Here is a 126,213-nt window from a genome sequence, read left to right on the forward strand (position 1 = left end):
CGATTGTGTCAGCCCCTCGCTATAGAAGAAGGTGAGACGTGCCACGCTTGTTATCCATCAAGACATTGATTGTTCACATGGAATGAAAAGTATGAGAAGAAACAAGGGAAGCTCAGAGCACAGTGGCCAAAAAGCACGATGAGTAAAAGAAGCCAACAGAATCTGGATCCAATCTGAGCGGCTATCACTATCGGTTTTTATGAGTTTTTACAGTATACTTATTGTAGCTGCTGTCGGCCACGGCTCACACCCACACGCTCACGCGCAGGCTTGCCAACGTCACCCCAACAGGCCCCGCCTCTTAAAGGCACGCGGCGGGAGACGGACACTCCAATATGTATCGTACAGTATTTTCTATACATTTTTCTGTTTGCAATTTGTTTTGGATATAAAAAATAGGCTAACAATGTGCCAAAAAAGCTATACTTAATAAATAAAGTAAAACTTTATTATTATTTAAGTTTTTTGCTTTTTTTTAATGTGCACACTTGTGCAACCACAGTTCAGTTGTTTATTTTACTTCCCTTCACAAAATGTTTTTTTTTTTGTGTGTGTAAATTTATTGAGTTGTACAGGTTATAGGTCATCAATCCCCGGCCCCGCCTGTGTGGAGTTTGCATGTTCTCCCCGTGCCTGCATGGGTTTTCTCCGGGCACTCCGGTTTCCTCCCACATGCCAAAAACATGCATGGTAGGTTAATTGAAGTCTCTAAATTGCCCCGACGTGTGAATGTGAGTGTGTATGGTTGTTTGTTTGTATGTGCCCTGCGATTGGCTGGCAACCAGTTCAGGGAGTACCCCGCCACCTGCCCGATGATAGCTGGAATAGGCTCCAGCACTCCCGTGGCCTTTGTGAGGAGAAGCGGCTCAGAAAATGGATGGATGGATGAAGGTTATAGGTCACATTAATGGTGGGAAAAGTTTTGAAGTGAGTTGTCTTGTTGTCTTTATTGATGTATTTTTTTAATATCACAAGAACCTGACGTTTGAATTAGGGTGTGTCGACTTTTTAATAGATGAGATTTTGTGCTGCGCTGTGCTTGGCCAGGCTACGTTGGGAGCCGGGGGGGCAAAGTTTTCAAAGAGTCTTCCGGAAGGATCTTTCTTGTCCTCCTGTGTTCTCCTTTAGTTTGTCATCTCCTTCCGCAGCAGCGCTGATTACCAAAACACGAAGAGGTGTGCCCCAAGTTCAAGCCTCTCTATTGATTATCAACCACACTGCAGGCCCTCTCATTGTCAATCCACTCACCACTTTTCCTCTCTTCCTCTCTTCTTCCTCTCTGTTCTACGTTAACTGTGGTCATCACACTGCCGTTTAAGCGTGTGTCTGTGTGTGTGTGTTCAAATTCCCGTCAAGTGTGAAGACTCGCACCAGGCCCAATTAGAGCCCTCACGGCTTCAATGGGAGCCTTCTAATGGCGCATAATGCAAAACGTCAACATTCGTCCGCCATAAAGGCAACATTGATTAATGAAGAGCACTTTGCGATAGCGTGTAAAAAGATGATGTATTAATCCTCTGCCCTTACAGATGGCTCAACCCTCCTGACGGCCGCTATTCTGTCGAGACACTGTTAGCTCGCATAATTATGCTAATTAAGACCTAATTAAGCGCTAATTCTTTGGAGAGCCGCTTTCTTTGGCTGGAATTTAGCGCGACTCAGCATTTAGGACTTCTTAAGGAATCTCACCCCCGCCGCGATTCATTTGTAGTCCTCCTTTTGGTTTGTTATATGGTGTGGATACAGTACAGTCACGGTGGTCAAACAATGATGTAAAAAAAAAAAAAAAAAAAAACAGACCACAGTTGAGGGAGAATGGGCCTGGAGCCAAATATTAAAAAAAAGAAGAAAAGAAAAACATGAGAGCTGGAACTGCAGTGCATTAGCATGGATGACGAGGTAAAGGAAATAAAGGATGAATTGAATGAATGAAATAAATGAAAAATGCTTCATTGTGAATATTTTGGACGGGTTAACTGTTGCATCACTGACTCATTTCTATAAATTCGGGACAATATGTGACTGAATATGTGACTGATCCATGACTTTAAGTAAAAGTAAAGGAAAATTAATAATTAACGGGCAACATCTGTAAGCCTTTGGTTTTTAAAGTAATGTAAGAGGGGTTTGAAATGATATTCAAGTGTTTTGTGATCATAGTTTGTAGTATATTTACAGTTCCATTTGTTCTGTAACCATTCTTGTTACTCAAAACACTTAAATCATCTTTCCCCACCGAAATGAATGTAAATGCAATTAATCCGTTCCGGCCTCCCCCCAAGATAATTGTAATATGTTTTTTTTTTAATAAGAAAATAAAATAGCATTTTATAATTATTGTACTCTATAAAAAACATACATTAATGACATAATTAAATAAAATATAAGGAATTAAAAAGTTTCTGCCACATTTTTTTCACTTCAATTCAATGGATACTGTGCTGGTCCTTCGAGTGTGTGTGCTTTGGAACGTGGGCGTAGAATAATACTGACCTATAGTGTAGATGAAGCCGGTCAAAACTCCTCAGGAAGTTCTTTGCAGAGGCTAAAGAAAATATGCCTGTGAGTATTATTCGTGTCCATTGCTTAAAGAGTTATAACACTGCAAAGCCGATGTTATTCGTTAGAGTCTTTATGGTGTTTTGTATTTTTTGTTAGCATTAACCTCACAGACTTTCCAAAGGTAAATGTGTCTGTTTTAAAAATTCGCCATTCTCTTTGTTCGATGTTTTCTTTGACAGTAAACATCAAATGTGAGTGGAAATAAACAGCTTGAAGTCTTTTTTTTTTTAAGGATCTGCTGCACTGCTGCTTGTTGTGACGTGAGTTGAGTTGCGTTCACTGCCTATAGTGCTTATATCTGAAATTTTTGCTCGTGTCAAAAATTCAATCATTTCATGTTCGGCGACCTTCGGGGTATTCCAGGAAGCAGGTTAAACATACTCTTAACTTAAATCTGAGTTCTGAATTGACTTCCCCAGAACAGCATGAACGCAAATCCTGTGTGTGTGATTCAAGAAATATGGCCAGAGAATGTAATGGTGATGCATGACTAAGCATGTAAAGCAATACTTTTTGATAAGAAATTATTCTGGAAATGTCAGCATATCATTTAAGAGTCAGTTGTGCCTCAATATCGATGAGAAATGCTTCAGGTGGGAGTAGACCGGTAAAAAGTCAGGATTTAGCATACAAACCCTGCTAGGGAGCAGCTTAGGTTCACGGAGCCTGTTACCACGGTGAGTCGGAATTTCTCTTTGAAACGGATAGTCAGGCTTTCCCTCGTCACAGGATCAACATCCTCCGAGTTTTCACATAACCTGTTCGCTGGAACACCCCTCTGACGCGCCCTGGCGCCTGTTGCTGACAAACGTTACGACAAGGATTCAAATGAAAGCTGAACGCCAACACTGCAATAAAAAAAAAAAACCTAATAAAAAAAAACAGCAAGCGTATTAAGATGATGATGTGGTCGCTGTAGAAGGTAACTGGTGGGAGTTCAGCTATCACAACATATGAGGACGCAGTGAGGGGGGTGAATGACAGACAGGTTTGCGTGTTGCGTCACAGACAAGAGACACTGATCCGGTCTGTGTGTGTGTGTGTGTGTGTGTGTGTGTGTGTGTGTGTGTGTGTGTGTGTGTGTGTGTGTGTGTGTGTGTGTGTGACTCACGGCTCATTAAAAGACAGCCATTACAAACTTGACATGACATCTGTCACCAGGGCCATCATCACAGGTCAGGACTCTTGACCCTTCCCCCCCACCCCGCCCCTCATGGGGGCGTGTAGCCATCAGAGCAAATGCTGCTGGATGGTCGCACGCAGCCACCAGCACAAACCTGTTTCTTAACGTCCTCACATGTAAAGTGTGGACCTTATTTCAAAATGCACCACTTGATTAAAACAATATACGTGTCCAACCCATAAAAAAAAAAAAAAAAACATGTCTTGTTTAAAACCATAATCTATACCCATATTTAAAACCTTAACTCAGGTTTGAAATCTTAATTTGAAACCCTAACTGAGGCTTGAAACCCTGACTGGGGTTTGAAACCCAAACCATGACTTAAAACCCTACTTTGAAACCATAACCCATGGCTCAAACCCCAAATCCTGGCTCAAAACCCTGATTTGAATTCCCAACCAAGGCTTGAAATGGTATTCTAAAACCCTAACAAGTGTTTAAATACCTTACACAAACTTGAAACAATAATTTGAAACTCTACCCCATGTTTAAAATCATAACCCTGGCTTGAAACCTTAGTTTGATTTGTTTTGCTATGACACACTTTACATCATATTTAGTCATTATTATATTTATATTTTTTGACATCATTTTAGGCGGCACGGTGGACGACTGATTAGCACATCTGCCTCACAGTTCTGAGGACCGGGGTTCAAATCCCGGTCTTGCCTGTATGGAGTTTGCATGTTCTCCCTGTGCCTGTGTGGGTTTTCTCCAGGTACTCCGGTTTCCTCCCACATCCCAAAAACATGCGTGGTAGCTTAATTGACAACTCTAAATTGCCCGTAGGTGTGAATGTGAGTGCGAATGGTTGTTTGTTTCTATGTGCCTTGCGATTGGCTGGCGGCCGGTTCAGGGTGTACCCCGCCGCTCGCCCGAAGATAGCTGGGATAGGCTCCAGCACCCCGCGACCCCACTGATGATAAGCGGATCAGAAAATGGATGGATGGATGTACTGCTTTAATCCTTCTGTCAGGTTTCCGTCCTTTTATTGGGCAAAATGCGCTTTCATTGTTGTGTTTAAGTGCATAAAATTAATTCTGAATGAAAAACTATGTGCAGTATTTAAAATGGGAAAATATTTGGGTAAAAAAAAAATAATATACTCTACAGCTCTGGAAAAAAATGGGAGACCAACATTTTTTTAATATATATTTTGACAATTTTTCATTTTGTGCAAATAAATGTTCCAAATGACAATATTTGGATTTGTAAATATTTGTAACATCAGAGTATTATTATTTTCACAATTAAAAAGTCCCCGCTCAGATCCCATCCTTAATTTGAACCTGAAGCCGAAACCCAAGATTTCAACGCTTCGGCTTGCTGATAGCAAAAAAAATAAAAATAAAAATACTGCAGCAGAGCAAACAGATGCAATTTTGTTGAGCTCGTGTATATATACGGCGCAGCAGTTTGTTTTGGGGCGCATAATGAAGTGCGAGGAAAGTGTACGGCGGGTTCCTGCCAACGCTGAATTAGAGATTCATCCGCTCTTATATATCACGCTTAGTGTGTGTCAACAAGCTGCCATGCATCAGCTGCTGCCACAAACAGCTTTATGGTGCAAACGCAGCGTGTGTGTGCGTGTGTGTGGAAATTAAAGACCAATAATTAATGGGAGGTGGGGAAGTTTAGCACCTCTTTCAGTCTTTGTTAATAATGGCATCTCCCGGTGTGTGCGTGTGGGTGACATCAAGATACACAAAACAAGCGCAAATGTGGCCCTCACTCACTCGGATGTAATAAAGGACATAAATAGTGTACGGTCAACAAGTTAGGGAGCGCTGCATTCACTCACCAAGAGTAAACAGACCTCATTTAAAACCTTAACCCCCGCTTGAAACCTTACTTTGAAACCTTGTTAAGGTTAAGTTAGCAGACTGACTGTCGTTTAAAGAAATAACCTAGAATTAAAAGTGTTGGTTTAAACTGCACTTTGAACAGTGTTGGGGAGTAATATTACATGTAACGAGATTATGATTTTATGACAAAATTTATGTCATTTTAATCCATTATATTACTGGGAGAAAATGTGTAATTAAATGACAGTTGCTTTTGGAAAATTCCATTATTACAATTTTAGTTACATTTGAAAAATAGCCACACAAAAAAAAAAATCATTTATTTTTTCTTCTTTATTATCACTCCCTCCTTCTTAAGCCGACGCTTGTGATTAGCTCTCTCTGGTCATGTGTCAATTTGCTGTCGTCTCAAACATGACATACTTGCAATGTATTAGTTTGTCTGAGATTTTGAAAAGGTTCGACTCATAGTTCGACTTTTGAACACATAAAATAATTTTTGAAGTTATCATCATGTTTTGTTAACAGTTTATTGTTTGTGTAAATTATTGCCTACGAATGAATGTGGTTGGATCTTTCATGGTGGTGGTCAGAGGGGTCGTAGCCACAGAATGGCAGCCACACTCACCTGGGGAGCTGTCGGCCTACTATTGAGTCATCAAATTTCAGAGAACACAGATAAAATGACAGATAATTGTGAACACAAACCGTACTTTCCTTCTTTCTACTACTGCCAAGGAGGACTTGATGTCAGATTGTTTTTGCAGCCTTCACGAGTAGCCGATACCTTGAAAGCAAGGCTGGTGTCGGCCCGATATCAATACCTGGTATCGGTACTCGCGTCCATCTCTACTTTTTGTACGCAATGCCACTTAAAAATACACTTTAAAACATTGCTTCCTTGGAAGTTTTCTACTGTGCCGCAGCAGTCTCAAATGCAGCATTAAAGCTCACGACTGATTTGGTCGAGTGTAGCAGAAGCTCCTGATAGGAGAACCTGCTGGAAACTTATGAAAGCAGACAGGCATCAAGTGAAGGAATGTGTTAAATGTGAAGTAGTCTGCATTGTCTGTAAAGTGCTGTCGTGCGCAACAAGAGCCCGCGTCTGATTCCAAAGTCAACTTGACCAAAAAAAGCGCATTGTTTCCCCCCCCCCCTTAAAAACGTCACAATGCATGTCACTCATCGAGGATCTCTGCTCAGCATTTACGCTGACTTTTTCTGTCGGCCTTGCAAAAACAAAACATCTTCTAATGTCTGTCGGAGCAAGCATGACCGCCACACCCCCCACCATCCACACGATCCCTCCCCCTTTCCGTCCCTGTCACAGTTGCTCATCCGCAGCTGGCGTCAGAAGGGATGAGCAGGGATGCGCGTCTCTCCGAGAGGAAGGCCCGAGCACCCGAGGGCAGCGTGGTAACGTGGGACGAGACTGGCGGAGGGGGTTGGCGGGGGTGCGGGAGTGAGTGGGCGCTCATGTTCCATCATCTAAAGTGTGTTTTCCACTCATCTGCCTTCACTTGCCATTCTCTTCCTTCCACATTGGGCCTGCCTGGTCTGGCCAATGCGTGCTGACAGGCGCGAGCTGCGTGCATGCGTACATGCTGACTGACTGACTGCTCTTTTTGACTTTGGGAAAGTGTGTGTGTGTGTGTGTGTGTGTGTGTAATAATCATACATAATCATAGAGAATATAATGAAATACAGTCATCCCTCGCTATATTGCAATTCAATTGCGGGTTCAGTGCACCATGGATTTTTATTATTTTTTAAGGGTTACACATATTCACAGTCATAATTACCATGATGAAGAATGAGTAGACAATGACCCCAAGTGGCGAAAAATAATACTAGCACCTCACATGCATGTACTGTATTGTCTATTGGTTGATGACGAATATACATGAAACTTTAAAAGCTCGGTAAATAATCAAATAAACACCCGATCGCTACTTCGCAGATTTCGTCTATTGCGGGGGTGGCCTGGACTGTAACCCCCGCGATAAACAAAGGATTACAGTCAACTGGTTTCATAACGTGCAATTGCTGTACATACTTTAGTATTTGCATGTTGGATGTATGCCTTTAAGGAGCGTGACCTAGTTTATGATGTTAGTAGCTGGAGTCGGGTTCGCTGTTTATAGTGGTGCGAGCGTCTGGGTGTGAGTTGTGGCCTACAGCAGCACCTTGCAAGTGTTTTCAGTTCAAATTTTGACTCGCAAAAATCAAAAAGTCAAGCAAGCGACGGCTCGTAACTTGAAACATTTTGAAGTTGGGCCACTTGTAAGTCAAGGCATCACTCTTTTAAACATAGTATTTTAAGCAATGACTACCATCTGCTTTTTCAAGTTAGCCATAAAATGATAAATTTATACTCATTAGCATTACATTTCATAGAAAATGCCATTAAATTCTTAGAATGCTTGTTTAAACATTCTCTTTTAAACAATGACAAATATGTACGCAAATGTTCTACAAAATGAAGTTGGTTCATTCGGTAAAACGTAAATAAAAACACAATACAATGATTTGCAACCAACATATTCGATTGAATACATCTACAAAGACAAGATACTTCATGTTCAAACTGATGAAGGTTATAGGTTTTTCTTTTCCAGATATTCTCTCATTTTGAATTTGATGCCTGCAACACATTCCAAAAATGCTGGGGAAAAAAAACTATTTGGAAAATTCAGTATTCTATCATCTAGGGTCCATATTATCATCAAAAGATTCAGAGACTCTCGAGAAATCTCTACATGTAAGCGGCAAAGACGAAAAAAAAAAGTATTAAATGCCTGTGACCTTCGATCCTTCAGTCGGCACTGCATTAAAAACTGGCATCATTGTGTAAAGGATATTGCCATGTGGGCTCAGGAACACTTCAGAAAACCATTGTCAGTTAACACATTTTGGTGCTACAGCTAGAAATGAAAGTTAAAACTCTACTCTGCAAAGCCAAAGCCATATATCAACAACACCCAGAAACGCCGCGTAGGCTTCTCTGGCCCCGAGCTCATCTGACATGGACTGACGCAAAACGGAAAAGTGTGCTGTGGTCTGACAAGTCCACATTACAAATTGTTTTTGGAAATCATGGATGTCGTGTCCTACAGAACAAAGAAGAAAAGGAACATATGCTGCCATCCAAGTAACATCTTTTTCAGAGACGTCAACAAGACAATTCCAAGCCACATTCTGCACGTGTTACAACGGCATGGCTTTGTATTAAAAGAGTGCGAGTATTAGACTGGCCTGCCAGCAGTCTAGACCCGTCTCCCATTGAAAATGTGTGCAGGCATATTATAAAACGCAAATACAATTAGTATGACTTTTTTTTTTTTTTTTTTTTTTACATAATGCAACAAAATGTTCTGTCTCTCCCCTAACATCTGCCTTCACTTGCCATTCTCTTCCTTCCACATTGGGCCTTCCTGGTCCGGCCGATGCGTGCTGACAAGCCCGAGCTGCGTGCATACCCCGCTGACTGACTGACTGGTCTTTTTGACTTTGGGAATGTGTTTGTGTGTGCGTGTGTCCTATGCGGCCGGGCTTTGAGAGGGCTCTGATTTTTGTGGCAGGCCTGTCAGATCTCTCCTCCCTCCACGCCAGATCAATGCCAGCGCCGGGCAAGTGGCGGCGCGTGATGAGAGCCACCCGCCCCCTCTGACGGGTGCCCGCCAACGACAGGGAATATGTTCTTTCCGAGGAGCAAGCTGGTAGCGGCTGAGTGACGGACACACACACAAACACACACACACACACACACACACACACTTTAGTGACAAACTAGAAACAGGAAGTACTTCACTCACTCGATACAAATCCTTCATACAGTAAGTACGTACACTCATTGGCCACAAGTTTACACTCAGTATAAGTTCTCTAATTACATTAATAATTAGGGCGTGCAATTAACGATTATTTTAATCATTGATTAATCAGTGTTTCCAGTAATAAATTAATCGTATTATAAAACAATATTTTAATCCATCCATCCATTTTCTGAGCCGCTTCTCCTCACTAGGGTTGCGGGCGTGCTGGATCCTATCCCAGCTATCATCGGGCAGGAGGCGGGGTACACCCTGAACTGGTTGCCAGCCAATCGCAGACAATATTTTAATTTCCATCCTTTTATTCAAAAACAGGAAATTATTTCCAATTGACAGTGAAGAAAATGCAGAAGCCTAAATCGATTACAATCCAGTTACTGGTTTGGTCTGTAACATGTCAGAAAATCAGCAAAGATGTTGATCGTTGTTTTCCAAAGTAAAACCAGATGTTTGCGAATGTCTTATTTTAATTGAAAACACAGATAATCCATCTGCTTTCATGGAGAACTAAAGAAATCTCACAAAAGCTTAACTTTTGAGAGGCTGAAGTCAGAAGATTTGGACAATTTAAAGTTAAATGATGTCTCCAAATGATTAATCGATTATGAAAATACTGTAGTTGTCAATTAATTTGATGATTGATTAGCTGTCGATTAATCAATTTATTTTTGTACCTCTATTAATAAAGCACAGTGCTGCCTCGAGATATCAGTTTAATTCATTGTGTGACCATGCTCGTAACTCAAATCACTCTTATCCCAAATCAGTTTTCCCCCTTTGATTGGAATGGCAATTGGATTAATCTGTTCCATCCCCGGCACGGTGGCCGACTGGTTAGAGCGTCAGCCTCACAGTTCTGAGGACCCGGGTTCAATCCCCGGCCCTGCCTGTGTGGAGTTTGCATGTTCTCCCCGTGCCTGCGTGGGTTTTCTCCGGGCACTCCGGTTTCCTCCCACATTCCAAAAACATGCATTAATTGGAGACTCTAAATTACCCGTAGGTGTGAATGTGAGTGCAAATGGTTGTTTGTTTCTGTGTGCCCTGCGATTGGCTGGCAACCAGTTCAGGGTGTACCCCGCCTCCTGCCCGATGACAGCTGGGATTGGCTCCAGCATACCTGCGACCCTAGTGAGGAGAAGCGGCTCAGAAAATGGATGGATGGATGGATGTTCCATCCCCCAAAAAGCACTGACATTTTTTTCAGTCATCTCCTCTGTACTTTCCTTGTAAACTGATGGTGGCCGGATTTTGTCAAATTCGCAGCTACTGTCCAGCAGCTCGCTCATAAGTCAAAATATTGCTTGCGGCACAAAGGGGGAAAAAATTACCGTAAATCAAAAAACTCTCTAGTTGGGGCACTCATAAATTAAGATCAAAAAGTTAATGAGCATTACTTTTTTGGAGGAAATCTTACTAGATTTTTAGAATGCTTTTTGATAAAACTCTTTTGGAATTGCATTAGAATCATTAATGGGGGGGGGGGGGGGGGGGGAAACATTTAGTTAAGACAAAAATGTCCGTTTTCTATGAATTAGCATTACTGTTTGCACAAAATGACTTACCTTTTCAAGCAAAAAAATAAAAAATAAAAAAGTTGTATTAATAATTGATTTGATTGATTGATTACTTACAGACAAAAGTATTTTTATACATTACTATACATAATCACATTCCATTTTTACATCGCTTCACCTTTCTGGTACCCATATTACACTATTCAGTAGGTAAATGCCAAACATGCACACAAGCCAGCACTTTCTCCTTCTCACATGAGTACCCTTTTTCTTTTCCGCCGCAACAGAATATACTTGCGCTGTCAGAATGCTGCTTTAAATAAATAAAAAAAACAGCACTTTCTGCATGATAGTAGCTCATGCTGATGGAATGAAAGCCACGCAATAAATTCCTTGGTGACACATTTTTCACAGGGTGGGGAAACCAGATGCAGGCAGGACGGCAACAGGGCGACGCAGTTAATGCATGGCACCAAAAAGCCATAACACTAAGTAGACGCTGCCCACTTAAATCTTTACATACTTCATTCACTTTAGCTCACCAAACACGACAGTCCCTGTAGGCAAGTAATGAATAATCATTAACGAAAGGTCCACAAATTATTGATGTAAAATAAGCAATGATTCTTTTTTTTTTTTTTTTTTTTTTTTTTTTTGGGTGGCGCAATTTATAGCCATTAACAAGTAACTTGCAATCCAATAAATGTCAGCACAGCTTTCAGTTAATTAAAGGGAAAGATATTATACAGTAATGCAGGGTGGCGTTTATATCTCGATTTCCACAGACTGCAATTTACTGCCCGGGCCTTTATTTGAAGGGAGCCACAAATAATGGCCATTAAGCCGTCACAAGACGGACGGGGGGAATCACATTAATGAAATTAGATAAGGTGGGACAGCGATACGCCACTGGAGGCTCTCTGGAGACATGAACACGTGTGAGTGCTGCTTTTGTGTATGGGCTGACCTGCTCGACTTGTGTGTTCACCTTCTCTTGCACTTTGTCCAAACACCGGCAGGAGTCCACTTAGGTGTGCAACATGAAGGTCTGCTACCTCATCAGTCCAACTGGGCAGCAATACAGTCGGTGGGCCCGTCAACACACACACACACACACGGGCAGAGTGGCATGTCTCCCCCGCGAGCAGGGAGGTGTCACTCGGGGAGGCAGCTGCAGTCGCTGGAGTGACGGCTCGCCTCAAATCAGGGACCCTCGTCCCTGTCAACGGCAACTTGGCCCCCAGGCTACCGGTGACACACAGCTTCCCCTTATGATGACCCCGCCCCCTCCCCCCCACAACACGATACACACTCACTCTTGAGGAGGAGAAGGAGGTGGCTTGTTTTAATCTGGAGGGCTGATTTGGACGTGGTATGGTTATTAAAAAAAAAAAGATGATTTGAAGTCTACACATCCCTGTCCAAATCCCTTTTTGTTTTTAATGAGACAAAGATAAATCATTTCAAAACATTCTCCACCATTAATGTGACCTATAAACTGTACAATTCAGTTAAAAAAAAAAATAGATCAATCTTTTCGAGAGGGAACTAGAAATAAACAACTGCGATATTGTGATTGCACAAGTGCGCACACTCTAATAACTGGGAATGTGGCTGTGTTCGAAATGAACCAATCACATTCAAGCTCTCATTAAATAGGAGTCGGCACACGCCTGTCGCCATTTAAAGTGCCTCTGATAAAAACGCCAAATAAAGTTCAGATGTTCTACTAGGCTTTCTTTTTTTTTTGCTTTCAAGAAGCTTGAAGGTTTTGCGCTAATTAGCTACTGCTAATTGGAACTGTTCATAAAATCTTCCAGCCCCAAAGCATGACGCTGCCACCAGTATGCTTCAGTGTAGGTCTGGTTTTATTTTGGTGATGAACAGTGTTATTTGCACCAAACCTTGTTCAATTATGAACAAAAAGTTCAAACTTGGTGTCGTCAGATCATAGCAAAATCTCCCAAACACACAACACATACAATGTTGAGTGTACATGTTAGAGGTCACAATAGCAGATCACAAAAACCTGGCATTTGAACAGGGGTGTGTAAACCTTTAATATCCACTGTATATACTCTCGTGTAATATTATATATATTTTTTAAAGATACAGGTGCTATAAAGTTTGTGTACCGAGGCTGTTCCAGTTAAAATTTTATCCATGTCTACAATAATGGGTTTTAGATTTACCAGCATGTTAAACTTAAGGAAAATGGTGGGAATCTTGAAATTGTACATGTCATAAATGTGTATATATATTTTTAGGCAACAGTGGTAATAGAGGTCAATAGGGAGATTGAAACAGTCCCTTGAACTGTTTATGTTCTCACCACATTCTCACCACTGCTGTAACATGCACACGTTAGTCTTTGAAGCGTCACCGGGCAATCTCAAAACATTGAAAGAGTAAAACAGCATATTAAACAAAAGGAAAATAAGTCAAAGAGGTCGGAGGTCAACTGCACCTGAAAAAAACAAGCGCCTGTAATTTAGCACAATAAAAATAAACAAAATATTAATTGATAGTCGATGTTTTTAAATCCTAAAAACTACACTTGCCCTTTTCACTGAAACATTGATTCAGATTAATCATCCATTTATTAATGTCAGATAGGCTTTGAATACATTTTGAAAAGATCTGTACTTTTGTTCGTAATTTCATATAGACAATTATTATGAGGATATTTTTGGCCAGAGTCAAAATTGAAGATGAGCTGCATGTAAAGGTTAAAATGAATGACATTCATGATATCATTCATCGCTTTCTTTGTATGTTTACGGCCTGCTTCCGCAGGCAGCAAAGACGAGGAGCCCCTTGGCGCGCATCGGACAAGGTGCTGCTATCCAAGTCATGTGACTGTGACTTCCTGTCTGCGTGCCAGACGGCGAGTGACGGCCCGCACGCCGTGCCGGCGTCCTCCGCTCTCGTCTCCTCAACCTCAAACGAGCAGAGGAAGGGCGAGAACAACATCTTCATTCACGGTGCCCGCTTTGTTCATAATAAGTTGAGTGTTAAGGGCCAAGATTAGAATGACATACATCTTATTGACTAATTCATAGTCTATTTTTTCCTGTCTTTTTATATTTTGGATTTGCTTTTTGGAGCCTTTGTTGGGTCACGATATTTCTGCCACCTCACTTTTCCAAGCCAATTAGCAAAAAAATATATATATATTTCTAATGTAATAGTAAAAAAAAAAAGTACCCTTATAAATAAATCTAAAATTAATTACAAAGGGCCATTGTGAGTAGGTTTTGGCTCTGTATTGGACAAGTTGAAACTACTACCCCATTGTCTAATTTTGTTCAGTTTCTGATCCTGCTGCAGAAATAATAATAATCAGATCCAACCATTTATAATAAAGGGGCAAAGTGGAAGGCTCACTATTTGGCAATGTCAAGTCTTAACAAAACGTGTTTAACACCCCTGGCATAAACTAGTTATAATTTTAAAAACGGAATTCTTATTCTTAAAATAATTCCAAAATATTTTTTTCAGATACTTTTACTGCATTCCAATATTGTCATTTTTTTCTTTGTATGTATTTTGTAATGTCTGTGCTCGATAAAGTTTTTAGTCGATTGTTTGAGTGGGTTAAGAATGAGGAAGCTTTTTATAGGCAAACACTGCCCTCCTGTGGAAGGATGAAACATGTACTAGGCACTCGTCTTTACTGCAAGGAACGCCCAGTCCAAGAAATGTTCAACTTCCTTTTTAGAGTCGCAAACTAATGCCTTATTTGAGTCTCTTTTGCCAAATAAGTGCAAAGAATTTAAATCTCACCAGGCATTCCGTCCACTTAACATTTGCCATTGATCTCAGCCCGCGGTCCCCTTTGGCCAGTCTAATTTATTTACAACTTGTCACACAACATTGATTAAGTTGTCCTTCACCTCCCTTCCTCCACTGCCGTTAACTATATGCAAGATAAAAGATATTGTCATTATTGCGTCTAATCCAATGACAGGCCTTGTAGTAGTTCAGAGGTGAGCACCGTTGACCCAGGAGGGTCAAGCTGGCCCGTGAATCAGGAGGCCTTTTTAATTTACTGTGACAAATAGTTTTGAATGGGTACACTTTCTATTTGTCTGTTAAATTGACGTTAAAGGTGCAACAGGGAAACAACAACCATTTGGTGGCCCGTCCCAGCCTTGTGCAGATCTAGAATCTTGTCCCTGACAAGATTGGACAGTAAGAAATTGATTCCTAGAACAGGTAAGCTTAATACACTTGACCCGTATTGATATTTGGTTGATCGTGCACATCCTTGTGCCACAAAAGAAAACGTAACTTTTTTTTCATGCTGGAACTATAGTGTGTGCATTTACATTGACACAGCAGCAGAATTGCTCCCTTTGTTTTAAATGTATATGTATCAATAAATATATACGAACTAGATGCTGGTTGATTATGATGCTGCCAGGGTCAATATTCATCTGTGATTTAACTGTGATGTATGTTCAGCCTATTGCAAGAGCTACATGTCATTTAGTCACTGTGTACTAGTCATAAGCACCACTAGAGAGCAGCAATGTATTGTCATATGGAAAGTACTGAACATAGTGGGGGACACAAAAAGAGACTTTGGAGGTTAAAAAACATTTTAAACCCTCAATTGGTTATGACACTAATTAAATTCAGATTAAAATTGTTCGATATGTCGTAGTTATGTAGTCAAATGATTGAGATTTTTGATTCATTAAAAATACAAACCGATACAAGGATTTCATTTAATTCACTACATATTAAAACATTGTCATTACATTAATATGACATCACCTTTATTGGCACAGGATTATTTACATAAAAATCAGTCTTACCTTAAAGCATACTTATTTTTTTAATCAAAATACCCAGAGAATCAAGAATGACAGAACGTTTCACCCTTTTTTGAGCCTCGTTGAAAATCAGCCAATTTTGAGAGGGCGGTCCTGTCTCTCCTCGCCCCCTCAATTGCGGGGTGTGTTGATGCAAAAGTTGTTGGGTGACTGAAACTCGCCCACCCCCATCGTGTTTTTGGAGCAAATTTTCATTTCGTTTCTAAAGACCCACAAGTCATTTTTACATAAGACAATGGAAACAGTCCAAAACACAAAAATATCCTATTCGAGCAAAGACATCAGAAAATCATTACAGTGCGGTTTTAAGTGAGTTGCTGTTGATATCTACTCATTGGTATCGGCGTTACCTTCTCTCTGTGACCGCTAGGAGGACATAGTGTGCACTGTCCATGCGAGCATCCCGTTGTCAGGCATACATGGACTCAGTCAGGCCCGTATGCTTGAAGGCGCGGGCCACTTGTCTGGAGTGCTGCATCTTGGCCGTGAGGGCCTCCAGGACGTCATGCTGATCCACGGCCGTGGCCGTGCGGTAGATGAATGTGCCCAAGGACTCCAGGCCTCGCAGGCCCAGATTCACCCCGCAACCTGGAGGACACAACACAGAGATGATAATGCTCAAGTTGGAGAGCTATACCTAATCACTATACAGTGGAACCTCGATTTAACGGACTAATAGGTGGGAGGGGTCATCCGTTCAATAATTATGTCTGTTAAATTGATGCACTTTTTTTTATGGCTTAAAAACACCAATACAGTCCCAAAAACACCTTGTAGTGTACATAATTATTGTAAATAAATATAAAAAAGCTTTAAAATGTTTGAAAAGTTTTACATTTTAGCCAAACTTACCTCACTGGTGCATGAAAGGGGTGGTTTTGAGTTCCAACTGGACACTAGTTTCTGTCCGTTAAATCCGAAGTCCGTTAAATCGGAGTCTGTTGAATCAAGGTTCCACTACATAGGGATTTATGTTATTTTTTTATATAGTGGTCTATACTATTACGGCGGCCGACTGGTTAGAGCGTCAGCCTCACAGCCTCTGAGGACCGGGGTTCAATCCCCGGCCCCGCCTGTGTGGAGTTTCCATGTTCTCCCCGTGCCTGCGTGGGTTTTCTCCGGGCACTCCGGTTTCCTCCCACATCCCAAAAACATCCATGGTAGGTTAATTGAAAACTCCAAATTGCCCGTAGGTGTGAATGTGAGTGCGAATGGTTGTTTGTTTGTATGTGCCCTGCGATTGGCTGGCAACCAGTTTAGGGTGTAACCTGCCTCCTGCCCGATGATAACTGGGAAAGGCTCCAGCACGCCCGCGACCCTATTGAGGAGAAGCGGCTCAGAAAATGGATGGATGGACTATACTATTACTAATAGTTTTGGAACAATACTCAGGCACACCGTTAATTACATCGTTGGTGTCACATTATTACAATGTATCTGATTGTCAGCTGGTGGACCTAAATACTGAAGAAAATAATAAAATTAAAATAACATTAGTTTTAAGATAAATGCATTTTTAAAATAATACAAAGAAAGCACTATATCCATCTTTCCAATTGTGTGTAGTCTATAGCATACAGTGACTTAAATTAAATTAAATGAAATCAAAATCCCTCTGGCCACTGGACTTAAAGTGTCATCAGCAGGTTAAAACAGATATACAGAGACACTGGAAGAGTCACAAAAAGGCATAGAGTTGGGCGTAGTTGGAAATTTCATGGATCAAACCGCTGTTGTGAATTTTGCCTTTCAGCTTTTTGTTAGAGAACAGCAAATTGAACAAAACGTAGTGAATTATTGAACAGTTGGCTGCACATGGCGCACATGCCAGACTTGTGCATTCAAAGGTTTACAGAAGGTCTAATAAAGTTCAACTGTAAAGATTCTTGTGCATTTTCAATTCATCCTGAAATCTCACCAGAAAGCCAACATTTTTATCAGTAGGAAATTACTTTTAAGGGCACAATGGCGTGGAGTTACCCGTGTCAAAGTTAAGAACGCGGGCCGCCTCTCCCTCCACGGTGACAGCGACGTTGTCCCCCTCGATGTAGGCGGCACTGACGCGTCTGTGCGATAGCTGGATCTCGAAGAGCCGGCGGCTGCACTGCATGTGGTAGAGCGTCACGTCGTTCAGCCGCGGCTCAATATCCGTTTTGTACGCGTTGAAGGACTGATGGAAGATGTTCTTCATAATCTGAATGGCATTAGTGTAAAATATTCATTCATTTTCCAGTTTGTTTGCACTGGTTGTACAATTATAACAACCCTATATATTCAAACCCTTTGCTCAGTTTTTAGTAGAAGCACTTTTGAACTAATACAGCCATGAGTCTTTTTGGGAATGATGCAACAAGTTTTTCACACCTGGATTTGTGGATCCTCTGCCATTGCAGATCCTCCCCAGTTCTGTCAGATTGGATGGTGAACGTTGGTGGACAGCCATTTTCAGGTCTCTCCAGAGATGCTCAATTGTGTTTAAGTCAGGGCTCTGGCTGGGCCATTCAAGAACAGTCACGGAGTTGTTCTGAAGCCACTCCTTTGTTATTTTAGCTGTGTGCTTAGGGTCATTGTCTTGTTGGAAGGTGAACCTTTGGCCCAGTCTGAGGTCCTGAGCACTCTGGAGAAGGTTTTCGTCCAGGATATCCCTGTACTTGGCCGCATTCATCTTTCCTTCGATTGCAACCAGTTGTCCTATCCCTGCAGCTGAAAAACACCCCGACAACATGATGCTGCCACCACCATGCTTCACTGTTGGGACTGTATTGGACAGGTGATGAGCAGTGCCTGTGTTTTCTCCACACATACCACTTACAATTAAGGCCAAAAAGCTCTATCTTGGTCTCATCAGACCAGAGAATCTTATTTCTCACCATCTTGGAGTCCTTGAGGTGTTTTTTTTTAGCAAATTCCATGCGGGCTTTCATGTGTCTTGCACTGAGGAGAGGCTTCCGTCTGCCATAAAGCCCCGACTGGTGGAGGGCTGCAGTGATGGTTGACTTTTTAGAATGTTCTCCACTCTCCCGACTGCATCTCTGGAGCTCAGCCACAGTGATCTTTGGGTTCTTCTTTATCTCTCTCACAAAGGCTCTTCTCCCCCGATTGCTCAGTTTGGCCGGACGGGCAGCTCTAGGAAGGGTTCTGGTCTTCCCAAACATCTTCCATTTAAGGATTATGGAGGTCACTGTGCTCTTAGGAACATTGAGTGCAGCAGAATATTTTTGTAACCTTGGCCAGATCTGTGCCTTGCCACAATTCTATCTCTGAGCTCTTCAGGCATTTCCTTTGACCTCATGATTCTCATTTGCTCTGACATGCACTGTGAGCTCTAAGGTCTTATATAGACAGGTGTGTGGCTTCCATAATCAAGTCAGTATAATCAAACACATCTGGACTCCAATGAATGTGTATAACCATTTTAAGGATGATCAGAAGAAATGGACAGCACCCGAGTTAAATATATGAGTGTTACAGCAAAGGGTCTGAATACTTATGGCTGTGTGATATTTTCTTTTTTAATAAATCTGCAAAAAATTCAACAATTCCCTCTTTTTCTGTCAATATGAGGTGCTGTGTGTACATTAATGAGGGGAAAAAAATAACTTAAATTATTTTAGCAAATGGCTGCAATATAACAATGAGTGAAATATTTAAGGGGGTCTGAATACTTTCCGTACCCACTGTGTATATATATATATATATATATATATATATATATATTTAATGTATTTATATATATCAGTACCACCTGTTTTCTTATATTGCTAATTGTAGTCTTGGAAGAGCCAGCAGAGGGTATCCCCACTTCTTAAAACCGGCAATCTGTCATACATTTACTCCGTTGGAGCGCAGTAAGTCATTAAATGCTTCTTTCGTAAGTTAAGAATATTATATGAAATTGGTACATGGTCCAAAGGTTAATATATGATGTGCAACATGAACATAATGAACAATAATTTTCATGCGTTGAGTGTCGAACAAAACCCATTTTACAACTAGATCCATCAAACAACAAGCAATTCAAAATCTTAGTTTTCATGTTTTAGTTGGCCAATAGTGGCCAGAAAACAGCCAAAATGTACAATTTCTATATTATTGATCTATTTAAAACTGCCAGTCCTCCCGGTCAATATGGATATTTGACTTCAAAAGCCGTCAATGCCAGTGAATGAGTTCAAGAGCTGAAGTTGGAAATGGGGAAAAAAAAAAAAAAAATTGACAAAACTCCACCTGGGAAGTTTCATTACATTTGCACTAACAAAGCTAAAATAGTTCAAAAAGGGAAGGGGAGGTAGACACGCATAGAGCCCAGTGGATTAATTATGATTTCATTAGATTGACTTTTTTTAATGACTCGGAATCAGTGGGGAGTCGTTCAGGTCGGCAAAGCTCTGAAGAGGAGCGGGTTTTCCATTCAAGAGGAATGGCAGTGCCAACTGAGCCTCACTCTGTCTCCTCCTGTTCAGTGACGCTTGTCATCTTTAGACTCATCCTGGCGCAGGCGTCTGTTACCAAGTAACACTCAACGCCAATGTGAATGGACGCCCACGTAGCAACAAGGACGGCCTTGCCACATATTCGAGTGCGCGTGTTCTAGGGCCACAAAAAGAAGTAGTTGTTAACACACACACACGCCATTCTTCTTGTCAGACGCACTCGAGTGCATCCACAGACTTGAACATGCACACACACACACACACACACACACACACAAAGTTGCACATGCAAACACACACACACTAATGGCCTCTGACATTAGCATGGTCCATCTGCTGAGTGCGAGGTGGTGAATACCGAGAGCATGTACTTTAAACAGCTCGCAGATTGGCTGGATGCATTTGAAAAGTGTGAATTTGACAAATTTCTACTATTTCCTGAGCTAGACAGTCTTAGGGCGCCACAGGCAAATGTCCTGTGTTGGCTTAATAGGAAGTCCACCTCTGTGCAGTACACCACTAGTTGACATCTGTGCACAGTCAGTACTACTAGTGACACACTATTAACTTGGAGAATTTTATAATGTCACTGTTAGCATGCAGTTGTCAACCAGGGCAAGGTTTTGCCTCACTTGTAACATGTAGTTGTCCTACTAGCATGTCAAAAATGTCCCAGTCGTGAGGACAGAGTCCCCAGGGGAAGACAGTAGTGGAAAAAAAACATTACTAGTATACTTTGTCCTCATTATTAAGACAACTAGTATGCCAAAGTTGACCTACTAGTGTGGCTATAGAGCGTACAAGTACTTTCTATAAAGCCGTTTGAGCATTTATTCGATCTCCTTGATATCAAACAGAAGGTCCATACTAAGACGTTTTTTTGTCCTCACTTGTAAAACAATTCAACACACTAGTAAAAGGACTAGGGTGAACTAGTTGTACAACTGTGTCTTACTGGTAATATTCTTCTCCACTATTAGTGCCTAGTGGAAGGTAGTAGTGGTGAAAAAAGATTACTAGTTAACTCTTTGTCCTAATTTGTAAGACAATTCAACACACTAGTAGAATTGCACTGAATTTTCTTCCTAGTAAGGACACACGGCGAATTAGTAACACACCGAGGAATTGGCGGTGTGTCTGAGGAAGCGGACCATCTTGGCGTCGGAGGCGGGACAGGCGAGGGCCATGTAGCGGTTCCGGAAGGTGCCGTAGATCTTCACGTGGAATCCCGGCTTGGCCGAGGGGTTGCGGTGCTCCCTCAGGGCTTCCACCCCATACGCTGACAGGTCGAAGTAGAGACAGTGGGCGCGGATCTCCGGGGTGGGCACCTGATGGGAAGACGGTGACACCATAAAGGCACGTCGCACAAAATTCCAACGCTGGAATTGAAATCTTTGTAAGTTTTGTGCTGTGAACAGTGGGGCTAATTTACATAATTCCGCCCCTGCACTGAATTTCCTTGCCCATGACTTGATGAGCTAGGCAGGGCGAAGATCCAGAGTCATTTTCACTTGTGATGCCCCTGCCATCACGTTGAGCCAAAGGGTAAGCTGAGCTGCATCGAGTTTTGTTGGATGATTAGCATTAGCGTCTGATAAGCAGCACATCCGTATTTTAATGCTCGGTAAAGTTGATGACTCGGTGAAGTTAGTGGGTGCTATTTACAGTTACAAGTGCGGTCACCGAATGACTAGAGCACACATGATACAAGCTTCACAATCTGTGCTCATGACAGATGCCTCTCAGTCCTCACTCGAGCCGGAATTGATTCATCTCCCTTGTAGTGACATAAAGCAGCCGAGTGGGATCAAACAGCATTTACCGGCTGGCGAGAGGGAGATGATGGAGACGGGGAAGGGGAAGGACGGCGAGCGAGGCTGAGCGGGTCGTATCCTGAGAGGCAAATTCAATCAGAACAGGAAACAAGGCAGGTTGGTGTGGGTGGTCAAAACAAGAACAGACACACGACTTCTGTGTGTGGAGGACGTGACGGGAATAGTTACGATGACATCAAATAGCAGGAGAGACTGTGGATCAACATGTACAGTGGATATAAAAAGTCTACACACACCCCTATTCAAACGAGGTTTTTTTTGCGATATAAAATAATGACACCAAGACAAATAATTGTAAAACCTTTTCCACCATTAATGGGAACTATAAGCTGTAGAACTCAACTGAAAACGTATCTTTATGAAATGGGAGGTAACTGGGTATGTAGCTATAAAGTTCAACCTTGGATTGATTGGCTTATAACACGTTTGAGATATATTTTTTTTGGTCCGGTGAAAAGAAGGTTGAACTTTTTGGCCATAATTCCAAAAGGTATGATTGGTGCAAACACAACACTGGTGTGTGGACTTTTCATATCCACTGTATAATAATTTCCATGAAGATACTGTAGTGTAGAACCCACACAGCGATACAAAATAATTACACCAAGACTGCATGGACGTGTGAATGTGGTGATGTTCTTCAGCCCAAATAATGTAAGTTGAAAATCAATATATTGGCATCTGTATGTGAATTCCATATTACAGTTCATTGACTGGGAACTACTGTACATGATGACAATTGCAAATAAAAAGCATCATCTGCCTCCATCAGAACAGCTCTTGTCAAAAAGTCTAATCTTTCTGGCGACATGCCGACAGGACTGTTAACACATTCACTGCCATTGACGGCTTTAGAAGTCAAATATCCATGTTAACTGGGAAGGTTGGCAGTGTTAATATTCGTCACCTCTTTTGTTGGAGCCTATTTGCTCAATTTGTGGTCTCTTTAATGTCCTGCAATAACCTGTTTCTGCGCCTATCGCTCTGTACACTTCAGCGTGTTTGCGTGTGTGCGCGTTTATTGCACCTGTCTTTGGTCCAGCCTCTCGATGCAGGCGTTGGCTCCGTAGGCGTGGCACGACTCTATGGCGTAGTCGGAGCTGAGGCCCAGCACGGAGCAGGAGTCGCCACACGAGCCGTCGGCCACCACGATCACTCGTGGCCACTCGCCAGCCGGGATGCGCCGCAGGTAATCCTCTGTGAACTGCAGAAGAAATTCCACATTGGTATAAACACAGTGCAACCTCCCAAGTCAAAATCATGACAACGGTTTACTTCCAAAAAATCCACCTCTTAATATCACCGCTATCATGTTGCAATTATTTAAACTATAAATTCTATACAAAAACGCAAAATAATAACGATACAAATGAGCCACGTACATCATCTAGAGTAGCACAGAATTAATATTTATATAACAACATGAAACATTTACATCAGACCAGAAATGCTGATGATTAAAATACATTTACATGTGAAGAGCTCTACAGTTTTGCTCGTCGAATTCAGCTTTAACATGTTTTGCTCTGACCAACCAATCAGAGGATGGAAAAATGCTGTCATGAAGCGCAAGAACATTCACACGCAGCCACGACTCTCTCAATCCCTTTCTAATGATTAAGAGCTAATTGACATTCCTAACCTCTCACTTCAATGTTTATAGGCAAAATCCTTTAAGACCTGAGAATGTCTACACAAGTAGGTGCAAATTCTGCATAAAAGCGCTAATGATTTGCGTGTCACGATACCCCCCACCTCCAAGAAATGCCACCCTGTGAGGCACCACATATTGTGCATGCCAAAAACTGGCACTGGATTAAAGAAACAGCCCAATTTCTCATATTGTTTAAGTTATATGAGCCGGGGGTACTGATTCTTCAGGCCCAGGGTAGATTACATTGGCATGGCAACACATAGACGCTGAAGTATGATTGGACAAAAATAATCTAACATATACATACACGTACTAGAAGCAGTGCAGCCAATAGAAACACAACAAAATGAAAAGAATATACTGTGGGAAATGGGTTAGAGTTAGTGCCATCACTAGTACCTTTCTGGGGCAGCACAAAAAAACAAACACTTTAGTTACTCAGTGAGATGAAACTTCACAATATTTAGCGGCCAGAGAAGAAATTGTTTGACTTTTGATTAAAATCCAAATTTGACTGGATGGCTCGCCTTCAGCAGTTAAGTAAAGCTAGTCATGCTAACCATGATGCTCCACACGGCAAAGGAGAGACGTTTCATCACGGCCGCATATGCAACAGTGGCCTTGGGTAAAATAGCAAGCAGGTGCTCGTGTAGGGAAGGAGAAAGCGAGGGACAAAAGGAGTGTGAGGCTGAGAGGGAGAAAGAAAGACAACCGGCAGAGCTACAGTGTGTTAAAAGCATTCAAGCCATTAAGAGGGGGGGATGCTTTAAAAGGCACACTGACAGGCCAAGAGTAAAATAAATAATCATCAGTTACGTAACTTAATCAGTAAATGGAATACAGTGTTACCCAGCTATATTGCGGTTCATCATTCTTGCCCTTGCTATATAACTTTTTTTAAACAAGAGTTTTTTGTTTTTTTTACAGTAATGCAGAATATGGACTGAGCCCTGATTGACCATAGATGCCACAGAAGTACTTTGAAGTGCTTCAACTCACTTCAGCAGTTCACAGGTGTCAAACTCAAAGCCCACTTATTCTTAAAGGCGCACGCATGTAACAATATGTCCAGTATCTTCTAAACGTTGTGTGTGTTCAATTATGAATAACGTGTTTTAAAAAGTGTATTCGATAAGTTTAAATTAATAAAACTATTTTAAAAAATAAGATTTTAGATTGTCTCTCAACAGTATATCACGCATTTTCATGTATTGCAGGTGGGTCTGCCTGCGCTTAACTCTAGGGGTAATGAAACCTAACTATTTTTTCTTTTTTTTAGTGAAAGTCTCTTTGTCAACCTTGCAAAGTCATCATCGGCGCCAAGGTGGAATGTGGACGTGTGGACGTTCAACAAGGTCACGTGCGGGTTTAGATTGCAAGCATCGCTGTTTAATGAGGCGGAGAGGAGAACAAAAACAAATCATCTCTGGTGCGCAGCCATGACACAAATATTCAGTGAGCATTCAGTCACTCTTTGCACACGGTGTGCTTACATACACGCCTCCTCTTCCCACATTTCTTATTTCTTTGGCCATGCAGGACAAGCTGCGGCTGGGGGGAAAGGGACGAGGTGTCCCCATGATGTCATTCTCACAATAGTGTGTGTGTGTGTGTGTGTGTGTGTGTGTGTGTGTGTGTGTGTGTATCCTGCTTGGTGTCAGGAAAATCCAGTATGAAATACTGCAAAAAGTTGAGCACAATATTAGGTTCAATCAACAGTTTAGTATGAAAGCTAAGCACTATGTCCAATTTGCAATTTTAGTAGAAAAATGCACAAAAAAGGTAAATTACGTACACACTGGGCAAACATTCACAAGAATCTAGTTGGAAATGTTATGAAAAGTAATTTATATTAAGTACGACATACGGTATCTATGAGTAGAATAACATGAAAAGTTTAGTAGTATGTCCAACCAGTTTTGAGATTTTAGTACAAACACGTACTAAAACGGAAACACTTAGCACATACATCCGCAGGAATTTGGTAGAAAATACAATTCATATTCAAGCATGATGTTTTAAAGATTTTAGTAGGAATTAGTACAAAAAAGTGTATTACATTAGGTTCCAGCATAACATATCCATGAGTAGAATAGCATACGAATAGTTAAGCACTGCCTTATTTGAGCAAAAACCTGTACAAAGTTTAATTATGTACACACTCAGCACACATAAGGATTTTGTATGAAAAGTAATTTGTTAATTACGACATATTTTCTTAATAGAACAGCATAAGAACTTTTAAACCAGTGGGGGGGAAAAAATTCAAAAGGGGAAGTAAAAATTAAAACAACTGAAATTATGTTATTGCACAAGTGTGCACACCCTCTTATTACTGGGATGCATCCGTGTTTACTGGACATTTTCCCACATGCATATAGATTTTGATATGCTCCGATGAAACCCCGGTGGAACTTCTGAGCCATAATTTCCAGTTGTTTGGCGAAAACAAAACAGTGCTCTTGACCAAAAGAACAACAGACCAATAGTGAAGCATGTTTGTTTTTCTTCAGATGGAACGGGGTCCTTCGAGAATGTGGAGGGAACTGTGAATAGCAATCAATGTTAGTACAAAACCTTCAGGCTTCTGCTAGAAAGAAAATAATTGTCAGGAAAAGCCTACTAGAACATCTGAAATGTATTTGTGGTTAATAAGAGGCACTTTAAATGTGGCAGGTGTGTGCTGACTCCCATTTAACATGAGTTTGAATGTGATGTGGTTAATTCTGAACACAGCCAGACACTAGTTATGAGGGCGTGCATACCACAACATTATCCAAGTTGTTTTATGTTCACCTCGCCTCTTGAACAGGTTAGATGTCACCTTTGGGCAGTCTTGCAATCTTCGCTGTACAACTATTAACAACATCCACTCAATTTATCCTCCTCACCCACAGGGTTCTGCATGATTGATTTTTTTTTTTTTTTTTTTTACCGTGGTTCCTTTTTTTCTTTAAACTATCACTATTAAAAGCCATAGGTATATTTAAAAAAAATTACTTGCAAAAGTGCGTGTGGTTCAAATACCTTGGTACCGAGCTCCACCCTGACGTCCACCTCCTGCTTCTTCTGCTCCAGGATGCTGAGCAGGTACTCCTGGAACACGCCCATCCTGGTGAAGAAGTGTTCGTCGTTCCAGCATCCCTCCATGTTGTCAAAGTCCACGCCGAGTCCAAGCAGAAAGTCCACGCTGCGTGGGTCCAGGGCGATCTGCTGCGGCCGGCAGAGCAGCGCGCTCCGGTTGCGCTCGTCCAGCACGGTCAGCTTCAGCACCTTACCCGAGCGGACAGCGACCAGGGCGGCCGTCAGCCCCACGGGACCCGAGCCCACCACGAGCACCGCGATGCGGGCGCGCCACCGCCGGACGCCGTCCAGGCCGGCTTTGAGCGCCACGTACACGGCTACGGCCACCAGCGTGCTCAACGCCGTGTCGTAGGCGAGGGCGCGGAACGTGTCGTCAGCCTCCTCCACGCCGACGTCCTGCGACGCCACGCCGTCCATGACCCGTGGAGGAGGAGGTGGATGCGTCTGTCTGGAGGAGAGCTGGCTCCCTTTGCTTTCGTCCGCCGGTGGGAGGGAGAAGGCTGTCCCACGGGCTCAACGCTGGCCGGCTGCGTCCTCACTCTTCCCTCCCCTCATCTCTCTCTCTTTCGGAGTAACACGACCGAATACCAAAAGTACTCACAAACTCTACTTAACCCTTACATACTCTTTTTACTCAGATTTGACCCGTTTTGACATTTGATAGCAATACAAACAACAACAACAAAAACACCTAAATGTTATACAGTTCTCCTAAAGTGACACAAAATACACACCTTAAATTATTCTATATAAAAAACGTTTGTATACCAAGGCTATTCCGGGCTAAATTTGACCCGTTTTTAATTTGCCAGTGTGTTACATCAAGGAAAACGATGGGAATCTTGAAACTCTACATGCCATAAATGTGCAGATTTTTTTTTTTACTTTTACACACACACACACACACACACACTGCTGGGTCAATTCTGTAATTCAACTGTTGGGTCAGATTTACCAAACATTGGATTAAATTATTTTTAGGAAAGGGTTTAATTAATCCAACAAATACTACTTTGTCCACCACCTATGCTAACTGCAAGGCATGGCGGTTGACCTCTGATCAGCAAAACTGTTTTTAAATCTTTCTCCAAATAAGTGGCAAAGTGTCAAATAGATGGCTTGAAGCAAACCTATGTGTCACTCTCAGTTGAAGTTTATTGTCAAACTGACACATAAAATAAAAGAGCATGAAACATTGTATATTCAAACACAAAAATGTCCGCTAGCTTAATGCAAAATGCCATAGAGGGGCTAATGTTAGCATATTTGTTAAGTATCAACCTTCAAACACTTGCTACAGTACTTTAACAGACACACGGAGCAGCAACATGTACAAACAGAATACTCTTATACTTACTGAGAGTAAGTATAAGAGTATTCTGCCAGACAGCACTGAGGTTAACTGGAAGATGTGCAGCGTCATTAACAGCAAGAACAAGACAGAAGGTCCCCAACTAGGCTTCAGTAATCGTTGGTTTTGCCACAGGGCAGAGAGAGTATCGTACAAAACTGAGAGTCTCTGGCATGTTTGTGTAACTCTAAATTTGGACTTGCCTGAATAATGTAAAAACAATAGCTTCAACATCTGCGATGTACCGGGCCACACTGTCAACCGAATGTCTGGCTTGTAATTGAAAGAATTCACAAGCACGCTGTTACCTGCGTCAGCAAGCAGACGCAATTAAGCAGCAGCAGGTCACGGAGATCGTGGTTCTACGAAAGATTTGAATACGTAAACGGCACCCTGCTTTCTTCTTCTCTTCATACAATCATCCACCCCAAACAAAAGGAGCACAGAAAGCAGCTTTTTAATCAGCTTGCCCACATCCCCATCAGAGGAAAAATACCAGTAGGGCTTCACTGTTGCCATGGTGTATGACATTAAAGTAGTGAATGCGATACAAAGTAGGATGCGTTGGTTGCTCGGATTAAGAAAACAGACCAAGATACTGTCACTGGAGCCAAACTACAAATCTATCCCATCGGCGGTGGTGGGAAGAAGAAACAAAAGTACAAATACTTGCTTACTGTATGTCTGTGTACATTCTCAGTCATCCAGCTCATGGTAATTTGCTTCTGTACTTCAGATTTTTCAAGCATCTGTACTTTACTTGAGTATTTATATTTCTGACAACTTTTTTTTTTTTTACTTTTACTCCCTGCATTTGAAAACAGCAACCTGTACTTTCTACTTCGTTGTCAAAATAAAGGTTAACTTGGTAAGTCAACAAAAGACGAAAATATTTTGTTTGCAGTTGTTTTCTTTCGTTGCAACGTGTTATCAAAACGGGTATTTGAGGTATGTGGGTCTTGACTTGCAAGTTTTTTGAGATACGAGCCGTCGCTTCGCTGATTTTTATGTCTGGAGATGAGAGCAGAATTTTGAGACGAGTGCACTTCAGACCTGCTAGACGGCGGCAGCAAACTTCCCAACATCCTGCTACCATCGAGTCACATTGGTTTCCGTGCAATGGAAGGACAATACCACTTGGTGGCGCTAATGCATCATTAAGCTGGTTTGTCCACCATTGAAGCCCACAGAACACGGAAGGACAAAATATTAGATACAGTCGTGTCTCGTGCTCACATTTTCACGTAGTTGCGGGTTATGTAGAGAGCAAATATTTTTACAGTGTGTTTTTATACAGTAAAATATTGTTGAGCGGCACGGTGGCCGACTGGTTAGAGCGTCAGCCTCACAGTTCTGAGGACCCCGGGTTCAATCCCCGGCCTCGACTGTGTGGAGTTTGCATGTTCTCCCCGTGCCTGCGTGGATTTTCTCCGGGCACTCCGGTTTCCTCCCACATCCCAAAAACATGCATAAATTGGAGACTCTAAATTGCCCGTAGGTGTGACTGTGAGTGCGAATGGTTGTCTGTTTGTATGTGCCCTGCGATTGGCCGGCAACCAGTTCAAGGTGTACCCCGCCTCCTGCCCGATGACAGCTGGGATAAGCTCCAGCACGCCCGCGACCCTAGTGAGGAGAAGCGGCTCACAAAATGGATGGATGGATGGAAAATATTGTTGAGTGCAACTTTGCTTTTGAAAAAAAATATGTTTACAAACATTTTTTGTGGGGCTGGAAGTCAATTCATTTGAATGAGGAAATATGATTTGGGATATGAGTGTTTGGAGATACGATTGTGGTCATGGAACAAATTAAACGAGTTAAATCAGTACTTCTACCAAAGTCTTTTTTTCACAAGTATCTGTACTTTTACTTAAGTACAGAGTATAAATACATTTGCCACCTCTTCACACAGGACATCTCCAGTTGTATATGATACAGAGCAGCATTCAAATCTCAACACCCTAAAGGGGTGCCAATTTACTATATTTTTATTATGTTTCTCATATCAGTGATTCCCAGTGTAATCTGCTGCATGAAATCATCCAAGTTCACTTAATTGTTTTGAAAAATCTTTTACAAGAAATAATGTCTGTGTTCTACAATTCCCGCGACTGACAGGCAGAAGAGTTAACTGCTCTTCCGATAATTAACCCATGCATCAACTTTTTATGAGATTTCTTTTTAATATGCGCCTGGCCACAAATGTTAGGAAATTGTGTTTCACATACAATACTTTTTTTTTTTTTTTTAATTAAAAAACAGTAACAAAAAATGTGATGTCTTAAGTGGCTGGAACGGCTTACCAGCATTTCAATTCATTTCAATGGGGAAATTGGATTTCAAACACCTTACGTGTAAATTAACATGGAACAATTAAAAACCCGTAAATCAAGCTAGCACTGTAGAACGTCTGGACTGCACAATGAATGTCTTTGGTATGCTTTTGGCAGTTTGAAGTAAGATAACACAGGCAATTGTGTGTGCCATGGCCGTTCCAGTTCAGGGTTCTTTTGCACACGTCACGCAGCCTCACTGGAGCACAGCCAAAATATTTCGCTTACTTAACTCAAGGCCGGATAAATTCCACCATGGCTGAACAAACACAATGATCTCACTCCCTGTGCGCAAACATTGCAGCATCCCGCTGTTAGAATAAATCGTCTTTGGACGTCAGCGGAGGAAAATCCGACACCGGCAATTTGCCCGTCAACCTACCCCTGCTCAGCCTGGCAAGTAATGACGTGCGGAACAGACGAGGTCGGAGCTGCGATGACGTGCGCACGCACTGCCGACCAGACGAGTTGGAACATCAGGAGCACTGAATTGCCATGGTTACATACACCGTGTAATAAGGTCAGAGAGTGAGAGACGTCGGATGCTACCATCTCGACAAAGACCTGAAGCGTGTCCATCTGTGATCGGCAATAACACATCGCTGCATGGGATTAGCATGACAACATACTCTTTTAAAACACGTAATGGAATAATATTTTTGTACATTTGTGGAATTCTTTTCTGCTGGTGGCTCAAGATGATAGCAAGTCTCAAAAAGTACATTTGTTTTTGTAAGAAAAAAAAGGTACAATAGAAAAGTAAGATAAAAGACGCTAATCTCGTCAGCGTTTAGGATGAGTTTGTACAAAAAAAACACACACATATTACATTGTTTCCTAGAAAGTGTTCATTTGTTTTGAAAAAAAAAATTATCATGAAAATGAGAAATCTGATGTGAAACAAACCTCAAAATAATTTATATAACAATGAATGACATAATTTGGAAATAGAGACAAGAGCCTAAGGCCGTGAGAATTTAGTACTACTATTTACAACAACAAAAAAACACTAATTAATAGAATACATGGCAATTTTGTGTTTCTTCAAGTTGTTTTTAATTACAGTAGTAGAATAGATGACATAATTTGGAATTTCCTATTGAAAAAAGGTAAGAGCCTCATGCCGTGAGAATCCAATTTGATTTTGTATATAAAAATCCACAATACTGTGATAATTCCATGATTTTGTACAAAAAAAAACCTGCTTCAATTAGTAGAATACTGCGGACCCCCTCATATTCAGGTTTCAGGACCCGCGGCCTCGCCTATTTGCTGATTCCCCCCCCCCCCCCTTTTTTTTTTTTTTTCTTTTTTTGGGGGGAACCAACCCCAAAAATGGTTATTGGGAGTTTATCCCTGCTTATTCAAGAGTTTGGTGGTTTTAAAATTTTTATATAAAAAAACTATTAATGCAAAATAAGACATGATTTGGAGTTACCGAGAAAGTGTTGGTTTAAAAAAATTTCAGGAGAAAAGATTTTGAAAACATCTCAGCTGGATAGGATTAGCATCTGGCAGAGTGCATGACAACAACTGAAAACACTTTGATGGAATAACTGTTTTGTACAGATCGTTTTGCTGGTGGCTAAGGACAGCAGGAAAAGTCTCAACCAGTACACATTTATTTAGTAAGAACAATATGATGTAACAGAGAAATCAGACAAAAGAGCCAAATCTCTGAGAATTTAGCAGGATTGTGTACAAAGACACACATTAATTAGCATAATTTATTACAAATATCTGGATTTCTTTAATGTTTTGAGAATAAAATTCATAAGGGGGAAAAATGCCAGCAATCTGATAAGAGCCCAATATCATTATTTAGTAGGATTTTGGACCAAAAAATGCATTAATTAGCAGAATATATCAGATACTTTCTTAAAAAAAAAAACAAAAAAAAACATTGCTTTGAAAATGAAATTTGTCAGAAAAAAAATGTCACAGAGAAACCAGATAAGAGCCCAAGCTCATGAGCATTCAGTAGAATTTTGTATGAAAAATGTACTAATTAGTGTATGTAATTCAGTGTGACATACATGGCGCACAAATTAAAAAAAAACAGCTTGTAAATTACAAAAAATAGTAATTAGTATAGTATTTTAACAAAAAAAAAAACTGACTTTAGAGTACGTTACATTAAGTTTACAATTTTATATGACTTCCTACTAAATTCTCCTGACCTTATTGGCTTGAAACACCAAACTCAACAAAAGATACACACACCTGATTCTGCAGTGGTTGGTGGGTGTAATAAAACTTACACTACAGGATCTTCCACTTTACACAGCATCGTGGCTCACGGTAAATGCATAATAGTAAATGTTTCCTGAAAGAAGAAAGAAATCTGCAGAGGATTCATCATTATACATGCATACTCTCAAAAGACCAACTCGCTGTTTTTTACTATTGAAAATGAGATGTTGCGCAAACCCATGAGCGTCGTGACGAGTCTGAAGATAAACGTGCACAAAAGGCTTCGTGTAATCTCCGTCAGAGTCAATTCTGCAACAAGCTGTTGTCTTGACATGATCCAGCTGCTTGGAAATTCCCAATGTTTACTTGCAGCATGACATTAAAGAGCGTTGTACTCCACACACTTCGATGGATCCGTCGTAAAGTGTTTTTGGCAGATGGTCATCAGCCTCTTTAGTCCCTGCGGGGGAGGAAGGAAATCGTGTCATTTGGCAAGTGGTGAATGAAACAAAATGTATGCAGCCACAATGAAGGCTAAAACCTCTTCATTAGGGCGAAACCAAAAGAAGCAATGTTTCAATCAGATTCTTTAAGGGCACGTTATGGAAAATAAATGTTTTAATTATTTGTTTGTGGAATGTCTGCCCACCCATTAAGTGTGCAATTAGACAAGCAAGTAAATCTTTTGCGAGCTGCCTATTTCTGAAAATGTGATTGAGCCGTTCTGGATTCAGCCGGATTGTGACATAACAGCTGAGCGAACTTGTGTGATAAAGTAGCTGTTGTTTGAAGGTTAAAAATTAACATCTATGCGAATTTTACATTAGATCCATCTATGGCATTTCGCATTATATACTAGATATTACATATCATTTTGTCAGACGTAAATCTGTTATTTTAGGACTTACCATATACGGTTTGGTGGGGAGGGGGCACACGCACGCACGCACACGCACACACAGACAGGTTAGCACATCTGCCTCACAGTTTCTCTGGACCGGGGTTCAAATCCCGGTCCCGCCTGTGTGGAGTTTGCTTGTTCTTCCCGTGCCTGGGTGAGTTTTCTCTGGGCACTCCGGTTTCCTCCCACATCCCAAAAACATGCGTGGTAGGTTGATTGAAGACTCTAATCTGGCCGTAGGTGTGAATGGTTGTTTGTTTCTATGTGCCCTGAGATTGGCTGGTGACCAGTTCAGGGTGTATACCCTGCCTCCCGACTGAAGATAGCTGGGATAGGCTCCAGCAGCCTGCGACCCGAGTGAGGATAAGCGGTAAAGAAGATTGATGTGTGTGTGTGTGTGTGTGTGTATTTATTTATATATATATATATATATATATATATATATATATATATATAAATATATATTTTTATATATATATTTATATATATGACACACATACATATATCGATATATATTTATACATACATATATATATACATACATATATCGATATAGATATATAGTTGAATGTGTTTTATGCGTAAGTTTTACCGTAAACTGTCAACTGAAGTGACCAACGAATTGAGGCAAGCATGCATTGCCTCTTATGTGGAGAACTGTGAGAGCAAAAGTGACAATAAGCTAAGAAATACTTTTAAAAGTTTGTTATAATAGGTTAATGTGTGTTAGAATAAGTTTCAAGCATGTAGGAGGGGAAAAACTATTTTTTCAAAGTCTGGTATGGCCTCTATTTCGTGGATGGGTCTGGAATCTATCCTCTTGCAATAATCAAGGATTTACTGTAATATGTGCTGATGAAGTAGCACAGTGAACTAGTGGTTAGCACATCTGCCTCCCACTTCTAAAGTCTCATGATTTGAATCTTGGCTCCGACTTTCCTGTGTGGAGTTTGCATGTTCTCCCTTGTTTGTGCAGGTTTTCTTAAGGTACTCCGACTTCCTCACACTTTCCAAGAACATGCATGTAAGATTAATTGAAGACTAAATTGTCCATTAGCGTCAATGTGAGTGTGACCGTTTGTCTCTATGTGCTCTGGGATTGGCTGGCGACTAGGCCAGGCTGTACCCTGCCTCTCCAAATCACCCACGACCGACATGAGGACAAGCGTGATAGAAAATGGAAGGACTGATGCCTTAATGAATGTTATGAGTACGAACTCCAAAATAATTTATTTATTTTGGCTGTTTGTAAACCCGAGCTGTACGATAACTTGTATCTGTCCTTAGTCTTGCCAGCCCTTGTCTCACCTGAATATACTTCCTCTGGGTTTCATCGTTGAGGACGTGGGCCACGTGCTTGGAGAAGATCTTCTCTCGGCCCGTACGGGCGTGGATACCCACCATGGTCACGCCGATGGGCCAGGGTGCGTTTCCGATGGCCATCTGGAGATACGCATCATTTGCCTTTATGTAGAAGAAACGCAAAAATGTGTTATGAGGTGTAATGCTGCATGATCACACATCAAGAAACTAACATAAGAAAAGCAAACCTTAACATATTCCCTCTCCAGCATGAATTTGATGATGTCAGTGATGGATTCTTTGATATCAGCCGGCAAATTCTGAAATAAAACACCAAGAAAGGTTCAACTGAATGTGAATGCTGTGACTACGATGTAGGCTAATAGCGTCGCAAAATTCAGGAATTTCCAAAGTGTATTCAATACACTAGGATTTTACTGAATTGAAGGTTGGCTATTAATAGGGATCTTAAACATAGGTGTGGAATATACTGTATACCACACAAGGCAATATTAGATGTTGATGGTTTATTGTCAGCATACACACGACCAAAAAGCCACAACTGCAACACCAACCTTCTTCCTGAGCTTCCTGAAGAGAGGTTTGAGGTACGACTCGGTCTGCGAGTGGGTGGCACTGGCCAGCTTCCCCTGAACGCTGCGTTTCACATGATCCTCGCGACTGTTCAGATCTTTGGCCCACACGCCGAGAAGGAACTGGAAAGGGAACACAAATGACAATGAAGTCCACAGAGCGGGAGCTTGGCGGCAATACCTGAGCTGCAATTGGCTTCATTAGTCTTACACTCAGGAACTTGTCGATAACATCCTGGTCTCTGTCGTCGTCTCCTTTGCCCAGAGTTTTGCCAAGAGCCTGGATTGGCAGCAAAATATGCATCAGACAACATGAAGTATGGAGCTCTGAGTACAAGTAAAGGGCATATTTCTACATTATCCCTTGTGAATTAATCAAGTATTCAACCAGCTATCAATCTATATACTGTACTGTTTTTACAGAATACATTAAAATGCTAAGTTACTGGAAAATGTTAAGACCTTGTAAGAAATTAATAAGGTCACTTGAATCGCATTCAGGAACGCTTGTTCATTAATGTGGGCTCAATATTGTAAATTCATTCATTATGTTCCTTGAAGGAAAATTCAATAATACAGTGAATCAGAGTTATCAATACATTCCAGAACCACCCACAATAGGTGAAAATCAACAATCAAGACATAGACAATGTTTTTTTACATAGTTTTACATTAGTACATCCCTGTGCTATACCAAACCACTACGATACTTAGGACCCTTCTAGTTACGAATATTTGGACATACGAACAGAATTCCGGGTTAGGAAAAATTTGTTTCCAATATTTCTACAAGTCCTAGTCTGGTAACGTGTTCGCTTGTATGCTAGCTGCTCGTAAAGTTTATGTTTTGTGTTTTTTTTGTGCTAAAATACCAAGCCCTGGTCAAGTGAGTGGAGGTGGGCGTATTCCAGGGGTACGGGGCCAACGAAAGCACGACTCTTCCAGCAAAATACCCTAACAATAGCATGTTGGGACGTAAATAATTTGAAAATAGGGTATCGCCTGTACAATAAATATTTAAAATGACAGAAGACTAACAAATCTATTCTTTACAACGTTGTCAAAGAAAATATAGCAATTTTGTTTATCGTGTTCATGTTTAAGACCTTTGAACGACCGTCATTTTTTAAAAGTATTACTAATGCTTTAATTTAAGACTTTTTAAGGCTACCCTGGTATAAGGTCCATAACGGTTGTTGAGTAGAACTATCAGGTTTGAATAATAATGAAAACCGTTAACTGACGTTTGAAAGACATTGAATCCATTGAGGCAAAAAATGTCGTCAAAAGGAGATAGCCAGACAGCATGACTCGAGTCTATCCAACCATGTGATGAGACTCATGGAACTAATGAGCAGCCTTGATTTGAGGGTCACCTCTTTTTCAGCTCCAAAGAGACTGCCTCCATTTGGTGTCAAATGTTCTCGGATGTGACAATTTACCTCCAGTTCTTCTATAGTGGTGTTTTCTTCGTGCACTTTGAGGTCAAGCTGCGTGTCGAGTTCTCCCGGCTCTGTCACGCCGACTATTTCATTCAGGTATTGCTGGTCAATCTTGTCCATGGCCGCCTTCAGGTCATTCCTCAAACCCTACACCACATGGGTTGTGGACAATATAAGCATGATGTCATAAACACAGCTTCTAAAAGAGAATCTCTGTCCAGTACAAGAGCTATACAGTATGCATCACTCAAGTGTTTCAAGGACTTTGTCAGACCAACACTAATTTACACATAGGTTGGAATTTCTTAATTTGTCATACTGCTCTCGTGTTGCATCTATGCTGTGAGTGTGAAGTGTACCGTAAAGTTCACAATGTGGTTGTTTTCTTTTCTTTTTTTTTTCTTTTAAAGTAATCTGAAATACAGAGGTACCTTGGCTTACGTTTGATTTGTTCTGTGAAACAAGTTCATTTTCCCCACTAAAATGAACTGAAATGCCGTTAATCCGTCCCAATCTCCCCCAAAAACAAAATTTGTATTGTTTTATTCAACCGTTCAATAATCTTTCTCTTCAAATTAGACAAATAATACCTGATCAATCTAACACACACTTGGTATAAATCCAAACATGATACATATATGTATAACTATACAAACATACACATGTATACAAATATGCACTACCTAAACACACATGCATTTGTACCCGCATACGTACACACACACACATCTGAACCCAAAATCATTAATATATACAGGTTAGACTTTAGGCCGATCTTAATATAAAGTAATGTAATTACATTAAATTAGCACCCATTATTTCTGTCATGTAATGTTGATTTGACCTAAACTTGTCAGTGGTCAAGCCTTGAATGCCCCCGAGAGGTCATTGGTATTTTAACTTGTGTCTGAAAATGCTATAGAATAATTTTAGCTGGGACGGACGGCTACAGCACGCCACAGAAAATTGATGGATGGATAACGTATACAAGTATATACAATAAATGAACAAGTCATTTAAATAGACACATTGCTCCATCTTGTGATCGGATCGGTGATAATCTTTTAATCGGCCCCCAAAATCCTGATCGTGTAAAGCCTAATACAGGTACATACATTACTTATGTCCTATTGAAAACAGCAACACAAAATCTATTAATATAATAATATTAATAGATTTATATTTTAGACCTTAAAAAAAATCATTTTCGTATTTACTTTTTAAATGGACAATACTTTTACTGTCTTTAATGTCCAATGATAGATTATGCCACAGCTACATCGTTAGCATCATATATCATGTGATTTAGCCATTTCTGCCTGGTCATCCTGGTGGGGGGATCCCTCTACTGTGATCCCTTTCCAAAATTTCTACCTTTTTTTCCCCCAAATGGGTTTTCTCTGAGTATTGAACTAAAGGGCTTGTGAAGTTGTTTGAGGCTCTTTTGTTATTGAGGGCTTTATAAATGGGCTTGACTTGAGTAGCAGCCTATCTAACTTTGGCTTGCAACACAAAGCAAAAAACAAAAATGAGGCCAAGCGACGGCCTGCAACTAGAACTAGGTATCACTGTATTCTATTAAATTCCACCACAAAGGGCATAACGCCATACCTTGTTTACTTCTGGAGTCAGAATCTCAATCTTGCGGAGTCTCTGGAAGGCGTCGTAGTCGGACTCTCCGAACAGACGGATTGGCTCGCCTCGTTCCCTCAGCCGCCGGATGACCTACTCACGCAGACCAATATGAAAGACAAATTCAGTGATCAATGAGTGTCTCACTGAGATTTTGTTTGTGATTCTACTCTTAACTTCTACTTCACTTGATTATGAAGACATGCTGCATGCACCTCCCAGGTTTCTTTCAGTCTCTCAAAATAGCTCAATGAAGTTTACACCCTGACTGGCATTACTAAGGCAACATGCTCTTATTACTCATTCTCCTGTGACGTGTGAATAAAAGTGAAATGGACTCTGGTGAACTCGCCTCCTGCCGCGACAGCGTCATGGGTAGCTTTTCTTCGGTTAGTTCCAGCTCCAACACTGGATTAGCTGAGGTGGGAACTTCATCTTCTTTTTTGTCAATCTTCAGGCGAGGGGGAAGAAAAAAAAAAAAGAATACACACACAGGTTCGTTTGACAATCAAAAAGCTGTTTAAATCTTACATGCAATGCAGATTCAATTAAGGTAATTTGCGGTGGCAAGGACATTTGGATCTCAGGATTCAAGAGGATGACAGCACAGACTTCCATGCATATGTTACCTGCAATTCCTAAAAAAATAAAACGTAATGTAGCCTCAAATTGACTGCAAGTGGTTGCTATGTTTCATCTTCTTAAAAGATAAAATACTGGACTTCATCATGCTTTTATAGGCACATGCATCACTGCTCTTTAAGATGGTCGTTATCAGGTTTAACCAACACAATCTGGTGGGGAAAGACAAGCCTTCCAAACAATAGCCCCTTTCACACTGACCCTCAGAGCCGGCTTTTTGACAGTTTGCGTAAGGAAGGGGCGTTATAGTCAACCCGCAGAATTTGACAGCTTTGGACTTAGTACCAGAGGCGTAACAGAAGCAGAATGCAGCATGTGAAGCCCCTTACACATTGGTCACCTAAGCAGACTCATTGTCCTGTGTATAAGGCACCAAACGGGATGGGGGTGTTGAAGTCAAACCACAAATTTGCAGTCTTCCATGGTAATATCAGAGGCGTAACAGAATGTTCCGAGTGCATAAGGGACTGGAGTGTGACATTAGCAAGTTGTTTCTCGCCCTGACTCACTCCCCACCCCACCTACTTACCCAGAGGGAAATTGGTGCATTGCAATGCTTCATTTTATTAAACGGATTATCATGCTGTTTAAACTAACATTCTTTACCGCTTATCCTCACTAGGGTCGCGGGCTGCTGGAGCCAATCCCAGCCATCTTTGACCGGGAGGCGGGGTCCACCCTGAAATGGTCACCAGCCAATCGCAGATGTCATTTAATATTGCCCATTTATTCTCCATCGGATCATACCAACAGTCAAACATGGTGGTGGTGGTGTGATGGTCTGGGGCTGATTTTCTACTTCAGGACCTGGACAACTTGTTGTGATTGATGGAGCCATGCTCTTTAACAGAAAATCCTAAAGGAGAATGTTCGGCAATCTGTGACCTCAAGTTGAAGCACACTTGGGTTCTGCAGCAGGACAACAATCCAAAATACACCACCAAGTCAACTTCTGAATGACTTAAAAAAACAAAATGAAGGTTTGGGATTGACTTAGTCAAAGTCTGGACTTGAACCCGATTGCAATGCTGTGGCATGACCTAAAAAAGGCTGTTCATGCTTGAAAACCCTTCATTTTTGCTAAATTAAAACAATTCTGCAAGGAACAGTGGGCCAAAATATCTCCACAGAGATGTGAAAAACTCATTGCCAGTTATAGAAAATGCTTGATTTCAGTTGTTGCTGCTGTGGGTGGCCCAACCAGCCATTACTTTTCCACACAGGGCTGGTAGCTTTGACTACTTTTTTTTGTCCTTAATAAATTAAAATGACCATTTAAAAACAGCATTTTATTTTTGTGTGATATTCACATTTGTTCGATGATCTTATATATTAAAGTGGGGAAGATATGCAAAAAAACAAACAAAAGAAATTTGGGGGGGGGGGCAATATTATTTCATGGCACTGGATGAGAATAAATCAACTTCACTTGACTTGATGTTTAACACCAGAGATGCACAGTCCATGCCCATTTGTGTTGAAAGCAACATTTGTGCTGACATCATCAGGCATCTACTTCTCTTAATATGTCAATCTCCCGCAAATCCGGTGTGAAAGGGGCTATGACCATTTAGCTAAATCAGTGAGAGCACAAATTAAAAAAGGAAAGCAACAAAAAAAAGATGTTGCCAATAATAGAGTTACAGTCAAAGTATAAAACCCAAAAAGTCAGTTTGTAACATAAATGTGTCCAATTTCAAATCAGCACCCATGCGGAAAAGCACAATGATGAGCTGCTCTGATTTGACGCTGTCGCTTCTGTTCCTTGTTAACTTTTAAGAATTCCACTAAACAAGTCCAGGAAGTACTAGGAGCAGACCAAATTATTGTAATCACAAAACCCTGTGGAGAACTATATCAGTCATTGGAGATGAAAAAAGGTACCAAGGAAGTAGAAGCAGCAGGACACACTGTGTGTGTTTAACAAAAGAAAAATCACACTCTTAATCATGCATCCTGTCGGCTACTTCCGCTGTCCAGACCCATACCTGACTGTCAGGAGTTTCTCTCTGAACCTACAGATGCAGGTGGCAAGTTGAGGAGAAACAGCACAGTGAAGACAAATACAAACACTAAATGCACACCTGAACGTGTCACTTTCCTGGTGTGTGTGTGTGTGTGTGTGTGTGTGTGTGTGTGTGTGTGTGTGTGTGTGTGTGTGTGTGTGTGTGTGTGTGCGCATGCGTGAACGCAAAGCGACTGAATCCAAACACTAAACAGATGTGAAATATATTCGTATGTTAAAATACAGTCAACAATCCACCTTATAGCCACATCTGCGGAAGTAGTCCTCCTGCTCCTTGCGTGTGAGATCTGCCCTTTTGAAGAACTTCTTGGAGTCCTGGGAACAAGAAAAAAGAGAGTCTAGTGACTTATTTTTGCTGCCGAGGCAACGTAGATATGAGACACTTCATTAGGTAGACATGAACACACTTCCTAAGTGATTTTAAAAAAGAGGTTACATAGAAACAGCGAGTCTGAAGTATGGGGTACTGTACACACAGACCAAGAATGGGCCCGAATTTGAGGATTTTTTCCTCTTCATATCAAAGTTGGTAAAGGCAAGAAAGCCTCATTATCAGATGTCTCCCCCACACACGATGTACAATTTACATGTACATACATATTTATATGCTTAAGACAAAAAAATGGATGGATGGAACTATTAATTGTGCATATATAAAAAAACTACAGGACAAACACTACAAATACTTTATCTCTTCAAAAGGTATTTACCGTTAAAAATGACAATTTTAGCTACGAGACAGATATACGTGATACACGAAAACAGGAAGAGCTGACCGTAAAAAAAAAAGAATCAAATAAAACAAACATAACAGTGAGCATTAGCAAAGGAGCTAACTAGCTAACAAGTGCCCAGTCTGCACACTCACGTCAACAAGTTGTTTCTCCTCGATGAGTTTCCTCTTCCTCTCGATCTCAGCTTTAAGTATATCCATCCTGGCTATATAAAAACAATCACAATTTATTTTATTCCCCCCAAAAAGGCATTCTAGTCGAACCAATCAAACGCCAACAGTCGCAGACTAGCAGTGGTTCTTTCCCGGAAGTAAAACTGAAGAGTTCGTGGGATTGCAGTGTAAGAGTTATCATTCGGATAGTCACGTGAATATTTCAAAATAAAAGTGTAAACAATTGAAGGTACAGTCAATGTTTGTTACACTTTATTTCCCCATAAATTTTGCTACATTCTAATAAGAATTAGCATATCCTGCTGAGACCCAGCCTATTCATTTGTGTCCACTGTAGTAGACATTTGCTTTTGGTCTATAACTTTTGACAAATTTGAACTACCCTACTAAGTCCTGGTGTGCGTAGTAGAGAACATCCTGGCCTTTCCAATGATATATCATGTGTTTGGGTGGGTTCTAAGTAATTGTGCTTTCTTCCTGAGACAAAATGGAGAATGCAGCAAAACACAAATGCCAGGAAAAGAGAAAAGTTAGATATAGTTAGACTAGTTAAATAATTTTTTTTTTTCACCAAAAGCAATCATATATCTTTTGTTTATGAACATGTTATGAGTCATAATTTGGAGTCAGAGTTTAGTTGAACTTTTTGTTTGGAAAAATAATAGCCCTTTTATAAATGTCTACTGTAATGGACATGAGGATGATTTGATAGTGTTAGCTAATAGCTAAATAGCTTTCAAGTTCTTTGTTTACCTTCCATTTTCTGCCCCAAAATACATTTCTTTGTGGGGTAATAGACATGCTGAATGTATTCTCTGAAAAAAAATAATGATAGATAGATAGATAGATAGATAGATACATAGATAGATAGATAGATAGATAGATAGATAGATAGATAGATAGATAGATAGATAGATAGATAGATAGATAGATAGATAAGGTTATAATTATATATTTCAACCTCTTTAATCGTGACACTATTGTAGGAGGCAGAAGTAAGGCAAATTTTGTACTAAATAATTTAAGAAAATTCAGTTCTGGAATTGTCAGATGAAGAAAATGCAAACAATGAGCTTGCTTATGCTGGAGAAGAGAGAGAATGCTCAGAGGAAGAGGCAGGAGACTCATCAGATGATCTGGCAGACACACAAACCGTCGTCCTCTGTGGGCCAAGACCAGCACATATAATAACTCAATAGATGGATATTTAAGATAAGTAATAGTAAGTAATAAGATAAGTAATAATAAGCCAAAAAATGACAAGGAACAGGTTCTTTAAGTTGAGAAACTCACTGAAGATTGTCAATGACCGGATGTAACAGAGGAAACAAAGAAGACATTCTTTGGAGAGTCAGGCCTTTTCTGGACAGAGTAAGGCAATGCAGCCTTAGCCTCCTGAAACCAGGAAAAGTCTACATCGATGACCAAATGATCTTTTTTACAGGCCGCTGTCCCCTCAGGCAATTTGCTCCATGTAAGTCATACCCTACAGGCTTAAAGGTATTTGTCCTTGCTTCTCCTGATGGTATGATGTTGGACTTTGAAGTACCGTATATTAAGGGAAGAATACGTTTGCTGGTCAAACGTTGAAACTGTTCCCACAGGAAGTCCGCTGTACTTCGACCGCTAGTTCATGTCAATTAACCTCATGGATGAATTGCTGGCCAAGGGCCTTCCAGCAACTGGGACCTTAACAAAAAAAATTGTCCCAAAGCCATGTCAGTTGCCTGATGACAAAACAAAATTGAAAAGAGGAGGGAGGGGATCGTCAGTGATGATAGTCAGGAGAAGTCCAGAGTTGGCAATCACAAAATGGTTTGACAACAAACCAGTTTTGATGGCTTATATGCACACAGGAAAAATCATGAAGATTTCTACATCAGATGGTCGAATAAAGACAAAGTCCACATCCAGGTCCAAGTGAGAAGACCCGCAGTCATTAGGGAGTACAATGACAACATGGGTGGTGGACCTCTGTGACCGAATGTTGAGCTTTTACCGCATGGCAAGCAGAACCAAGAAATGGACCATGCGTGTGATTACGCATTTCTTTGATGTTGCCACCACAAATTCCTGGATCCAGTAAAAGTCTGACAGCAAAGTGCTTAACCGAGAAGCAAAAAACTCTGAACAGTTTCTGGACTTCAAACTGCATCAGCCAAATGACCTGCTGAACTACCTAGATCCTGACGACACTGACAAGAGGGTAGAGGAGAGTGAGGTAAGTGAAGAAGAGTAAGAGCCACCCATCAAAAAGAGAATACCACAACCAGAAGCATCGTTAAGAAAATATGGGGCCAGGCACATGCCAGAAATGACGGATTGCAACCATGCAGAGATGTGCCAAAACCAAGGTCGCAAGGGAAAAACATACATGATGCATCAGTTGCAAGATGTTCCTCTGCCTTACAAAGAAGAGACACTGCTTCCTGGAGTGCCACAGCTAAGAATTGTTTAATGAAGAAAAGAGGAAGCTGAGGAGAAGCTAACACATTGAAAACCTGTGCTACCTCGGCCTCCTGACTTGAGAGGACAAACATGTTAAAGCTCAAGTCTGTACTACATAATAGCCTTTTTGTTTAGCAGTTTAACAGAAACACAGGCCAAATGTTCTGTTTTATTTAAAAAAAAATGATATTTTAGTTTTCATGTCAGCCTGTTATAATTTTTTTGTGTTATGGTAAAATCGTTCTGCGGTCAACTACAGTAGATATGCTGTAAAATCAAAATTAAAACTATGTTTTAAAAACTCTAAATTGTGAGTTGTTGTTTTAGCTCCAAGGAGGCAGGTAATCACAGAAATAAATAAATTGAAAGACACTTTTTTTCCTTGGTTCCCAGGAGGATATGATAGGTCTAAATCTATCTAGACTTAGATGATTAATTACTCCCTCAGCAATACAAGTAATAAGAAAACATTTTCAAGCTTGAAAATATTTTCTTCTTTTCTCTACTCCCCATATTGATCATTCCTTACTTAATAATGTATTACTTTCTAATTAGTTCAATGATAAATTAATTATTATCCAGCTGTCTATCTCTCATAGTTTTCTCTTTTGCCAAGTCCTCTACTGTGGGACAAATAAAGGTTATCTTACCTAATCTATCTACGCATCTATCTACTTGTAGTGGCTATTTTCAGCCTGGGCCGTATGTCATGGTGTGAGGGCCATACTGTACTGTAGGTAATATTACTGTACACTGTTGCCTCTATATTTGGTTGTTTGCACACACACAGACACGTATATATATATATATATACACAAATCAGATGTCATTGACAATTGTGGCAAGCAAATATTTAAGTATAAAACTATTGTTCAATTCATGTTAAGAAGCGATTTGGTAAGGGGAATACGTTGTCATAAACATTAAAAGTGAATTAAAAACTACAATTTCAGCATGTATTTTCTGTAGCGATAAACAGAACAAATCCACTTCACACACACAAAACAAACAAACATGAAGTGGGCCAAATATGTGGTGGGCCAGATCTGGCCCCGGACCTTGAGTTTGACACCCGTGTAATATTAAACAGTGGGGGGGCAGTAAGTACGGCGGTAACTGAGCGTGCATTCTTGTGCCACACGTGAAGAGGCACCGTTCGTAACCTCGCAGCGTCGTAAACCAAGCACCACCTGCAAAATATAGGAAGTCTAAATCCATTCCAGCGTCACGTGATGATAATAATGATTAGTGGTGATGATGATGGCGCAGCCCCGACGAATAAAGCGGCGGCACACAAGCTGAATCTTTGCAGTACACACTTGCTACTCTACGGATTCCTGCCGCACACCCACCGAAGATCAAGATGGACATTGGGGAGAGGAGGAAGAGGAGGAGGAAGTCACAGAGCTTCAAACTCGTCACGGATGAAGGTGAGCCTGCCAGCCTTGTGTGTGTCTGCGTGACAATCAACAAGATAATATTAACCCAATTCGTGCATTGAAACGCATGTGTCATTATTTCCTTACAAATCATTTTACCAAATGCATATATACAGGGAAGTGCCTCAGCAATCATATATCTATATATATTTTTTTAAACAGCATAATTGGTCGTTTTTTGGTGACACAATAAGATCTACGTCACCTTTTGTGTCTGTCTGCACCATGTAGTTCATGCATCAATCACCCACAGGTGGTGGTTAGTGGGTTGTTCGTGGCGAGGGAGGGAGGAGGGGGTGCTAATTGCATTTTTCTTTTTTACAAAATGAATTCAGAACCATATCTTTGCACATTATTGTACAATTTTTTTAAATTGAATTCCAGAATTTGGACCCTCATATGTGACTCATTCCAGCAGCAAGGACGCTAATGGAGAACAAGATGCGGCTGTTCCAGATGGTATGTGTCATATGGAATTATACTTGAGTCACTTATTTTGTATAATAAATAACAAATATTATAATTATGTTAGGCAGCACGGTGGGCGACTGGTTAGAGCGTCAGCCTCACAGTTCTGAGGACTGGGGTTCAATCCCCGGCCCCGCCTATGTGGAGTTTGTATGTTCTCCCCGTGTCTGTGTGGGTTTTCTCCGGGCACTCCGGTTTCCTCCCACATCCCAAAAACATGCATTAATTGGAGACTCTAAATTGCCCATAGGTGTGACTGTGAGTGCGAATGCTTGTTTGTTTGTATGTGCCCTGCGATTGGCTGGCAACCAGTTCAGGGTGTACCCCACCTCCTGCCCGCGACCCGAGTGAGAAGCGGATCAGAAAATGGATGGATAATTACGTTTTTAACCTCGCCCTGGAGAAATAGTCTTTTTAATGTAAATCATTATTTCATAAAATAACATTAACAATGTTTCAAAATTCAACAATACCCTTGTTAAAAAATCATTTCTAAATATACTATTTTTATTTATTTCATTGACTATATAAATGTGTAGTACTTATTTTCTTGTTAATTCATTCAACGGTAAACAGCCTTGTTAATACAGTTCTCTTAAAAAAAAAATACCCTTTCTAAAAACAATGTAACCTTTTGATATATTATTTTTAATTTTTTGAAATGGTTACTATACAATATACAACCCAAATTCCAATGAAGTTGGGATGTTGTGTTAAACATAAATAAAAACAGAATACAATGATTTGCAAATCATGTTCAACCTATATTTAATTTAATACACTACAAAGACAAGATATTTAATGTTCAAACTGATAAACTTGATTGTTTTGAGCAAGTAATCATTAAATTAGAATTTTATTGATGTAACATGTTCCAAAAAAGCTGGGAGAGGGTCATGTTTACCACTGTGTTACATCAAATCAGCATTTCCTTTCTCAAAAGTCCGGGGTCTCCGTTGTTGTATTTTACGCTTCATAATCCGGCACACATTTTCAATGAGAGACAGGTGTGGACTGCACGCAGGCCAGTCTAGTACCCGCACTCTTTTCCTATGAACCCACGCTGTTGTAACACGTGCAGAATGTGGTGAAAAAGACATGGCTTGGATGGCAGCATATGTTTCTCCTTTCAGCATTAATGGTGCCTTCACAGATGTGTAAGTTACCCATACCATTGGCACTGACACACCCCCATACCATCACAGATGCTGGCTTTTGAACTTTGCGTCCATAACAGTCCGGATGGTTCTTTTCCTCTTTGGTCCGGAGGATACGACGTCCAGAATTTCCAAAAACAACTTGAAATGTGGACTCGTCGGACCACAGAACACTTTTCGCATCAGTCCATCTTAGATGAGCTCGGGCCCAGAGAAGCTGGCGGCGTTTCTGGGTGTTGTTGATAAATGGCTTTTGCTTTGCATAGTAGAGTTTCAAGTTGCACTTACGACTGTAGCGCCGAACTGTGTTTACTGACATTGGTTTTCTGAAGTATTCCTGAGCCTATGTAGTGATATCCTTTAAACATTGATGTCGGTTTTTGATGCAGTGCCGCCTGAGGGATCGAAGGTCAAAGGCATTCAATGTTGGTTTTCGGCCTTGCCGCTTACATGCAGTGATTTCTCCAGATTCTCTGAACCTTTTGATGATGATATGGAGCGTTGATGATGAAATCCCTAAATTCCTTCCAATTGTACGTTGAGGAACATTGTCCTTAAACTATTTCCTCATGCACTTGTTCACAAAGAGGTGAACCTCGCCCCATCTTTGCTTGATGGGGCGAGGTTGCTTGTGAATGACTGAGCAATTCAGGGAAGCTCCTTTTATACCCAATCATGGCACCCACCTGTTCCCAAATAGCCTGTTCACCTGTGGGATGTTGCAAACAGGTCTTTTTTTGCCACCTGTCCCAGCTTTTTTGGAACGTGTTGCAGCCATAAAATTCAATGTTAATGATAATTTGCTAAAAACAATCAAGTTTATCAGTTTGAACATTAAATGTCTTGTCTTTGTAGTGTATTCAATTAAATATAGGTTGAACATAATTTGTAAACCATTGTATTCTGTTTTTTTTAAATTTATGTTCAACACAACGTACCAACTTCATTGGAATTGGAAGTTGTAGAACGTGAACACCCCCTGTTAAAATAAAAGGTAAGGTAAAACTATTTCACCTCAGATTTACAGTATAAAAACATAGAAGAATATTGTAGCCTATAATCTGTAAAATTATTTTTGTCCTTTTTCTTTATTTTGTTTGCCAATGTAACTAAAGTTGCTTACTTACATGTGTGTTTAAAGAAGTAAAATAAACTAAAAAAACAGTAAACAAAAAAAATTTTTTTTTTTAAATATATAAGGCTGCACAGTTCCTAGTAACCAATCGGCTACCATGCCACCTTATACCTTTCCATTAAATTATCAAAATTCCCAGTTAATGTCCATAAATTACCAAAGTTCCAAGTAGGAATATTTCCTCAACACAACCTACGTTGTGAGTTGATATTATAACAGAGTTTGTGTCCACTTTCTATATGTACACTGTGTCTCGGCAGTTTGGCTGGGGGATGACAGCATGGAGATCAAGAGGCAGATCACGGGCATGATGTGGCTTCTGGGCGACAGGACGGGCAGGGTGTATCAACGTGCGGAAAAAGAGCGGGACAGCTCATCGACGACGGACAACACGACCCGGCGACAGTCCGCACCTTCCACGCCGCTCCAGAGTGGTCCCACCTGCGGCACGCTCTCCAAAGATCCCAGAACCGTCAACAACACCCAGGATGTGTTCAAAGTGGATGACGCTCCCGGTATGAACGTTTTATGTCCCTGACATCGTCATGGTTGAATTTTTCAAGTTACAAATCACACAGACGCGGTGCCGGAACCAGTCGCGCCAGGGCCCCCCCGCTGCATGTGCAACTGCGAGGGCACTTTGCGGGCCATATTACGGGAGCTGCGTGCCATGCGGCGGCTGATGCAGACTCGGAGAGGTGAGTGAGGGAGTGATACTCTCCTACTGCAAAAGTGAGAGAAAATAAAGGAAAACTCAGTGGCACCCCATAAATTTGCTGCTCCGGGCTTCAGTGATTACCACTGCTGTCACGCCGCAATTGGGGAAACCATCATTATTACACAGAAATGCAAGACAAAAACACACAACTGTGCCACATACCTCTCATCTGGAGCAGTAGCATCTCATTTATTATTATTTATTTACAGTTAAAACCGTCTTTATGACCTGACAGCAGAATACAGTATTATTAAAACGATCTTTTGAAAAAGCATCCCTCTCTGGTCCCATCAAACGCCTCTGATTTAATTTTACTTATTATTTTACAACTGGGCATGGCGGGACAAGAATAGCCAATCAGCGGGTGTATATAGACCGGAGGCGTGACTGAATAGTCTGTCAATCATTTGCTCACACAGGTGGACAAGCAGCCTCACGCAAAAGGAAGGTTAAAGTAGTTTCTTGGCCGGATTATTTAACTCAAACCAAAGTTAAAAAAGAATGAGCTGGACAGCTCTCTACTTCAAATCAAGGGTAAACATATATAACGTTGATGTCCTATACGCGGACAACTGCATATTGCTGGGCTTCGAAAACCACTGGTGTCGACATACGGATAGACTGTGAAGTCACCGTGTCGTCAGGTAAGTTGATCACCTCTCATATTTTAACTGATTGTACATTCCAAAAAATATAACATAAAACCGGCAACATTTTGTGGAACGTTGGCGCCTGCATTGCATTCCCAGTGAGTCAACCGCAGTACAATATTGTACTTTTTTTTTTTTTTTTTTTTAAACTAAAAAATACATTACACAATATTGGAGTGTGTTGAGGGGCTGGTATGGATTTAATGGCATTTGCATTCATTTCAATGCGGAAAGTTTTGAACATGGTCAAAACTTCTGATTGTGTTTAGTTCTAGTTGTGTTTAATTCTAGCGTCACCACAGCAGCCCTGCCAACCTCGCCTGGGGCCCGTCCTCGCTGCTAATCACAGACCCCGGAAGAGGAGATCGGTGTTGAAAGCGGCAAGAAAGGCGGCTCCTTCCCCTGCGGCGACAACGCCACTCACTGGTGAACCCGCAGAAGCTGCAAAAGAGGAAGACTCAGGGAATCCTTTTCTCCTACCCGACGACTCCTCTGAGAGCTCTGTGCGGCAAACTCAGAGTAACGCAGGAAGTGCCAACAGCACAAGGCCAACGAAGGCACTGCAGGCTATTGACATACAGGTAATTTGTGTGATTTTCATATATTGTTGATCAGTGGAGAAAAAAGAGTTTTTGTCACATACTGAATCACAGTTCCGGTTGGATAGGTGGATGTATTTTACAATAAAACTTAACTATACTTAATTTATAATTTTATCTGTACCTGAGGCTAGAAAGCGAAGTGCGGAGTGTCTCTGTAGCTGAAATGCACGATTGCGGTCAGTCATAGATCATTGTCAAGAGCCTCTAAAAATATCCACACGCTCTCCTTTATTCTCGCCCGTTTCCTGTCTTTGTGGCAATCTGCTTCTTCCTTGACAATCGCGTCATGTTTTTGTGGTTCACCATTTAAAAAAAAAAAAAAAAAAAAAAAAAATTACAGTACGTGGAGCCTGAAAAGTCGATACAGGGTCGCAGTTTTTCTGTTACAGTGCGCTGGTAGACGTGCGCTGCTCGATCGCTTGATGTGCAGCGAAGAGTTTTTTCACACCACAACGGTCACCTTTTGTTGCGTTTAAGTACACGCTTTGGTTCACATTGGGTACAGTAAGAAATATGTGAAACAAACTCCTTTTGTTTTGTGTAAACCGGTACAGATTTAATCATCATCATATTAAAAAATAGGTTCTGCATTTAGTCATTGATATTTTTTTGGGCCAGTTTAGAACAGAAATCAAGGTAAAATTGTGGCACGCTACATAAAATTAAGTGGAGGGTTTTAAGTATGATACCTGTGCTTCATCGATTGTCTTTCCAGTCGGAAGTGCGTCTTGCCGAGGATTACGACGTGTTTATCTCCAAGGCTCAGCTAGAGTCCATCCTGGTCAACTATACACGCTCTGGAAGCCTCCTCTTCCGGAAACTGGTGCAATGTTTTTCATGAGTGGCTCTGACACAAGTCATAATGTGAGTGTTTTGTGTTTTAAATATTTTTAACTGTGTTTACCAGGTGTGTGCCTTCTTTGATGATGCTACCCTGGCTAACTCCTTGCCAAATGGGAGAAGGAAGAGAGGAGTTAATGACAACAGGAAAGGCCTGGACCAGAATATCGTTGGTGCCATTAAAGGTAAAGTAAATTGAGGGAAAAATGGTAAAAAGTCAAAGTCAACATGACGTCAACTAGATATAGGTTAGATATACGTTCCATACCGATTGGAAGAAACAATTCTCCATCGACCAATCAACAGACAAAAGCGTGTCGAGATCCACCCCTAAACGGGTATTGGTACAGATGAAGCCATCCTCTCTGCCGGATACTACACGTTTACATTTATGATACTTTATAATATTTAAAATAATTTATATTTGTGTGCAGTTTTTACAGAGAAGTACTGCAGCGAGCACAGAATAGAGAAGCTGCCTGGTCCACGAGACTGGGTTCAGATCCTTCAGGATCAAATCAAACTTGCCAGGCGGAGGCTGAAAAGGGGTACCGTTATACTTTTGCCATATACCTGTATCGTTATGTCTTGTCGGCCAAGTTAGGGGATTTGAAAAGTCACTTACTATGATGTCTAATAGCTGTTTATCCACCTTGGTTCCCCCACAGACGCTGCACAAGAAGCCGTAAACGGACCCTCATCAAGTATGGTTGACTTTAAATGTACAATTTAATATAAAATTGTGTAATGATTTCCAGTTTTTTTTTTTTTTTTTTTTTTTTTTAAGGTGCGACATCAGCATGCCAACAAGAGTGGGAGAGGCACTGATGGACATGACCAGACTGTGACCACTGACTGTTTACATTACTTTTTGTACTTCATTACGAATTCACAGACCAACAAGAGTCAAAGTTGCACTGCTAGATCGTGCCTTTTTTTAATGACCTGTACAAGTGGGCGTGATGTACAGTATAGTATTGCATCCACCTTCATTGTAAATATCATAAAGGGGTGGTGCCAAACTGCACATGCAGGAGGGCAGAGTAGTAATGTCAAAAAGGTAAAATGGTATCAGTGTTGTGGTATCGGTACAGTATTGGCATCCATAGCTATCCAGAAGATGAGCTGCACTGTGTTTGTTAACACACCGGGCTTTTAGCAGTTACACTTCTTCCCCTTACCTAATATGTTCTATAGACTATATCCTAACAATCGCCCTGTCATATTGCACAGTTATGCCAGTCAAGGACAAATTGTGGCAAGCTTTCGCTGGTCCAATAAGACTGATGTGGAGAGCTGGATCTGGCCCCCGAGCCTCAGGTTTGGCACCTGTGATGTAAACGTTAATATAGTTCATGTCTAATATCAGATTTTTCACAGTTTAAAGTGACTCAATTGGTTGAATTTATCCTATTCATGTCAGTATATTGTACTTGCTGACAGCATCACATATCAGTGCTCTTGTCTATAATGAAAACTAATTGTGCATCTTACTGTCCACCTCGAATTATCAATAAAGCTGAATCATTGACACTTTTGGAGTTATATTTTGTAAATTGTATGAGGAATAATGTGGTTAAATTAGCAGATTTAGTCCAGAAAGCATGCTTTTTTACAACATATTAGTAAGAAATTTAATGCAAGTGGTCAGCACATCAGCCTCACAGTCCTGAGGTTTGGTCTTCGAATCTGGGCTCCGGGCTTCCCGTGTTTGCGTTGGTTTTCCTCGGGTGCTCTGGGTTACTCCCACATTCCAAAAATATTCATATTAGGTTCACTGAAGACTCAGAATTCTCATTTGTCTATATGTGCCCTTTGATTGGCTGGTGAGGAAAAGTGCTCTTTTTTATTTATTTTTTAATATAAAAGGACTAGCCATGACATCTGTTTACTAGAAGCTGAGCTGCACTGTGTTTGTTTGCAGACGAGGCACATCGGTAGAGTGCGATATGTTTTGTGCGAAACCCTAATAATCACGTGACATAATTTCCCCTGCGTTTCATTATTATAATTTTATGGGTCTGGCTGACCAGCAGGTCTTTGCATTTTACACTTGTGATCTTAACTTTAATATAGTTCACGTGTCTACTATGAGATTTTTGCCATTTAATGTGACTCAGTTGGTCAAATTTGTCGTCTTTATATCAGCAGATTCAATATTAAACTTTATTTGGGGAATTGCAGCTACTGACAACTTCACACATCGGTGCCGACGGTGTCTATAAAGTTGTACATAATCACCTGCAATTGTCAAAGTTTGACAATTTGGAGTCATTTAAAAAAAATATATAAGTGGTTTACGAAATAACATGGATAAATTAGCATTTTTAGTACAAAATAGTGTTTTGGTTAATAAATAGGATGGACACGGCTTACATTTGGAAGCGTAACGTTGTCGGTTCAATTGGAGGGAAAAACATGAAATTAAAGGTACACTCCATTGTAGAGATTCACTTGCCAGACTCGGCAGCTTGTTAAAGGGGATGTTGAAGCCGCCACAGTGCAGACAAAAGACCCATGGCGATCGCAATTATTTCCTATTTTTATTTTAAGACAAATATTTTCCCAAAGAAAATTAATCACTAAGATATTATTTTTAGTCACAATATATGGCGTTTTATATGTAATTACACACGTATTTCCCCCGAAGAGCCTCTAAAATAAACAAAAGTGTGTCATTTACTATCAGGCTTTATCCGAGGCCGCCTAACTGAAGGCCCGATGCAAGCCGCCGTCGTGCCCGCTCTTGTGTCGGGATCTGGCGCTGACTTGAAGCTGGTAAGGATCAACCGGACGCTTCAATTAAAGGGGAAACATGACGCGAATATAACTCCGCTTCAGCCCTCAAATTGCAAACGTGGGCGTTGTAAGCACCCGTGGCGCACGGCGGCGTTACCGGCGTCGCGCTCGTCGCACGCCGGGCGCCGTTTTAATGCGGGGCGAACTGATGTGGCGCACGTCGCATGGCGTTTGGACAGCAAAGGGTTAATTTTTTCCACCGCCGACATTTTTGTTGGGCGCTCTAATGGCAACTTTTAAACTTTTTTTAAAATTATTATTTCGTGCGCAGCAGGCGTGCTCCTCGCACCTTATACTCGCTTGTACATTCAAAACCACCATTTTCATGGGCATGGCGTTGTACGTTTACGTGTGCTCGTAAAATACAGCCACAGGTTTTAACACACAATGCGCACATCACTTCATGCACTGGTCGTCGGCTAACCAGAGCTAGCACTCAATTACAATCAGTACTGTAACATACGCTAAATTGCTTTCAACACATAACTCATGCAAAATAAGTTATACTTAACTGATTAATAAAGTGAATTATCGCCCAAGAGCTCTTAACCTGGCTGGATGTTTTAGGGTTGAATGAACTTTGGCAGCGTTTTGCTTCTTGAACGCTCCCCGACTCAGATGACATATGGTTTAAAAACTCACCTGGCGAGTGTGTGGTTAATGGCAGAATGTTTTTTTTTTTTTTTTTTTTTTTAGTTTAAAAAAAAATGTATTTATTTGTTATGTGGAGACGTTTTAATACTGCCGTGCTTGTGAGAAAATACCATTGCCACCTCCTGACCTGTAACACTTGGCATAGTGGTGAGAAGTAACGAAGTACAAATACCCCATCACTGTATTTAAGTAGATTATTAGGTATATTTACCATCACTCGACTATTAATTTTTCTGATCACTTTTTACTTAATGGAACCGAAGCTGTACTTTCTGAGTACTTCTGCACTGGACACAATATTAGGGGTGTGTTCAAGGATACCGTACTCCCTTTGCAATCATACAGATTTTTTTCCCTTTCTGTCAATAAGTGACAATAGTATTAGAATTAGAAAACGTTATGTATTTCTGTAGTTCAATACAAAAACTCATAGATTCACTGCAGGGTAACCTATTTTATGATTTATTTTTTATTTATTTTGGGTGATTTTAGCTTACAGCTAATGAAAACTCCCATTTTACCATTTCCAAGAAATTACAATATTACATAAGAAACAGTGAAAAATATTTTACTATGGAAGTTAGGTTGTAATTGGCCTTCTGGAAATAATTTTATTGTGCTTAATGAATGTGTATAATTTTACAAGTTTCGCTGTGGGTATTGTAATGCTGAAATACAATGATTTCTCCGAGACTCATTTATGAAGATACACTTGTCAGCAAATTGTTTTGGGGCAATGTCCAGCTTCACTAAATTGCTAAATACAGTAGTGTCCCCAAAATTGGATTTAGGGAGGAAAATGTATGAGTTTTGAGCTGTCAGATGTTTTATTCTAACAATTAATTAATTTTAAATTTGGATAAAAAACAATACTCTATTTAATTTCCCTCATTGGAAGAATATTTATTTGGGGCTGTTTACATTTGTTCCTATGCACCAAAAACTTGCCATTTAAATTTTGGCATTGACAATAAAAATTGGCATCGTATCATGAGATTTGTCACAGAAAAAGATTGCATTGAAAATGAAATGCACATGGAAAAAAAATACACTTTTAGATTTATTATTATATATTTTTTTTAAATATTGTTTTACAATGTCAGTCTTCAGCTGTCCCCTCCATGTACATCTTTTTCACTTGTCCCCCGCCCCCCAATGTCAGCTTCCTGCTTTTCTCATTCAAGTTTGTTTTGGCCCAGAGTATCTTCAGACATGTCGGTGAGGGAGTCCTTCAATCCCGAAAGCTACGAGCTGGACAAGAACTTCCGGCTCACGCGCTTCGCAGAGCTCAAGGGAACGGGTTGCAAGGTCGGAGCTTTCCTCGACAGTCAACGTTTGAAATAATTGCATCTTCTAGTCCATACGTTATTCCAGCACGGTAGCTCATAAAAATGTTGGTTTGTTTGTCACAGGTGCCCCAAGAGGTTTTACAGAAGCTTTTAGAGAATCTACAAGAGAACCACTATCAAGAAGATGAACAGTTCCTGGGTGCAGTCATGCCTCGATTAGGTCACTCAAACACTCAATACTTTCAAAGGGGGAAAATCAAATGGATACAAGTAGTAATCTGTAGTGATAGTACGACTCGAATAAGCATCTTTTTATTTTCCAGGCATCGGCATGGACACCTGCGTGATCCCGCTACGACATGGAGGCCTTTCACTCGTCCAGACAACAGACTACATCTACCCTATAGTGGACGACCCCTACATGATGGTATGAATCTCATCATGACGAGTACCAAATATTTCATTTCAGAAACACAGCAGAACTAACAGTTGCATACAGAAGCAAAATCATATTATTGAAATGCTCCACGGGAAGTACTCTACTCGGGGGGGGAAAAAATGCTCCGCTGCTAGACACTAGTAGCACGTTACTAGCCTGGAATATAACGTGCCGGCATGTGGAGCAGGAGTCAGCCGTGTGGTGACACTTTAATATACACAAGGTTGACAACTCTTTGTTCGCATAGTGCAAAAAATGTTCTGCAAAATGGATGTTGAGTAAAGAGGTGTGATAACATATTCAGTTTTCCTTTCATTTTTTATTTTATTTTTTTTTACTTCTCAAGTAGCTGTCTCGTGTTTTTTTATATTCACTTTATTTTGTAGTTAACCCTGAAGTAACATGGCATCCATATTCCTACTTGTATGTCCACCAGACTCTATGTTCGTGTCTTTTTAAAAAAAAAAAAAAAAAAAAAAAAAAAAAAAAGTATCTACTGTATGCACTCCTTTTAAATAGTGCCTCCTCGTGTTTGGATGGAGACACCACATAACTTAAATGCCTTGCGTTACTTATGTTTTAAGTGAAATGTGCGACAAAGACAAGCAGTTGGATGGAAGAATGTCAGTAATGACAAGTTGTTGCTCTAAAACATGTTATATTAAAGTGAAACTTGTGCCATGCGCAAGAAACACACTTTGTGCCTTGGAACAATATTGGATTCAAATCTAATACATTTGCAACACAATTGCAAGACATAATGGCATTATCCAGTATCTGTACTCACCATTGGTGAGTGCTCAAATGTCTCTGTCTGAAAAAAAGTGATCAGTGAATACAGCAGAAAAACTGAAATCGGTTTTACCAAACTCAGTCTTTCTCTGGGGAACTTTGAACAGTAAACATTCACCTGAACGTGTCGAGTGGTTATTTTGAGACCTTTTTTTCAAAGCGCTGATGTAGTTTCAAGACTTTATAAATGAAGACGAGCTAGTGCGTTCTCATCGTACAGATAAAGGTTGCCATTCCACTTTCTGATATAATGTGCAGTAATGTGTGGATTGTGGAGTAAGTAGTGAATCTAAGTGCAGAACAATGAAAAACAGAGTGCCATAATTTTAGTGTGGTGACGAATGCATGTCTGTACATAATGTCACCATAATCCAGAACTGATAAAGATGGCTTCTATCAGCCTGTTTCCTGCACTGTATGGGGGAAGTTTATTTTGTTCCGGTATAAATATCCAATTATCTGGTTTAGTTCACTTGAAATTGTAGCTATATGAGTTTTAAATGTATTTATTTGGCACAGATCTATTCTGTGACTTTTTCCAAATATGATGGCCTGAAGAACATAATTTTTACATGCCCTTGTTTTCAGGGTCGCGTCGCATGTGCAAACGTTCTCAGTGACCTGTACGCGATGGGGGTGACGGAATGCGACAATATGTTGATGCTGCTGGGGCGTCAGCAACAAAATGTCGGAGAAGGTGAGCGGCCACGTCCCGAGCAAAAACGTTTGTCGCGGTACACCTTACCTTAATATGGCCTCCGTTTGGTATTACAGGAGAGGGACAAAGTCATGCCACTCATCATGCAGGGCTTCAAAGACGCAGCGGAGGAGGCGGGCACGTCCGTGACGGGAGGACAGACGGTGCTCAACCCTTGGGTGGTCTTGGGCGGTGTTGCTACCACCGTGTGCCAGCCCAATGAATTCATCATGTGAGTTATTTGGCACCAGCTTTGCTAAAACGAGGTACAATGGTAAGGATCAAAGGCCTGCCGCGAAGAGAGAACATCTGAATAATTTGACGAACCGCCCTAAAAGGGGGTTGTAATTGCATATATATATATGCCACAAGATGGGCTGGTATTCCCATTTGGCGTGATTTCCTTACGATGGTATGGAACAGGTATGTAACAATCAGCAGCGTATTAAGGCCATGCATCTAGCATGTACACAATCATGAACCCATGTTACATAAACGACTATTCAGTAGTTAAATTATTCAACACCAACGAGGTTCGTATAAGCTAGCATGCTAGCCTAAAAAAAAATATAATAAAATCACTCTTTATACACACCACGCCACAGAATAATCGTTTAAGATATCTTTCAGAGACTACCGATAACCGAGCTGAAACTGCTCCAGTTCGGTCCGTTTGTCACAATGCTTGTACCCTGCTTAAGGATTTCCCCTTGTAAATATTGAACAGGCCTAACATTTACGATTGTAAGCCCCGACCGTTTTCCTAAGCAGATCGGTGATGAGAAATCGCTCTGTACGCAACACGCGTCACGGATATTTTTTCAACATAATTGGACAATCGGGTCTTTGCTCATGTTGATCGCACGTGTGAGAAAATGTTCAAATCCGGCCCAATTGTTGGTATTTGCAAACTTTGCTGAAGTGTGTTTTGTTGCCTAAGGAACATGTTGTGTGGCGCCCCGCAGGCCAGACAACGCGGTGCCGGGAGACGTGCTGGTGCTAACGAAGCCGCTAGGGACGCAAGTGGCCGTGGCCGTGCACCAGTGGCTGGATATCGTACGTTTGACCAAATGTGCCGACGCACGTCCTTAAGAAGTCGCTAAACTCCGTCACTTGTATTCTTCCATCTCACAGCCAGAGAAGTGGAATAAGATTAAGTTGGTAGTCACGCAGGAAGACGTCGAGCTGGCCTACCACGAAGCAATGATGAACATGGCTCGCCTCAACAGGACAGGTAAGGGATAGATCATCATTTGAGGAACTTCTCCGGAAAGTATCCATCCTTCCATCTACCCATGACTTTTGTTCATGAAATACAACTGAAATGTTGTAAAAACCAACAGTCTCTGTGTATGCTTTTGTTCCCCGCAGCCGCCAGCCTCATGCACACGTTCAACGCACACGCCGCTACCGACATCACGGGCTTCGGCATCCTGGGCCACGCCCAGACGCTGGCCAAGCAACAGCGGAGCGAAGTGTCCTTCGTCATTCACAACCTTCCCGTGCTCGCCAAGATGGCCGCTGTGTCCAAGGCGTGCGGCAACATGTTCGGCCTCATGCACGGCACCTGCCCCGAGACGTCGGGTACGCTAAGTCGCAGCCATGCTAAAATACAAAGATGTCAACAGTCAATAAGCTTTTCAACAAAATCCTATTTCCAGAATTTATATAATTTTTACAAATCTATATTTTTATTTTAGGCTAAAACCTCTGAAGCTGGCTGTATTTTTTCTTTTTTATATATTATATATGTATACAAAAATATAAATTCATATACGTTGAATTAATACAAAAAAATTGAAGGAATTTCTTTTTTAATTCCTTGTTGAAATAAAACAAAATTTATAGCTGATGTCTTTGGCCAAAAGTTAAATACATTTAAAGTATTTCATTTATTTATAAAAATATATCATATATACACAAATGAAGTCTAAACATTGGATATTGTAATCATTGGTGGCTGTGTGATGACATCTTGTGTTAAAAAAAGAGATTGTAGACATTTAAGTTCCTACGGGTGCAATGTCTTGTCCCCCTTCGCCATTCACCCGAGCAAGGAGAAAGTGCTTCAACCTGTTTTGCGGAAGGAAGTAGGTTGCGCATATACCGAATTAAAACGTTCATATAAATAAAACGAAAATTAAAACAAAAGTACAATTCAATTCATGGCATGCTTTTGAGAGAATACTCAAGTTAAACTCTTAAGTACCTTTTTTTTTTTTCATCCACGTCCAGGGGGGCTGCTCATCTGCTTGCCCCGCGAGCAGGCGGCTCGCTTCTGCGCCGAGATCAAGTCGCCCAAGTACGGTGAGGGCCACCAGGCGTGGATCATCGGCATCGTGGAGAAGGGCAACCGCACGGCGCGAATCATCGACAAGCCGCGAATCATTGAGGTGGCACCGCAGGCCGCCGCGCAGAGCGTCAACCCCACACCCGGTGCCACGTCTTAATCCCGCCCACCACCATCATCCCGCATCAGACAGTGATTTCGTTTTCAAACACAAGCAACTCCAGAACCATGTTAAAGTGTCCACTAGTTTAAGCAATGGGCTGGCGTGTACGTGACAAACAGCTCCACCCAGTGGCCCTGGGTGGTATTACGTCAACCCAATGGACTCCACCTATGAAAAAAAACAATTGCTCATTTGTTTGCCTTTTGTATTTTTTCCGTACTCAGAAGATGACAGAAGACAACAGTCTGACACTGCTCGTCATTCTTGTGAGAACTTTGCTGTCATCCAGCAAGCAGGCCCATGTCTCGTTGTTTTGTTTGTCCACTTTTGTACAGTTATAAACTTCTTTGCTGTAACCGATGCCTTGAAAGAAAGTGTTAGCAGTGTGGTTTTTTTTGTTTTGTTTTTTCATTTGACTTTTTGTATTCACCCCATCGGAATGAATAAATACTCAAATACTATGAGCTGCTTTATTTCGGCACCCAGACTTCCCTCCACGCATCATGATTGCATCAGTATATTAATATGCACTCCAGGTGTTGGCCTTAAGTTAGGGCAGAACATTTCCACTTCCATATGAAAAGCAGCAACTTGTTTTTTAAGCCACCTGTTATATACTGAGCTGTACAAATTGATTTATTTTTTGAAGTCAAAAAAAATAAATAATGTTTACCTGTTTCCCCCCCCTTTCTGATATATTACAAATATTTATATTCTTGACTTTGATGATTAAACATGCAGCAAAGGAATTATACAATACACATTAGCTTGCTTTTATATTGTGAGTCAAATTGACCTGTACAAATCTAAATGTATTTTTTTTTTTACAATTTTAGGATAAAATTTATACTGACCTTATTTGTGTCTTTTTGGGTTTTTTAATTTTCATATTGTTGGAAACTCATTTTTCACAGCGTCGCCCCAAGCTCGAAGTTTAAAACACTGTCAAAATAAGATATGCTTGTTCTTTTTATTAGATACTTTATATTTTTTTTCATTTACATGATATACTAGATACTGTATATTTAATGTCAATTATGTCCAATGTTTTGGTGAATAAAAATAAAACTAGAATGATAAAAAAATATGGAAAAAAACATGTAAAGTACTAAAAACTAAATTAAAATTAATAAACTTATTCATTACATTTTGTTGAGGGGGAAAAAAAAACATTTACTCTGCGCTTGAATAGGGATAGACAGCGAAAACTAGCTGGTCCCCCCCAAGATATACAAAATGGATGGAAGGCTACTTTGATGTACAACTGTACCGCGTCATACTGAGAGCTGTTGCTAATATTTTGGCTACCTCGAAACAGTGCATTCGAAGCAGGATCAAATAAGTGTGGGTGATTTATTTACAAAGTTCCTATTCACAAAAGCACAATATACAGAGCAATAACTTACAGGGCCATACATTGTGTGTGTGGAATGAGCAGCTTGTATGATGGCATCAACAGTGAGAACTATGACATCATCACCTGCATGCAAAACATCTTACACACACACCCCCACGTACGCTGGTGTGCTAGACGTGCTTCTTGCCGTTGTTGAGCTCCATCACCGACTCTGCTGTTGTCCTTTTGTCGTTTGTGGCCTGGAAAAGTGTTTGGATGTCCATCATGGCTTTGTCGATGTTCTGGCCGAATCTGCACGAGTCCTGCGCGGATCACACGAGGAGCCAGAGGTGGGAGATTAACAGTGGTGGAAAGCGGAAATGCGACAGACGGCTGACATTGGCCCGTAGCGACGACAAAACAACAGCTCTATTTTGAAGCTGTAAATGTGTCAGAAATTCTCTTCCCCCCCTCCCCCACCCTCCATTGCTGTCCTATATTTAAGTGCAGTGTTAATGTTCAGCTGTCCATAATGTTACAGTAGCTGATGATAACATTAAATATACTTTAGGAATACAATTTGGTCTTGTTTTTGATGAACACTTAGGCCTTCTACGCTATTGTATCTCATGTAGGTCATGATGTACTTGGAGGGATAACTATTTTTTTTTAGGTGGTACTTGGGTGTTTAAAAAAATATATATTAAAATTACAATTAAGAAAAACTGCCGTAAATGCAAGTCATAGAAAGTGTGTGTGTGTGTGTGTTGTGTGGTGGCACATTGCGGACGTTTACCGTGTCCGGGCTGGAGAACTTGCAGGAGATGTGGAATGTGATGAGGTTTTCTCCAACAATTATGTAAGACACGCCGTAACCGTCATCGGCCACCTACAAAATGAGGAGGCAAAAATAATAGAAATTCTTTATTATAATACACACACAAAATACTGTCTTCAGGTAACAGAGCTGCATATATTGTTTGATTTTAGCTGCATATATTGTTTGATTTTATTTTACTTTACATGTATATTAAAATATACATTGCTTTTCATTTATAATATCGGTACTTAAAATATAAATTCTGGGATTTATTTTACTACTATGCTATTTTTTGACAGGTATTTGAGTCTCATGTTTTAAAAAATAATTATAATTTATATAATTTTGTTTAATTGGGTGCTGGAACGGAAAAAATGTCTATGAATAAAAAAAATTAAATTCATATTCAAATATATGCACTGAATTCTTTTTGCAAAAATTGTCATATTGATATTTATGAATGTATGTTTTTTACTTTATAGGAATGTATTAGTATACATTTTTTTGTCCCGAATTTGTGTCTTGGTTTGTGCTATTTTATTTCATGTATTTCGGTGCTTGAAAAATACTAGTTTTATTTATAGTACATTATATCCAATAAACAGTTATAGCACAAAATATCTATCATTTTAAAATATAAAAATCATGTTACTTGATTTTATGTACAATACACGGAAAAGTACTAGTAAATTGTTAAATCTATTTGGGTGCTTGAAAAGAGAGAGAAGTTCTTGATCTTCTATTTTTTTCTATATATAAAACCATATCTACTAAATTATGCTCAAATTATGTCTTCTTTGAGTATATGAATAATATAAAATGTATTTTTTTATTTTAGTATCTGTATGAATGTAAAATACATCAGGATAGGATCATTGAATTAAATATTAAATTACATTAAATTGGTTGCTTTAAAAGAAGCAATTTCTTTGTTTATATTTTTATTATATTATAATTTATAGGTCAAGTTATTTATTTTGTTTTACCTGTATTTTACTGTTATGTATTTTTTGGACAGGCATTAGAGTCTTAAAATAAAAACTATGCCCCTTTGTATTTTGTTAATATGGATTTCTTCTCATTCCACTTGTGGCAAATGTCTTGTCTATTTCTGGAGTTTCACTCACTGGGCCAAATCCCCCTCCAGCCCCGACATATTTGGGGAACTTATTGATATCCACCAAGTTGAGCTGTTGCTGAGGAGTCTGACTGGTGGACAACTTCCACGGTTCCGAAAGAACCTGCAAGCGAGGAACCGGGGAACCGTTAGCCACGTTAGCGTACCACTGGAGCGAGCTTGCGCGTTCTCAGCCTGCTTTAGGAACGGCGAGTCCACGCCCAGGTACTTGGACACGATGTAGAGACAGAAGAGGTGTCGGTCGATGCCGGAACCGGTCATTGCCAGACGGTACATGTTCTGATGCTTGTCGGCCGCTTTGCGAAACAGCGCCAGCCTCTGCATGTTCTGTTACGTACACAAAGAGGAAAAAGGTAGGAAATTAAAAGTGGTGGGAGGTAACAAAGTATAAATACTTAATTACTGTAGGTGAGTAATGTTTTTTATGAAAATTCTACAAATAAATGGGTGTGTGAGTGTCCTCTAATGACAATTTAGTATGATTTTGTACAAAAAATAAACTATTTTAGTAGAAAAACATACATACAGGGTGAGGGGTAAATGGAAAAAGTGTACTTTACGCTACAAATAAATGTCATTACAAATATAACCTCACTACTTTTTTAATTCTAAGTCATTACTTTGGTAATAATTTGTACAAATATACACTACTAAGTCCAGAAAACATATATTTTTGAGCGGGGGTGGTCAGTTAAAATATTTGTTGTACTAATAGATGTCACAAAAATGCTCAAATTACATATACGGAGATTTCCACCTCATCTAATGACAATTTAGTAGGATTCTGTACAAAAATACAATGTAATTGGAAGAAAAGTTCAAATGAAAATATTGTGATTATTTTTTACAAACAAGTACTTTGAATTCAAAGTAATTTTTTGTCGGATTTGTGACATTTGAGAATCGACTCGTGAGAATTCAGTGGTATTTTGAACAAAAATAGACTAATTCATAGAAAACATATTTAACATCTAAACATGATGGTTAATTTTTAAAAAGTACAATTTCAGCCAATAATTTAGTATGATCCTTATACAAAATGGTGAATTTATTACAATAGAATCATAAATATACAAAACAAAAATGGGGGGGGGGTGACCTAAAATTTACCTAATTGAACTCATTTAGCTTTAAAAGCTTTAATAGCGTTAAAAATGATAGCAAAAGCGTGCATGTCAATTTTGTGGCATTTTCCGCGTGTCACATGTACTGCACAGACACAACATGACTTTAAGACTTGACTTTTTGGTCTTGATTTGTCGTTCTTACCGTCGCTTGTCGGTCCTCCATGGATCTGACGAAGGCGACGGCCTCAGAGGTGCACGAACGCACCGTCTCCGTGCGACCGTCCCTGAACATCCGCGTCATGGACGACTCGTACGTCAGACAGAACTCTCTCTGGTCCTGGTGGGCAGACTAAAAATAATCACGAAAGAATGCAATTTGTATATAAATCGCGTGTGTGCGCTGACCAGCTGAAGCGGAGACAAGATTTTTGGTAATGTGGAAAACAGTTCCCAGGATAACCTGAATGTGCTGAATATTGAAGTTGGAATGGTTTGAATCATCCAAGAAATGTGGACGGAGGTATATGTGTAAAATTCCATTGTGGAAAAGTGTAGAATTTTGGGCATGTGGAAAATAATTCCCACTATGTTCTTATGTTCTGAATGAGCTAAATAGTTTGAAGTAGAAATGTGAAAGATAGGAAAACTTTTTTTGTTGAATGTTTCATTCACTTGAATTTAGTTTTTGTGTGTGTGTGTGTGTGTGTGTGGTGAAAATGTGGAATTCTGGGGAAAGTGGGAATTTGGGCAATGTAGAAAACAGTTGCCCAGATGCCCTGAATAAATATGCTGAGGTTGGAATGGTTAGAATTGGCGGAGAAATGTGGAAGGAGTACAGCGGTGGAAATGGGCGAAATAACAATGACAATTTTCAGTGTCAACTTTTACAAATGGTGATAGGAGGCGTACCCTGAACTGGGCCAGCTGCAGGGCCAACTGGATGAAAGCATCCGGGCTGGTCCTACACTTCTTAATCAGGCCTTTTCCAAAGGCGCTAAACAGGTGGCCGTGGAAGTCCACGTCGTCCGCTATCTTTAACGCAGACAGGTAGGATATCTCGATCGCTTTTTGGCACTGGACAAAGAAAGAACACAGACATTGATACATATTATTGTGTTCCCCCACCGTATCGGAGTTCACCGTTCGCCCTGTTTGTATGTGTTGCTGTTCCGTGTGTTAAAGCAGCAGTTGCTTGAAGATTTATAATTACAGTACCATAAAATGTAAGCTAGTTTTCGTTAGCTAGACGATGGCGTTTCACAGTATATGTTAGCATCAAGCTAGGGGACTTCCCCCACCATATCAAGGTTAATCTTTTGCTGTTTGTATGTGTTGCTGTTCCGTGTATCAAAGCAGTTGTTGTTTTGAAGGTTTATAATTACCATAAAAAAAACTAAGCGAATTTTCATAAAATGAACTATGGGATTTCACATTATATGTTAGCATCAAGCTAGCGGAATGTTCACCATTTGCTACAGATGCTATTCGTTAGCCTTAACAATAAGCTAGCAGATTTAAAGTTATGGAGTTATTTTCAATACACAACGTTTAATTCTCTGTTTTATTATTAGTTTGGCAGTAAACTTCAACTGGGAGCATTCACTAGAGTTCCGGGGGCCCTCAAACATCTCATAAAAAACTGAGAAATAAGCTTTCTTCATTTCCAAGCAATTCAAGTATTATTCTTTTAGTCCTAATTCACACGCTAAAAAAACGTCAAAATGCTTAATCTTATCATTATCGTTTTGACTGCCCCCCTCCTTTCTTCTCATGCAATGGACTATTACATCTTTACACTGCCATTTGCAAACTTGTAGCTTTTAATATATTATATCTTAACTAATATATTGTACCTCCTTGGGAATTTGCCACTGGAGTCGAGAGGGATGAGGGAGGCCTTTGTTCACATCCCCTTTGCAGTGGCCCTCTTCCGTGTAGCCCAGATGAAAGCAGTCGGTGGCAAGAACATACTACACACACGTCTCATATTAATAAAGAGTATCAAAATAATCATTACCTGTCACGAAAGGGCGAATTACCTCCCACATGTGTCCCACGATGGGGGCATCAGCCCAGGAATGCTCAGCGTTTATTCCCATTTTGCCATTTGGGTAAGATATGAGGGTGAAAGATTTGTCAAACCACCTAAGAGAATAGAAAATCAATCTTGCCAATTCATTTGGTACATCTGCACAATTTCTGGTGGAATTGCATCTTCTATTTCATTTGGTTCGTTTTTTTTTTTGTTTTTTTACATGTATTTGAATTCATTTGTATATTTTTAAAGTATGTATTTTTAGTACTGTACGTTGTATGTTACAAATTTTCTTCTTTATTTGCTATTTAAATTTTTTTGGTCAATTTAATTATATTTCATTATAATCGAGAGAAATCATAGGATTCAATTGAATTGCTACTTTTTATTAATCATTTAGTTTAGATTCATTTGAATACATTTTAATATTTTTTAACATTTTTTTTATTTTTAGCACGGTTTTACATTACAGAAAATGTAAAATAATTAAAACTATATATAGTTGTATAGGCGGCACGGTGGACGACTGGTTAGAGCGTCAGCCTCACAGTTCTGAGGTGCGGGGTTCAATCCCCGTGCCCGCCTGTGTGGAGTTTGCATGTTCTCCCCGTGCCTGCGTGGGTTTTCTCCGGGCACTCCGGTTTCCTCCCACATCCCAAAAACATGCATTAATTGGAGACTCTAAATTGCCCGTAGGCATGACTGTGAGTGCGAATGGTTGTTTGTTTCTATGTGCCCTGCGATTGGCTGGCAACCAGTTCAGGGTGTACCCCGCCTCCTGCCCGATGACAGCTGGGATAGGCTCCAGCACCCTAGTGAGGAGAAGCGGCTCAGAAAATGGATGGATGGATGGATGGATGGATGGATGGATATAGTTGTATACTGTATATTTCCTACAAACATTTCAATTTAATTGATCAATTAAAAAAATAGTGCTTAGTATTTTAGTAAAATACTCTTTTTTATGTATTGAAATGCATTTTAAACATGTTTTACTACATAACATTTCTGAATATGATAGACCTCTGTATTTAGTTATACTAAATTACAATTTAGACAAATCACAGGATTCAACTGACTCACAATTTCTTACATTCATTTGAATTATCCATCCATCCATTTTCTTTACAGCTTATCCTCACTAGGGTCATGGGCATTCATTTGAATTAAAAAAGGTAAAACATTTTTAGTAGTGTAGTACATTTTTAGATTGTTTTCTATTTTTCAGTTGTCAGTATAATTGTATAAAAATTATATACTGTACCTGTATAATATGTAATTATATTCAATTGTAATTGGGAGGAATCGTAGGATTTAACTGCCTCACTGGGTATTTATATATACCGGTATGTATTTTTTACTTTTATTTGAATTATTTGAAAAAAAGGTGAAATCCTTTTTAGTAGTGTAGTACATTTTCAGATTGTTTTCTATCTTTTGTTCAGTACTGTGAACTTCTTTAAACGATATACTTTACACAAATCATATGTAATTTAATTGTGAGAAATCACAGGATTCAACTGCCTCACAGATTTCCTATTTAATTAAAAAAAAAGTTTTTTTTTTCATTTGACTTTATTACAATTGATTAAATTCTCTGTCACGTTTATAGTACAGTACACTTTTTCTACACTTTCTTTTTCCAAATGTATTTTATATTTTCCACTTTTATAGTCAGACTATTTTCACAAAATGAGAGAAATTATGGGATTCAACTGCCTCACAAATGTTTAAATTAACTTAATTAATTGTAATATTTTTTAAATGTTTTTATTATTTCATGATAATAATTATCATTTCATTTTCTGTTATTTATTGTTATAATTTTATTTTAATTCAAAAGGTTTTATTCCATGTGATCTTATTTTTCAAGCCGGGACAGCGTGCCGGCTTTTACCTGTCATAGCACTTTCCGTGTAGCAGTGATTTTGCGTAGCTGTCCAGAGAGTTGCTCTTGGCCGCGTCGTAACCCTGAGGCTCGTCGTCCAGCGCCAGGAAGAAGGCGGCCGACTCCACCGTGTCCAGGGACACTCTGTTCACTCCTTGGCTGAAGTATTTCATCCGAGCTTGAGCCCACGGAACTCTAATGGGGGTGAATACACAGTCAGTATATACCAGTGCCAGGCCGTGCATTTGGTACCTTACCCGACCGAATACTTGATACAAATGTGAGGGATATGTTTACCTGTTTCCTGCAGTCAGCGCCGCTAATTTGAGCTCACCGGGCTGCGGCTCGGACGTGTCGTTGAGGATCCTGCTAAACTGGGTCTCCAGTTCACTGGGTAAGAGGTGGCGTCCTCCCGTGTACAGCCACACTCGGAAGAAGCGACCCTTGTGGTACACCACCACGTGCTTCCTGTCACTCAGGTGCTGTACGAAATCTGAAAACCACAACAAATTATGCTTTGATATGCGTAGTGGTAATAATGAATGTTATTAAAATATGTCCTTACCCTAACTACTTTTACAGGCCGGATGTGGACTTTCACAGGAATTTAGTAGGAATATGGACAAAAATAAACAAAACACATTTAGCAAGGAAATGTATGTATTTGTGGGTATATATTTTAAAAAATGAGTATTTTCCTTCTAGTAGAAATATGTATTTACTCAGACATCTTAGAATTGGCCTGATGTGGAATTTCCTAAGGATTTGGTTGGAATATGTACAAAAATACACTGTAATTTGTGAGAAAGAAATTCACCAATAGCAACGAAGAAAATCAACCAAATGGACTAGAAAATTCTCACACAGGGATGAGGAAATTCACCCATAGACTAAAAACTGCTCACACACGGACAAGGACAGGGTCCCATAGTGACAAGGAAATATACCCACATGGATGAGGAAATTTACCTAAATGACTAGAAAATTCTCACACAGGGATGAAGAAATTTTCCCATAGTGACGAGAAAATTCACCCACATGGATGAAGAATTTCACCTCCAGCAACGAGGAGATTCACCCAAATGGAATCGAAAATTCTCATACAGGGACAAAGAAATTCACCTATAGCGACGAGGAATTTCACCCAAAATCACACAGACAAAGAACATTTCCTTAAAGTGACGAGAAAATTCATCCACATGGATGACGAAATTCACCCATAGACTAAAAACTGCTCACACATGGACAAGGACGTGCTCCCATAGCAACAATTAAATATACCCAAATGGATGAGGAAATTCTCCCATATCGACATAAAAATTCACCCATGTCACCAAGAAAATTCACCCATAACCTACTGTATATAGCCTATTTAACCCTAACCCATAGCAACAAAGAATTTCACCTCCATGATCAAGCAGATTCACTCATCATAATCAGAATCATCTTTATTTGCCAAGTATGTCCAAAAAACACACGAGGAATTTGTCTCCAGTAATTGGAGCCGCTCTAGTACGACAACAGACAGTCAATTGACAGAGAACACTTTTAAGAAATAAAGACATTGAGAAAAACAGTCACTGAGCAATAAAGGGTTGTTAGTTATCTGGTAATGCCGGTACATTATCTGACTTGACATTGACTTGTGCCGTGAATCGCTAAACTCAGGTTCACTGTACCTGTTTCAATGCCAGGGATGCGGGTGGTGTTGAACATCCTCTCCATCTGAGTAGAGCACATGGGAACTGTCCCCAAGGCCCTCAGCTGGCCAGCCCCCCCCCGCCCCCCCACAAAAAATAGATAAGAAAAGTTACTGTAGATCCAATAAAATGGAGACGAATGGTGTTCCCTAAAAGGTTTTGGAAAGTGTATCCACTAGTATGTGGTCTATTACCGGCGCATGTTCGCCACGTTCCAGTTTGCGTCTGTACTGCAGCATGGTGTGCACCACGTTGCCCGCCCGCGCTGCCTGCCGGTGTGTCGGCGTTATGTAAAGCAGGTCCTTTGCACAACATACAGGTAAATATTATGGGATGTACAGAAAAATAGAAAATGGTGTGCACAAAATTTGGACCAGGAGAAATTTTAACGATGAATTGCATGTGATTTCTGAGATATGAAACAATTAAATTAAATGATTAATTAATTGTTAATAACTTAAATAATAAAAAAGAAAAAAATACTAACAAATTAAAACAAAATAAAATTAGATATTTGGCTGTCGGCAGGTACACACTCACGGCATCTGTGAATTGTTGACACTTAAATAAAATAAATGAAATAACAAAATATATATATTTAAAAAATCTGTTAAATAACATAAAACAGAATATGTTACAATTAAAAATGAAATAAAACATGTAAATACAATTTAAATAATATTACAGCTTTACATAAAATATGACATTGTTAAAATAAATGATCTAAAATAAAATACAATCTAAATAATATAAATAAAACAGAAACTACTAAATATTAAATATATGGTCAAACAAGAATCAAATAAAATACAAAACAAAATAGAATTAAATATAATTTAATTCAATGTTGGACTGTCAGTCGTCACAATTTTTGAGTTGTTAATACAATATAACACTATAAAATACAACAAAATTGAATTACATGAATTGTTTACTAGCTTGTCTGTATAGTGAGCAAAACAAACAAACAAAAGTCTGAAACTGTGTTCTTCCCACATACCATAATGTAGAAGTTACTGTTGACCATAATTGGGCCCCTGCTTCTCAGGTAGATGTACTCCTCCCACCAATCACTTACCTACAGGACATACGTAGCCTTCAAAACACAATAAAAACATGCATGTACATGTATACGTTTGTGTGAATGGTAAAATTTTGTGAGGGACTACTGTGCTCACGTAATTGTTGGCCCACCAGGACTTGAGGATCAAGTATCTCTGCAGCTGGGCAGCCTTTGACTCTTTAAAGTCGTTGGCTAAGATCTCCATTTGCTTATATCGCTCATCGTCTAGCAGAGGACGGACCGACTCCAGGTACTGCACAAAAAAAAGAAAAACGAAAACAGGAGCATAACTTGACTGGACAAAAAAGACTTCAAAAGTCTAGCAGTAGTACTTGTATCGCAAACATAAAAACCTGATAGACAGTTCCATTATTATGAGACTGGCATCCTCATAGTAGTACAACCTTGTTCTTGTAAAATTACGAGTTGCTTTGAATAATATTATAACTTGGTTTCCGGCCCAAAAGTTGAAAATGGGTCATTTTCTTATAATTTGATCAATAACGGTAAAGACACTTGGGGGAGAGGGAAAAAAAAAAAAAATTTAATGCCGGCTTGGTTTTACTGTATATGGGTAAATGTCTCCCATGTCCTCTCCAGTGGCATTAACGGTAAAGCAAATGTAGCGCATTTCATACACAAGGTAACTCAATGTGCTTACATGTTTAAAAGCATTTAAAAACTAAGAAAAAAAACATCTTCTAAACATTTAAAACAAAGAAAAAATACAAGTACAATTAAAACAGCACACAGTGCAAGAAATACGATTTAAAAGTGGAAATGCTCTAAAAAGCATGGGGGGGAAAAAAAGAGTTTTTAACCTGGACTTAAAAACATTCACACTTGGGGCTGACGTCACTTCTGTTGGCAACTTATTCCATTTGTATGCACCATAATAGCTAAATGCTAATTGTTACAAAATAACTCCTTTCCTCCAGGTAGGACCTGAACCATTTAAGGACTCTTCCATTTAGTCCAACCCACGTTTCCAACCTGTTCCGCAGTATATTATGATCTACCGTATCAAAAGGTCCAACAAGACCAGAATACACACCTTTCCCGAGTCAGTATTCAACCTTACATCATTTAGCACTTTGATAAGAGCAGATTCTGTATTGTGATGAGTTCGGAAACCTGATTGAAATTTGTCAGAAAGTCAATTTAAGTTCAAAAAATTGCTGAGTTGATTAAAAATAACTTTCTCAACAATCTTGGCTGTGAAAGGGAGATTTAAAATGGGTTTATAGCTTGCTAACATGGAAGCGTCCAGCGTTCTATTTTTAAGCAGAGGTTTAATGGCAGCTACTTTAAGAGCTTTATGAAACTCGCCTGACTGAAGTGAGCAATTGATTATTTGCTGCAAATCAGCTAGCACAGACTTAGCAATAGCTTTGAAAAAGTCAGATGGTATTGAGTCAAGACAGCTCGTTGATGGTTTCAGCTGCTGAACCGTTTTCTCTACAGTTTTTTGGTCATACTGTATCAAATTCTGTCATGGTAATAAGAGTTTTTTCTGGGTGGCTTCAGATGTAGTATCATTTTATCATTTTGCTGATTTCTGCTAATATTTAATCTAATGCATTGTATTTTCCAAAAATCCAATATATCCAACAATGTCATCAGCATCGTCAGAAAACATGTTGCAAATGCAGGAAACTTCATTTCAGACACTTAACAGTAAAGACGTTTTTGCATTAAAAGCTTAAAAAACAGATTTTTTTTCCCCCTTGAAAACAATTATGACCATTTTGATGGATAACAACTGCCAATAATTCATCTACTCATATCAGTAATATTAATTGATTTTCAAATGGAAATTCAGGGGGCTATATCCGTTTTCAATCAAATGATATGAAAATGACCCGAATACACACCGTGCGAATGGTGTCTTCCACCCTGGGCACGGGTAGTCTGGGTAAGGACGCCTGGAAGCTGTAAAGAAGTGGTCTGCGGCCTGAAAACATCTTCACCAGGCTCTGGGAGCACATAAACAACGCACAATTATTAAGTAAAAAAAAATTCTGCTATTTTAAAAGTAAAAACAACATTTACTGAGATAGAACCTACGTACCAGCCACACTTTAGTGGATGCACTCATCTTCCCGTGGGATTCAAAGATCCAGCCGTGGTAGGAGAGCAGAGCTTTGAGGGTGTACCTGAGCAAGTAGATGAGGAAGAGCCAGAGCGCGCTGGCGAACACCAGGGAGCTCAGTACCGCGCGCGTCTGCACTGAGAGCGAGCCTCTATTCACAAAAGCCACAACATTGCGCTCGTCACACTTTGCTTCTCTCACGGAAACGCTCAATCAGACACGAACGTTGTGTGCTCACCGGCCTCATCATTAGGAACACATGCACTGTAGTACGATGTACCTAATGAAGCGGCCAGTGTTTTTGGGATCATGATTTCCCAAACATACTCGAATGCATCACGCATTGCCATATTGTACGGTGGCCCTGAAGTGCAAAACACAACAGCGAATAACTAAACACAACGGCAAGTAAAAAAAAAAACAACAGCAAATAACTAAACACAATTTTATACATATAACAACAATAATAATACAAATAATAATAATAATAACATGTACTGTTGTTTTTAATTTAATTTAATGGCTATATTAATACAATCTTCTCAATATACGTTTCGCAATTATGAAACAGTACCAAAATTAATTATTAGAATAATAACAATAATAAGAATATATATATATATATAATAACAATAATATTATTAGAATAATAACAATAATAACAATAATAATAAATATAACAGTAAATATTTTTCAATGTTCATTTTTCAAATGTATTCATGATATTATTACTATTATTATTATAGAACATTGTATGTTTTAATTTTTTTAAATAAAATATTGCAATTGTTTTTACTATCAGTAGTAGTAACAGTCATAAGTAATAAAAATGTTAAGTTACTATCATTATTACATTGAAAAACAATTGTAAAATATATCTTTTGTAAACATTCTTTTATTTTTTAATGTAATTATTAGCTATTTTAGATAAGTAATATGTATTAATTATTAATACAGAATAACATTGTATGTCTTTTTTTTTATAGAAATAAATATTGTAAATATTCTAGTAATCGCAGTACTACCAAAATAATTTGCTGTTTTTTTTGGGGGAGTTGAAAAATGACCTGCAACTCATTTTGGATGGTGACTTGGTCAGTTTGTGAAATCCTGATGTGTATTGTAGTAAACATGAATGTAGAGTAGCAGAAATGTGTTCTGACCTGAGCGGGATGGTTTCCTCGATGGCGTGCATGACTCCGAACGAGGGATCCACGCCAGTGTACAAGCCGCTCATCATCACGATCACCACGATCAGCCAGCTGGAAGGGCTAGCCGGGTAAACGCCGGCCAACACACCGTTCTGGTGTGTTGGCCGTATAAAATAAAAATGTACAGTATTCATATGGATGTACAGTAATTAGCAATGAGGGGAAGTAACCGAGTACAAATACTACTTACTTCATTTCATTAAAGTACATTTTTCATGTATCTGTTTTTTACTTGAGTATTAGGAATCTTCAATATCACCTTTTTCAGACGATACCAATACTAAGACTCACTCTCACCGATACTTTTAGTACTTAGTACTTTTGACACATAACATTTCAATTAAAAGTATTTTCTTCTTTTTTTCTGAAAAAGGATTATTCGCGGCTGTGTCAAACGGACGCATTGTACCGCCAACTACTGGCGAGAAGTACTTACTCAATGTCAGTTTTGTTTTTCCATATCGGTGGCTGGTACCGGCAAGCTGGTACCCGATACATTGAAATAAGCAAAGCTAATTTATTTTTATAGCTCATTTCATACACAAGGTAACTCAATGTGCTTTACAGTGGGTACGGAAAGTTTTCAGACCCTCTTACATTTTTCATTCTTTGTTATATTGCAGCCATTTGTTAAAATAATTTAAGTTCAATTTTTCTTCTCATTAATGTACACACAGCACCCCATATTGACAGAAAAAAAACACAATTGTTGAAATATTTGCTGATTTATTAAAAAAGAAAAACTGAAATATCACACAGCTATAAGTATCCAGACCCTGCTGTGACACTCATATTTAACCCGGGTGCCGCCCATTTCTTCTGATCATCCTTGATATGGTTCTACACCTTCATTGGAGTCCAGCAGTGTTTGATTATACTGATTGGACTTGATTAGGAAAGCCACACACCTGTCTATATAAGACCTTACAGGTCACAGGTGAATGTCAGAGCAAATAAGAATCATGAGGTCAAAGGAACTGCCTGAAGAGCTCAGAGACAGAATTGTGGAAAGGCACAGATCTGGCCAAGGTTACAAAAAACATTATGCTGCACCTAAGGTGCCTAAGAGCACAGTGGCCTCCATAATCCTTAAATGGAAGGCGTTTGGGACGACCAGAACCCTTCCTAGAGCTGGCCGTCCGGCCAAACTGAGCAATTGGGGGAGAAGAGCCTTGGTGAGAGAGGGAAAGAAGAACCCAAAGATCACTGTGGCTGAGCTGCAGAGATGCAGTCGGGAGATGGGAAAAAGTTCGAGAAAGTCAACCATCACTGCAGCCCTCCACTCGTCAGGGCTTTATGGCAGTGACCCGACGGAAGCCTCTCCTCAGTGCAACACACATGAAAGCCTGCATGGAGTTTGCAAAACAAAAACACCTGAAGGACTTAAAGATGGTGAGAAATAAGATTCTCTGGTCTGATGAGCCCAAGATAGAAATTGTTGGCCTTAATTCTAAGTGGCATGGGTGGAGAAAACCAGACACTGCTCATCACCTGTCCAATACAGTCCCAACAGTGAAGCATGGTGGTGGCAGCATCATGCTGTAGTGGTGTTTTTCAGCTACAGGGACAGAACGACTGGTTGCAATCGAAGGAAAGATGGTTCTTCAGAGTGCTCAGAACCTCAGACTGGGCCGAAGGTTCACCTTCAAAGAAGACAATGACCCTAAGCACACAGCTAAAATACCGAAGGAGTGGCTTCAGAACAACTCCGTGACTGTTTTTGAATGGCTCAGTCAGAGCCCAGGCTTAAACTCAATTGAGCATCTCTGGAAAGAGCTAAAAATGGCTGACCACCAACATTCACCATCCAACCTGACAGAACTGGAGAGGATCTGCAAGGAGGAATGGCATGATCCTCAAATCCAGGTGTGAAAAACTAATAATTCCCAAAAAGACTCATGTCTGTATTAGCTCAAAAGGGTGCTCTTCTACTAAATACTGAGCAAAGGGTCTGAATACTTTTGGCTGTGTGATATTTCAGTTTTTCTTTTTTAATAAAACTGAAAAAATTTCAACAATTCCATTTTTTTCCCCTGTCAATATGGGGTGCTGTGTGTACATTACTGTGGAACAAAATTAACTTAAATGATTTTAGCAAATGGCTGCAATGTAAAAAAAGAGTGAATATTTAAGGGGGTCTGAATACTTTCCATACCCACATGATTAAAAGCATTTAAAAACAAAGAAAAAAAAATAGCTTACAAACATTTAAAACAAAGAAAAAAATAAAAGTACAATTCAACAGCGTACAGTGCAAGAAATATCCTTTAAAGGTGGAAAAAAGAGAAAAAATAAGTTTTTAACCTGGACTTAAAAACATGCACACTTGGGGCTTATGTCACTTCTGTTGGCAACTTATTCCATTTGTGTGCAGCGTAATAGCTAAATGCTGCTTCACCATGTTTGCTTTGGACTCTGTGCTCCACTATTTGACCTGAGTCTATCGATCTCAGAGCCCTACTGGGTTTATATTCCATTAGCATTTCTTTCATATATTCAGGACCTAAACCGTTTAGTGATTTATAGACCAGTAGCAGAACTTTAAAATCTATTCTAAAGCGGACTGGAAGGCACTATAAAGACTTTAGAATTGGAGTAATATGCTCTGACCTCTTTGTTTTGGTCAGAAACCGAGCTGCGTCATTCTGAATGAGCTGCAGCTGTTTAATGCTCTTTTTGGGGAGTCCAGTCAGAAGACCATTACAGTAGTCTACTTGAGATAAAAGCATGGATGAGCTTCTCCTGGTCTGTTTGACACATACAAGCCTTCGCTCTGGATATGTTCTTCAGATGGTAGAAGGCAGTTTTAGTAATTGATTTGATATGACTGTTGAAAGTCTTTTTTTAACTTTTGTTGCTAACCGAGGAGAAAAAATACGTCCAAATAAAAAAGTCTGCAGGAGGATGCTGGGGTGTGGAGACAGTGAGACTCTGACAGGCCGTTCTTGCCGCGCCGTGGCAAGTTGTAAAATAATGATTAAAATGAAATAAGGGCATAAAATGGGACCAGAGAGGGATGATTTTAATAATATTCTACTGTCAGGTCATAACCATTTATTTATTTATTTTAAACCGCAAACTCTACCTTTAAGTACAGGGAGCACTTTTGCCACTTGTGGTAGTTGAAAAAAGTTGAAAAAAGTTGAAAAAAAAGGTAAAAGGTTAAAATAAAACATCCATCCAGCCATCCAGCCGCTTCTCCTCACTCGGGTCGCGGGCTCAGCTATCATCGGGCAGGAGACGGGGTACACCCTAAACTGGTTGCCAGCCAATCGCAGGGCACATACAACCAAATAAACAACCATTTGCACTCACATTCACACCTACGGGCAATTTAGAGTTGTCAATTAACCTACCATACATGTTTTTGGGATGTGGGAGGAAACCGGAGTGCCCGGAGAAAACCCACGCAGGCACAGTGAGAACATGCAAACTCCACACAGGCGGGGCCGGGGATTGAACCCCGGTCCTCAGAACTGTGAGGCAGATGTGCCAACCAGTCCTCCGCCGTGCCGCCTAAAATAAAATAAATAAATAAAACACACACAAAAAAGATCATGTAACCTTGAATTGTATGGCTCTCTTCTTCCACGCAGTCAGTGCCGCCTGGTAAATGTTGGTGATGACCTCCTGGCTCAGTTTGAGGTCCACGCCGTCCGGATGCACGGTGAACTGGAAGCCCACCGCCTGATGGGCCTCGGCCATTGCTCTCAATCACTGTTGGCCGTACAATTGAGCATTATTGTGGTTAGGGTTATTATCGTGGTTGGAGATTGCAGTGTCATACTCTGTCACACATATGTCCCGAGTGAAATAAGCTCAAGCATCAGTGTAAAATTGTTAACTAATGCACACGTCGTTTGCCAAAGGCAGAGTAAATGACTTAAATGATGATTTAGCCTCCTTCTCTACCGCTAATGTTTCAACGTGTGAAATGTCATTCAAAAAGATGTTACGTGGGGTATATTGCTTCCAACGGAGACGGAACTTCCACTGGCCGCACGTGACTTTTCAACAGGTAAGTTGATTAAAAAATAATTGCGGTGGAAACATAGTTAACATGATCAAAAGTGAAAAAATGTCCCAAAACTCCTCTTAGGGTCTCCTTTATTAGTAATTTTTTTTCATTATGTTCTGTTAATAGTTAATAAAGTTAATATTTGTTGTTTTATATATAGCTTTTTATATTTTTTCTGTACTAACTTGGTAATCTTTGATGTACTGCATATATATATATATATATATATATATATATATATATATATATATATATAGCCAATTGAATTCCACAAATTACACATCAGGCCGATAAATTACTATACATATATATATATATATATATATATATATATATATATATATATATATGTATATATGTATATATATATATATATATATATATATAGTAATTTATTTATATATAATAATAATAATAATGATCATCATCATCATGTGAGGTTTAGATTTTTTAAAAAATAAAGTTACTTTAGTTGTCTCAATAAAAAAAATATACACCAAAATTTCAAAACTATTAGGCTGAATTTCCACAACATTCAGTGGCAGTAACCTTCATAATATGTAAACAATATGACTTCTACTCAGTGTTTTCAGATCCAATTCTACATCTTAATAATAAATTAATCCTAATTTAGAGTATATGATTCAAGTGTTTGGCAACATTTCATACAACAATCATTACTAAGTGAATAAAGTACACAAAAATTATGAAAATATGAATGTTTTTGGTTTTTACTAAAGCAGAGAGTATCAAAAAAATCTAACTGCACTTGATTTTTTTTCACACTGTAAAGTTGATCTAAAAGCAGATTTTTTTTAACCATTAGTGTTTGTAGGACTACCTAATGAAGTGTCCAATGAGTCAATTTGCATGAAAAGTTATTTCAGTATATTATTCCTAAACACGGATAGAAATTGTTAATTTGGTAGAGCACAAACCACGCGTCATCCAGCCCCGTTTATAGCCCGAAAAGAGGCCAGCGTACATCCCCATAACATGACCCCATGTGTGCACTCTCACCAACTTTGACACAGATTTACTCTCCTTTATTGTTGAAGAGCACACACATGTGGCCCAACAATAATATTGACGTCTACTGGAGAGCATGCAGGACAGGCCCGGATGATGGCGTGAAATGACTTTTTCCACGTCACGCCACTGAGGAGTCAAGTCACCCAAGTGGGTGAAAGTTCAACGGCCAGATATAGCAGAACGCTTCCGGCTGCATGGCCTCAGAAACACAAGCATGGCAATGCTAATAAACATAAATCACACAATTCTTAGATCGATCCAGTTAGCTGATTTCACATGTGAATATATAAAGCGCGAAAAAGAGGAGTTTCCATTTACCTTGGCTTGACTGTGAAGGAGAAATACAGTGGTGACTTTCTGCGATGAAGTTGTCCTTCCTCTATGCTCAGCTGTGTGTCCTTCAAGTGCTTCACTCAGGTGGCAATTCACAGCTGCAATCTCTCCCTTGAGGCCAATGACGCTCTCTCCCCTCTCTCTTTTCTTTCTTCTCTGTGTCATGTAACAGGACACCAACCGACGTCAGAGGCTCCTCTCACCTGTGCAACAACCAACGCTGTTGCCTGCCTGTCACAAACATAAATAATAGTATCAGTAGACAAGGAAACATTAGCGAAAAAAAGGGAACTATTCAAAACTAAAGACATACTGTACATATTAGAAAACCCAGATACTAACAGAAAATATCGAAATGAATATGGGGAAAAAGGCATAATTACAAAATACAGAAATAAATATTAGACAATAACGGAATTATTAGACAATATAGAAAGACAAAAAGGGCACCTTTAAAAAAAAATAGAAATAAATATTAAAAAGGGACATTATAAAATAAATATTAGAACAGAAATAAATATTAGAAAATATGGAAAGGGGCATTATTAAAAAATATTGAAAGAAATACTAGGGAAAGGGCTTTATTCGAGAAAGTATAAATACAGCATTGGGGGAAAAAAAGTGCATTAAAAAAATAAAGATTTTTAAAAAGGCATCACTAAAAATAAAGAGATTAATATTAGAAAAGGGACATTAGTTACAATATAGCAATAATTGTAAAAATTGTATTATTAAAAATAAAGACAATATCTAAATAAATATTATAAAAAGGCATTAAAAATATAGAAACGTGAAAAGGGGAGTTATTAAAAATATAGACAAATGTTTATTTAAAAAGGGATATATAAATATAATATATAAATAAATGTTAGGAAAAATGCATTGTTAGTTACTATTGAAATAAACATTTAAAAAGGCATCATTAAAAATATAGAAATACGAGCAAAAAGGGCATTATTATAAATAGAAATAAATATGAGGGGAAATATTTTGCCATTTTGACAGTTGAATGTAAATATTGAAATGACGCTCACTTACCAGGACACAGTGGCTGAGGACTCAAGTAGCGCAAACGTTTTGGGAGTATTTAAACGTAAACAAAAGCACAGCGTTATTTTGCAGACAATAATAATAACAATAAGCCTGCTCTCACCTCCCGTGCAGCCACTACAGCCGTTGCCTGTGTGTAACTGTGTAGCGGCCTCACAGCATCACTCTTTGCTTGTGTGTGACTTGGCAGGGAAGCACTGTGATGACAAAAGAAAAACACGCGGCAGACACAAGGATGACATCGGGCCACGTCAAGCACATTCGGGCAACCTTTATGATGTTCAAAGGACCACGAGACAGACTGACAGGTTCCACAATGGGAAGACAACATAGACAGAACTGACCATTTATTTCATCATCTTTTATGCTTTCAGTACGAAAAAAAAAGGTAATATACCATCACATAAATTGATTTGTCCAGCTCAACCATCAACAGTACACTTTTTATGAGATATTTTATTTGTTGTACTATATAGGTTGTTTGGTGCAACCCTGTTACAGATAATCACCCAGAGAAGAAAATGCAAAGATTTTGCTGTGTAACGACTTTACAATTAAATAAAGATAGGTTTTATTAGCAGGGTTGCAAATCAAGTTTAGGAAAAGGGAATTATTGAAAAACATTCAAATACATATTAGGAATAGGGGCATTAGAAAATATAGAATATACATTTGAAAAGGGCATTATTAGAAAATCTAAAAGTAAACGGAAAAGGGGCATTATTTGATCTCTCCATCCATCCATTTTCAACACCGCTTATCCTGGTTAGGGTCACGGGGAACCTATCCCAGCTGACTTTGGGCAAAAGGCGGACTACACCCTGAACTGGTCGCCAGTCAGTCACAGGGCACATTATTAAATAAAAAATAGTTGAAAAACAGCAGTTAGAAAATCTAAAAATAGAAATTGGGGAAGAAAACAGGTATTATTAAACAATATATTGAAATAAATATTGTTAAAGGGGCCTTATTAAATATAGAAATACACATTACAAAAAGGCCATTACAAGGAAATATAAAAAATAAATATTAAGGAAAAGGGCGTTACTAAAACAAATGTAGAAATAATTAGAAAAAAAAAATCATTAAAGCATTAATAAATATAGAAACAAATATTATATGACATTAGAAAATATAGATATTATAAAAAGGAAATTAAGAAATAGACATTTCCCAAAAAGCCATTATTAGAAAATATACAAATAAATGTACATAATTAGAAATGTCGCAAATAAATATTTGAAAGGTCTGACAAAAGAAAGCTCACAGATGTATTAGTTAGGTGGTGAAATATTTATTTAGTAGACTGTACATATATTAAAGGCAAAATATTGCTCTTTTGACCAGTGAATATACTGTAAATATGAACATTCAACTGACGTTTATTCACGAAAGACACAGTGAGGCCTCATATGAGTAACATAGTAGCATAATATATAATAATAATAATGATAAATTAATGGTAGCCTAACATTAGCATTTTGTTCCTAGTAAAGTAAGAGTATACCCATAATATACATATAGTGGAGTGTGATATCAAAAGTGCAGGTAAAAGATGCCATCATAGCAGATGGAGATGGGCAAAGGAGTCAGAACCTTCAGTGAGAGAGTTTGCACATCCATCATCACGACACTGTTGTGCTCCACACTTGGCATCACCACCTGCTCGCCCAACAGCGCCCCCTGTCCCGCGAACGCCACTTTCTGCACACTGTGCGCCTGTGCAAAGGAAGCAAAGCACTTGGGGTCCTTGTTGGAGGCACTGATAGTTCCTTACAGTAACTATCAATCCGTTCCAGACACCCAAAAAATACAGATACAAATTACTGTTAGGTGTTTTTAAAAAGACAAATATCACTCTACAGTATTTTACTTTATTTAAAAAAACATGCAACAATACCATCATTAAACAGAATGTAAACAATTTGTGCATTGTGATAATTCAATAGTCATTGCGCTGTTCCTGCACCTTGGCCACCAAGGGCAGTGTAATATATATAGAGAAGACCGTCTCAACTAAACTGCAGTAATAGTAGCTGTTTTTCGCAGAGGATAAAGAGAATTTTTGCATGCTCCGTCTGCATATGTTGCTACCCCGTGTGTTAAAATGTAGTTTAGGGCTAACAATTATTTCAATAATCGATCAATCTGTCATTTTTTTTTCAATTAATCGATTAATCAGATTGAAAAATATTTTTTAAATATCCATCACTTTATTCAAAAACAAGACATTGTTTCAAATTGACAGTACAGAAAATGAACGAACAAATTAATTATGATTCTGTACCTGGTTTGTTCCGTAACATGTCAGAAAATGGGCAAAAATGTTCAATTATCAAAAATCATTATTGATTAATTTGATAACCGATTAGCTGTCGAGTAATCGTTGCACCGCTAAGTTGTTTCAACGTTTATAATTACTGCAACATTGATGCTAGTTTTGTCAGCGTGTCAATGGCATTTCCCATTATGTGTTAGAATTAAGCTAGTGGACCTTGTAGGACTAAGTTATGTGATTTGGTTTATGTTTAGTTTTACAGTAAAACTTCAACTGGGAGTGGCAATAAACAGCTTGAAGCAAGCGTTTCTATTTGGAAGAATTGTTGACTATCTGCCAAACTGCTGCTTGTTGTAAGGTTTGCTGCTAGCTCTCGAAACTAAATTTCTTCCTCACAACTCAAGACAAAAAACATTTTTAAAAAAAACAGCCAAGCAAGGGCTTGTATCTTGAAAAAAATGAATCACTTCTGCTCACTTGTAAGTCAAGGTATAACTGTAATAAAAAAAAATTAAAAATTTAAAAAATATATATATTTGGCGGCACGGTGGGTGACTGGTTAGAGCGTCTGCCTCACAGTTCTGAGGACCTGGGATCAATCCCCGGCCCCGCCTGTGTGGAGTTTGCATGTTCTCTCCGTGCCTGCGTGGGTTTTCTCCGGGCACTCTAGTTTCCTCCCACATCCCAAAAACATGCATGCTAGGTTAATTAACAACTCTAAATTGCCCGTAGGTGTGAATGTGCGTGCGAATGGTTGTTTGTTTGTATGTGCCATGCGATTGGCTGACAACCAGTTCAGGGTGTACCCCGCCTCCTGCCCGATGATAGCTGTAGGTTCCAGCACGCCCACGACCCTAGTGAGGAGAAGCGGCTCAGAAAATGGATGGATGGATGGATGTTTATATATTATATTTTTCTGCCTGTCACGATACATCACTGGCATAGATAGATGAACAAAGATATGTTATTTCTAGTAATTCAATTTTGAAATATTTGTCTTGTTTTATTCAGAGGTTCCTCTCAATGATAGAATGGTTCAGGTTTACATGATTTTTCATAAGCCGTGGTTAGTCATTACCTTTCCCCATTTCTGCGAGCGAATGCAAAACGACGTGACCACGTTGTGCGAGTTGTTTCCTCCAATCACCAGCAAGTCGTCGGAGGCGCCCAGGAAGTAGAGAGCTGGGAGGTCTGCGTCTGCTCGGGTGAGCGTGGGAAGCAGCTCCTGCCACAAGTCTGCCAGTGACGAAAAGACACATTCACATGACATTTTTAGTTTACTATTTTTAGTATGGAAAGCCGTTTGAGCATTTATTCCCTATGCAGCTTAAAGTACAAGTACGCTCTTTGTCTGCGTCTTCCTAGTGACATTTCTTTCACCACTCGTACCATTTTTGGCCTCCTTACCATGGATATTGAATAAATGCTCAAATGCCCTATGTAACAATTCAATACCCTTGGTGTCCATCTTAAGGTGCGATCAGTAATGAGGACTAGTGAGACAATTCAGTGCACTAGTAGAACAACTAAGGCGCACTAACAGAATGACTGTGACTTACTAGTAAGGTTCTTCCCACTGCTAGTGCTACGTTTTGCCTGTTCAGCTGGATATTAAGGATCTCGAATAAATGCCTAAATGGAGGGGAGCAAGTACTAGTATGCTTTGTTTCACTAGTAGAACAACTTTAGCATACTAGTAGGACAACTCCATGTTGCTAGTGAAGCAAAACTGTGCACTAGTTAACAACTGCGTACGACAAGTACTAGTGACATCAAGCGCTTCACTAGTTTGACTGGCAGCACACAGATGTCAACTAGTGCACTTAAGGAAAGCCTTTTGAGCACTCACTTGATATCCAGCTTAAGATCCATGTTCTAGTACATTCTTTGTCCTCACTAGTAGTAGGACAACTTTGGCATACTAGCAGCCGGGCAACTATGTTTGCTTGTAAGGCCAAACTGTGCACTAGTTGACAGGTGTATGCTGTTAGTGACAAAATTCCGCTTGGTGAAATTTAGGTGCTTCACTAGTAACACTTGTAGCACAACTATTACTATGGACCTTAAACTGGATATCAAGGATATGGAACAAATGCACAAAGTTTTACATTTTCAATTGTGATACTGGTCCTCGTACCTTCCCTGGTGTCATACTGGAGCAGCAGTTTCTCTCCAGTCCTCTGGATGCTGCCCAGGACGTAGAGACAGTGTCCCAGACTTGTCGCCAGGGGCACGTCGTGGGATAGGGACACGGTGAACTGGAAGTCGGTGAGGGGGAGTGGCGAGACTAACCTGAAGCACACAGATGCTCTAAAACTACACAGCTGCGTAGCAGAGAATGCATAACATAGTTTAGCCTAGCCTAGCGATAGCCTAGCATAACATAGCAGATAATATCCTAGTCGAGCATAAGCCATTTTATCGTAGCATAGGAGAACAAAGCCTAGCATATTATTGTACTGTATAACATAACTTAGCATAGCATCGCCAAGCATAAAAAACAAACAAACATTTCATATCATAGTGTAACATTAGCATAATTAAAAATAGCAGAAAATAACATAGCATAACCTTTTACATCAAAGCATGGAATAGCCTAGCATAACCTTAGCATAGTGTTTCAAAATTGGCTGAGCAAGTGCTTTATTATGGCAATATCGTGACATCGCTCATTTCCTTTCCAGACCTCCACGTGTCCTCCCATGGATCGTAGCACTCCACGGCCGTGTACAGGGCCGTGCTGGAGTCCGGGGTGACCAGAGAGTCCAAGTACCAGCCGCCCACTGCATAGATACGGCCCTGGCAGGCCACTGCGCTGAAGTGCCTTCTGTGCTGTGGACCGAAGTCAGTCAAATTGTCTATTCAAGTTCTTTGGTTTCAGATCTTTGCACTTGTTATAGCAATGTCAAACACATCAAACACAAAAACAAATATTATTATTACTGCAATCAGTTATATGCGGAAAATTACGTGACCAAACCTGGAACACTAACGAGCATGCCTACGGTTTGATGGTTGTTTGAAGCCGAACTTGCTAAAATGTTGTTTTCTTTATGGCTGGTGTCTTCGGACAAAAGCTATATACATGTATATAATTTATTTATAGAAATAGTTATATATGTAACTACAAACAAAGCCTAAAACATTGACTATTGTAATCTCTGGTGACATTTTGTGTGTGTATATATATATATATATATATATATATATATATATATATATATATATATCTGGGATGAGATCCTGCCCCAAGTGGAGGAGTGCAAGTATCTTGGGGTCTTGTTCACGAGTGAGGGAAGAATTGAAATGGGAGATTGACAGGCGGATCGGTGCAGCGTCTGCAGTGATGTGGACTTTGTATCGATCCGTTGTGGTAAAGAAGGCACTAAGCCGAAAGGCGAAGCTCTCGATTTACCGGTCGAGCTACGTTCCTACCCTCACCTATGGTCACGAGCTGTGGGTCGTGACTTAAAGAACAAGATCCAGGATACAAGCAGCCGAAATGAGTTTCCTCCGCAGGGTGTCCGGGCTCTCCCTTAGAGATAGGGTGAGAAGCTCGGTCATCCGGGAGGATCTCAGAGTAGAGGAGCCATATGAGGTGGCTGGGGCATGTGATTCGGATGCCTCCCGGACGCCTCCCCGGTGAGGTGTTCCGGGCACGTCCCACCGGGAGGAGACCCCGGGGACGACCCGGGACACGCTGGAGAGACTACGTCTTTCGGCTGGCCTGGGAACGCCTCGGGATCCCCCCGGAAGAGCTGGATGAAGTGGCTGGGGAGAGAGAAGTCTGGGTGTCCCTGCTAAAGCTACTGCCCCCGCGACCCGACCTCGGATAAGCGGAAGAAAATGGATGGATGGATATATATAATGTAGACATTTAAAGTCCTTACATTTGGTTTGTGACAGCCCCCTTCGCCATTCACCCGAACCGGGAAGAAGTGCTTATATCCGTTTTGCCAAATGCGGAAGTACGTTGCGCATATACAGGATTTTTCTCTTATTGTCACCAAAACTGATGCAAATATCATAGGCAGGTAGCCACATATCTGATGGCAATTGACGGCAATTGGTGGCAATTGACCTTGACCTTACGGGGATCGTCCGAGGTCATAGTTCAATTGAAACAAGGTCACAAATAGAATTTTAACAAGCCACATCAAGTCATACATCGAATTAAAGGTCTTGATGAGGGCATTATGGATCTATAACTATACTGTCAATCTTATCTCATGTGATGGTGTAGTAACCAAAAGACTTGCTTTCTTTCATTGAAAACTGACCGAAAGGACTTTGAAAGTTTTCAGGCAAACTTTTATGCTTGGAAGAATTTGACTTTTTTTTTTTTAAAATGTGCAGATGAATATACAGTAGGAACTTTGTCTTACCTTAATAAGCGGCGCGACGGCAGTCCACTCCCGATTCAAAGGATTATACCTAAACGTTGCTAGTTTTGAAGTCCCACCTACTTCTCACCAGAGTCCTGTAGCCTCCTATGATGTACAAGTAGTTATACAACACCACAGCCGTGAAGCACCACTTGTCGGCCCTGAAAGGGAACTCCGCAATGGGAAGCCACGCTCCGATTTGCTCGGTGAACACGTGCCGGGCGTGCTCCGTTTCCGGGTCCTTCCAGGACGTCAGGTTCTCCTTGCGAAGGCCGCAGAGACGAGGCTTCTCTCGCGTCCTGAGCTGGATGAGCTCCTCTTTTTCCTCGTCGCTCAGACACCTGAGGGATCATGAGTTGATTTGAAAAAATGTGGAACATTTCTGATAGATTTTCATGGGGACTTAAGCAGGGGAAATTTGGGAAATCTTTCAAAATGGAAACTTTCCAAGTAAATTTTAATGGAAAGGTAACACATTTAAGCATAAATATATATATTTTTTGTCATAAGCAGACATCCATCCAAAATAGATAGCTCTCCTTGTCCACATGAAAGGTCATTAGAGTGCCTTCATTTTTTTTCAATCGCACAGATTTTGTCTCATAATGACTTGACTCTTTCAAATTGAAAATGTTGCGTTTTGTGGAATTTTATGACTTTTGTCAACCTAAAATATATCTCATGATGACTTTATTTTCTTAAAATTAAGTTTATTAGCCTGTAATTATATGACTTTATTCTTGCAAAAGACCTTTGTCAAACTGGATGTCCTTTGTCTCATGACGACTTAATCCTTTTAAAATTACAATGTCTTGTAATTATGACTATCAAAGTAGATATTCTTGCCTCACAATGACTTAATTTTCTTAAAACTACAATATATTGTCTCTTTTAAGATCTTTCTTGCAATAACACGAATTTTGTCTTCCAAATTAGCCACTTTTTCTTATTGAATTTTAATTACAAATTCTTCTTCCCCTCATATTCCGATTTAAAAGCTGCAGAAGGACAAGCTCCTCTTTCTCCTGAGTTCTCATGAGTCGATTTTCTCAAAAGACAGGTTCTCAATTAATAACCAGGCGTCACAACACCTGATGACGTGAGGCAGCTCCAGCAGGTTCCTGCTCAGGTAGGTGAACACGGTGCTCCTCAGCTCCACACAGAAAATCTCCCGAGCCAGACTCAGGTACGACAAACACCTCTCTGGCCTTAGCTCCTGTTGCAGCATGGACAGACACTGCGAGAGGAAGGCCTCAGCTAGGAGGTAGCTGCTGACCTCCACAACCAACACACAGCAAGTTAATAACTACCACTGAATTGAAGGTGGGACATGCATGGATATATGTGTATACCTGTATATGTGGGCCTAATTCCTCCTCCTGCGGGGCTTCAAACGTATCGTGGAAGTAAAACTCCAGCAGGTGGTGAAATACAGACGAGGAAACGTGGTCCAGGTGGACCAGGTTCTCTGTGGCCTCCCTCATCCCGGACTGGGACAAAGCTCTGAAGTACTCGCTGCACTCAGAAAGCCTTCCCAGGTCTGCCTGCTTGGATGGTGAAATGCTTAAAAATTGAAAAAGATTGATTTGCAATACAATGATTGGCTATTCGTGGGGGGTAGGGCCCGAGCAGTAAAATGGAATAGTCCATTGCATGAGGGGGGGAGCAGCTGAAAGGATAATGATCGATTAGGCTTTTTGACATGTTTTTGTGTTTTAAGACTGAAATGGTTGCCTTAAATCAAAGGAAACTTTCTTAATCCTTTCTATGAGACATTTGGGGCCCCTGTAAATTGGCTGTGTTTAATTAATAGCAAACCGGCGTATTTACGAATGGCAAACTGTGAATGTGAGGGCGTTCGCTGTATCTTGTGGTACTTACACGGAATGTGTGTGTGCTGGTTTGGACTGTAACCATATTTCTGCCTTGGCCTCCCAGGTCATATGTGCGAAGTGCCTTGTTGCTTTCCCACTCGTCTGAGTTTCCTTGCCGTGACGCACCATGGTGGTGGTGGTGGCGGTGGGTGACACCTGTTCTCCATGCACCAGCTCTGGGAAAAATTCTGCAAAGTCTACCCAGACCATATTTCATCCACACGCTTATCCACTCTAACAGCTTTCCAAAACAGTTCCTTATAAAGTTCATTTCAGATGCAAGATTTATGGCCAAAATCTGAAAAAAGTACCGTAAATTTGTCTTGCTCTACAGACGTGTCAACAGCTGTGGGGAAAGACAAGCATCACGTTGTCCAAACTTCCTTGTTTGTTCTGGAAAAAGAAAAGATCCTGTCGTTCGAGCTGGGCAGTTGATTCTATTTTTGGCATGTGGAACTCAAACCTATTACATGCTCCGCTTAACTGGCACGAAGGACAGTAGGCAGGTTTTGAGAGCAAGGGTCCCCAAACTATGTTCCGTGGACAATCCAATTTTTAAGGGGGGGGGGGCGAGCGCGCCAAATATTAAAATTAACAATTGACAAAGCCAGTGTCTTTTGCTTGAATTGTACTATTGTTCTTACTTTTTACACTGGGTGACAAGGCAGGAGAAGAGACAAGAAATACTGTAATCCCTTCTGATCTTTCACTCAGTTTTCCACCAATCACACATCGAGCGATGCAGCCAAACCCGACTGAAGTCTGTGCAGTTATTTTCATGAGTGGCCAATCAGTTGACAACTGGCATTGTGGCGATTTTAAATTTAATTAGAATTGTAGTTGCACAATGTTTCACCGTCACAGATTACAGCCGATCCAAATGTACATCAACTTTCACACGCAAAAAATACATTTCCGGATTTTGCCACCCCTATTCATGAAAATATATATATATTTTTTTATAATCACACCTCACATTTATGGACAGTTGATCGGCGAAAATTTACCCACTGTTGACAATTGGATTTATAATGTAAAGAAGTACTACCCTTAGTTGTGGGACCATTGTTGACTGACGAAAATTACCATATTTGGACATAATACATCTCCGCCTGACAGCGATGATATATAAATATAATATATAATTGCTTCACACACCATTACCGAGACTAATGGATTTATTCGAGCATGTTACTAATGTCAAGTGGCCCACTCCTCCTTCGATTTTTCAGTTTGCAGCCCTTACAAGAAAAAGTTTGAAGATCCAATTGTAGAGACTTCAGTTTATTAAATTATAAACTGTCACAGTACAAATAGGAGCAATGTAAAACAGAGATCGGGATGTTTCATCAGGATTTAAATAGTGCTCAACTTTTAGTTTCTTCTCCCAAAGGCAGATGATAGCGCTTTTTTGGTTACAACAAATTTAATACAAAGGTGCATGACAAACCAAAGAAATAACCTTCTAGCCACTCCATTTTAAGTTTTGCTGTAAAAAAAAAAAAAAAAAAGATGCAGCAGGACGTCAAAGTAGTTACACAATTGAGAGACAAAAGGAACAAAGCAGCAGACTTATTTGAGCGTTTTTTTGTTGTCTGTTGTTTGAGACTCCAAGAGACATGAGAATAACAACTTTGTCATAATGACTTTTTGTCTGAGAACATTATGACTTTACTCTCATGAAATAAACATTTCCGTTTTGGAATTTTCATGACTATTTTGGAAACGTGTGCTATTTTTCTTATATTTCAACTTGTCTTGCAAATTTTCAACTTTTTGTCACATTTTATATTTTTCTTCTAAATTAAGAGTAGTAATATTTATTACAAAATCCATATAACAACTGCAACCAAGGAAGTTGAAATATTAGAGAATAGTCAAACTATTAAAATAAAGTCTGAATTTAAGTTACCGGTATATAGCGTGATTCTAGAAAAAAAGGGGAATGACACAAACCTTGCTTTTTTAAATTGCAATTTATGTCAGATAGTTTTATAAATTATATATATATATTTTTTTGTAATATCACAACTTTTTTCTAGCAAATTTAAAACTATTGTCAAATAATTCTGTTTTTTAAAATAAATTCTGAGGGTTTTTTTGGTTTCTTTTTTAATTTTACAACTATTCTCTGAAAATGACTTTTCTTCTTATAATTCTTATAATATTAGGATTTTTCCCCTTGCAAAATTACAACTCTGTTCTCGTAATATTCCCATTTCTTTCAGTGCGTCTTCAATCCTCCTTCGTTCAGAACAGTCTGCTCACCAAATTATGGAACACAGTTCTTTTTAAGAACCGTTCAGAGTCCTGGTTGACATGTGCATATTCATATAAATGAGGACGGAACATCAGTAAATCAAAGCAAATGAGGTAGGCAAAACTAAAGACAAAGGCTCATGTCAAAAAGTGGTCCACAATAGACTAGTGCATCTTAAAAAAATAAAAAATATATAATGGGGAGGGGACCTTGAAATCCAACTGGATTTACAGAATTTGCTTGGGCAACATCTCACATTGTTTGATTCAAAATGCATACGAAGAGTTCTCATTACCTCCAGGACAGACAGGAAGCTTTATAAATGTAATTATATTAAATAAAGTAAAAAACAAAAATTGGGATTCTTCTTCAGGAGAAGAGCTTCTTTTGCTTGAAGTAGGCATCAAAGCGGACCTGGGCATAGTCCTGGTAAAAATGATCACATCATGGATTACAATAAGACATTGACAAGCATACAGCGGGACCTTGACTTTGGAAATGCCATTAGTAGTATTTGTGTGTTGGATGTGTGCCTTTAAGGGGTGTGGCCTAGTGAAAATCAGGAGCTGAAGTCGAGTTGGCCAGTTACTCTTGGTGTGAGCGTCTGGGCGCGGGTTGTGGCCTACAGCAGCTCCTTCCGAGTGTTGTCATTTTGTGTTTGACAGTTGAATCAGCAACTGTGGCTCTTTTTTTTGTCCACATGTGAGGGGGGCATTACAGTACCTTAATTGTGCCATATTATTTTCCCCACTTCATTCAAACTGCAGCATATCTGAAGCTCACTTGTAAATGCAACACAAAGCAAAAAAATCAACACAAAACAAATTGACCAAGCGATGGCTTGTAATCTGAAAACGTTGAGGCACTGGTAAGTCAAGGTACCACTGTACTATTAGTCTTTAAAAGGAAAGAAAGAAAGAATGATAGAAGCAAACAAACAAAGGGCTCCTCCTCACCATGTAGCCAAACTCAATTTTGGACAGTTTGGCTTGGATGATGGACCACAGGCCCCACAGGAAGTGTGACGCTAACGCATACCTGCACAAGAGCAAAGACAAGGCGTCATGATTGTGCTTTGCATTTTCATTTTATTGTCAATATGATTAACAGCACGCGTTACCTGTTGGCTTCGATGATAATGTCCTCCTCTATTTTTCTCTGGTCCACACTTTGATCGCCGCATCCTCTCTGCTCTGACAGATAACTTCTGATGAAATGAAGCTGCCGGCGAAAAAAAAAGATGAGAAAATGCTACAAAAAAAATCTTTGGAGGGAAAAAAAAAAATTTCCTGTCTGTGAAAAATCATTATATTTATTATTAGGACTTTATACTCTTAAATTACCTTTTTCCTGCGAATTTCCAACTGTCAGTGAATTGCCATTTTTTTTATTGCAACATTATGTTACTCGTTCTTATAAAATTCTGTTTTTGTTGTAATATGTTATTTATTTTCTAAATTGCATGTTTTTCTTGCATTATTATCTTTATTCTCAAATGTTTTTCTCTTTGTCAAAGAATTGCACCTTTTTCTCGCAAAAATAAGATTTCTGTCTGATATGACTTGAAATCATTCGTTTTTTTCCTTGTAATATTAACATTACTTTCCCCATCTACTTTATTCTAAATAAAATTTTTAATCTCACAATACCATACACTTAATTTTGTGAAATTGTGAGATTTTTCTTGTAATATTCTAACTTTTTTTCTCGCAAATTTGTGACTTTTTTTCTTGCAAATTTATGACTCATAGAATTAGATCTTTTTTCTTCACACACATATAACTGATTTTTTTTGTTTTGTTTGTTTCTAATGTCCAGTAAATGCAGTTATATATTTACTTTTTTAATGTAGTGAGGATAAGCGGTACAGAAAATGGATGGATGGATGTTTAGCTTTATTTTATTTAATTTTCAAAACATTACTTTCAGTAACGTGTTAAAATTTAACTCAAAATTACGCTAGACGGCACTGTGAGATTCATTGCAATTGATAAAGCTTATCAAAGCTGGGGAATACTGTCTCTTTTATTGTGCTCTAATAAGCTAATGTCTCAAAAATGTTGCCTTTACAAAAGATATTAATGTTCAGTTTTGATTGACATTGACACATGATGTAAAAATGTGAATAATTGACCAGTCCCACTTGAATTCAAATGTGTTCAAGATGCAATAAAAGGGGAAAATGTGGACGGACCTGTTGTTCTCTGCTGGGATAATCCTCTGGCGTAGCTTTGTAGAAAGGCCACTGGTTGTAGGTGTAGTCGTACATCCATTCGCAGAAATGGTTCCCGAAATCAAAACCCCTAAAAAAAATATACACATATATAAATATACCATATCAGAACGGATACCGATGTAGTTAAATAAAGCAAAATTTTAAACACGATTTCACCTGTAGTTGTAGCTGCTGTACTCAAAATCGATCAGCATCAGTCTGTCTGTTGAGCTTTGGACCCCTTTGTGCAGCATTAGAACATTACCTGCACAGATACAAGAGGTGGCAAAAGCACTTTTACGCTGTACTCATGTCAAAGTACAAATGCTTATGTTAAAAAAAACATCCATCCATCCATATTCTGAGCCGCTTCTCCTCACTAGAGTCGCGGGCGTGCTGGAGCCTATCCCAGCTATCATCGGGCAGGCAGGCGGGGTACACCCTGAACTGGTTGCCAGCCAATCGCAGGGCACATACAAACAAACAACCATTCGCACTCACATGCACACCTACAGGCAATTTAGAGTCTCCAATTAATGCATGTTTTTGGGATGTGGAAGGAAACCGGAGTGCCCGGAGAAAACCCACGCAGGCACGGGGAGAACATGCAAACTCCACAGAGGCGGGGCCGGGGATTGAACCCCGGTCCTCAGAACTGTGAGGCTGACGCTCTAAACCAGTTGTCCACCGTGCCGCCTTAAAAAAAAAAAAATAAAATTTAAAAAAAAAAAAAAAAAGGACAACCATATGTTGACAAATTAAGGAGAAATAAATGTCTTTTTTTAAGTGCAGGAAGTAAAACGTGGTCAGAAAACTCAATATGCAAGTACAGATACCTGAAAAACCTACTTACGTGGAGTATTTGTACTTTGTTACCTCCCCACCACTGACTGATGCATACAATGTACATACACAGTACATCACTACCTACACACGAATGACTCTGATCATTTATGACCAAGCTGTTAACAGTGTGCCGATCCCATTAATGAAGAGGAGCGAGCTTTTATTTTTTTACCTTCTTGGACATCGTTGTGGCAGAAGACCACAGGCGATGGCGTCGCTGCCAGTAACTCGCTGTTTGGAATAAGAGCAGGAGAACTTCGACTTTTATTAAACAGCTCAGGACAACACAAGACATACAGAGAAGTGCAAATGATTCACACACCCAACATATTTGGAGTTGAAATGTTTTTGTGGAACTGGAAATGACAAGAGAGTACCAAAAAAAAAATATGCAAAAAATATTGATAGTAGCCATATTAGCAAATTACTCGGTTAGTCTGCGTGTGAGTGTCTGGGCGTGAGGCGCCTACAGCAGCTCCTTGCACGTGTTCTCTTTTTGTATTTGTGTGCATGACTGTTTTACCCGTTCCATAAATGGCTGTGGCATGAATAATGTAAAAAAAAATTTAAAAAAAAATAAATAATAAAAAAGAGCAGTCTTTTGCTACTTTCTTGTCATTTTCCAGTTAAAAGACCAAATCACCATAAAAAAATCACTAATTCAGAATTTTTCTATTTTATTGTCAACTGTACATACATTATGAAATTTTAAGTTTCCATAATTTCTATTTTTCAAAATTAGTCCTTTTTTTAAAGGAAGAGAAAAAAAAGAGAAAATAAAGGCATCTTTTCCAGAATAAAAGATATACTATTATTTGGCACATTTTTGAAATTCACGTTAATAAAATATGATTTTCCCTTCCTCTTTTTAAAAGTTTGACTTTAATATAATAATTACAACTTTGTTTGGTAAAATATGTTTTATAAAATAAAAATGATTTTCAAAAAAAAATAAAAAATCCAACTTTATTCTCATCACATTACAAACAGGACTTAATTCTCACAACACACAAACAACATTTTTCTCACAATGGCCGCGCTGTGGTGTACTGACAACAAGATTCCTATGTGAAGTTGTAGGGACACTATCACTAGGGAATGCAGCACAATGTTCACCTTAGCTCTTGATAACGGAGCCGCGTGTGTGCCGCGTCCTGATTGGACACGTGGACTATTGAGTGGAGAAGGCACTGGGACAAAGATCAGCTGTGTTCCCCTTGAAGGCAAAAATCAAGCTGGATCATTTCCAAAGCTTTGCAAAACGTGTGATTGTTGTTGTTGTTTTTTAAACACCCTTATCCATTTGAGATAAAACGCTTTTATGAGCACTTTCTAAGAGCAGTAAAACATTGGCATTGGTGATTGTCATGGTTTCAAGGCCCCGTGTGTACATTGCATCATCTTAGACCAGCTGCAACTAGAAACACTCCGAGGCTACAGAATCTAAAATAATGGTATTGAACTTAAATTGTATTTAAGGTACACAAGTACGGGCAATTTATCTTGATTTAAAATAACATTAATGATGTTGACATTTTACTGTTTTTATAAACAAAATGGATAACATTTTCAATACAAAATTATGAGATCAGCTTTTGTATTCAAATTAATCGACAGTGTAACACTAATGTACATAATGTTTTAAAATGTTTTCATTTAATTTACTGGAGTATTGATTTAATATTAAGAAATGCTGACAATTGTATTACTATTATTATCATTTTACCCCCCCCCCCCTCCCCAAAAAGCAGTAAAATTACATAACAACCTAGAGTATCCTACGACAGCAGCAATAAATGCTCCCTTTTCAAAGATAATAATGCAGATTTTATTTTCATTGTCATCGAATTATCGTTGTCGGCATAACACATTGTGGTACTATTCCAGGCTTAACTACAAATGCAATAACAAACATCGTGGGTTTTTTCCGGGCACTCCGGTTTCCTCCCACATCGCAAAAACATGCATTAATTGGAGACTTTAAATTGCCCGTAGGTGTGAATGTGAGTGCGAATGGTTGTTTGTTTGTATGTGCCCAGCAATTGGCTGGCAACCAGTTCAGGGTGTACCCCGCCTCCATGACAGCTGGGATAGGCTCCAGCACGCCCGCGACCCTAGTGAGGAGAAGCGGCTCAGAAAATGGATGGATGGATGGATGGATGAATTTTTGGACAAGCCAGTTAATTTATTACTTTACACTAAATATGTCACTGATTAAATGTTAACTTATTGAAATGTTCATTAATTTTGCATTGTCCATTAACAAATTTAAAAGTGGAACATGATCTGAAATAATTGTGTTGAACATTTATTCATATCCTTCATCAATTAAAGACTGGTGAAGTATATTTAGCTGATATTTTAATTTTACATAAATATATTTATTCACTTATATTTTGTTTTATTTTAAACTAGTTAAACATTTATTGCATTTGATGATATTGAAATTTTGAAATTAATTACCGGATAATTACCGGACATTTTAAGATTTTCACTTTACTCAATTATTCACTTTATCATATAATAATGACCCTATTAACTGTGTTTTAATTAACTATCAACTATATACAGATATATATATATATATATATATATATATATATAATATATATATATATAAAAATTTGTTTTATATATGTGACTCAAAAGTGTCATTCAGAGACATCAAGTCCACTGACCGGAGGTTCTTGAGCTCTGTCGGCAGGTTGAGCTTCTTCAGCTTCTTGTACTTCTTAATGTGGGCGTCGCGTGTAAAACTAATCGTCAACACTTGTTCCATGTATCTGAAGGAAGCAATCAACATGTGATATTAATAAACAAGCGCAAGTGGTGTGAGGAGACAGCTAGGTTGACTACTCACTTGTTAAGGGTCCCGAACAGCCAGGTGGGCTCTTTGTTAAAGGGCATGACCATTTTGTGGAAACGCGCCAACTTGCTGGCAATCTCAGCGGAGATGTCGGCATCTGACAGCTGGTCTGTGCGCATGCGGGTGTTCTGAGACAAGAAAAATAGCGATATGAAACCAAATAAGTGCCTTTAGTACCTGGACCTTTGGTGGGGTCCTAATCCACCTTTTAATACCACCACTACCACCACAATTATCAAAACTAGGGCTGCATCGATCAAACATTGGTATAATCCATTATTCTACTGATTCAGCTGCATTATCAAACAACAAAATGTGCAAGTGAAGTGCAGTGTTTTTTTTGTACTCAAAGTATTCGATTAATTGTCTCAGCCTTAACAGAAACTATCGATACTACGCAAAAAACAAATATCACAGCACATAACTGTGACACGAAAATCTTCTGTAGCAGTTCAGAATCAATATTTATCTAAGAAAATAAAAAATAAATAAAAAAACAAATAATATGCATCATACTCACCAGAGATTTTTATTATAAAACGTATTAATGTGTGCAGATCACTACAAGTTCTTGGTGGTTGTAACAAGTTTTTACCCTGACCAACCAAGTAAAGGATGGAAAAATGCTGACGTTACTGTGGACCAGCTAGTTGGCCTTCTGAGGCAAATTTTAAATCTGACTGGTTAAAGCAACAGTCTCATTGCTAATACAGTTTAAGTTGCATGAGCCTGCGCTACTGATTCTGAAGGTCCTGGTCAGATTAGATTCACTTGGCAACAAACAGGCTGAAATCTGGTTGGAGACCCCCGAAAATTTTTTTAAATAACACACACATAAATAAGGGAAATGTTACAAAATGAATATAATAGACAGTTGGGAATAAATTAATACAATTTCATGGAACAAATATTAGAATTTAGGTTGTAAATGTAGGTCGGTGCGTGCGTCGTACCGGAAGATACTGCTCCAAGCGTCCTTCTGGGAAGATGCCATACAGTTTGGGTCCCAAAGTCCGCTCGGCCAGGATGGCGAACATGACGCTCTCCAACACCAGAGAGTCCACAGCCCTGGAGAATGGCACCATAGATTCTGAGGAGCACCTGGCGAGGCTCTGCCCCCACACTTTGCACGTGGTCAGGCAGGCTGCACAGGTACAGCAGATTACTCAAGCCGCCACTGGAAAACAGCAACAAAACGTACATTCATCATAAACCTTAACGTCAGAGTACTGATTGACTGATTATCGGCTGGGCCGATTACTGGGACTGGTATTTGGCATTTTGGCGCATATCAGCATCAGCCTTTTTTTCCCTGTAACGCAATGGCCATTAAGCGATCAATTTAAACTGCGTAATTTTGGCTCTGATGCAGCCGGGGCGCGCCTCTCTGTCTGCTGTCACTACTCACGTTGGCATTGTCCAGCCCACATCAAAATCTGATTGTTAACCCGTGCAAAGGTACCAGCCAATCAGCAGTGAAAGCCGTGCATGTGTAGTGCTCTCACAATCACGGGGGCAGAAGAGAGAAAGTTTTGCCAAATGGAGACGATCCAGAGAACGAATGTTTCAAAGGTTAAGGCAGCAGACTCTACCAAAACTGTGATAAATACCTGACCTCTACAACTCACAGGCTAGTAACATTACTATGAGCCCATTAGTATTGTATTAACACAAGCTTTCCCATGTTAATGACTTCAATTTGCTTAAAGTAAATCATGTAAAGCACATTGAGCTACCTTGCGTCTTAAATGCGCTGTATAAATAAAGCTGCCTTGCCTTGAGGTCAGCTTATACTTTGTGTGCAGTTAACAATTGCATAAATGTTACTTCATTATCTGAATAGTAAAGGGTTTATGATGGTGACATGATGTTTGATAGAAAAATATTGATTTGCACTTGTAAAATGTATATATTCTGTTTTGTTAATTATAACACCATGTGAACTCTGCTCTCGTGGGGAGACAAAAAAGGTCACCTTGCTCCTGCCTCTTTGCCCATCTCTGATATCATACTGTTATATATTATTAGAAAACTGAGAAAAAAATTCATGTTTGTATATACTGTATGACTACACTTAAGAAAAATAGGTAGACACTTCTTAGCAGCCACCAGCATGGTTGTATTTGAACAGTCTCCCTGCATACACGTTTTTTTCAACAGTATCTCACACTCCTCTCAAAATGCTTGTTCTGTTAAGGGTTCACATGTTTCCTTTGACAAAGTTTAAACTCTGGACAGATTTATTTCGAGTATTGATTGAATGAGAAATGATGTTTTCAAATAAAACCCAAATACAAATACAATCATCATCATGGAAGTGGTCCAGCTTTACTAAGCCAAGGCACATACTGTAATTTACAAATATAAAAACATTCCAGTAATGCCCTAAGATGTCAAACCTCAAGGCCCTGGCTAATAGTAAAGTAGTAATTGCGGTCATGGACGTACGTTTAAGTGATACATCTCGACTGGGAAACTAAAATATTTGCATTGTATGCAATTCCAGTTGCAGTGCATTTTTTCAAAATCAAATAATTTGTAAGGTATGTTGTAAAACGAATCTGAAAGGATATTAAACGTTTTTTTGCCATTACCTGCAAGGCTTTGTCCCTACCCCAGTCAAATAGTGGGGTTTCACTGTACCCTTTTACCATAACATTGATGCAAAATGCTGTTATCCCATCTATGGCGTTTCACATTGTGTGTTAGCGTTAAGATAGGGGATTTTCATTATTAGATGGTTCGGTTGAACATCTCGGTGTTTAATTCTTGTGTGAGTTACAGGCGTTACAGTGACATATTAACATCCCCCGCGATAAACGTATGTCAAAATGACCACTGTGGTCAAAGGTGTCCCGAAACTTTTGAACACAAATTTACCTTACAAACTATATAGTGAGTGAGTGAAAAAACGATTCGGCCGTCACCTGACAATGCTGATTTGAAAGTCCATTATTTGAATGGTCTTCCACGCTCCGGACAGGAAATCTCGGCACCACGCGAATGCCCTCTCCTGCGTGTTCCGGTCCACCTCCTCGGTCCTGCCGCCCTCGAAGGACTCCGCCTCGGAGTCGTCGTCGCCGTTGGCCCCCAGAAGTGGACTCGGGGTTCTGGAGGTCCTCTCGTGAGCGAGAATGAGCAACTCGTAGCTGGTCGGCTTCCTCTCGTCCTCCGGGACCGCCGCGTCGCCACCGCCCGCCTGCATCGCGAGTTTCCGGGAGAATGAGAGAGGCGAACCGGGGCGGAATATGGGCCGGAGAGCGCGACGAGAGATTAGTGGTGACGGGCGGACCTTGACAGCACTGCCCGCTAACCGGATGACAAAAGCATATGTAGTTAATCGCATGGGATCAGTGTGGCATCGTCGTCTTCATCTGCCGATGGCCGCCTTGCCGCAACAGTACGCAACTGTCCAATCGCAGTTCACTTCCGGGTTGGGAGAAAAGCTGATTGGTTGTGTCGGGTGGTGCCGATCACGTCACTAACAGTACATGAGAGAGGAATGTGTGAATTGAAACCGATTTTTTTTTTTTAATGAAACCAAACAATACAACTCTAAAAAGACACACAAAAAGAGTTAAAACGGTTGTTAAAAATTGCCACAAGTGGAGTAAAATTTGAATCTGTTTCTGTTCAACTGTAGACATGCTGCTAATACGTATATTGCAAGCCAATTCAGATGTAGATAAGATCTACCAAGTGGCTCACAAACTTTTTGAAGTTGTACTTCAATAAATACTTGGTATTACCGCCATAATGACAATATTATGCAGTCTGAATTTAAACACTTAAATATAGAAAAATTAAAATCATTATTCAGTTAAAAATGCATTGCAAGTTAAAAAAAAAAATAAAAAAAATTAATTTTGTTTTAAACAAAATTAAAAAACGGTAGACGACTGGTTCGCACATCTGCCTTGCAGTTCTGGGGACCGGGGTTCAAATCCCAGCCCCGCCTGTGTGGAGTTTGCATTTTCTCTCCGTGCCTGGGTGGGTTTTCTCCAGGCACGCCGGTTTCCTCCCACATCCCAAAAACATGTGTGGTAGGTTGATTGAAGACTCTAAATTGCCCGTAGGTGTGAATGTGAGTGCGAATGGTTGTTTGTTTCTGTGCCCTGCGATTGGCTAGCGACCGGTTCAGGGTGTATGCCCGAAGATAGCTGGGATAGGCTCTAGCAGCCCGCGACCCGCGTGAGGATAAGCGGTGAATAAAATGGATGGATGGATGGATGGATGTTTTAAAGCAAGGAACCAAAGTACTTAAAAATTCAATGTAAATGTATTGTACTTAAAAGTTAAATGTAACTGCACTGTACTTAACAAATGTACTATATAGGATTTCAACCAAAAACAAAATGTTGAAGCATTATGCAGTTTGAACATATAATTCAGTGATTCTCTCTAGCCACTAGCCCGTATACCACTACTACACTTTGAGTATCTTCTTCTTCTTTTCCTTTCGGCTTGTTCCGTTATGGGTCGCCACAGCGTGTCATCCTTTTCCATGTAAGCCTATCTCCTGCATCCTCCTCTTGAACACCAACTGCCCTCATGTCTTCCCTCACGACATCCATCAACCTTCTCTCTGGTCTTCCTCTAGCTCTCTTTCCTGGCAGCTCCAACCTCATCATTCTTCTACCAATATACTCACTATCTCGCCTCTGGAAGTGTCCAAACCATCTAAGTCTGCTCTCTCTAACTTTGTCTCCAAAACATCGAACCTTGGCTGTCCCTCTGAAGAGCTAATTTCTAATCCTATCCAACCTGGTCACTCCGAGAGCGAACCTCAACATCTTCATTTCCGCCACCTCCAACTCTGGTTCCTGTTGTCTCTACAGTGCCACTATCTCTAATCCGTACATCATGGCTGGCCTCACCACTGTTTTATAAACTTTGCCCTTCATCCTAGCAGAGACTCTTCTGTCACATAACACACCTGACACCTTCCTCCACCCGTTCAAACCTGCTTGGACCCATTTCTTTAAACTTTAAACTGCATACACTCCTTGAAGTCTCGGCACCCTTTGCACAATGGTCATTGCACCGGACTATTGCAATATTAGTCATTCGAACTGCTCTAAGTGCTAGAGGACTCTGCATCTTTTTGCACAATTGTCAAAAAATAAAAATGTACCGGCATTCCAGATAACAAGCCACCCTTTACTGCTCAGTGACTGTTTTTTTGTCAATGTCTTTATGTCTCCAAAGTGTTCTCTGTCAATTGACTGTCTGTTGTCGTACTAGAGCGGCTCCAACTACCGGAGACAAATTCCTTGTGTGTTTTTGGAGATACTTGGCAAATAAAGATGATTCTGATTCTGATTCTTCACTTCCTGACCACACTCACCATTGCTCTGGACAGTTGACCCCAAGTATTTAAAGTCCTCCACCCTTGCTATCTCTTCTCCCTGTAGCCTCACTCTCCCACCACCACCCCTCTCATTCATGCACATATATTCTGTTTTACTTCGGCTAATCTTCATTCCTCTGCCTTCCAGTGCATTCCTCCATCTTTCTAACTGTTCCTCCACCTGCTCCCTGCTTTCACTGCAGATCACAATGTCATCTGCAAACATCATGGTCCACGGGGATTCCAGTCTAACCTCATCTGTCAGCCTATCCATCACCACTGCAAACAGGAAGGGGCTCAGGGCTGAGCCCTGATGCAGTCCCACCTCCACCTTAAATTCGTCTGTCACACCTACAGCACACCTCACCACTGTTCTGCTGCCCTCGTACATGTCCAGTATTATTCTAACATACTTCTCTGCCACTCCAGACTTCCGCAAGCAGTACCACAGTTCCACTCTGGGTGCTCTGTCATAGGCTTTCTCTAAATCTACAAAGACACAGTTTAGCTCCGTTTGACCTTCTCTGTACTTTTCCATCAACATCCGCAAGGCAAATAACGCATCTTTGGTAGTCTTTCTAGCCATGAACCTATACTGTTACTCGCAAATACTCACTTCTGTCCTAAGTCTAGCCTCCACTCGTCTTTCCCATAACTTCATTGTGTGGCTCATCAACAATACTCTATAGTTCCCACAGCTCTGCACATTACCCTTGTTCTTAAAAATGGGAACCAGCACACTTTTCCTCCATTCCTCAGGCATCTTTTCACCCGCTAGAATTCTGTTGAACAAGCTGGTCAAAAACTCCACAGCCACCTCGCCGAGATGCTTCCATACCTCCACAGGAATGTCATCATGGCCAACTGCCTTTCCAGTTTTCATCCTCTTTAATGCCTTTATAACTTCCCCCTTACTAATCATTGCCACTTCCTGGTCCACCACACTTGCCTCTTCTACTCTTCCATCTCTCTCATTTTCCTCATTCATCAACTCCTCAAAGTATTCTTTACATCTGTCCAGAACACTACTGGCACCAGTCAACACATTTATCTAGCTATCCTTAATCACCCTAACCTGAGATTTTCCTGTAATAGTTCCAAAATTCAAAGTCTCCACATTTAATTCTAGGCTCTGTGCTTTCCTCTTTTCTTTCTGCCTAAGAACCCACTTTCCACCTCTCCTTCGTCTTTGACCCACAGTAGCTGAATTTCCACCGGCGCCCTGCAGGTTAACGGTGCCGGGTGCGGACTTTGTTAACCCGGGTCACGACCGATCCGGAATGGAATTCTTTAGATGAACGCTCATATTTGTTTGGAAAGTCGGATGCCCTTCCTAATGCAACCCTCTGCATTTATACAGGCTTGGTACCGGCCTACAGTTTGCACTGACTTGTGCCCCCCACAGGGCTCCATTACTTTGAGTATCAATGATCTTAATACAAATTAACTGCACTGTGTTCATAGCTAATTTCCTCTCTTTTTGATATTCTATTTCATATATGTTGCATTTATATTTTTATTTCAGTTATTTGTTACGAAAAAAAGCAAAATGGCATTTCTATTCTCTGTGTGTCTTGGAAAGTGATTGACTATGATGACTAGAACTCAAAAAAATAAACTGACAAAAAAGTGTTGTTCTGATATAACCCACAAGATTTTGTTTTTTTTGTTTTTTCAACTTAATTCAAAAGTAAAAATTAATCTAGCGGAACCTGTGGTGAGTCGGACAAATCAACTGCATGTCGTAAATAGTTGCAGAAATTGCAAGATGTAGTAGCCTAGCCACGTAAGTATAAAATATGCACTTAATGTAAAATGTTCAGTTGGGTTGTCTTTTTGACAAATTTAGCAAAACATAATGACTGGCATGTGTTAGCTAACATCAGCGCTACAATACGCTATCAATTTTACTGCCAAGAGCGCATTTGTGCCATTAATCTGAGCAACAGAAAAGTCAATTAATTGGCCGATCCCTCAATATCATGTTAACTATGGCAGAAACTTTACGACTATTTTTTAAAAATCTATTTACTTATTGAAAAACATTTGGCTGGCGTTTTGTGTCCTTCAGAACCACTGTACTACCTGTAACTCCTTTTGGAGTGTCAATTCACACATTCCAACTAAAGTGATGTAGAAGGCTAAAATCCTCATTCAAGCCATTGATCCTCTTTTTTTCAATTGCTCTGGTTTGGTGAAAAAACATAGAAGCGTTTGTCTACTAGCGGAACACAGTCTTCTTCCACGAGGAAGTAGGCTGTGTGTGGACAAAATGGTTAAAGAGAACAATTTGTTCCCTGCATTCTTCGAGATAGAACCGACTTCGTTGGCAATGGTTGACTTGGTCAAGCCTGACACCTCCAGGTTGTCGGACAAAAACATTGAAGAATTTCTGAAGACAGCCATTATCAACAGATATTGCTAAAAACAATAACTAAAAATAGGTTTCCTTGTCGCTCATCTTAGCTAGATTTGACAAGTCTGATACATGTTAGTATGTGTGATCTTTTTGTCTGCCTTGGTGAACACAACCACCTGCGACAGGTGTTTTTTTTATGGGTGTTTTGGCACATAATCTCCGCCTGAAACTTTTGTTTAACAGACACACCTAAATAATCTTCCATTGACACTTACCTGAACAGGGATCCACAACTTTGAGGTAATTGTAAAATTTCACTACGGCACGCGTGTGCACAAAATGTCTTTGTGACTCATATTGCTTAGTTACACATGCAAATACAAAACAAATGCTCATAAAATACTGTACTGCTATCGTTTCAAATTCAATTTAGGGGCCTGAAATTTTTACAGAAATATTTTAAAACTTTAAGCAGTGTTGAACGTCCAACTCAAGATACCATAGTGTGCCCACATTAGATGGTCGAAGGAAAAAAAGCTTGGCAACTTAACATTACCTATCTGTGTAGTAAAACCGCTACTGATTTGGGCAAATTCCCAAGTTGGAGTTCCATCAAGTAGCCCTGGAATTGACCCAAAAGGGCCTCTTCAAACCAAAATGCCGACTTCCAGTTCATTTTTGGGAATCAATCCTGAGTGCATGTTCGGGACCTCTAAAACACATATACACACACTTGCAAAAATGGTGAGGTTCTGGGCCCCCAAAAGGCGATTCGTTCATCAGAAGAATAATAACGAGAGTCCAAAAATTTCACATTTACTCCCATTCTTTAAAAAAGACATTTACAATTCAATTATTACCCAAAGTTACATTCATAAAAAAAAAATTTCAGTGACATGCTACGTAATTAAATGGCTGCTGTGTAGTTATTTCGGTGTCACAACCCCCTCCAGCTGGGCCTAAACAAGATAAAACGAAAAAGACAAAAGAGGTTGAGACCGTTGCTTGATGTCATGCCATAGTTATGAATGCTACTGTGACGCATCATCACCTTAAGCTGCTGATTGGTTCTCTTGAGGAACTGAATCTGCTCCGTGTACTTCTTTTCCTGCACTTCGTGTTTCTCTTCTTCGGTCTTTTCGATGACTTCGCATTTGGCCTTCTCTTCGCGCAACTCTTTCTGCAGCTCCTCTTTCTGCTGCTCCAGCACAGCAATCTATGAAGGACAATGATTAGCATGAAGTACAGTGACTTACAAATGCCCCAATCTATGTTTTTTTTTTTGAGTCACAAGCAGTCGCTTGGTTGATTTTTTTGCTTTGTGTTGCGAGCCAAAGTTTAAGTTATGTGTAAGCTACAGATACTTTCTTTGAAAAAGAGGCTTCAAACTGTTTATTGCCACTCCCAGTTGAAGTTTACTGTCAAACTAAACAAAGGAATGAGAATTACACCTGGTGTACTTAAAACAACCGCAATGCTTTGCCTTAGGAAATTCTATTTAGTTTAATACTAACAAACAATGAAAAACGCTATAGACAGGCTAACGAATAGAACTGGCGTCACGGTGGTATAACTCTTTAAGCAACAGATATTTTAACAAATGTCGGAGCAACATATGCAGACAAATAATATGACAATACTCACATTCTTGGTCCTCTGCAAAGAACGACTAATATTACTGCAGTTTACTGAGGAATGACTGTCTCAATGCACTGTATATCGGTACGTCTGTATTATACTGCCCCCTGGCAGTCAAGGTGCACAAACCAGAAGGAGTAGCATAATGTCCATTGAATTGAAGCAAAAAAATATTGTGGTAAAAACAGTTTCAATACTTTACATTGTATTTATGTCATTACTGTATGTTTTGATAAATTACAGTAATATACAGTGCTATTTTCCTTACATGCAATTTTTTTGGGGTAGGGGAATCTGGAATGGATTATAGACATTTTCATTCCTTTTAATAGGGCAAGATGATTTGAGATACAAGTGTTTTCAGTTGCGAGCGTGGTCTCGGAACAAATGAAACTCTCATCTCAAGGCATATACAAGGCATGAAAGGCTCTGTATAAATCCATCCATCCATCCATTTTCAACACCGCTTATCCTGGTTAGGGTCGCGGGACGCTGGAGCCTATCCCAGCTGACTTCGGGCGAAAGGCGGACTACACCCTGAACTGGTCGCCAGTCAGTCGCAGCTCTATATAAATGTAAGTTATTATTATTGTAATCACACTCACGCCTATGGACAATTTAGTATTCAATGAATGCATGTTTTTAAAATGTGGGAGGAAGCGGGAGTACCTGAATAAAATCCAAGTGAGCACAAAGGAGAACATGAAAACTCCACACAGAAGGGCGCGAGCCGAGATCCTAGCCCAGGTTCGCAGCCATGAGGCAGACGTGCTAAGTGCCACTACTTCATCATGCACAGTCAAAGTCAAGATAAATACAGGTTTATTTTAATGCTGAAATGAAGAAGAAAAGGTCCTTACTCTTTTCTCCATGTCCACCTTGTCCTGCTCGGCCTGCAGAGCTTTTCTCATGCCAAAAACCACGCTGCTCTCGTAGAAGGTCTGGTAAGCGGCGATGGTCATCTGGATCTCATCCCGGACCCGCAACAGCAAGTGACCCCGCTCGGCGCAGTTGATGGTCACCTGCCTGATCAGCTCATCTACAAAGAGAGCATAGCTGTAACTCGGATGACATATTGAAAGTACAGTGTTCTCCTGCTATATCATGGGTCAGCCTTCGCACCCCCGCTACATCGCAGATTTATAATACATGTAATAGTGGGCGACTGGTTAGCACATCTGCCTCACAGTTCTGAGGACCGGGGTTCAAATCCCGGCCCCGCCTGTGTGGAGCTTGCATGTTCTCCCTGTGCCTGCATGGTTTTCTCCGGACACTCCAGTTTCCTCCCACATCCCAAAAACATGCATGGTAGGTTGATTGAAGACTTTAAATTTCCCTTAAGTGTGAATGTGTACGCGAATGGTTGTTTGTTTATATGTGCCCTGTGATAGGCTGGCGACCAGTTCAGGGTGTACCCCGCCGCTCGCCGGACGATAGCTGGGATAGGCTCCAGCACGACCGTGACCCTTGTGAGGATAAAGCGGTATGGAAAATGGATGGATGGATGTAATGAACATTCACATTTAGAACACTTCGAACAATTCAGTGTTAGGCCTGGGACACATAGATTTTTTTTATCTGCTACAGACCCCACACATAAAGATAAACAATTCAGACATTCAACAGTTTTTGGCCGTTATGTGTGTGGTTTGCACCGCCGATCTCAAAGTCTCGCGTGATCTCACGTAATCTCACAAAACCGAAGAAGAAGAAACACTTTTGGATATGCGGAGATGTTTCCCTAAGGTTCCCGGAGCCGAGAGCCTTGTAAATTGACGATCTTCTCAAAAAAACAAGCTGCTTTGGAAAATACTTTGTGCTGTCTCAGGAACCAACTTTTCTACATAAAACGACGTTTGGTAAGACTTTTTTTTTTTAATTTACGGTGGCTCCTATGTTCATCAGTCTTAGGTGCTCCTTGATTGGCTACCTTCTGTTCCACTTCACCATTCTTGGCTGCATGACTCGGAAAAAGTCGATGTTCCCCACACACAAGAAGAGTTTTGGTCTTAATTATTGAACACGTTCATTATTTAGGATTGTTGGCCCCGTGATGTTTCGGACCCTTAAATCGGGTTGAATCCCCTCTTAACACACATCAGACCTAAGAACAATCTTATAGGATAATCTTATATTATTAAAATTCTCTGGTGTTTGACATGCTTGGGGGGCAGAATCGGCACAAAACAGGCCGATTGTCTTTATGTATGTACCCGGCCTTAGTTAACAGTTCTTTTTCATACTTCGGTAAGTCTGAATTTAGAATTGCGTGCTTTCAGTGTAGTATAGCGTTGTGCTAGCATTAAGATAACGGCCTTTCGTTACTCGAAATTATTTGGTTCGGTTGAATATTTTGGTGTTTATATACAGGATATCCATCATTCTATCCATTATCTATTCCACTTATCCCCGATTAGGGTTGTGGGTGTGCCGCATCTTATCTCAGCTGACTTGTGACCATCTGACCTAGACTGGTTACCAGCCAATTACAGGACACATATAGACAAAAATTCCCACAAATGGACAATTTAGAGTCTTCAATGAACTCTCTCTTTTGTTTTACGAGTCAGTTTTAAACTAAACTTCAACTGGCAGTGACAAAACATCTTAAAGCAATCACACTTGACCTCTTTTTTGAAGAAGTTCTTTACATTTCCTCAGTGATGTTATACTATAATCTCCCATTTCTTGACAGCGAGAAAGTGAGAACGGGTGCTAATCTTTTAAAAATTGGATATTAATGTGTTTAAGTGTGTTTTAATAATTTTAAATGAGTTTAATAATCTAGAAGGGGTTAAACTATTAAAAAATATGGTCTCTATATCACAAATTACAGCAAGTGGGTCTGATAGTATCCCAAGCGATAAAATGGTGGTTTACTATACATCTAATGCAGTGTATTGGCATGTCTTGCATAGTCTGACCTCCTTACCAAAGCACTGAGTATAAAGCTCTCTTCGGACAGGGCATATTCCCGTCTCTATGGCCCGCCTTTGCTGCAGCTTTCTGTCCAGGTGCTCCTCGAGGTTCACCACGTCCGCTCGCGTGCATGGCGCACTGGACACTTGCTGCACGAACAGCTGGTTTCCCTCCATCCATTCCCTGGAATGGCAAGAGAATGAAGATCAATGCTGAATTAGTCGAGTGACATGATGTTGACAGCAGCGGGGAGTGCACAGTACCTGGGTGGAAAGATGAGGTTAAGTATGTCATCATTTTGCTGCCTGGGGGCTTCAGCTGCAGAGGATTTGGGTTTCGGAGGCGGTGGCACAGGGGAGTCAGCATGCGGTTGGGTGCACACTTTAAAAGGACGGCCCCCCTGCAAACAGCATTATATGTCTGTCTGTCTGATTGCTTTGTATTTCGTTGTGTTCTTCTAACGTTTCTATTGTCATGTTTACACTGTGGTTTTTAAGTAAAGCACTTTGTAACATAATTGAAAGGTGTAGTTATGAATTACTGAAATAAATACAAAATTGTAAAAAATATATAAAGTGAAACTAAATATGTACATTTGTTTGATGTTGCTGGCTCCAAAAGTAATTTGTGTCTTGTGCCAGCTTAAAATTTTACATCAGGTTCTGCTGTTAAAAATTTCTTCATTTAATCTGAAATAACACAAACAAGTTAGATGTATTTATTTTCCAGTTATGTCAGCTAATTTAGATTATTTTTTTAAGTCAGTTAGCGAAGCTATGGGGAACGTTTTGATAGCATGTCAGGTGATCCCCCTCTTCTGCACTACAATCAGCAGAGAATTTAATAAAACTATTTTGTGTGCATATTTATTTCCCCATTGTATCAATTTATCAAAACGTGTATTGTATTGCTTTTAACTGACAGTATAAATTCGTTTTTTCTTTTGCACTATAAGAACATTTCAGAGTCTATGTGTTTTTTATTTATTTTTTACCTTGACTTAAGTAGTTTTAAGGAGTTTTAACCAGTCCTCATCTATTTTTTTACACAAGTATCTGTACTTCAATTTAAGTACAGAGTGTACTTTGCCACCTGGTTTATTGAGTGTTAGCATGAACTAACCTCTTCAAACTCACCTTCGAACACTTTTTATCTGTAGTTTTGCTGATTAAAACTGGGTTTTCATATTTCAGCAGAGTTTCGGGGGGTTCGAACATGGTGCCTTCAAAAAAAAAAAAAAAAAATTAATACATCTACAGCGGAATCTCGAGCGCACCACTTGGCTTCATGAATGCATACGTAATAGACAAAACTGTCAATTCAAGTCTCATGTTGACACCTTGCCCTCGTTTAAACGCGTCAGTCACCCTTGTAACGAATTCGAGGGCGGAATGTTTGAAATTTGCTCCACGAGTGTGACAGACCTCTAACATCATCACTAATCGCCCCCAGATACCAGACGTCATTCGACGCGACGTGCCTGGTATGTGCATTAATAATAATAATGCTACAGTGGAATAAATGTATTATTTTAGGTATTTTCTGGTCTTAGTCGGGAGGTAGGTCTCGTCAAATAATGGACGCGAAACACTTTGTGGTATGTACGAACAACAGCCAACACGTTTTCGTCGTAGTTAGTCACAATAGCATACGTCATGCTAGCTAATATAGCTGCTCCTGCCCTAGTCTGTTGATGTTTACGTTATTTATGTGTGTGTGAAATGTTAAAAATCAATTTGATACTGAGACCAGTATTATCAGACAGCTCTTTTAAATACGATTCCAGTGATACAAATATAATTTCGTGTGAAAATGCACACATTTCTGGCCAATTTAATACTGAGTAGAGGTCAAGATTTTTTGTTGTGACCATTTTGTTGAAGCAGAGTTTCAAGCTTTTATAACTTGACAGTTATCCTATTTTCAAAATGTTATAATTGGAAAGTTTGCTAAACACAATCAGACAACATTACATTATTATTTACTATGATTATTTTGAAGCAACAATCACTGAGACAGATAAATAGTGAATGTAGATTGGTGGAGGGGTGAAATTCCAAAGAAAAATGCTATAAATCATAACAATATTCGGGGTAATGATGATAAAAAAAACAAACGTTTCAACATTAATTTTAATGGTTCCTCAGTTAAATTTTAAAATTTGGCACTCAAAACATAAATAGAAAAAAAAGGACATGAGCTCAGAGTAACCAAACACTCTGTAAACAGTTAAAATACAATTAAGTATACATATATCACATTATTACACACAAATTATTATCACATAATTTTTATTTTATGACATGAATGAAACTAGCGTTGGAAGCAACAGAAAATTTGACTTGTCATGCCTGTCGGAGTAACATCACAAGGGACAAGGACAGCAGCATGTTCCCAAAAAAACTAAATTAGTGAATCATTCAGTTTATGTCACAATTGGCAAAATCACAGAAGAATATGTAATTGTTATGATAATCGGGATTTGAAAGAATATATTACTTGGCATTGATGTTTTAGATGGTCAACTGTAAATTTTGTGAAATGTCAGAGATTTGTGGCATATGTAGTTAATCGATACGAAAACAAATTAAATAGTGAATAAACTAGGAAATGTGTTTTACGTCATCAGAATTAGTCCATATCCATCCATCCATTTTCTGTACCGCTTATCCTCACTAGGGTCGCTGGCGTGCTAGAGCCTATCCTAGCTATCTTTGGACGAGAGGCAGGGTACACACTGAGCTGGTCGCCAGCCAATCGCAGGGCACATAGAAACAAACAATCATTCACACTCACATTAACACCTACTGACAATTTAGAGTCTTCATTAGTGGTGGGCAAGTGACGTCTCATGAAGCACAGAGGCTTTCCGAACAATCATGCCGAAAATGATTCCTAGCTTCAAGGCTTCAGTGACGGTGACATCTGGTGGACAACTGAAGCCTTAGCACCCTCTAAAGAGCACGAATGAAGCACTGGCACTGTTTCCCATGACAGCAATAAAAGTTCAGAAAAGTCTGTATGGTCATTCAAGTGTTTTGTTGATTCATACCAAATAATGATTCTATCGTCATTAGAATAAAATATGCAGATGCTCTGCCCAATACTCTGAAACACATTCCTGATTGCAGATGTTCTGCCCCATACTCTGAAACACATTCCTGATTACCCCAAAGAATAAATGAAACGCCATAAGCCAATGACACACACTGAAAGAGTATGAGCCAATGAAAACCTTTGAAACATTTTGAAGGAATGAAGCGCAAAGCGAAACAGCGGTCACGTGACACTGGTGTTTTGATACAAGCTACGACACAGCGTTTCGAATCACTCCGCTTCAGGAAGAGTGACACAAGCTCCAAAGCCTCGGTATCATTTGACCATCACGAGTCTTCAGTCAATCTACCACGCATGTTTTTGGGAATTGGGAGGAAACCGGAGTACCGAGAGAAAACCCACGCAGGCACGGGGAGAACATGGAAACTCCACACAGGTGGGGCCAGGATTTGAACCCCGTTCCTCAGAACTGTGAGGCAGATGTGCTAACCAGTCGACTACCGTGCCGCGTATTAGTCTATAGTGGTCAAGAAATAACCGTATTAAAATAGGACAATGTGTGATACTCTTAGTTACCTTATATAGATAGCTTTCTGAGCGTGGAGAAATGTAAAATGAGCAAGAGCATTATTTTTAACCAATACTCGACAACTAAAGATGCAGCTTCTTCCACAGCCATCTTGTGCCATCTTGTCACGTGAATCACATTGGAAGGCATTTGGAGTCCTGAAGACCCCATGGAGGTATACAGATGTTTTTAGTTTTGTAAGGAAAAAGTTTGTATAAAACATTTTTCACAATGACATTTTGCCACGGTGGTAGACTGGTTAGCACATCTGCCTCACAGTTCTGGCGACTGGGGTTCAAATCCCGGGCCCGCCTGTGTGGAGTTTGCATGTTCTGCCCGTGGCTGAGTGGGTTTTCTCCGGGCACTCTGGTTTCCTCCCACATCCCCAAAACATGCGTGGTAGGTTGATTGAAGAAGACTCTAAATTTCCCGTAGGTGTGAATGTGAGTGCGAATGGTTGTTTTTTTTCTATGTGCCCTGCGATTGGCTGGCGACCGGTTCAGGGTGTACCCCACCTCCCGCCCGAAGATAGCTGGAATAGGCTCCGGCAGCCCACGACCCTAATGAGGATAAGCGGTAATGAAAATGGATGGACATTTTGGTAGCATTATATCATGACATTTTGATTAAATGGCTTCTGAGCAGAAAAAAAAACACCTTCAATACGGTACAAAACACTATTTTGCCAGACAAAATAGTTTTGTGCACTTCAGAATTCATCCTGCTGCTACCATGATGAGTTACACCATCAATAAAAACATATTAAGCACATTTGTATGCATATTTCACATAATGCCACTTGAGCAATCTCCCTTTGTGTAACTAGGAAATAAATGACCAATCATACAACACCTTCAGTAACGTCAGTGTTTATTTTCAGCGGTCACATTTTATTGTATGAACACCATGTATTTCTTGTTAATCCCGGGTGATGCAATTACACGCTTTTAGTTTGGGTCAATAAACTGAATCTCCAAACTGCTAACCAAAGCGCTGTCAGACTCGGCGGTTGTTTGTTTGGTACCAGCAAGGTCCCTCTCTGTGTGGGAATAAAAGTTGAAGAACGTCAACGGCAGTCGTGAGGTCACATAATACACAGTTGAAAAGACAGCACAGGACGTAGATTGATAGATTGTAAATATATAAAGTAGGAATATTACTTACTCCCCCTGTAGCACTGAGGCTCACAGTTGTTTCCCTGATGGGGCATGCACACTGTTGTGTCACAGTGAATATACACCTGGTGAAAAATAAAATGAGAAAATAACATCTACAGTATATTTACTCATGTAGTGGCTTGGCGTGTTTATTTTCTCAACTGCAGAGAAAACCAGGTGGCTATTAGGGGTAAAGTCTTTATTTGGGGAAGGCATTGATTGGTAAAAATAAATTTGTTTTTACAGTTAAATGATGTAAGTAAATATTACATAAGTAATATTTAATTAGTGTACTTTAAATTACAATATAATATTAATGTACAGTAATGTAATTTTAATTAATATTTTATGTAGTACTATGGTCTGAGTCACTCCCAGAGTGTAGTTTATGTTTTGTTTTATCTGGACACTTATGAGTACAGAATATGCCTTTTTATAATAATATTGAAAAATAATCAAATATAAATAATAAAATTTTTTACTTAAAAATATTTTTCCATAATTTATTGCACAGTATGATTAATTAGCCAAATTCATTTTAAATTGAGTGGAAGCCACTTTATGAGACAATACGGGCTATGTTCTGCGTCATTGGCATCATATACCTTTCCCTTGAGAGGAGTTATACCCTCTGGATCTGCAGGTCCTCCCTTGCCAGGATTGGCTGTCGTGGTGGACACGAACGTGAACATCTTAAACAAAAAGCGCCGATGGTGGGTGGGGAACTCGAGGCCTGACGAGGAGTCGACCGGCACCAGGGATGTCTGGTAGCGGTCGTCCACGTACGGGCACCTGAGAATGGAAAGATGGGATTAGATGTCAAGTCTTAAACAGTAAAAAATTATTAAATTCCGAGTGGCACTTACTCTTACCCATGAACCAGCAAGTCCCACTGAGGCATGCTGTGAGGATAAGAATGTGCAGTGGCCCAGCATCGCCCAAGAGTCAAGACCAGGTTGGGGTCAGTCCTACCCAGCATCCGGACCTCAACATAAACGGGCTCCCTGAGCTCCTTTGTGACCGGGTAGTCACTATCGGCATAGAAGTAGTTGAAGACCACTTCATCTGTTTGGACAGAGCGATGGAACAATGAATTTGACGTCGCTTCTGATGGCTGATAAATGTCACTAACGTTTTTTACCCACAGTCCATATCACCCTTGGCTGTGCGTCTGCCGTTGCCCAGCCTGAGCTCCACCTTCAAGGGCCCTGGAGCTGCAACTGGAGGGGGTTCTGGAACCTGGTCCACCTTGATGACAATGGCTTCAACGGAAGTGCCGACATATCTGCACTGAACGGCCAGCCTGAAAGGAGCCAGAACATTAGATACACCTGCACAATTAAAAAAGATCCAATAGACCTCATCATAATGTTTGGAAACAATAGGCACCAGGGTAACTAGGGTGGCAGTGAGTCAACCGTCTACCATCAACCTGAACTTCAACAGTACTAGTATTTGGGGTTTTCTTTCAAAAAAATCAAAATAAATCCATCAGAATCGGTTGGTGAGGTGGATACATCGAGTGGATGTTGTAAATGGGTATACAGAGAAGATTGCCAGACTGCAGAGGCCAAATAGCCACTTCAAAAGAGACAGGGGGAACCAAACCTCCATCAACGGGTTGTGTTTTTTCACAGGTATGTATGAAAATGTTTCATTGGTTCTCTTTGACTAATTTAACAAAATAATGGCTAGCCTTCTAGTACACAACGGTGTGGGATCCATGAAAAAATATTTTCTGGACCATTATTGAGAGCAACAAAAAAGTTAATTAATTCAGAATATGTGCAACCTACTTCTGCATGCAGCAAAGCGGATCTAAGCACTTTTCAGGGTTTTGGTGAATGGGGCTTGGGGGCGTCACCAAGCAACCATAGGGACGTTAAGTGTCTCCAGTATCTTTTTTAAACACAAGATGTTACCACAGGGCCACATAAGATTACCGTTTTTGAATGTTTAGACTTAGTTCATGTTTAAATACATTACCCTCCAAGAGGATTGGAACGACAAGGTCAATTCCTTTGTTTTTGTTGTATACTGAAGACATTTGGGTTTCAGATCAAAAGATGAATATGAGACAAAAGTTCAGAATTTCAGCTTTTATTTCATGGTATTTACATCTAGATGTGTTAAACAACTCAGGATAGAGTACGTTTTGTTTGAAGCCACCCACTTTTCAAGTGAGCAAAAGAATTGGAACACGTGACTCATGGGTGTTTCTAGTTGCTCAGGTGTTGCCTTTTAGATTAATTGCTTAAACATTAGATTGCTTGTTTTTGGATTTGGGTTTCACCTGTGAAAACTACATTAGCTGTTAAGCAAATAAGAAGACCAGAGAGCTGTCTATGGGAGTAAAGCAAACCATTTTGAACATGAGAACATGAGAGAAGTGGGAAACACACAAACATTGGGCATAGCCAATACAACAATTTGGAATGTCCTGAAAGAGAAAGAAACTACTGGTGTACTGAGCAATAGACATCGAATAGGTTGGCCAAAGGTATCAACAGCCATTGATGACAGGAACATTGTGAGCGCTGTGAAGAAACACCCAAAGACCACAGTCGGTAACATCACTGCCAACTTCCACAGAGCAGGGGTGAAGGTATCACAATCCATGGTTCGAAGAAGACTTGGAGAGAAGAAATGTACAGGCCATACCACAAGATGCAAACCACTCATCAGCAGAAAGAATTGGGAGGCCAGATTGGATTTTGCAAAAAAGTACAGCGTTGAACCACAAAAGTTTTGGAACAAACTTTTATGGACTGATGAGACCCAGATTAATCTCTATAAAAGTGATGGAAAGGCCAAAGTATGGAGAAAGAAAAGAACCTGCTTATGATCCAAAACTCACAAACTCATCTGTGAAGCATGGCGGAGTTGATATCATGGCTTGGGCTTGCATGGGTGCTTCTGGAACGTGCACACGAGTTTTTATTGATGGTGTAACTCATGATGGTAGCAGCAGGATGAATTTTGAAGTCCACAAAACAATTTTGTCTGGCAATTTACAGAAAAATGCATCCCAACTACTTGGGAGAAGCTTCATCATGCAACGAGACAATGACCCAAAACACACTTCCAAGACAACAAAGGACTTCTTCAGGGGGGAAAAGTGGAAGGTCTTAGACTGGCCAAGTCAATCACCGGACCTTAACCCAATAGAGCATGCATTTTACCTCCTGAAGAGTAAACTGAAGGGAGAAACACCCAGAAACAAACAAGAACTGAAAGAGGCTCCAGTAAAGGCCTGGAAAAGCTTTTCAAACGAAGAATGCAAAAGTCTGGTGAAGTCAATGGGTCGCAGGCTTGATGCAGTTACTGCAAGTAAGGTTAATGACACTAAATATTAAATGTTATTCACTTTAAGTTAATTTAATAATGTCTTCAAATACTTTTACTCACTTGAAAAGTGGATTACTTCAAACAAAAGGTGCTCTGTCCTGAGTTGTCTAACACATCTAGATATAAATACAATGAAATAAAGCTGGAATTCTGAACTTTTGTCTCATATTCATCTTCTGAAACCCAAATGTCTTCAGCATACAACAAAAACAAAGGAATTGACCTTGCCTTTCCAATACTTTTGGAGGGGACTGTATATGATTTATCATATTTTTATACATAAATGACTTATATTTAACTTTTGTCTGAATGCACCAGCCATAAAGAAAACAACATTTTAGCAAGTTTGGCTTCAAACAATCATGCAATCAAACCGTAATCATGATCATTAGTGTATAGCATACACAGCAAGTCAGCCATCCTGTTTTCCCGGTTTGGTCATGTGACATTCCGCATATGGCGGATTAACCCGTTACCTTGACCATGTTACCGACGTATCAATTTCCACCGCGCCTGTATTTCTGTCTCCTTTAGAACCAATTTACCTCTCGGAACAACATCTTTTGAACTGACAACACTTCACACATTCAAACTATGGCGGTAAAGAAAAAGGCTACAATCATCATTCACGACAGGTTTGTTTACTATAAGAATGCTAGAGTTTTTGCCACCCGGAGGTTTTTGACATCATGAATCGTGATGATAAGGTCTATAAAAATTTCTAAAGATATAAATGTTCAGTTTTGGCTCTGAAGTATTTTTATGAAGGGTGCAGGTTGGTTTCCTAGTGGTTTTGCACATCTACCTCATAGTTCTGAGGTCCGGGATTAAACTCTGTTCTAACAGTATTTGTCCAGTACAAGTTGGACTTGTCAAGTATAGTGTATGCATCCTTGAATGCAGTAGAGACACCGGCAACAAATCCCCACGCCATCTCCACATTGATAGACATAGAATAAAAGTTATTCAGTGTAGTCCAGCCGTTGCTTGAAAGTGGTGGATATTCGCCCAGCCTAGCTGCCAAGTCCATCCGACCATCCATTTTATGTAGCGCTTATCCACACGGAAAAACTGTGGTTGGAGGGGGGCGCAATTATGTGAAAAATCAGAATGGTTCGCTGACAGACACATTGAGGGAAATATGCAGTTTACAGAATGATTTAACTTGCTTGTCTAATTTAACACTTAGGAGCTGGGCAGGCACTCTATAGAGACACAACTATTAGGATACAAGCCAAAAGCCATTACTTTATGTCCCCTCAAAAATCAATAATTTTCCCTATAGATAATATACAACCCCAATTCCAATGAAGTTGGGACATTGTGTTAAACATAAATAAAAACAATACAATGATTTGCAAATCATGTTCAACCTATATTTAATTGAATACACTACAAAGATATTTGTAAGATATTTAATGTTCAAACTGATAAACTTTATATTTTTTAGCAAATAATCCTTAACTTAGAATTTTATGACTGCAACACGTTCCCAAAAAGCTGGGACAGGGTCATGTTTACCACTGTGTTACATCACCTTTTCTTTTAACAACATTCAATAAACATTTGGGAACTGAGCAGACTAATTGTTGAAGCTTTGGAGGTGGAATTCTTTCCCATTCTCGCTTGATGTACAGCTTCAGCTGTTCAACAGTAAGGGGTCTCCGTTGTCATATTTTACGCTTCATAATGCGCCACACATTTTCAACGGGAGACAGGTCAGGCCAGTCTAGTACCCGCACTCTTTTACTACGAAGCCACGCTGTTGTAACACGTGCAGAATGTGGTTTGGCATTGTCTTGCTGAAATAAGCAGGGGTGTCCATGAAAAAGATGTTGCTTGGATGGCAGCATATGTTTTGTCCAAAACCTGTATATACCTTTCAGCATTAATGGTGCCTTCACAGATGTGTAAGTTACCCATACCATTGGCACTAACACAGCCCCATACCATCACAGATGCTGGCTTTTGAACTTTGCGTCCATAACAGTCCGGATGGTTCTTTTCCTCTTTGGTCCGGAGCACACGCCGTCCACAATTTCCAAAAACAATCTGAAATGTGGACTCGTCGGACCACAGAACACTTTTCCACTTTGCATCAGTTCATCTTAGATGAGCTCGGGCCCAGAGAAGCTGGCGGCGTTTCTGGGTGTTGTTGATAAATGGCTTTTGCTTTGCATAGTGGAGTTTCAAGTTGCACTTACAGATATAGCGCCAAACTGTATTTACTGACATTGGTTTTCTGAAGTGTTCCTGAGCCCATGTGGTGATATCCTTTACACATTGATGTCAGTTTTTGATGCAGTGCCGCCTGAAGGATCAAAGGTCACGGGCACTCAATGTTGGTTTTTGGCCTTGCCGCTTACATGCAGTGATTTCTCCAGATTCTCTGAACCTTTTGATTATATTATGGACCATAGATGATGAAATGGCTAAATTCCTTGCAATTGTACATTGAGGAACATTGTCCTTAAACTGTTCGACTATTTTCTCACACACTTGTTCAGAAAGAGGTGAAACCTCACCCCATCTTTGCTTGTAAATGACTGAGCAATTCAGGGAAGCTCCATTTATAGCCAATCATGGCACCCACCTGTTCCCAATTACCCTGTTCACCTGTAGGATGTTCCAAACAGGTGTTTGATGAGCATTCCTCAACTCTTATTTTTCCCACCTGACCCAGCTTGGAACGCGTTGCAGCCATAAAATTCTAAGTTAATGATTATTTGCTAAAAACAATAAAGTTTGTCAGTTTGAACATTAAATAGCTTGTCTTTGTAGTGTATTCAATTAAATGTAGGTTGAACATGATTTGCAAATCATTGTATTCTGTTTTTATTTATGTCTAACACAACGTTCCAACTTCATTGGAATTGGGGTTGTACAAAAGTACTCCATTATCCCTCCCTGGACTAGTATCCAATGAGTGCATAGGAACAAAGAGAAGCACATACTCAAATCGGCTGTCCCTGGTAATCGCTCCATACGGTCCAACATTGACTTCATAGGAGGCCGACATGTTGTTTTCATAGGTTATAGCACCAGGCTCCTCCTACACCAGGTTTGCAGCATTACACTCTATTTTGCTGGAATAAATCATAATTCAATTCGGACTGGCCTCACCATGATTACAGTGCCGCACGCCGTGACCGGAAACTGATAAATGGAAAAAGCCGACGTGCTGTCAACCGGTCCACACCCGGGCCCACTGGAGATCAACGAAAGGGATGCCAAGTCGATGCGGGGCAGGCTGGCATCTCTGCTGATAACCACTATCATCTGGGCATCCTTGGTGCACTGGAGAGTCACTGAACACAACCCCAAGTGAGTTAATCTATTTTGTTGCGGGGATGGGTTCCAGACCCACCTACAATGTGTGAAAATGCGGGATGTAGGGAGACACTTAAAAAACTTTTTTCGAACAGTTTTACCTCCCACACACTTTAAAACCATTCAAACTTATTTAAAGACCCTTTTAAAACACATTGTAAACGTATTTCTAGGTATCCATTATCAGTACTGCTGATCCTCACTAAGGTCGCGGGTGTGCTGGAGCCTATCCCAGCTGACTTTGGGTGAGAGATGGGGTGTATGCCCTGAACTATTCGCCAGCCAATCGCAGGGCACATGGAGATAAACAACAATTCGCATTCAAATTCACACCTACGGACATTTTAAACCCTTCAACTAACCTAACGTTCATGTTTTTGGAATATGGGAGGAAACCAGAGTACCCTGAGAAAGCCCATGCAGGGATGGGGAGAATATACAAACGCCACACAGGAAGGCTGGTGTCCGGATTTGATCCCACGACCCCTGAACTGTGAGGCGGATGTGCAAAAATGGCAAGCATAAAATATATAGAAAATACTGTGTGTTAGATACAGTTATGTAATTTTTAGTGGCGGAGCAGAGTGGGGTGGCGTGTGAAGTATGTGTCAGTGTCTGGGCGTGAGCTGTGGCCTACAGCAGCTCCTCCTGCGTGAGTGTTCTCATTGAAATTGTGTTTTACTGTTCTCCCAGCATTAAATAAATGACTGAAAAGTGAATCTGCGACTGGCTCTCCTTTCCCGCATGTGAGGGCATTACACTAACTAATGATGGGAGATAGGGACTGAGCCCTGCTGCAAATAGCAACAATCTGTCAGTAATGGAAAAAAACAGTTTGTAATTGCCTGTAGATGTCATAAGGTGGCGGCAAAGCACTACTTTGTGTAAATGAAAATATGTACATGAATAAACTCACTTCAACATACGCGCTTGACACACAATTGCCACTAGATGGCGCCATATCATTGCTTTGGCCTGAGCACAAAAACGGGAAATTGGTGAGTGTTTCAGCAAATAACGGAGGATAGTTTCCAAAGTGAATTCCCAAATGCCAAACTGTGAATATGCAAGGGTTTGCTGCACTGTAAAAACCCAGGAAAATTATAGTTTAATATTTTAATTTATTTTTATTAATTTTTTGTGCTATAGTGGGGGTGCAAGCAATGAACCGCTGACATAACACAGAAGTAAAAGCAAATGAGATTTGACCTACCATGTCTCCCGTAGTAGCACAGGTTACCATCAAAGCAGCAGTTGATGGCTTGACACTCGGAAGACGAGATTCCGTCGGGGCCACACCGTATCTTGTGGTGCGTCTGCACCTCGCAAGAAAGTCCTGTGTCTACGGGCTTGAAAGGTAGCATAGGCCACTGGTCGGTGGACTTTTGAGCTGCGGCCATGCAGCCCAGCAGCAGGGCGAGCACGATCCACTTCATCGCTGTGTAGTGTCACAGCACACACCACTGAATGATTTTATAAGGTGTGGGTCATGCTGACATAATAGCCCTTTTATTTGCTTCCCAGAAACTGGTTGCAAATGCTGTGAAGCAATGGTGAGAGCCAAAAGATGCTTAATTTAGGTAAAAATATATCAGAATTCCTTGGTAGTCCTTGGTAATAAATAATAAAAAACCTTTGACGGGTCTGGATGACCGACGACTACTCGGGTCACCCTATCTGTGTGTGTATCTGTGATCTTGTGGCTTTGACAAAATGAACACCCGCTCTTATCTTCAAGTGCATTATGCCATTGATGGAAATGTAGAACAAAATGAAGCCATAATCTCATCCCACTTGGGCAACAATTTAACTGGAAAACTGGATGGCCCGCTTTTAAATAGATGGCTTGGGGTTGGGATTGTATGGTTTGGCCAGATAATTGATAATCATTTGTCAAAAACTTATCATTCACTAGTTATCCAATGCAGCCAACACAGCTCTCCATCCGTCCATCCATCTGTCCATTCATCCATATATATATTTTTTTCTTTCAGCACTTGTACTCATTCGGGTCGCGGGTGAGCTTATCCCAATTTACTTCAGGCAAACTGGATTCATCGCTAGTCAATCGAAGTGCACTTATAAACAAACATTCACCATCACACAGATGTACAATTTAGTGTTTCAATGATAGGTTCATTTAAACACCCTGCATGCTTTTGAAATTTGGGATTAAGACGGAGTACCAGGAGAAAACAAGATGAGATTCAAACTGTATGTCGCAGATATAACTACTAGTCACACCATGCTGCCAGTGGGTAGTTCTGGTTGTCTTGGAGGACCTTTCGCCTCTCACCTGAGCATGGTTCATCAGTTCACCAAAGCTTAATATATGAATCTCAAACAGAAATAGCACTCTTGGACAAAAATTTACACATTGACATATTGTATTATGGACAATAAAGATGGATGGTTTAAAAGAGGCTTGAGGGAGGCCATCTACGTCGTCTTTTCCTTTCGGCTTGTCCCGTTAGGGGTCGCCACAGCGCGTCATCCTTTTCCATGTAAGCCTATCTCCTGCATCCTCCTCTCGAACACCAACTGCCATCATGTCTTCCCTCACGACATACATCAACCTTCTCTTTGGTCTTCCTCTAGCTCTCTTGCCTGGCAGCTCCATCCTCATCATCCTTCTTCCAATATACTCACTATTTCTCCTCTGGACGTGTCCAAACCATTGAAGTCTGCGCTCTCTAACTTTGTCTCCAAAACATCGAACCTTGGCTGTCCCTCTGATGAGCTCATTTCTAATTTTATCCAACCTGGTCACTCCAAGAGCGAACCTCAACATCTTCATTTCCGCCACCTCCAGCTCTGCTTCCTGTTGTCTCTTCAGTGCCACTGTCTCTAATCCGTACATCATGGCTGGCCTCACTACTGTTTTATAAACTTTGCCCTTCATCCTAGCAGAGACTCTTCTGTCACATAACACACCTGACACCTTCCTCCACCCGTTTCTTCACTTCCTGACCACACTCACCATTGCTCTGGACGGTTGACCCCAAGTATTTAAAGTCCTCCACCCTTGCTATCGCTTCTCCCTGTAGCCTCATTCTTCCCCCACCAGCCCTCTCATTCATGCACATATATTCTGTTTTACTTCGGCTAATCTTCATTCCTCTTCTTTCCAGTGCATGCCTCCATCTTTCTAACTGTTCCTCCAGCTGCTCCCTGCTTTCACTGCAGATCACAATGTCATCTGCAAACATCATGGTCCACGGGGATTCCAGTCTAACCTCATCTGTCAGCCTATCCATCACCACTGCAAAAAGGAAGGGGCTCAGGGCTGATCCCTGATGCAGTCCCACGTCCACCTTAAATTCTTCTGTCACACCTACAGCACACCTCACCGCTGTTCTGCTGCCCTCGTACATGTCCTGTATTATTCTAACATACTTCTCTGCCACTCCAGACCTCCGCATGCAGTGCCACAGTTCCTCTCTGGGTACTCTGTCATAGGCTTTCTCTAGATCTACAAAGACACAATGACCTTCCGACCTTCTCTGTACTTTTCCATCAACATCCTCAAGGCAAATAATGCATCTGTGGTACTCTTTCTAGGCATGAAACCATACTGTTGCTCGCAAATACTCACTTCTGTCCTGAGTCTAGCCTCCACTACTCTTTCCCATAACTTCATTGTGTGGCTCATCAACTTTATTCCTCTATAGTTGCCACAGCTCTGCACATCACATTTGTTCTTAAAAATGGGCACCAGTACACTTTTCCTCCATTCCTCAGGCATCTTCTCACGCACTAGAATTCTATTGAACAAGCTGGTCAAAAACTCCACAGCCACCTCTCCTAGATGCTTCCATACCTCCACAGGAGTGTCATCAGGACCAACTGCCTTTCCATTTTTCATCCTCTTTAATGCCTTTCTAACTTCCCCCTTACTAATCATTGCCACTTCCTGGTCCACCACCCTTGCCTCTTCTACTCTCCCTTCTCTATCATTTTCCTCATTCATCAACTCCTCGAAGTATTCTTTCCATCTAGCAAGCACACTGCTGGCACCAGTCAACATATTTCCATCTCTATCCTTAATCACCCTAACCTGCTGCACATCCTTCCCATCTCTATCCCTCTGTCTGGCCAGCCTGTATAGATCCTTTTCTCCTTCTTGAGTGTCCAACCTGCCATACATGTCATCATATGCCTCTTGTTTTGCCTTTGCCACCTCTACCTTTGCCCTGTGTCGCATCTCAATGTATTCCTTTCGCCTCTCCTCGGTCCTCTCAGTGTCCCACTTCTTCTTAGCTAACCTTTTTCCTTGTATGATTTCCTGTACTGTGAGGTTCCACCACCAAGTCTCCTTCTCTCCTTTCCTGCCA

General features: G+C 40.0%; 9 protein-coding genes across 17 annotated transcripts; 2 read left to right on the forward strand and 7 right to left on the reverse strand.

Moving 5' to 3' along the window:
- Window positions 1–7,307: 7,307 nt before the first annotated feature.
- Window positions 7,308–27,283, reverse strand: si:dkey-234i14.6 (uncharacterized). 4 transcript variants are annotated; one of them, XR_009768607.1, is made up of 6 exons: window positions 26,688–27,283; window positions 23,034–23,210; window positions 21,290–21,499; window positions 17,719–17,932; window positions 16,089–16,326; window positions 7,308–9,276 (listed from the first exon to the last, which is right to left on the reverse strand). XR_009768607.1 is itself a non-coding variant. In XM_061677661.1 (5 exons), the coding sequence occupies exons 1-5, from the start codon at window positions 27,159–27,161 to the stop codon at window positions 16,148–16,150; spliced, it is 1,164 nt and encodes a 387-aa protein (XP_061533645.1). In that variant the 5' UTR covers window positions 27,162–27,283; the 3' UTR covers window positions 15,178–16,147. The 4 variants fall into 4 exon arrangements, 3 of the variants coding, with proteins under 3 accessions (XP_061533645.1, XP_061533644.1, XP_061533646.1); XM_061677661.1 differs by lacking the exon at window positions 7,308–9,276 and having other exon boundaries at window positions 15,178–16,326; window positions 17,719–17,842; XM_061677660.1 differs by lacking the exon at window positions 7,308–9,276 and having other exon boundaries at window positions 15,178–16,326.
- Window positions 27,284–32,032: 4,749 nt separating this feature from the next.
- prpf18 (PRP18 pre-mRNA processing factor 18 homolog (yeast)) lies at window positions 32,033–42,193 on the reverse strand. Of its 2 annotated transcripts, XM_061677663.1 has the most exons (11): window positions 42,028–42,193; window positions 41,397–41,474; window positions 41,122–41,148; window positions 38,844–38,942; window positions 38,471–38,584; window positions 36,860–37,006; window positions 35,629–35,697; window positions 35,400–35,540; window positions 35,073–35,144; window positions 34,831–34,986; window positions 32,033–33,081 (listed from the first exon to the last, which is right to left on the reverse strand). In XM_061677663.1, the coding sequence occupies exons 1-11, from the start codon at window positions 42,091–42,093 to the stop codon at window positions 33,001–33,003; spliced, it is 1,050 nt and encodes a 349-aa protein (XP_061533647.1). In that variant the 5' UTR covers window positions 42,094–42,193; the 3' UTR covers window positions 32,033–33,000. The 2 variants fall into 2 exon arrangements, with proteins under 2 accessions (XP_061533647.1, XP_061533648.1); XM_061677664.1 differs by lacking the exon at window positions 41,122–41,148.
- A 3,674-nt stretch (window positions 42,194–45,867) lies between these two features.
- Window positions 45,868–53,049, forward strand: bend7 (BEN domain containing 7). Its single transcript, XM_061676467.1, has 11 exons — window positions 45,868–45,944; window positions 46,338–46,412; window positions 48,974–49,228; window positions 49,277–49,411; window positions 49,986–50,075; window positions 50,373–50,662; window positions 51,399–51,506; window positions 51,591–51,708; window positions 51,958–52,071; window positions 52,192–52,227; window positions 52,311–53,049. Exons 1-11 carry the CDS (start codon window positions 45,878–45,880, stop codon window positions 52,349–52,351), a joined length of 1,329 nt encoding a protein of 442 aa, XP_061532451.1. The 5' UTR covers window positions 45,868–45,877; the 3' UTR covers window positions 52,352–53,049.
- Window positions 53,050–54,273: 1,224 nt separating this feature from the next.
- sephs1 (selenophosphate synthetase 1) lies at window positions 54,274–61,251 on the forward strand. The gene is given in 11 exon segments (XM_061677665.1): window positions 54,274–54,301; window positions 56,176–56,284; window positions 56,389–56,485; window positions 56,589–56,692; window positions 58,085–58,165; window positions 58,167–58,193; window positions 58,271–58,425; window positions 59,159–59,249; window positions 59,328–59,427; window positions 59,565–59,777; window positions 60,429–61,251. Coding segments are annotated over 10 exon segments (1,179 nt in total). The 5' UTR covers window positions 54,274–54,301; window positions 56,176–56,188; the 3' UTR covers window positions 60,644–61,251.
- Window positions 61,252–61,807: 556 nt separating this feature from the next.
- Window positions 61,808–81,621, reverse strand: cpt1b (carnitine palmitoyltransferase 1B (muscle)). Of its 5 annotated transcripts, XM_061677669.1 has the most exons (21): window positions 81,533–81,570; window positions 81,418–81,437; window positions 80,365–80,610; window positions 78,561–78,713; window positions 74,949–75,088; window positions 73,765–73,936; window positions 73,568–73,669; window positions 71,809–71,946; window positions 71,631–71,708; window positions 70,825–70,932; window positions 70,610–70,694; window positions 69,228–69,423; window positions 68,940–69,125; window positions 67,047–67,152; window positions 66,861–66,977; window positions 65,917–66,081; window positions 65,210–65,356; window positions 64,115–64,267; window positions 63,930–64,043; window positions 62,779–62,871; window positions 61,808–62,305 (listed from the first exon to the last, which is right to left on the reverse strand). In XM_061677669.1, the coding sequence occupies exons 4-21, from the start codon at window positions 78,699–78,701 to the stop codon at window positions 62,174–62,176; spliced, it is 2,373 nt and encodes a 790-aa protein (XP_061533653.1). In that variant the 5' UTR covers window positions 78,702–78,713; window positions 80,365–80,610; window positions 81,418–81,437; window positions 81,533–81,570; the 3' UTR covers window positions 61,808–62,173. The 5 variants fall into 5 exon arrangements, with proteins under 5 accessions (XP_061533653.1, XP_061533651.1, XP_061533654.1 ...); XM_061677667.1 differs by lacking the exon at window positions 81,418–81,437 and having other exon boundaries at window positions 81,533–81,621; XM_061677670.1 differs by lacking the exon at window positions 81,418–81,437 and having other exon boundaries at window positions 80,365–80,606; window positions 81,533–81,614.
- A 1,099-nt stretch (window positions 81,622–82,720) lies between these two features.
- Window positions 82,721–90,279, reverse strand: LOC133403112 (kelch-like protein 42). Its single transcript, XM_061677672.1, is given in 9 exon segments — window positions 82,721–83,148; window positions 84,786–84,943; window positions 85,845–85,999; window positions 86,394–86,539; window positions 88,093–88,158; window positions 88,160–88,433; window positions 89,184–89,368; window positions 89,445–89,636; window positions 89,974–90,279. Coding segments are annotated over 9 exon segments (1,623 nt in total). The 5' UTR covers window positions 90,238–90,279; the 3' UTR covers window positions 82,721–82,965.
- A 950-nt stretch (window positions 90,280–91,229) lies between these two features.
- chkb (choline kinase beta) lies at window positions 91,230–101,553 on the reverse strand. Its single transcript, XM_061677673.1, is given in 11 exon segments — window positions 91,230–92,652; window positions 93,183–93,264; window positions 93,347–93,447; window positions 94,421–94,529; window positions 94,619–94,706; window positions 95,460–95,518; window positions 97,966–98,070; window positions 98,148–98,281; window positions 99,107–99,221; window positions 99,223–99,330; window positions 101,081–101,553. Coding segments are annotated over 11 exon segments (1,377 nt in total). The 5' UTR covers window positions 101,500–101,553; the 3' UTR covers window positions 91,230–92,595.
- A 5,206-nt stretch (window positions 101,554–106,759) lies between these two features.
- Window positions 106,760–111,636, reverse strand: LOC133402954 (axonemal dynein light intermediate polypeptide 1-like). The gene is made up of 6 exons (XM_061677321.1): window positions 111,556–111,636; window positions 110,683–110,819; window positions 110,433–110,602; window positions 108,361–108,539; window positions 106,914–107,078; window positions 106,760–106,821 (listed from the first exon to the last, which is right to left on the reverse strand). The coding sequence occupies exons 1-6, from the start codon at window positions 111,634–111,636 to the stop codon at window positions 106,789–106,791; spliced, it is 765 nt and encodes a 254-aa protein (XP_061533305.1). The 3' UTR covers window positions 106,760–106,788.
- A 3,355-nt stretch (window positions 111,637–114,991) lies between these two features.
- On the reverse strand, window positions 114,992–123,315 carry LOC133402563 (zona pellucida sperm-binding protein 4-like). The gene is made up of 8 exons (XM_061676469.1): window positions 123,093–123,315; window positions 121,673–121,857; window positions 121,504–121,601; window positions 116,347–116,504; window positions 116,074–116,266; window positions 115,807–115,993; window positions 115,209–115,284; window positions 114,992–115,083 (listed from the first exon to the last, which is right to left on the reverse strand). The coding sequence occupies exons 1-8, from the start codon at window positions 123,313–123,315 to the stop codon at window positions 114,992–114,994; spliced, it is 1,212 nt and encodes a 403-aa protein (XP_061532453.1).
- Between the last annotated feature and the right edge of the window lie 2,898 nt (window positions 123,316–126,213).

The sequence above is a fragment of the Phycodurus eques genome, chromosome 5 (assembly GCF_024500275.1).
Source record: "Phycodurus eques isolate BA_2022a chromosome 5, UOR_Pequ_1.1, whole genome shotgun sequence".
In the NCBI taxonomy this organism is placed as follows: Eukaryota; Metazoa; Chordata; class Actinopteri; order Syngnathiformes; family Syngnathidae; genus Phycodurus; species Phycodurus eques.

Coding starts and splice junctions, on each gene's coding strand:
- si:dkey-234i14.6 (XM_061677660.1), bottom strand. CDS start 27,161: ATGGACGGCGTGGCGTCGCAGGACGTCGGCGTGGAGGAGGCTGACGAC. Junction 23,211..26,687: donor GGGTGGAGCTCGGTACCAAG/GTATTTGAACCA, acceptor TTTCTTCTGCAG/TTCACAGAGGATTACCTGCG. Junction 21,500..23,033: donor AGAGGCTGGACCAAAGACAG/GTGCAATAAACG, acceptor TCTTCCCATCAG/GTGCCCACCCCGGAGATCCG.
- bend7 (XM_061676467.1), top strand. CDS start 45,878: ATGGACATTGGGGAGAGGAGGAAGAGGAGGAGGAAGTCACAGAGCTTC. Junction 45,945..46,337: donor CAAACTCGTCACGGATGAAG/GTGAGCCTGCCA, acceptor ATTGAATTCCAG/AATTTGGACCCTCATATGTG. Junction 50,663..51,398: donor TGCAGGCTATTGACATACAG/GTAATTTGTGTG, acceptor TTGTCTTTCCAG/TCGGAAGTGCGTCTTGCCGA.
- LOC133402954 (XM_061677321.1), bottom strand. CDS start 111,636: ATGTTCGAACCCCCCGAAACTCTGCTGAAATATGAAAACCCAGTTTTA. Junction 110,820..111,555: donor CAGATAAAAAGTGTTCGAAG/GTGAGTTTGAAG, acceptor TGCTGTTTGCAG/GGGGGCCGTCCTTTTAAAGT. Junction 106,822..106,913: donor GAACCAATCAGCAGCTTAAG/GTGATGATGCGT, acceptor TATCTTGTTTAG/GCCCAGCTGGAGGGGGTTGT.
- cpt1b (XM_061677667.1), bottom strand. CDS start 78,701: ATGGCCGAGGCCCATCAGGCGGTGGGCTTCCAGTTCACCGTGCATCCG. Junction 71,947..73,567: donor TGGAAGACACCATTCGCACG/GTGTGTATTCGG, acceptor TTTTTTGTGCAG/TACCTGGAGTCGGTCCGTCC. Junction 70,695..70,824: donor AACGTGGCGAACATGCGCCG/GTAATAGACCAC, acceptor GGGGCTGGCCAG/CTGAGGGCCTTGGGGACAGT.
- LOC133402563 (XM_061676469.1), bottom strand. CDS start 123,315: ATGAAGTGGATCGTGCTCGCCCTGCTGCTGGGCTGCATGGCCGCAGCT. Junction 121,858..123,092: donor GTGCTACTACGGGAGACATG/GTAGGTCAAATC, acceptor GGTTGTGTTCAG/TGACTCTCCAGTGCACCAAG. Junction 115,084..115,208: donor GCCTCAGTGCTACAGGGGGA/GTAAGTAATATT, acceptor ATTCCCACACAG/AGAGGGACCTTGCTGGTACC.
- prpf18 (XM_061677663.1), bottom strand. CDS start 42,093: ATGGATATACTTAAAGCTGAGATCGAGAGGAAGAGGAAACTCATCGAG. Junction 37,007..38,470: donor TGACTCCAGAAGTAAACAAG/GTATGGCGTTAT, acceptor CATGTGGTGTAG/GGTTTGAGGAATGACCTGAA. Junction 35,145..35,399: donor TCAGGAAGCTCAGGAAGAAG/GTTGGTGTTGCA, acceptor GTTTTATTTCAG/AATTTGCCGGCTGATATCAA.